The sequence below is a fragment of the Strix uralensis genome, chromosome 21, assembly GCF_047716275.1.
Source record: "Strix uralensis isolate ZFMK-TIS-50842 chromosome 21, bStrUra1, whole genome shotgun sequence".
NCBI classification, from domain to species: Eukaryota; Metazoa; Chordata; class Aves; order Strigiformes; family Strigidae; genus Strix; species Strix uralensis.
In genome coordinates, this window is record NC_133992.1 from 12,736,442 (window position 1) to 12,858,337 (window position 121,896).

Consider the following 121,896-nt stretch of genomic DNA (forward strand, 5'->3'; position numbering starts at 1 on the left):
CTATTTATTAAATTAAATGGTATTATAACAATCCTTTTGCTAAGTTAAAATATAGTAAGTGTTCTGGTTTTGCATTATTTCTGTCCTATAAAGCAGGCTATTAGACCCGGGGTGCCGTCACCTGTTAAGACTATTGTCGGTGCATTTTGTAACGTGCTCTGTCCTGGCCATCTGAGGCGCCCAGGCCATGCTGAGGGACAGCAGAAGGGCAGCTCATTTCAGCACCTCCTCTCCCCTTTCTTGATTTGGACCTGAAATTCTAGAATAGAGTAATTTTAAACTTGCCTGTTCTCTGGAGCGTGGGGTTTGACTGTGGTGAATAACACCATAATTGTATGTTTGGCTTCTTAAGTGAAGGTGGCACGTGCCCAGGCCCCGTAGGGAGCCGGGACAAACGCTGTGGGGACCCAGCGTGCCCAGGCTGACCAGCTCCATTCCTGCTGGGAGAAAAAGTTGACCTTGCCTTCTAAAATTCTTGTCTGCTCTGGAGAACAAGCGGACAAGACACCTTTACTGAGCTAGAAATTTCTCTTGAATGTACCCTCTTTAATTTATGTTCCCTCTCACTTCATTGCCTGCAGCAAAACCCATTAATGGTGGCAGTTTGTGACACAACTGAAGGCTTCTCTAATGGGCAGCTCTCCCGCAATTCCACCGCGCTCTGGCTTCGGAGGAATTTGCTGGCGTTGTGGTGCTCAGCTTCTCCCCCTCTGTTTCCCAGGCTCCAGAGACTAATCCTTCCTTCGGCTGGTTTTGCTGCTGCTATGGCAATATTTTCTCCCCCATAGTGGTAATCATGCAATGGTCTCTGAGAACAGCGGGAGAAGCGGTGCCTGTTAGATGCATAAAAGGTAAGATGAACTACATGTCATAAAACTTTTAAAAGTTCCTTTTTTGTGTTTGTGCGGGGGTTATTTTATATGGCTTTTGATATGAAGCTAAAATTGCACATCAAAAAGGATAATGCATCTTTAAGCTGTTACAATGACTTCTAAATTTTTCATTTAATGTCAGTGAGGAAAAAACCCCCTCAGTTGGCTGAGTTACGTTGGTGAGATGGCTGTTTCATTCCATAAAGTGTCTGCAGTGGATTTGAACAGTAGGAAATCCAAGGGTGATAAATAGCTATTTCTAAGTAAATTTCATGCAATTGCCCTTTGGTTAAAGTCTTTCCTCTCAGCACTTTCCTGTGCACATAGCCCAACTAATAATATTCAGGAGCAAGTGCTTTCCAGTGTGACAACTGATTGCACTTTGAAGCAGTAAATGGCTGATTTCATAATTGGTATAATTTTTCACAAGTACCTGAATGTCATATACAGAAAGAATAAGCAACCTGGACTTAATACGGGAGCTTTTTCAATTCTCCTAAAAATCAATAATGTATTAAACCCCTCTAACTGATTAAAATAATGTGAACCCTGAGTAGGTTTTGTGAGGAAGGCAGGTTTCTTCAAGGGTGGCAGATTTATGGCAAAAGGGTTAATACATGGGGAGAATGGGGATATGTTACAGATGGAGTCCGTTTTCCTAATTAAACTTTTATCAAGATTTTCCTGGTTTGAATTGTTTCACTTAGTGCAATGGAAAAGAGCATTTCCTTTAGTGTTCAGGGCAGCCCTTGCAGCGCTCGCGTGCGGTGCCGAGAGCACTGTCCTCGCAGAAAAGATTGTGATTATAAGAAGAAGAAATATGGTATCTGTTCCAAAAATCGCGTGCTGGCTCTGGATGGCTCCGCCCTGCGGCGGGAGGAGGCGCGGGGCAGTTTTTGAGGCGAGTTTCGCGGGTGCCAGTGCACCCTCCAGACGGCAGAGCCCGAGCCTGGGGGTGCAGGACGGGCTCCGGGCTGGGTCGGGGGCTGCCGCAGGGGTTATCCGGGAGTGCAGGGGGCAACTTTTTGCCCAGGGGCCTCTTTGCAAAGAAAAGTTCAATTAGTGTGGCAGTGGCGTGAGTGTTGTTAATGGGGGTACAAAAGAAAGAGGCTCTGTGCTGGGAGATAGGCGGATATTGTGGAAAAATGTTTGAAAATCTATTGAGAAAATATTTGTGAAGGTAAAGCAGGAGCACAGGCAGGGGGAGCGTGCAGAGGGCAGGTGAGGGGTGCAGGACCCGAAGGTGCAGCAGCACCCACCGGCCCTCGCTGGCAGCGCTGCCTGTGGCCGGTATCTGGGGGGTCGGAGCAGTGGGGTGCCCATAAATGCCACAGAAGAGAAAATTAAGAAAAATAGATCGCTTGTGTTAAAGCCTGGGCAAGCTGCTAAATCCCACGGTTCTGCGTCAGTCCCTGGTGGTGGGGGCGCAGGCGGCACCATGTCCCCTCTCCCTGGGGGACCCGCGTCCCCGCTTGTCCCCACGCCGGGCAGCCGGATGGGAGCACACGTCGCTGTCAGACCCGACCCAGCATCCCTGCTCCTCCCCGGGAAGGGCTCTCTCCTTCCAGGGTGGTCACACGCAGGCGAATTGAGGAATCTATTTAAACTTCACTCCTCAAGATCAAGATCAGACATCTTAAGCTCTGTATTATTCACGTTTGTCTATTGTTTCTAACTCATTTCCTATTTTCCAGCTGAGGGACTCTGCCAGAAGCACTCTTTGCCAGAGATTAAAACAATTTAGGAAGCAGACACCCAATTCCTTTCTTTGGATAGTAGGCAAATTGGATATCTGTGAGAAGCAAGCAAATTTTATTATCAACAGATAGTTTGCTACTTAACTATCCTTAAGAATCCCCCAGTATTTACAGGTTTTTATTAGCTGTCCTGAGCCAAAAGGAAAACAAGGTGCGTGCCCCGCAGAGATCCTCTGGCTGCTGCCGGGACCCTCACGGGACCCCGGGCGGGCAGGGTGGGGAGCAGATATTTAACAGGAGCAAAGATGCTGGAAAACAAATAGAGCTGAGGCAGGAGGAAGAGCCCGAGGTGCTCCCATGCGTGGGTGCAGAGTTCCCCATGCTGGGGACCAGCCCTGGCGAGCTCCAGCCCCGTGTCGTGCCACAGGTGCCGGTGGGGCTGGTGTTTGTGTCAGGGCTTGGCCTCTGCCCCCGCGGGGACGGGATGGTCAGACCTGGGGCCTTCGCGTCGCTCGGTTGCGTGCACCGATGCCGGTGTTATGCTGCAGCCGGCACTGCCGTTACCAAACACCAACTATTAAAATGCAGCCAAGACTGGGGAGAAAGGGGAGAGAAGTGAAATGCCGGAGGATGGCTGCGAGGCCTCCGTGGTAGCTCCGCTCGGTTGCAGCCTGGCCGCATCGTGCCCACCGGAGGAGCCTTTTGCTCCGAGTCTGCCGGCGGTGTGGCGCTGCTGCTCTGCAGTCTGTGCTCTGCGCGTCCCCTCCGGTGTCTAATGAGGCCAAGGGACATGTGAAATAGCGTTTATGTCATTAGCCATGGCTCTCATTGATTTGTATCAAAATAGCTGTTTTAAATGTAATTACCACTAATTTGTGAAAATGCGCCATTAGATATGTAAATTCATTGGCTAATGGATGCACGCGGCGGATCACAGTGAATGGGATGATGCGGGATAACGAGATCGGACCCATTTCTCAGCTTGCTAAGCAGGTTCCCAGGGGCTGAGTTTTGGCACCTGGACGTGCCGGGGGTCTCCCAGGCGCCTTTCCCCTGGCCCTTCACGCAGGGCGTGGCCACGGGGCACCTCGGCCTTCTCCCCGGTGAAGGTGCACGTCCTGCGTCTCCCAGTGTCGGGGTGGTGTGGGAAATTCTGCGGGAGTCCAGGAAGACAAAGGGGATGGCTCTTAAAATTATACATGGATCAAAAAAAAATCATGGAATCATTCATCAGGATTGCTGTAGTTCTTGACCACATAGTCAATGATTTATTTAATCTTAATATATTCCACAAAGAGTCCCCATATTTCCATAAATATGTCATATCTACCTAATACATAGTAATGAACCTGCTCCAAGGGTAAATAAATAAGATCTAAGCTCAGCAAGCCAATGTTTATCAAAGGGAGATATACAGATATTGAGTCCTTTAAAGTACCATTCTTCACAGCAATCACAACCGAGTTAGGCAATTTATAATGTGTCAAGTCAATTAGAAATCCCAGGGGGCTCCAAGCGCAGAGGGGGCGGCTCCGGCGAAGCGGGTGGGGCTGTGCGAGCGGGAGCGAGCGCGGCTGTGGGGGTGTGGGTGTGAGCGCTGCGGGCGCTGCCGCTCCACCATGGCCGAGCCGCTGGGGCACCCGCTCCCCGAGTGCGCCGCTCGCCTGGCTGCTGTCGTGTCGGTGCTCTATAACGGGAACTTTTAAGTTTCATACATAGGATTTCTTAATTTTTGTTTTGAGAATTGTTTTTTAAGAAAAATTGAAGTGGCTTCAAACTGAAAATTTTACTTGGACTGTTTTAATTTTTATTCCGTTATTTCGTGGAATTACATGTAGCAGTGCCTAACATAATGTAATATACTAGTCTAAATATTTTGATACAAATACATTGAAAACACATAAAAATACAGTTGCAAGGGGAAATAACTATTTGTCATAGGTTGCACCTTTTTAATCTTATTTTCTAGAGCAAAGTATTTCCTGTCTGTTGTAATTAGTTTGACAAAGTCAATAATAATAGAATATTCTGATTATGTCAATATGACATGTAATATTATGCACCACTTCTACTATTATGCATATTATGACATGACTTGACATGATATGACAGGTCACATTATGCGCTACTACTGATGTCATAAAATAATGTAAAAGTAATGAAAACAAATTTTGAAATGAAAAATTTTAAAATGAATTCATTACTTTTTCCTAAGAGAAATTCCCAAGCAAATCTTTTTCCTTTCCATTTTAAGAAAGTTTGTTTCATTTTTGCCCAGAAGGCGAATGGCTTCTGAAGAGTTAATGTTTTCCGTGAGGATGGAGCTCTGGGTTTTGACCAGCTCTCGGCCCGTGTTGAGCTCACTCGTGGTCCCCGTGTGTCTCCGGGTGTCCGTGACCCTGGCACATGGCGGCACGGCCGCGCTTCTGCACATGCCCCACCTTGGCACGTGATGCCCACAGGCGTGTGCGCTACCACGTCTGTGCTGCGGGACAGCAGCTGTAACGGGCCGTTTTGAGCAGGAAAAGGTCAGTCCTGCCAGTCCCCACGCAACAGATGTGAAAAATATTCAGTGTGTTAAAAGCACAATGAAAGAAAACACAAACTTTTTTTGCTTTATAAATTAAAGCGTCTCCTCCTTTCCATCGCAGGGGCTGGGGCGTTAGAGGAGAAGCGGGTGCGTGCTCCCCGTCTCTGTGGGGACCTTTGCCCAGCACCTCCCAGCTCTGCTACCGCCTGCTCCGGGCATTCACAGGGGCGGTGGGTGACTCCACTTTTTTCCCCCAAGTGAAATATTTTATTCTTCATCCTCTGCTTTGCTGCCTGCTCGTTGCTTTGCTCACCCACCATACAGTCAGGTTGTGTGTTGGCTTTTAAAACTTCTCAGGAAGAGCATGTGGAGAGCACAGAAAGCCCTGGAGAGCAGGGACATGTCCTGGCAGACGAGGCGGCGTGGGGGGTGAGATGCTGGCTGACACCAGGCTGGCTTCTGTTTTACTTGTGAGCTTCTCACGTGAAGTGTACAGCACGCAGATCCTAGTTTATATTAATTTTTACAGGGATACAATGATAATTCTCACTTCCCAGAGACACAAAACAATTTGGAAAACAGGTTGCTGGTGAGCTGGATGCTTATGAGCCTGAGTCTGTGCTGTGCTGGTGTCCGATGTGGCTGCAAAGGTGTAGATTCCCTGCGCAAATCATGAAGAAAAATGGCACTTGCTGGCAAGCAGGTAGGAGCTTCAGTGGCCGGGAGAGTAAAGCAGGAATCAAACATGGGCACCAGGGACCATAGACTGTGCTCAATGTTCTCCTGCCTGTGAACCAGCCAGATAACACAACGGCTGGGATTTGGATTCATTTTTAATGAAATACTTTTTGCAACAATCCTACAGCAGCCCCAAATGGTGGCAGATAAGAGGACTGCCAGGTGGAAGATCTCCTCCTGCCTCGGCTGCTCTGTGAGCTCCTGGGCAAGGGGGGGCCCTGGTGACAGCAGCGCAGTGATGGGGCGGTGGGCAGGGAGCCTGGCAGGAGGGGGCCAGGGCTGGTGGCCCTGGGGGACCAGTGTCAGTGCTGGTAAGCAGCGTGAGGATAAGGGTGACAAAGGGAGGAAGGGGGAGCCCCTGGCCCCATGAGTGCTGGAGGGCGGGGAGGGGCCCTTGGCAGCCCCCCCACCTCTCACCTGCTGCGGTCCTGCCCCCGGGCTGGCACCTGCGGGGTTGGCGCGGAGGCTGGGAGGGTGCTTTTGTCATGTTGCCTTAAAAACGAGAGCACCCCTGCCCGGGTTTGGCTGCTGCCTGCCCCTGGGGTGGCCAGGGGAGGTGCCCCGCGGGGCTCTCCAGGCAGGGTGGACCCTGTAGCCCCTGGCCACTTCTGTCACTGCGTGGTTGCCAGCCCTGCAGCATGGCCGTGCTCCTGGCACGGCATGGGCTGCGGTGTTGCCAGCTGCGCCGTGCTCCGCATCGTGCATCTTCCTGGGGGCTGGCACCTCGGCCTCCTTCCCAGCCCCCCAAATCCCCCCCCTCCTCGCGTGGCGTGGAGGAGCCACACCAGCCGCTTCCCTGTGGTGATGCCGCCCATGCTTTGCTGGCCGAGGGCTCAGACCCAGGCCAGGGTCTCTCCTCCCAATCTGGATTTCCAGCCAGCATGGGACCTGCTGTCCAAAGCCTCCCTGGGAGGGCATGTGCCTGCGGGTGGCTGCCAGCCCCCGGGGGGGGGGGGGCTCCCTGCCTGGCACCGGTGGCAGCGTGGCCGGGCAGAGCCTGTCCTTGCAGCATCGCGCCTTGCTGGGGGCTCTGTCCCTCGTGCGTGGGGCAGGCAGCGCCGCTGACAGCTACTCCCAAGCACCAGCGACCCTGGTGATAGAGAAAGGTCATTCAGGGACCTCCACGTTGTCGTCTTCAAATGGAAATGTCATTTTTTATTATTTAGTGCTGATAGAGTGCCCTGAATAAAGGCAGCTGATGGCTGGGAGGGCTTCAGCTCAGCCTGCCCCTGGCCTCTGCTCTCAGCCCTTTCCCACGCATGCCGTGGCACAGGGCCCCTCCGAGCTGCCCTCCTGCGCCTCAGCAGCTGTGGGGCTGCTGCCCGCTCCCCTCCTGGCAGAGGCTGATGCTGAGGGGCTGCCTGCTCCTGCCCGTGGTCCCTGCGCCCCCCAGGAGTCTGTGGCTGGGTGGACCCCCGAAAGCTGTGAGAGGGGCTCCTTGGAGCCCTTCCACCTCCCTGGGGGTCTGGGGGGACCCCGCCAGCCCTGGGAGCGAGGGGCTGGGTCTCAGCTGTCTTCCCACGGTGCCACCCTCGCTGCCTGCACCTCCTGCCCCCCTGCTGGCACCGGGCCCTGCGCCGGGCGTGGAGACGCAGTCCCAGAGCGGGAGTTATCTCGTGCTACGGACCCGCGTTGGAGTGCCACTTCCATCTCCATGAAAGCAAATGAAAGGGTTTTGATCCAAATTGCATTTCCTCTCGTAGGCTGGAGTATGACGGCACATTAAAGCCTATAATATTCCACTGCTGCTCTTTTGCATGATTTTTTAATTAAAAAACTATGGAGTAAACAAACATTCTGCTCTGGAGTAGCCCTGCAGAGACCCATCGGTAGGCACATTTACATCCCTGCACTTTTTCAAGAAAGTTTATATCTTAACAAAAAAAAATATTAATAATATCACCCACCCAAACAGTTAGTATTGGATAAAAGTTTGAAGTGAAAGGCAGCTGGCAACCTTCTCCAGCCCATGAAATGATATTAACATTTTATTATTCTAAGGTGAGCTTTTTGAAACGGAATTTTAAATGTTACCCTGCTGTTCCAGAACACAAAAACCTTTAATTTTATGCAAATGAACAGCGAGGAGCTGAGCGCTTAATGTAAACGAACACTTTCTTTGTAGGAGAGGTTGGAAGAGGAAAAAAAAAAAATTCCCAGGGATTCTTTAATTGCTGTCTGAAATTATGTAAATCCCACCGCTAGGCAGAACGCAATTATCCCGTGCCCCTCTCTGCCAGCATTGCTAATGTCTAACAAAATATCGGTGGGTGACATTTAGTCGAGGTAATGCAAATGAGAATTAATTTTTTTCCAAGACAAAGGGCAGCTAAAAGATCACCTCATTCATACGCAGCGGAGGGGGGGCAGAGCCAGAGGGCTCTGCCGGGGAGGCGGCGCCGAAGGGAGCCGAGGGCACCGGAAAGTTGGGCTTGTGGCACTCGGGGACAGCTGGGCCCAGGCCAGAGCCTATAAGTGCTTCTTTATCTTTTCATTTTGTAAAGGAATGAAGCCTGGGGAGGTGGGGGCAGGTTGTTTGTTTGTTTTTCTGTTTAATTCATGGTCATTCTGACATGGGAGCAGGGTGGGAAATGTGATTGAAACCCTGTAATGGCTCTGCCTGGTGTTGGGTAAAGGCGGCTTGTGATTTATCACCTACTTGTGCTGATAACTAGCAATAATTCTATTAAATATTCAGAGTGAGGCTTTTGCAACACAATTATCAAACGGGATTTGTTAGTGCAGAAATGCTTCATGAGCACAAAAAGGTGCTGCAGGTGCAGGGAAGGGGCTGCTTTGTAAAGGGCTTCCCTTGCCCCTGCTCCGACCGAGGTTGGGGTTACCTCCACGCTTGGAAGGTGGGGGGGTGGTTCCCATTTTTGTAGCATAAATCAGGGAAGTCATACAGAAATTTTTTTTTTTTTTGGTTTTTTTACTTTTGCTTCTCACATTTCTCAGCTACCTTTGCTTCCAAGGCCGCATCTAAGAGCTTGTGACTCTGCTTACCTTTTAAAAGAGAAAAGGAAACCCCATTGGGAGCTGGTGCAAGGCAGGGGCAGGTCTGTGTGAAGAGTGATGAAGTATACGGATGCTCAGAATGCTCTGGATCAGGGTAAGAAGTGCTCGTGGAATTATCCTTTGAAATGTACACTCTGCAGGGAGGCCCCAGGGATCATCCTTGCTGGAGGAGATGGGCTGAGTTGCACCATCTGCTTGGGATTTAGGACAGGCAGAGCTGTGAAAATATGAATTAAAAATACAGAGTAGCAGGAAATAGTTTCCTCTTGCCTTTTTGAAATTATACCAAACAAAATGGGATGGCTGGTGCCGCCTGTGTGCCGCGGCATTCCCTGTGACGGGGCTGGGTCGCCGGTGGCCAGCAGAGACCCCCAGACTGGCTCCAGCCCCACCTGAGCGCGGCAGCTCTGGTAAAGCTCAGACACGTCCCCATGTTTTGTGTTCGGTTCTCGCCGCATCAGCTGTCCCTCATCTGCAGGACCCTGCTGCCATACAGACAGAGGCTGTCCTTGTCCTCCTAAAATTTATAATCTTTATAATCTAAGATTTAGACTCTTCAAAGCTTTATGCCTGTCTTTAACCTGTAGCACATGCATAGTCTCAATGGGATTTCTCATCTGCTAAGAGTTAAGCATGTACATAAATCTTTGCAGGCTGGGGGCCTAAGGCATTCCCACGCACACATGCACACACATTCCTGTGCACACGCGTAATGGAACGGTGGCCGTGCCAGCGCGGGGAGGCACGCTGAGTCCTCGACGGCCGAGCCAACCTCCTGAGCATGGCTCGAGCGTTTTGGATGCCGTGGGGGTGTTGAACTTCTGACACAACCTTTAGCCTCTTCTGACACCTCCCTCCCTGTGTCTGCATCTCTGGGAGGCAGGAGGGGGATGTCAGCAGCAGTAATCGTGCCGGAGGTGAGCGGGAGCAGGGAGCAGCCGTGCACAGTCGCCGGCAGCATTTGGGTCAGAGTGGGAACAGAAAATAGCTCAGGAAAGCGCTGGTGTGGCAGGTACTTGGCATGAAAGGGAAAGCGTGTCGAAGGCTGCCTGCGCGGCGAGTCTCTCCCTCACCTGCCTCCCCCCCGGGAGCGCACAGGACCCGGGGCTGCTCTGCCCCCGTGCTCCAGCCCAACTTGTCTAGTGCAGCCTCCACAGCTCAGACGCCATCGTGAAGGTTTGTTACCAGGTTCCATCACGTCAGCTTCATTTTCACCAATGCAAGCTGGTCCAGCCTGATCCAGAGTCAAACTGCTGTAAGAAACCAGGGCAGATTTTTCATGGAATGGTAGAACTGATAAAACACCGTGCTGGCCGCAGCGCGTCCATCTGACAGACGGTGTTTGTGGGGAGTTTCTCCAGCTGTTTGCATTTAGCAGCACAGGGTTTGCAGGGGTCTGGTCAATGAGATTTCACTGTATGAATCTCCAAGCTTTAATTTCCATGCAGTAGTTTCTGCCATCAAATGACCAAAAAAAAGAAAGAATGCACATTTTAAATCATCCCTGTGCAACCCTTTTTTTAGCCCTCGTGTTGTGTTAAGTCCGATGATCTGACCTTCCATGAAATTACTCTTCCCACTCCGTGTCCGGTGTTTGCGATGTGAATGGATGAGGCCTCTTTAATTTGGGGTTAGAAAATCCAGGCGACATCATCAGGTGAGAAGCGGTGTTTCATCATGTCCTGCAGCGCTCACTTTATTAAGGACGAAATTGCATTTGTTTCCCTAAAACATCACCCACCCGCTGCCCGGAGTTACGGCGGCAGCGGCAGGCAGCAGACGCACGAGGCCGGGCCGGGCTCGCGCTGCGCCCGCGGTGGCTCGGGTCAACTGCTATTTGTCAAAGGCAGCCGTGGCCGTGGCCCCGGGCAAAGTGCTGATTGCTGCACAGCACCCTCTGAACTGACCCGGGCATTTAGCCTTTTCTGAGAAATATTTACAGAAAGGTCAGCAAATGCGTTGTGACAAGACGCTCGCACATCCCTAACCCGCTCCTTTGTCCCTCCCGACCTCGGCCCACGTGCCCGGCACAGAGCAAACCGGGACTGGGGGTCCCTCACGCCAACGCTTCTTCCCTCCCGTGGCAGAGCCACCGCCGTGAGCCCTGCGCCCGGGTGGGGACGTGCTTCTGTCCTAACCCCATCTGTTTCCAGAGGATGCTTTTGCATCAGCCCAAGGATTTTGCTCGTGCCCCCATGACGTCGGGGTTGTGCTGTGTGAAGCACGTGCTCTGCTTGTCCTGCCCGCAGCCGCCCTAGTCCCCATTCCCGCTCCACCGCCACCTCCCAGAGCCAAGATTTGGGACCTGTGGTTGAAAAGGAGCGAACGGGACCCTGTTACTGCACAATGCTGGCAAGGAGGGGGATGCTGCAGCGGGGTTAGGAGCGGGATGGCTCCGTGCACTGTGCCGCGGCAGCACCGGCTGCCTGTTCCCGATGGCACCAGGTCCCCGGGGCTCTGGAGCCGCCTGCGCTTCCCCATCCCCTCGGCCGTGATTTCTCTGTTGGGCTCCCCACGGCTGTGCCCAGGCAGCCTCAGCTCCCGGGCACCTGCTGACCCATCTGCTGGCTGCGTCTCCGCTCCCCCATCCCACCGTCAGCAGCGTTAGCTGCCTGTCCTGGCAGCAGCCAGTTACTGCCCGTGGCGAGGCAGACAGACAGACAGAGCAGCAGCAGGAACCACTCACTCTGAATAGATTCACCAGCTAAAAAGTTCCTTGCAAGAAAACAGAGCAGTGAGGGGCACATGGTCCTGTGGAAGAAACAGGCTTAGCGTCCCTGAGCCCTCCCTGCCCTGAAATGGCCCGGGGTTTCTAAGCAGATCAGAGTAAAAACCTCCTGTATCTGGGTAATTCTGCCTCTTTCCGATAAGCCGGTAACCCCATTAATAGAGAGTCTGGCATGGAGGGAGCTGTGCTGGGAACGCGCTGCACCTCAACATGCACAGCAGATTAAAAAGGACTTAATCACAGTGCAGCCACAAAGTGCACTACATGGCATTATTCCTCTGAAATAAAATTTTATATACAGCCTATCTGAGAGCAGCACAAAATAAATACTTTTAAAATCTATGATTACTGTAGGGTTTTTTTTTTAATTTTATATTGGTGGCTGAGTTCTGCTCTTGCTCCAAAGGATTAGAGGGATAATTCCATTACAATTTAGTAACAAGATTAAAAGAGCCAGTTATCCATTTATGGGGGTCTATGGAAACGAGCAGTGGCTTCTAGAGGTCTCAGGCTCTGGGTAGGTGTATCACTCACATCAGGCACATCCAAATCAGGTTAAGGCACAGGCAGGACATGCTCGAGGTGAAAAGGTCTCTGGAGCCACCGGGCCTGGCTTTACCATCAGGGGTTTGGAGGGTGAAAGGGTGCAGGTGGGGAGACTGGCGGGTGCGAATGGGCATGGGCCGGAGGAAAAAGGGAGGAAGAGGCAGAAGGGGTGCTCCAGAAACAGAACCCCTCAAGCAACTCCCCCAGGACCAGAGCACCGGTGCCACAAATGCCGGTGCCGAGGAACCGTTTCACACCACCACTGACACCAGGGTCACCAGGGCAGGAGGAGCCCCAGCGCCGACCCCGCGCGTGTCCCCAAGGGGAGAAGGGCAGCGGGGTGCCGGCGTGGCTGCGGTGGAGGCTGCCGGATCCTTTCGGCTGTGCAGAGCGTGTGAGGAACACGATCAGCCAGAGTCCTGGGGAGTGCCAAGATCGGTACGCCAGGGTCTGGGCATCTCTCCTACCCGCACAGCTGGAATGTGTGACAGTTTCCATGGCAAATTTAGCATCTTCCTATCTGGAAGCAAATTCCTAAATTCTTGAACAGTTTTTTTTCTCCAAGTTCTCAGTGATTTTCTGCATTGATAAAGCCTTGGCTGTACAGGACAGGAAAGCTGTGGGTCAGCAGCGGGAGTTCCTGACGGGTGGTGAGTTGTGCAGGGCGCGTGGGTTGTTTCTCCTTCCCCCCGCCTCACACAGGTAACAAGGACACAGCGTTATAATAATGCATCTGAGTGTCAGCTTCACACTGATGATCTGTTAACGCAGTTATGAGGATATTTGAGTTTAAAAAGCACTTTTCAGGAGCATTACTAAATTTCACTCGCAAAGATATTGCCTGAAAATGACCACAGCAGAAGATGCAAACACAGGTAATTTGGAGGAAGGGAGATGTTTAGCCGTTCTAATGAGTACATGTGGGAAGGCATTTGCAGCGCTGCTCCAGCGCTGCCCCGCAGACTGGAAGCTGCCCCAGACTCCCTCGCACAAACCTGACGTGCCTGGCCCGCTACACACCTGGAACTGGCACAAAACGGTCAGGGTTAGAAACAGCCATCGCTGGCATTGTTCTGTGTAGCCTCTATACTGATTAACTGATTAATTGATATTTAATTGATTGCACTGTCAGAGCAGGACTTTAGCATGTGCTGATCGTCTTGCTGACTGTTACTAACAAGTCTGAAGAGCGTTTAGTATAAATCCGTTGGAACTGTGCGTCCAAAAGGTGCAGAATCTGCTTTCATGGCAACAAAGACCTGAGCTGACGGAGCACGGTCAGTGAGCGATGCAGTCACTCACACGCAGAAAGGTCTTTCTCCTTGCTTTTAAAATAATGTTTGGAGAAATTTAAATCCAGCTGGTTAGTCGGGGCAAGAGGCGTGCTCAGCTCAGCTGCCCCGCCGCGTGCTGCGTTCTGCCCTCTACTCAAAAGCGCCTTTGAAGCGTTTGTGCCATTTCTGCCCCGGCCGGTGCGTTATCGCGCGCTGGCATCGCCGCGGGGGGACCGGTGCTGGCCGAGGGTCTGTCCCGGCGCCGTGCCCAGGACGGGGCGGGCAGGGTCCTGCTGGGCGACTCCATCCCTGAGGAATGGCCCTGGGCGCGTGGCGCTTCTTCTGCTCTTTGTCAAGGGCTTCTCTAAAGGCCTCTCACTCTGCAGAGTTAGAGCCTGTAGCAATCTGTCCTTTTCTCCTCAAACAAACCCTTTATGGGCTTGTTCTTGTGAAATTTATGGGTTGTTGGGTGAAACATTAGGAAACGTTACATCAAAAATGTGGAATGCTTTTCCCAGCCTGAACCAGGGTCTGTGGCGAGGGCTGGCTGCTGAGCCCCGGCTGCGACTGGCCCTTTGCTCCCCGCGGCCGGGACGGGGGCTGCTTCACCCCCCTCAGCCGGGCTCGGGGCGGGGGACCTGGATTGTCCCGTCGGAGCTGTGAAGGTGCAGAACACACCGCTCGGGTTGTGGGGGGGCGGGCCGAGGGGTGCGGGACCCCGCGCTGGGTGCAGGGCGGCTCCGAGCCCGGGGCGAGCGTCTGGGAGGGGCGAGCGGTTCTCGGAGGAGCCACCAGACAATCGCGGCAGCGCCGCCGCGCTGGATTAGTTTAACGTCCGCTTGAATCACTGACCCCGCGGTCTGAGGAAGGAGCAGCCCCACAGACAGATGATTTTTCCCATGCAACGTGACAGGGGGGCTGCGGGTGCTCCGAAACGCGATTTCACGTCCCCCAGGGCGATCCCTGGTGCCGCGGCCGGTCCCGCGGGAGGGGCCGGGCCTGGGCGCGTTCGCAGCCGCCGTGCGCCGAACCAATGCTACCCCCTGGTGACCGCAACGCGCCGCTCCGCGCTCCCCCGCGCCGCTCCGCGCTCCCCCGCGCTCCCCCGCGCCCCCCCGTGCACCGGTGGATGAGTCGCCAGCACCCGCTGCCCGGTCGCCCCGCGGGCTCTCAGCGGTGGCCCCCGCCCTTGCGCTGCCCCCTCCAGCCGAGCCGGGGGGACCGGGCTGGCACCCCCCCGCCCCACTGGGCTGGGAGGGGGTCGCCTCTGGGGGCCCCCCGGGGTGCGGGGAGGCGGGGGGGGCACCCTGCAAACGCAGGGAGCGGGTGGTGGGGTGCGGGCAAGGCCGGGCAGGGGCTACTCAGCCCGAGGGCAGGCAGGGGGGGGTCCCAGCGGTGCCACAAGCCCCCCCCCCATCTCCCCCAGCCTGGGCTCCCTCACAAACACGCCCGGAAACTTCTGGCGGGAGTTAACGGGACTCGGCCGCAACAATCCCGCACCCTGGTCCGGCATCCCCCGTCTCTGCGTCAGGCTGCTCGCTCTCTGCATCTTGTTAATGAAAAGCATGGATGTAATTTCAATTAAAGATAATTACATATTTAAACTTAACATTAAATTCTGCACTAAAACAAAATTACATGAAATCTCAGTGTGCAGCCGTGCTGCAAGGCGGCGCGGGAGGCGAGCGGAGGGCGATGCTATTGCGCAGGGCGAGCTGATCCTCCCCGCACGCGGCTCCCGCGACGCTTCCCTGTCCGGCAAGTGGAGTCTCGTCTCTTCCCCCGCGTCACCTCCAGAGGTGGTCCTCTCGCTCGGTTTTGCCGGGCAGGCCCTGCAAGCCGCTCGGCCGCACGGAGGGGAGCGAGGGGCTGCGTCTGCCGGCTCCGAGTGGTCAGATTGGCCGGGCCCGGGCCCAGCGGCCTCTGGCATCTGCGGGAGGAGGCTGAGAGACGCTGCAGTTGGATAAACTCTGCTGGTAAACCCGGGCCCAGGGTCCTGAGTCAAGCTGGGGAAGTGTTTCGTATTAGCAATGAAAAACACAGTTCCCGGACTACTGAAAATTTTTGTGAAATCTGACAAATTTGTTGGCCTCAAAAGCAGTTTTCTGAAAAATGGAAACTTTTTTGATTATTCTTTACAATTCCCCTGCAAATCCCAAACACAACATTTCATTCTTCCAAAAGCAAATGCTTTTATTTTCTATCCCCAAACACACTGAAAATTACTGGTTTGAGATGGCATAAATTGCTTTTTACTCTCCTCACTCCCAGCAAATTTAAAAAACCCAATTATTTGCCCAAGTCAGTGTCTGGGTTCAAGCTCGGCACAGCACCGAGCCCAGTTACAACCAGCCCACCCAGGCATGAGGTCTGCACCCCCCCGCAGCCCACAGGGCTTGTGAAGTGCTGCGAGACCTTCAGAGAGAGGGGACGACGCTCACGTGCTGGTGGCTCAGCTTGGAGGCCATGCAGGGATTTTTTTTTCCCCTAGGTTTATATATTTCCTAAAAATAGATGGCCAGAGGCTGAGTGGGTTTGAGCCACATGAATTCAGACCAGCTTACAGCCGTGCTGCTGAGGCCTGGATGGCAGAGCATGGCTCGGCAGGTCTCCACCCCGGCTGAGGACGGGGTCCCTTCCAGGCTTGGCTGGAGGTGACGGTGACGGCCAGAGCGGGGACAACCCCCTCTTTCTGCCCGAAAGCTTTTGCAGGGGGAAGCAGAGGGGGAAGCAGAGGGGGAAGCAGAGGCATCCGTGTCCCCGTCCCCAGGGCAGGAGTGTGTGGGGGTCGCTCGCGGTGCCCTGCTGTGGCAAACCAAACTGTGGCACCATCAAACCTCTTCAGAGAGAGGCTTTTGTTTAATAAAACATGAAAATTACTCATTGTGTGATTTAATTTGATAGGAAATTCACACTGCTCCTGTAATAATTATTATCATTATTGATTATTGCAGTGTGGCTGAGCAGCCGCAGCCAAGGCCAGAGCCCCACTGTGCCCATCCTGACAGGGGACAGACCTCACCTCACAGACACACTTCCTACACGTCTTAACCTCAGCTGGACACAAACACGGCGTCGGAATCGTGGGTTTGTGCTGTGCAATGGTCAGAGCTGCCAGCAGACTTCATAACTGCACCAGGCAGCGCAGTCTGAGGATGAGAAAATCAAGACATCAGCTGAGCAGACGTGGCACATGTGAAAGTGAGCTGTGTCACACTGGTGGTGCTGTCATTAAGCTTCAGTGTGAACGTCACCTGCAGAGCCCTTTGCTCCTCTCCTCAGGCTGCAGCTGGTTTCCAGCCCTAGAAAGTGTCTGTTCCTCGGCGGGAAGGGCCGATTTGCCGCCGGGAGGGAGGGAACTGCCAGGCCCTGCTTGTTCCCCTGGGTGGACGCGGCGAGCAGCCGTGTGGAGGGGCAGCACCACGGGCACCACGCACCGCGCAGCCACTGCGCCCCACCACCAGGGTTTCTCCTCCTCCGTTAAATGATTGCAGTTATCAAGCACTGACAAGTGGCATTAAAATTTATTAGCCAGCATAAAGTTTTATTTAAGGGATGGCTAGAGATTTAGTGGGCTCTGCGAGTCCTTACTCAGGCTGGCTGTGTCACCTTTAATAACTGTCTGTGGGGTGTGCAGGATGGGGTGGGGCGGCCCTGACGCCCCGGCTCCTGCTCCCCATCCCAGGAGGTCCCCCCTGCTGCCCCCACGGCCCCACGTCCCGCTGCTGCCAGCCCGGTCGTGCGGACCCAGCCAGTGGCGTGCGCCCGGCGTTGGCAAGGGAGCTCCTCCAGCAACGCTTCCATTAATCACTTTGGCAATCGTGAAATACACTACATGCGTACTGGAGTTTAAATCCCAGACTCACTAATGGTTTACTACCCACTAAATCCCCCTTCATGTTATTTAACTTTTAAACCCAAGGAATATTCCAAATCAAAGAGGCTCTGTGTCACGCTTAGTCCATCTCACAGAGTCTGGAATTAACATCCCTTCATGGCTCGACAGTGCCTGCCGCACGGAGCCACTGCTTGCTCCTTATTAATATTTATGATGAGGAGAGAAAGTTGCATAAATCTTGGTTGATACTTAATTAAACCCCACTTCTTTTGATTTCTTCTCTTTCAGCTTCACTTAGTGCAGACTGTACGACCATTAGATGCTCATCCCATGAGGAACAGCCTGGCACAGCCGGTGGCACCCACGGGGCTCAACGGGATTCAGCGTCCGTGGCCCCCCGACTTGTCGCCCCTGGCCCCCCCGTGCCACCGGCTGGCATTTGCTGCCCCAGCTGGGCCGCTGTGGCCACAGCTTGGGGACCAGCGAGGCCCCACGGGCCAACATGAGCCTTGGCTGGCAGCGCACACGGCAGCTCCAGCCCCTTTGCTCTGGTTTATCTGCGCCTCGTGTCTGATCTCGAGCGCGATTCATAAGAAAACAGTTAACATGCGGCTGACATATCTTTGATACGACGATCATACCGAGGAAGCAGCTTGACCCCCACAGGCTCCCGCGAACGGCGGGATTGACACTTCACATTGACTTTGCTTCAGGCTTATCAACAAATCTCAGCCAATTTTATTAAAGAGCCGCGTGTGGTGTGTGGGACGCGCCAGGCTCAGACAACTTCATCGAGCAGCGGCTCAGAAACCAGGCAAGGGCTTGGCTCGTTTGCTTCTCCTCCGTGTTTTCACTTTGCTGGAGAATTTAACTTTACAAAAGCTCCTCAGGGGTCCCAGTGAGGGCTGGAAAGCAGGAAACGCCCATAGAGTTCCTGGGCCCTGTGATGGAGAGAAGGGGGCGAGCAGGCGGGGGCTGGCCGGGGTGAGGGGGTGCAGTGAGTGAGGGGTGGGTGGCGCAGCCGCCACGCTCCCCCCCGGCAGCACCCGGCCAGGAAATCACCGCGGAGGCAACTGCTCCCGCGCCTGCTGACGGGCCCGGGCAGGCCACGCTGGCCCGAGCCACGTGGCTAGCAAACCCTGCGCCCAGGGCCGGCGGCGAGTGCTGGCAGCGGGCAGGGACGCCCTGGCATTCCCCGGGAGCCGCAGCCCTGCACCCCCGGGCTGCCGGACAAGGAGCTTTGGCGTCCGTGGAGCTGTGACACCCGTCCTGAATGACAACCCCGGGAAACACCAAATTCTAAAATCCCACCCAAAACCCAGCCGAACCCGCTCGGGCGGGCCATGTGGGCAGCGCTGACTTTTCTAAGCTGGTTTACTTGTTTCGGGCTCTAGTTTAATGTGTGTGCCGTATTTTTAGCACCAAAAGAGGGCTGGGGCAGGGTCCCCCAGGACGAGAATCAGGGCGGCCAGCAGCCAGCAGGATCCACAGCTCTGAGGCATCATTTGGTAATTATGTCTCTTTTTACTCATGCAAATTTTATCAATATTATTTATATATTCAAAGCCATTTATAAATAATATATACATTTATGCTAAGGTAATTGCCTCAACTAGATTATTTGTCCCAGTTTTTATTGTCTATCCAGATGTTGAATATTAAAAGTATGTTTTCTTGTACGCATTAGTAGTTCAGAGCGGGCTGTCTCGTCATGGGAGCAGCGCTCCCGCAGCGGCCGGTTTGGTGGGAGGGGGAGAAGGTGGAGGATGGTTTTGGCCAGGGCAGGGAGAGGGGAAGCAGGACGGGGAGCAGGGAGGGGGGCTGGGGGCGACGCTGCTTTGCCCGGTGCTGCAACCGCCCCCAGCCCCCCCTGCAGAGCAGCAGCCCCTGCGTGGGTCCTGCTGGCAGGGACGGGGCTTCGGGAGTGACTCGGGGAACTGGTCCCAGTATCGCCCGCATCCCATCCCACCTCCCACCTCTTCACTTACCAAAACTTGACATCGCAATGAAAAAAGATTAGGAGCATTGACAGGCCTGCAAAGGTGACAGCTACAAAGAAATATGGAGCAATCACGTTGTCAGAGTGCCTATTAGGAACCTAAAAAACCTCAGCTCTCCTGCACAAGCAAAACTGATTTATTGCACAGTACAGTTCATGAACTCATCAGTGGTTTTGCATGGAGAAGAGATGGATTTTCTTTCAGATGTTTATGGTGTGAGTAGACTGTCCTGAAAGTTATTGTTTGATTTTATAAATCAGTAGTGCTTGCTAGGGCGAGCTATGAACAGAGCTGGCTCTCCAGCCAAAACACAGCCCAGACTCACCCCGAGGCCTGAGGAAGTGCATTTTTAGGGTCCCGTTTCTCGGGCATTCCCGGCACGGCCCCGCTGAGCGGAGGAGAGCTCGCACGGGGCCGGGCTGCGTCTGGCGGCCGTGCCAGCAGCCCGGCGGGGACAGGGTCCTGCTTGTGCCTCCCAGACAGCCAGACCCTGCAGCCTTTCCTGACCGGCTTCCAGGCCATGGTGCAGGCTCCCCATGTGCTCCTGGGGCACGTGGCCAGCTCTCCCGGCCAGCACCGGCACCGCGAGCAGCGGCACTGGGGGCCACGGCACACGGCTGCCTGGTCCTGGGTGCTGGGTGCTGGGTGCTGTGGCCAGCGCTGGCTCCTGACCCCCCCCAGTGCAAGACGGGGTTTAAAGCATTCCTGACAACCCTGTACTTGTGTTAAACATGTAAATGTTTCCTCTCCTGCACAGGATTACGCCTTGGATGCCCTGGGAACAGCTGTGGTTTATGTAGATTTTAAAGGTGAACTTTCATGCTCAGTGAAATTTTAAAAGCAGCTGATTTACACATGAATCCATTTCTCCGCCAGTGTCTATGTAGCTGTTTCTCTTCCTTAATGGTTTGTGACTGAAGAGCCGGGCTGTAAACAAATGTGTGGAGCAACGCTGCCTGCACAGCCAAGACCACCCTGCGGGCAGAGCCCGCGGGCAGAGCCGGCAGAGAGTGCAGGCAGAGAGTGCAGGCAGAGCAGGCAGAGTGCAGGCAGAGAGTGCAGGCAGAGAGTGCAGGCAGAGCCCTCAGGCAGAGCAGGCAGAGCAGGCAGAGTGCAGGCAGAGAGTGCAGGCAGAGAGTGCAGGCAGAGCAGGCAGAGCAGGGAGAGTGCAGGCAGAGAGTGCAGACAGAGAGTGCAGGCAGAGCCCTCAGGCAGAGCAGGCAGAGCAGGCAGAGTGCAGGCAGATAGTGCAGGCAGAGAGTGCAGGCAGAGCAGGCAGAGAGTGCAGGCAGAGAGTGCAGGCAGTGCAGGCAGAGCAGGCAGAGCCCGCAGGCGGAGTGGGCATCGGGGCTGGGGCCAGCTGCTGGCACGCTGACGGAGGTGGGGGCCGCTGGGCCATCGGCACCATCCCAGCAGGGAAGAGCGTTTCTTCCTCATCCTCAGCTACCGACGCGGGGCCGCAGGAGCTGGGACATCCCGCTCTCCTGCTGGCCAAGGGGACACCCCGGTACCCGCCTGCATCACCCCAGTGACTCACCCACCTGCACAGCCGCTGGCCTACGGGATCCGTGGGCCGGCGCTGCCGTTTAATGCTCTTTATAGCAAACGGTTTGTAAGAACCCACGTCTGCCCCGAGCTGCTCTGCTCCCTCAAGGCCTCCTCCTCCCAGGGCATGTCCCTCCTGCCTGGCCTTGGGTGCTGCGGGAGGTGACGTCGGGCGCACGTGCCCTCACCGGGCACCCGGCCACGCGCCCTGCGAGAGCCCTGCCTCGAGCTCGGCGCGCCGAAGCGTGGGCAGGAGCGGGCACCCGCGTGCCCTGTGTGGAAACGGCTGCCTGCTCCTGCCCCGCTCCTGCCCCACTCCTGCCCTGCTCCTGCCTCACTCCCCGCCCTGGGCCCTGGCGCCGGTCCACAGGGCTCCCACGGAGCCCACGCCAGAGCTGCCGCTGCGGGCGAGCGGTGCCGGGAGAGCCACGGCCCCCGCGGGAGCCCCCAGGCCTTGTGCCAGCACCCGCTCGGGCAGCGCCGCCGGCTCAGCCCGTCCAGCGGCCCCGGCAATCCCCGTTTAAAGCTGAGCACAGCACACAGGTCCCCAAGCCCTCTCCAGCCCTGACCCTTTAAAGACACTCTCCCTTTTTCCTTTAAAAACACAAACTTTAAATGGCTCTGAATAAAATAAAAGAGAATAACTGAACTGTGAAGGGTGATGATTGTATTTCTTTCACTTGTAAGAGAGACCTTTATAACTCTCTTGGGAGGAAAAAAACAATAATGGTCCTTCATGGATGAAGTGCTCTAAATATGGTGTATATTTTTTAAAATACCAGTTCTACAGTTATTGAAACAAATTATTGTTAAATGCATTTACAGCATAATAACTGTGCTAATTTGCTGATAAAAAGCATCCAGCGTTAAACCCCCCATACATTATTTTGTCATTAGCATTTGTTAGCTCCTCGTAGGTATTTTCAGACAGAAGGCTTTGTTCTGTATTTAGCACACGGGCCCCGCGCTCCTCGCTCTCCCCTCCCGGTGGGAATTGCTTGTGCGCAGAACTGCAGCTTTTTTTTAAAACTTCATGTTTAAAAACGGAAAATTTATTTCATTTCATTAATGGGCGAGGGAGGGAGGGAGGGAGAGGAGGGAGAGAAGGGAGGAGGGTGCGTGATTTAGCGAGCAGCGTGTCACGTGCCGTGTCAGCACCAGCCAGGCCCAGGGGTGGGGGCGTGGGGCGATGCTGAGCCCCCCGTGGGAGTGGGCCACGGACCCACCGGGACTGCCTGGCCCACGGCCTGCCACGAGCCATGCACGGGAGTGTTGTGCCGGGGTGGGGCTGGGGGTCCCGGACAGCTCCCACCCGCCAAGGCCAAGGCCACCAGGGCTGCCATGAGCACCGCAGGCCCCTGGGCACCTGCCAGTGGCGACTGTGGAGTGGGTGACACGGCACAGCCTGGACCCTCTGGGATGGGGGGGCCTGGGCATGGCCGTGGCCAGTGGAGAGCTCAGGGGCAGGGGTGGGCAGGGACAGGCAGGGACGGGCAGGGCTGCCTGTCCCTAAGCAGCCCGGCAGCAGCCCCAGGCTGCAGTGGGGGGCTCTGTCCCACGGCCCGGTACCCCCCACATCCCCGGGGGGTGAGCGGGGCCCGGGCTGGTGGGTGTGGGCCGGGGGTCGGTGGGCACATCCCGGCCTGGGAGCGCCCGGCAGCGGCCGCCAGCGGTCGGGGGTTTCTAGAGCCACCGTTGCCATAGCAACCCTGCTCCGATCATATCATCGCCAGGAAAAAAGCAGCTTTATTATCAACACAGATCTTCCCAAATTAACCCTCGCACGCCCGCTTGGCTCCAGCCTGGTGCTCGCCCAGGCAAGCGCCACCGGCCGGCTTGTGCCCTGCTCCGCTCGCAGAGGCTGGCAGCGGGGCAGAGCGACGCGGTTCCGCCTTCGTCCGCCGCCCCGGGAGAGCAGGAGTGTCCCGAGGGTCCTTTCCAATCATAAATGTTTATTGTTGTCCACGCGAGTATCAAAACTTTATGTCATCCATTTAACCAGCGTCGATAAAAGCACCGGCGGTGTGAAGCGCACGTCCCCCGGCGCGGCGCGGGGCTGGGGGAGCCGTCGGGGTGACGGATGGACCAGGTAGAGGGAGGAGCGGGGAGCTCGGGCTCTAACTCCGTTTAAAACAGGAGATATATGTTTCCCCCCTGAAATATTACTGCTAATTCTCCATACGAATGTTCCCTGACCCTTCCTGCGGCCTGCAGATGCAGCCGTAACAGATAAATAAGGATAATGAGCAGCGAGGGGGGAGTCGGGCGGCGGCAGGGACGCGGAGGAGCCCGTCGGCGTTTGGAAGGGGCCTGGGGCCGGTGCCCTCCTGGCACCCGCCTCACGTGGCCTGGGGGGGGGGACACCCCGCTCCCACCGCCCGGCCGCACACGCGGCCCCGGCCCTCCCCGATAACGGATGGGCTGCGGATTGAAGGCCTTGGACAAATCAATTAAGATAGCTACTGTATATTGATTAATACCCGTAGCTATAAAAATATAATTGATTACCTGAAGAAGAGCAGAGGTAATGCACAGAACAGACAGAAAACCTGTCTGAAGAGTGATCAATACTTACATTCAGGAAACTCACCCAGGAGTATAATTGGACAAAGCAGAATTTGGGCCAAACCGAGCACCGGGAAAATAATTTTGCTAACAACAAGCCATTAGGCAGCTCGCAGGACTGGCCACCATCTATCCCAGGGTGAGTTTACAGCCGCGCTAGCTGCAGTAACATTTTTTTTATTTTCATTCCTTTTGCTGAAGGATGCAAAATGTTGTTTTCTCTGACCAGACCGAACGGTCTGGCTGGACCGAGCCCCCTCCCACTCGGGACAGCCTCAGGACTCCCCCCAAGGACACACCAACCCCGGGACATTTCCCAGCTATGTCTGAGTCTTGCTAACGTTTCGCTTCCAACTCCCAGGGATGCTCTGATCCAGCCCGGCCCGGCCAGGCGGTTTGTTCCTCTCTCTTCACCCATGTGGAAGTGCACACACAGACCCGGCCCTCCGGTCCCGTGCCCGGGCCAGGCGCTGCCCTCTCGGCCTGAGCTGGGGGGTCAGTGCACGGGGGCAGCTGGGGACACCCCCCGCACTGGCCCGAGCCCCGCAGCAGAAGTCGGGTCCCGCAGCTGCAGCGCTGGCAAACCCGCTAAATTCCCATTCCCGGGGAGAAGGCAAGCACCGTTCACGGGGTGTTTGCTGTCCACACCGGGTGCCAGGCCCGCTCCTGCCGCACAGAGAGCAGGGCGATTAGCAAGACACGCAGCGAGATTACAAAATGCAATGAAATACTTAAAATCTGCCCTCCAGACTAAAGTAAATCAGACATGACTTTGACAAGGTGAAACCAAAGTGATGAAACCAATCCATTGTGCTTGGGGAATCGATCTCCCCGGCAGGGAGTAGAGAGGCCATCGATTCACAGCCTCAGCAGTCAGGAATGTCAAGCTGCCTGATCTAAATTTCTATATGCATCACTCCAGATTAAATGATGGAGGAGCACGCCGTGTGCAGGCATCCACCTGCCCGGCCTCGCCGAGCGGCACCGGCACAAACCCGCCGGCTGCAGGACACCTCGAGGCAGGATGTGCAGGTGGTGCCGGTGCCGGTGCCATTCCCAGCGCCTGCTCGGCTCTTCGGGGACCTCCCCGGAGCAGACCCCAAACACGACATGGCGAGCGGCGGGGGGCTGCGGGCGGGGGGTGCTGCGGTGGGGTTGGGTGGGTGCAGGGACCCCGACCGCCGGCACCTGCCTGAGCACCGGGGAGGGCACCTGTGTTACAGTCTCACTGCGAAACCAGGTGTAGTAATTAAGATTTCATTCTTTAATATTAAATATTTATCTGGAAACACAATCTCTAGCTGTGAGGAGCCTGGGCCTGTGTCAGCACGAGGGGTACTCGGGCAGAGACCCGTCCCCAGACCAGGACGGGGGTCCGGCCCCTCCACACATGACACCGCACTGGGGGGGCCAACGCCATCGGCTGCTTTGTCACCATTGGACTCGTCGAGGCCATTAGTTTTGTCAGTGTGAGAATAAAGAGCTGTCTCTGGGGAGAGATGGAAAAACTCGATCCGGCTCCCAGCAGCCCTGAGGGGGTTGTGTTTTACCATTTCTTTATGACTTACCAGCTGGAACACGAGCAGGCTTAGCCGTCGCGAGTGGCAGGAGCATTTTCTGCTTCCAGCTCCCACGGGGAGCTTGTGACAGAACATCAGGGACCGGCGCAGGAAGCTGAGAAGCCAGGGAACAGATTGAGGGAGGGAGGGAAGGTGGTGGTGTTCCATCCTGACAAATCCGAAACACTTCTGGGGGTGCCTGGCCTGTGCCACCCCCTCCCACCCTCCAGGCAGGGGCTGTGCCGGGCCCTGGCGTGCTGGGACGGGCACCGCAGAAAAAGGACGATTTCTTGAGAAAGGCCCATCTGCTCGGTGACACGGCCGTGCTCAGTGGGGTTAACCAGTCCCAGGTACAGGCTCCTGAACTGGTCTTGGACCATCCCAGTAAGGGGTGGCAAACTGGTCCCAGTACCTAGTTGGGATGGCTGCTTTCATGTAACAGATGCAAATCTGTATGCAGATAAATCCTGGTCTCTAAACTCATAAAAACCCCAGAACTCATCAGAATAAATATGGTTTGCCTCAACTTTTTTTCATCCACTGAAGGTGTAAATTGCTCTTTTTCAACAGTTATGTCTCATGACGTATTTAACCATTTCAGAATAATAACTCGGCAGTAATAGAGATAATGAGCTAATACACAATAGTAATTATAAGTGGCTGTGACCTCTGTCCCTGCTGATAACAGAGCTGCAGCCATCACCGGACTTCCTCCAAGTCCCCAAACAACCTTTTCTTTATTTCTGTCAGTTTTGCTGCTTTAACACACAGATATGACACGTCTCTGAAAATATCTGTACGTGAAGAGTCGCCCAGCCCCAACCGGCCGCTGTGTCCTGGGATGGTGCCGTTGCGGTTCAGGGACTTTTCCCCTGGCTGAGTGGGGTTACGGGGCGCTGTGGGGCCGGGCATCAGGGGGTCCCAGCCCTTCCCGGGGGCTCTGCGGGAGTGACTGGAGAGTTATGTCCCCAGGGAACACCTTTTTTGGGCCCTTTCCCTGCGAAAAACCAGGGTGGGATGGGGCAGTCAGGAGCCTGCAGGCAGCTGCCTGAAAGGGGGCTGGAAAGCCGCTTGCGGAGTCTGGAGCCCTTGGAGGGGAAACTGCATGTGATGGACGGGGAAAGCAGGCTGGTATCAGTCAAATAATCCCTCTCATTAGTCTTCTGTAAAGCAGGAGATAAGGCAGTGAAAGGGACAGCTGCTCCCTCGCTGTGCGGTGGGTGGGGGTTCCCTGCAGCAGATCTGTCAGTGCCAGAGGACTTTCCCACGGGAGGGGACCCCGCGACAGGCGCAGGTAGGGCTCCGTTGCCCTGCCCGCGCCGTGGGGTGCTGCCCCAGCAGCCCCGACAAGCACCGAGAGCCCAGGGACACCGACAGGCCCCTCTGCCCTGGGGCACTGGGGAGCCCTGCCCGCCCCACAGAGAGGCTGGGGGTACCCAGAGGGAGCTTGGGGTCCAGCCCCACGGGCAGCACCTGCCCTGGCTCCTGCTCCTGAGCTCACGACGTCCAGCGGCTCATCCACTGACAGGCAGAGGAGTCAATGCCAGCCCCGCGCCAGCGCCCGGCAGCACCCGGCGAGCCCTGCAGAGCCCACGGGCCACCCCTGCCACCGCCGGGCGAGGGAACAGAAGTCACAGGTCGCATTTCCTTAAAGCAGGTATTTTGTGCATTGTTTCCAGTCCAGGATGCGTGAATATCTCGCTTAAAAGTGCTTTTAAAGAGACACCATGACACGAGGGTCGACGCTTGGAGCACGGAGACGTGGCTCCCAGCGGCACCGCGCACACGGGCGCGTCCTCGCCAGGCGTCCGGCCGCTCTCCACATGGCAGCAGGAGAACGTTCCCCCGCATTTGCAACAGCCTTTAGAAGTCGCGCGCAGCAGCATCTGCCAGCAGAGCACAAAGGGAAGTCACGAGTACGGCATGAGAACGCAAGCAAACAGCGTTAGTACAGCTCCAGAAAAAGACATAAGGCTTTATGGTTAAAGAGTTACCAGTTTGATAAGGGCTTCTAAATTATTTGCTTCTTTTTCACCTCACAAAATCCACTTGCAGTAATTTATAGCGGTTCTGAATGAAACATACACTGGCAAACACACCTGAAAAAAGGGAATAATCTTGGTACGTGGTCACTCTTCGTGCAAAATAAACTGTCACTGCTGATGTTTGGCATTCATGTACATCTTTGTCAACAGTATTTTAGTAATGTTCTGTTTTCTGTACAAATTATTATTTTTGTAATTATGAGATACAAAATACCACCCAGCACCCACACCAACTTCAGCTTCCTACTCTCTCGCATCACAAGATTTTTGTACTACATGAAAGCTAGTTTCAAAATTCCATGTTTGTAGTTACAGATTAAATAATATTAAGCAGTATTACACTTGAAAGATTTGTTTCCAAGTAGCAAATAGATTCCCCATATTATTCTTTACTGTAAGTAGTTGTTGTTATATCTTATTCATCTGGAAAATAATTTCAAACAGCCATGAAAATAGCGGATTTCTCTCTGTTAAAATGATAGTCAGAGCCTGGGCCGCTGACATATAGTAACATGATTCACTTGGACAGTTACTGACTGCACATCCAATTCATTTCTTCTCTAGAGCACCAAGTTATTATCTGAAATGCACAAGGTGTCTGGGGGTAACATATGATCAGCCAGGGACGCTTTTGACGGCTTGAAGAGCAATCAATAAAAATTGTCTCCAGCAGTTTTGTAGAGTATGGAAGTTGGTGGTGAAATGAAGTGATGGAGATTAACTAGTGGAAGTCAATGCCCTGGTGCTGTGAACCCTGTTTTTTAATTAAAGATCCAAAGCTGCTTTTCACTTGAACAGGGTTTCCCCCCCGGCCCCCCATACGGAATCTGGTGCCGGTGGTGACTTCCCCCCACTCCGCCTGTGCACGAGCGCGTGTGCACCACGTAAGAGCCGCTGCCGCCTCGGGGTGTCCGTGCCCCGGCCACCTGACGGAGCGTTGGCACTGGCCATGGCCCGCAGGGCTCAGCCCTGCGCAGCCCCGTGCCCCGCCGCTCGCCGCCGCGGGCAGTCACAGCCCCTCGCTCTTTGGAAACGCGTTTTAAGGATCATCTCAACAGTCGTATTGACCAAATTAACATTCTGGCTCCCAGCTCCATAACCCAGCTACACCCTTTATTGACAGCTGTTAGTTCACCCACGACAAAAAGGACCTGCAAGCTACTAGTCCTATATGACAATCATTTACTTCAGGTCTCGTATTTCTGAGTCTGGGTGTGCTCTCACTGAGGTTAACGCAAGCTTTTCAATTAACGTTAATAGTGTGGGACTGGGCTCTGTTCTCCTTGCAAAGAATGACATTGGGTTTGTGAGTAAGCATGTTGTGTGAAGGCTGCTGGTTCTTTATTGCTTCTCTGCATGGCAAGGGGGGGGTTGTACTGCTGAAACGGGCGGTGGCAATGTCAGCAGGGGCACCTGTCTGCTCCCGGCGAGCCAGGGCCAGCCCCACGCTGCCAGCCCTCGGGAAATCCATTTGCCACTTGAGCATTTCTTAGTGGAGTGGTTTTTAAAACACTCTCTTAATTTTCTTCCATTAAACACAGTACAAAGCTATGTGTGTCTGATGGTGACATAGTAATAAACACTTAAGGACTTGTTTACAAAGAAATAGTTATTGTTTGCTAAATAGTTTTAATGGAAAACAGCAAAGCTCCCTGCTGGGGTTTCGTACAGGGCTGCCACGGATGCAGGGTGGGCAGGCCCGAAGCAGCATGCTCTTTGCGTCTCATGTACCAATTACTTAAGTGCAGAAAAGGTTTTTGTAACAGCTCCAGTGCCCAAACATCAGATGATTGCCTGCTTTAAAGCAAATCTTTCCTCCCATCTATTCAAGTGTCTTTCCTATCAGTGCCATGTTTAATATTTGGGTTTCTGTGGATGGCATCTTCCACGCCCGCCTGGTGAGGCCGTGCGACAGACGGGACATCTGCACGTGGCTCCTGCAAGACGCTGCTTTAACTGATCCCTCCCCAGCGGGATGAGGACAAGATCATCTCTGGGAGAAGCCCCGAGCTCCAGGCTCCGCCAGCTGTTCCTGGCCTGGCTCTGGCCGCGGGCACCAGCCCACACAGCCCGGCAGCTGCCCGTCTTTAGCAGAACCACGGGTCGGCTGGTGCCTGCTGCCAGATTCGGGGGCAAAATAAAGCAGGGGATGGGCTCCTGGTCCCCAGGGCCGGGGTGGGGGGTGATCCCCCAGCCTGGGCTGCTGCCAGCTGTGCCCGGCGCTGGGCTGCCTGCTCCTGGTGCCAGCCCACCCGCCTGCACGGTGCCACGGCGTATTATCCCCGGATAATTGCTGGGGATTTGGGCCATTGCAGAATCCAGCCCTTCAGGTCCAGGGGTTGGTCCAGCAGAGATGTTTACAGACCCTGGATAAAGTAGATGGCAGAAGAGAAAAGGTGAATTACGGTTTGAATGTAGCAGCTTGTGGAGGCAAACCAGCCGGAGTGGGTCTGTGTGCCCCTCCTCTCACACCAAAACCCTAACAGGGATGAAAAAGTCATCAAGAAACTGCACTTAAGGAAATCTCTACAGTCCCAGTGACAAGTGAACGGGAGCCTGGGCTGCGCCTGAGCACCATGAAGCTCGTGGGACCGTTCTTCACCCCTCGCCTGAACCTGTCCCTGCGACTGCACTGCCCTGCACACCAGTCCGGGGCCAGAGCACCCTCAGTTCTAGTCTGGAGAGACCAGGGGCTGTTTTGCATCAGAGCAGCCAAACATCCCCCGTCCTGAACGCACGGTCACCCAGCTGCGCTGACGTCCCCAGAGACCCGCTCGAAGGCAGGGGCTTGCCCTGGGCAGGCAGCTGCCCAGCCCTGGCGTCCCCTCCCCAACAGCCTGGGAGGAAAGGTGGAAAAGGCATAAAAACGAAATTAAAAGAAATAGTTTTAGCCATCAGCCCAGTGTAAACACGATGAGGGCCACGTGCAGCCAGCAGCAGCCCCCACACGGGCCGGATCCTGGCTGCGATTGCCCGGGTGCTGCTGCCTGAACACGCGGAAGAGGCGAGCGGCAAAATCCTGCGCGAGGGAGGGAGAGTGAGGAGGCTCTGAGCCGCCTCGGCCAGAGCGCAGAGCTGGCTGCTGGCCCTGCCGAAGGATTTACAGGCCCCAGTGCCGGCAGCCAGCCCCACGAGGGGCCCCGGGCGGCGAGGGGGACGCGCAGCCCCTCGGTGCTGCAGCCCAGCCCTGGTCCCAGCACCCGGCAGCATGAACCCCCCGCTCACGTGCTCGCTGCAATCCTCCAGTAAGGGCTGGCGACACGGCGTGAACTATACCGCTTGGTTTAATAAGAAATGTATAAAAATAATAAAAATGGAAACTCATGGATATTATTTGTCAAGTGTGTGCCTAGCAACTCCCTGTTATTTCACATATCGTTCTAGTGGGAACATAAGTAAAACACATTAGCAGTAATTTAAAGTTGCTATGTGCATTGATTATTTATACCCTTACATAAAACCCCAGTCTCTCTGTGCAGCACACCAGCCTTGATAAACTGTGTATGTTAAATCACAATCTCCGAATATGTGGACAGAATCTCCAGGCGAATATTGTAGGTTTTTTTAATATATATAGAGAGAGATAGATCCACTCTTTGGTAGTGACTTGTTTGGTTCAAGTGCATCTCTAAATCACACTATACATATAAATAATAAATAAGGGAGGCTCATATCCTTAATATTATTCTCATGTCTTATTAAACTAATATTTCAAAAAACTTTTATTTTTCCTTTAGTTGCAGGTCACTGCTAAAGTTAAAAAAAAAAATTACAATCTAGCTCTGATGCTTCACAGGAAGAATGCAAGAGTCCCTGGTAAAGCGCAGGCATGAATGATTATTCTAATTGCCTGGAGATGCCTTCTGAGAGATGGAATAATTAAGCGGTGAGATGATTGAGACCTTCGGCACCTTTGTCTGTGTTCCCCCTCAGGCCCCCCCTCCCAGGCACGGAGAAGAAAAGGACCATTTTCTGAAAGCATGTTTTATTTTTCACTTCATCACTATGAACATTTTATTTGATTTCTTGCCATGAAAATCTTTCACCGCATCTGGGCGATTTCTTACGGCCCTTTGTGCACCGCTTTGCTTCCGGAGGAGGAGGATGAGGAGGAGGAGGAGGAGGAGGAGGAGGAGGAAGGAGGAGGAGGAGGAGGAGGAAGGAGGAGGAGGAGGAGGAGGAGAGCAGCGCCGCCGGTGAGGCTTCGGGATCCAGGCAGAGCCGGGATGACTAACGGGCAGGCGAGCGTTCTGCTGGCGCCTCTGGGAAAGAGCCGGCCTGCACGGCCGCACACGCCTGTTCACGCGTGTGCATTGCGGCGCGGGACCGGGCTGCCCGCCCACCCGCACAGGCCCCTGCACCCGCGCAGCCTCTGCCCTCGCTCCCGCTGCCCAGCTTCGCCTGGACCCGCTGCAAACCCCGAGCACCGGTGGTGCCCCCGGGGCCGTTCACGGGCCGCAGGCACCGCGCCGTTGCTTTCGGCACCCAACGGCAGGTTCTCGCTCGCCGTGAGTGGCGAAGCCCCGCACTGTGCGTGCGCGGCACTCACGGCCTGGCGGTGACGGCGACGCTGTGGGTGAGCTGACGGTGTCCCCGAGGAGAAGGAAACGGCGAATCTCCAGGCCGCCGTTTTCAAAGAGCCCGCGGGGCCGCACGCGTGTACAGGGCTGTCGCTGTGCCGGGGGAATTGCTGGAAGCATGCGGCCACTCGGGCCGTCGGGCACAGCGTGCCAGGAGCAGGAGTGAAAACACCTGCAGCGCTCTGAAGGTGATTTCTTGGCTCTGCGAGGCAGCAGGGGAGGCAGCGACAGTGCTCAGCTGCGGCCGAGCCGGCGGCGGCCACGGTGGTTGCTCGGGAGGTGACGCCTGAGCATGCCTGCAGGGATGGGCACGGCTCTGCCAGTCAAACCGGGAGTAAACATAATGCATCAAAATTTACTGGGAATTAACATCCCGAGCAGCTGCGGGAGCAGGGGGTGGTTTGGCAGGTGACTGTCACCGGGGGATCCCGCGGCGGAGGAGCCAGGCGTGGCCGTGGGTGAGTCGGGTCTGGGGCTCAGCATGTCCTGTGCTGGTCACAAACCCCAGTGCCAACGGGGTGGTGGCTTCCATCTGTTTGTGCCTCTGTGGCCAGGCCAGGTTTGCAGGGAATGGTGAAACCTGCTGTTAAGCCAAGTGAATATATTTAGAAAAAAAATCTCACAGCGTTGGGGTGCACAGGCGGTGCTCCAGAGCAGGCGTGGCACGGCGTCATTCTCTCTGCAGGCGCCTGGTGATGCTTCGGCATGTCCCGTCTGGGGGAGCCACCGCTGATGGGGATGAGTCGGGCACTGGGTGACACCTCGGTCTCGTGGGGCGAGGTGTGAGGGTGGCTCCCAGCACCCATCTGGCCAACCAAGGTGCCAGGGGCTCCCGGCTGGGCCGCTGCCATCAGCAACTGCCAGCTGGGCAGAAGCAAGATGTTTCGTAGGAACGTGTTGCCTTTGACAAAAATTTGTTTTGGAAGAAAAATTGGGGATTTTTTTTCCTGATAAGGTCAAAATATTCAGCCTCAACCTTTTCAGAGCAGAACATTTCAATTTTCCACTTCAGCCTGATGTTTCATTTCAGTTTTCAAATTTAAAATTAAATTTAAAAATATAAATAAAAGAAATATTTTGAATTAAATGTTTACATTTTCCTGAAGCAAGTAATTTTTGTTGACCTGAAATTAGACTTTCCACAGAATTTTGTTCCATGGAAGATTCCGGAATGGTCTCACCTCTCCCTGTGCAGGACCCGGCTCCTCGCCCAGCCCAGCTTTAGCTGCTCTCTCAGACAGCAAGGTCTGGCTTTCTGTTTTGCTCTGGTTTATCTCCCGGTGAAAGGGTCTCCTCTTTCCCGCGGGGCTTGCTGCTTTTACTGTAATATAAGTAACAAAATTTCTAATAATACTATTGAGGGACGTAGAGCCCCAGTGAGAACGGCACTCGTGTGCCGGTGATGTGGTGGGAGCGGAGGCAGGCGCAGCCCTGGCCGGTGCCCGCGGGCGTTTGCTGCGCTGCAGCTGGGCTGTGGCGCCCCGTGCCCGGCCAGCTCGGCTCCTCTTGTCCCGCCCAGCGCCGTGGTCCCGCGTTCACCAAAAAACGCTCCTGTTGGGGCGGGACCAGCAGCCTTCAGGTTGGCAAGGAGAAGGAGCCCGAGGACATGGCTCGAATGCCTCTGACACGAGTCAAAAGCAGCGAGGGTGGGCAGGGGGACAGAGCTGGAATGAGCCCCGGGCGGTGCCGGGACCCCCGGCTCGGCCTGCAGCCTCAGGGCAGAGCCTGCCCGAACGTCAGCGCTTTGCATCTGGAAAGCATCTTAATTTTGTTCTAGATAATAACAAGTTGCTTCCCTGGCTGGGAACCCCAAGGTTGCAGGAGTCACCTCTCGGAGTCTTCGGGGGGGTTTCACACCCCCAACGCTGGGCGGACGCTGCCCGGAGCCCCTCTTTGGGGAGCGAGGTGTGAGCGGGGGGTCGGGGCTCCGGCAGGCCCAGTCCTGAGCTCGGGCTCACCCTTCTCCAGCACAGGTCCTGCTCCCCAGGTCGTCGCTGGCTCGAGCGGGAGAGGAATCGCAGGTTTGAAGCGTCCAGTGCTGCCTCTGGCACGGCTGCGGCTGCCGCCACGCTGGCTGCGGGTGCCGGGCTCCCTGAGTGTGTCCCCCTCCCTCGGCTGGCGCGGCTGTCGGCGCGGTGACATGAGAACAATACTTTATGTAAATAACTTCCAAGCGGACTTACTCATTATTAATGCAGACAGTTCTGAAGGCGAACGCAAACAGCATTTGGCAGCAAGAACTTTTAATGAGAATGTCATTAAGGAATTCAGACGGCGAACCACAAAGTGATTCCTGGTGCTCCCGGCTGACTTCTCTGCCTTCCCGTTTCTTTCCTGTCCACTAAACATAAAAATGTCATTTGTTTTTATAACCCCAGAATCCAGGCTTTCTCTCTCTCCTTTTATTAACCAATTTATTAGCAGGACAAGAGCAGCCAGCTGGAGTTGGAGGGCAGTGCCCTGTGAACCCTTTTTTTGCAATCTCCCTAATTATTTATTGCTATCAGACATCAGCATTTCTATAAATTAAACCTTCTCTTCCCAAAGCTGCCCCGTGGGTTTAAATCAATACCGTGCATCTCACATAATACACGATTATTAATAAGCAACGGTTTGAGATCATTCTGCATAACATTACTCCTTAGTCTGGCGTGTCCTAAAACGAGGGGGAGTGGAGGGGTGGGAGGAGGCAGAGCAAGCCCCAGCGTGGGGGAACGTGCAGCTGCCCACGGGCTGGGGCAGCCCAAAACCAAAGGAAAACCCGGGATTTGAAATGGTCAGGGAAGAGCAGTTCTGGTCTATGGAACATACTGGCACTTTGAAATGCATTTTCCTCTCAAATTGGAACAAAACTTAAATATTCACCATAGAATAGGAAAAAAAACATCCCCAAACCTTAATTTAGAAGCATCTCAGCTGCCTTCTTGATAATATCAGATTGTTTCATTATGTATCAAAATATATTATCAAATACAACACGCTATATATTATAATGCTAAATATTTAATGTTATATGCAATTTTAAGCAAAAGTAATTTAAGTAAGAACAGTGAATGTATTTATTTTTAATATTTTACCTTATCAAATCAAAAATTTCAACCAAATATAAAAAGGAAAAAAATTGTTTAATCTTTCTCCCATCAAAGGTGTCATCAAAACTGACATCCCCACGAGTATTTCCATTTCAATGAAAATGCTTTCCTTCATGGAAAACTGCTCTCCTTTTAAAAAATAGAAAAGAATTGTAGAAGTGTTGCCGCTCTCTGCGCTACTGCCGGGTGGCTCAGCGGGGTCAGCTGTGCTGCTTTCGGGGCAGGCCCTGCTCGCTCAGCCCAGGACCCGGCCGGAATAGCATTATTTAATCAGAACTCTGGGCCGTTTTTTGCCCCAGAGGCAGAGCAGTTTCCACCCGTCGGGATTTGCGGGGTCAGCGAGCGCGGGCAGGCGGGATGTGGGGGACCCGTGTGTGCCAGCGCCGAGGCGGGGGGGCCTGTGGCCCTGGGTCCCCCCCAACCTGTGCGTCCTCCTGCTTCTTCCTCCTTTGCTGCTTTTAGATTTAATCGTTCACACATAAACACAAAGATCATTCTGGGGTCGCTCCGGCCGGGATGTGGCTCAGACGCTGGCAATAACGGTGGGTTTAGTTGCGCCGGTGTAACCGTGAGCGCACAACATGTTTCACCGTTGTTAATTTGCTGCCGATTGCAACTTTCCCGGGCGCAGGGACAGCCCCGGTCCCCCCACCCCGCAGTGAATCCCACCAGGGTTTTGCTTTGTCTGTCCCCTCCAGGGGCTGGTTCTGCCTTTGCCCGCCCGGCCCGTTACCAAGAGACACCCAAGAGCGAGGGGTTTCAAGCGGTCATGCGGACGAGCTCTAGAAAATGGGAAATCCTCCAAGGCGCTGAGGGTGGGGGCAGCTTCCCGGCTTCCCCGGCATCTCCCCGAAATTACAGACAAATCGCCCGGTGGATTTTCATCAGGACCGGCCACGGGGTTGGAATGAACTTTCCCAGGTCCAACAGGAGATCGACCCTCTGCGTCGCGTTTCCCTGCGCATGGTTTTCCCTCATCCATGTGTTAACGGAGATCCCGGCTGGTTCATTCCCATTTACCCTTTATTGTCCCCAAACTCTGAGGTTTCTGCTCAGGGTGGGGCCTGGGGGTCCCGGGGGGGTCAGGGGGCTCAGGGTGGGCTGGGGGTCAGGGGGGACCTGGGGCGTTCTGGGGGGTTCCAGCGGGTACCGGGGGGGTCTGGGGGTCCCGGGGAGCCCAGGGAGGGGTCGGGGGGGTCCCGGGGACGGACTCCGCAGCACCGGCCCCGCGGCGGCCTCCGACAGCGCCACCTGGTGGGTGCTGCCCGCCACGCGCGGCGCGGGGACACGCGGGACACGGGGGGACACGGGGGGACACGGGGGGTCACAGGGGAATATGGGGGGATATGGGGGGATACGGGGGAATATGGAGGACATGGGGGGACACAGGTCATGCATTGCCAGCAGCACAGCACATGGGGCACGGGGGGACATGGGGGCACGGGGGTACACAGGGGGTCACGGGCGGACATGAGGGGTCACAGGGGGGGGACACGGGGGGTCATGGGGTGTGTATCGCCAGCAGCACAGCACATGGGGCACGGGGGGACATGGGGGCACGGGGGTACACAGGGGGTCACGGGCGGACATGAGGGGTCACGGGGGGGGGACACGGGGGGTCATGGGATGTGTATCGCCAGCAGCACAGCACAGGGCACACGGGGCCTGGGCCGCGCGTGGGACACTGGCCCCATGGACACGCTGCACAGCAGCAACTCTGGATTTTCCTCCTTTTCCCACCTTCCACCTCCCCCCGCAGACCCGCGCCCCTCCCGCTCCGCTCAGACACATCAGCGGGTCCCTCCTCGTGGGGAGCTCAAGGTGCTGCCCACCCATCGCTCGAGCTCCTGCCAGCGCTTCGCCGCGACCCCCCTGCAAATCCCACCCGCCACGGACCGAGAACAGGCAGAAAAACGCCGGCTTGGACCAGGCGGAGATTCTGCCCCTGGGAGGGTTCACAGACTTCCCGAGGACATCTTGGGGGTTTGCACAAATACTGCACGCGAAGAGGAGAGGAGCCTCCACAGCTCTGCCGCAAGTTTTTCTCTCCGGCACAACGCACGGCATGATCACTGTTTGGGAACAGCCCTGCATTCAGAGAGCAGGCGAAAAAACCAACTTTTTCTTGTTAAAAATAATTATATCTTGTCAAGTATGGTGGCATCTGCAAAATATCTGTTAATCTAAATTATATGATACTTAAAGAGCAGAACAGGAAGCTGTACTGATGGTATTTCTTTTTTCCTCACACTTTTAGAAATGGAATTAATGTGTTCATACAGTCTGTGCGCCACTCACAAAGGAGCTGCAGGAGCTGCAGGAGCTATAGGGGCTATAGGGGCTATGGGAGCTATAGGGGCTATGGGAGCTATAGGGGCTATAGGGGCTACAGGGGCTATGGGAGCCAAACTGACCTGGAGGTGGGTACCAGCCCCGCTCCCCGTGTGACACCTCTCCAAGCTCAAAGCATCGCCCTAAAAAAAGCCACCTCTGTCCCAAGAGCTCTGGGGGCTGAGCCCCCCGCTGCCGGCTCGGGGGGTGCAGGGGGAACCCCGACAGGTACCGCAGGGAAGTGCCCAGCCCTGCCACCCGCAACCCCCCTGGGCCTGGGGAGCTGCCCCAGCTGGCAGGGCTGTGCTTGGTCGTCCTGACTCAGGACTTTGGATGTGAATCTCTTGATTTTCGCAGACCAGGTAAGTTGGGCAATGGCAAAACGTACCCAGCCTCCTTTCTGCTGTGCAGCAAATGCTCTTCCCTGCCCGGGACGTCTGGGCACGGCCTGTGCGTCTGCTGGCGAGTGTCTAAATATCAGGGAGGGCTCCAGATGGGAGAGGAATCCTTCGGGCAGCCTCAGCTCTCTGCCCTTCTGCTCCTGCTAACTGGGGAGAGCCCCTGTCCCCGTGAGGTCAGGGTGCCTGGCACATAAAGGCTCCAGGGACAGCAGGAATGGGTGAAAATTCATGAGTCCTGACAAGCCTGTGTGCCCGTGCCAGGAAAGCAGGAGCTGGGAAGGACCAAACAGAGGAATGTGGGGACAAGCAGATTAAAAACACAAAAGCGCCCGAGCCATGCGCGAGGAGCATCCTGCAGCCGGTCACCAGCGACGCAGCAGCATGAGGAGCCCTGGCACAGCCACCAGCCTCCTGGCACCTCCGCTCGCCAGCTCCGGGGGGAGAGCCAGCCCTGCCGCCGAGCAGCGCCTGCAGCCGCCATCCTCCCAGGCGCCGGCTACACACACCACGCTGCTCAAAAGCCTTCCCCGGTCCAAGGGGACGGGCAAGCATTTCCCAGAGTGTTGTGCCTGGATGTGGCCCATCCTGACACACGGGTGGGCTGAGGCGCCTGGGCTGGAGTCAGAGAGCGGCGTGGGCAGGGGGAGCGGGGCTTTGGCTCTGGCAAGATACTCATTATCAAAACCTGTGAGACATTTGTTGGCCCGTTAGGGCTGGCACGAGGCGTGCGGCTGCGGTGCTCCATGGCGTGGGCTGCTCCGCATGCAGCGGTGCTGAGCTGAGGGCACTGGTCCGCTCCCAGTGCTCCCAGTGCAGCAGCCCAGAGGTGAGCTTGCTCTCCGCCTTTGCATCCACCAAGGAGTGGAAAGCAGAGCCAGCTGCTCCCTCCTTAAGTGCCGGAGAGGTCTGAGGGAGGTGCGGGAGCTGGGGCCCATCCTTGAGGATGCTCACCAGGAGCATGAGACACTGCAGAGCCCACGGAGAGCCCTCGCCTCAAAGACCTCGCTCTCACCAGTTTTCCGCTGTCCTTTTTACAGTCTGTGTGCAGCCGTGGGGCTGCTGGTCCCGCAGCGTGAGCCGAGGTGCAGCCACGCCAAGGGACGCAGCAGCCAAACTCGAGGCACGGTGCAGCTCCCCAGGGTAAAGGCACCCGTGGCCAGGGAGTCCTGGAGCGCCCGCAGATTCCTCACTGACACTTGGCTGTCACAGAGCCACGTCAGCGGGGTAACCTCGGTGGGTGCCAGGAGCCTCCCCTTGTGCCAGGGAGGGCCGGGCCTCCGTCGTTGCACCGGCAGCCAGGTGACAGCCCGTTGGACCGTCCGGGCGGGACGTGGGACGGGCTTGACGTTGGGCAGCACAGGGAGGGGGGTCCGTGGGACGGACGTGAGGTCCCAGCCCCATCAAACACCCCTGAGGGCGTTAGTGCCGCCCGCGCGCGGCTGCCCAAGGTGGGAAAAAACAGCTCCCCAAGGAACCGGCACCGACGTTTCGGCTTCGGCCGTGGCGAGCCCATGTCAGTGGCAGCGCGGGGCTGGGCCGAGCTCCGCGTGGAGCTGCCGGCAGCGCTGGCCGAGCCCTGCCGCGACCGGCGAGACGGCGCTGAGTGACAGCAAACACCGGCGCCGCACCGAGAGGCAGCGCAGGCTGTGACAAACACTCACTAGAAAATAATAAAGTGGCAAAATAATTCTGCATCGGACACACTTACCAGAGCATAAAGAGTCTGAAAAGGAGACAACATCTTGTATCATCTATCTTCCTTAAATACCCAAGCTGTGACAAAGTGGAAAGCAAAATTATGATGAATGATCGGACATATTTAGTCTGTACCTGTGCTCTTTAACTAGGCCTGGTGAAATGGGTGCTAATGAAAAGCAGAACACCTACCAAAAAGAGGAGATTTCATTGAAAACAAGTCTTTATTACAAATTGGCACTTCGTTTTCATAAAGTGCATAATGAAGGTGCATATTGTGACATAAATTAAAACAGGCAAGTGATGGGTCAGCACTGCAAAACATTACACAAAGACAAATCACCAGTGAGCCCTCGACAATGGCTGTATCTCATTTACAATTTTTCGAGTACATTTTCAGATTGTGAGGGAACATGGCTAGGTTTTGTTCATAAACGGCATGCCATCATTTATTTTACTGCCTCATTTGAATATGATGAATACTGTAGCCCTTTATTTGTTCACAACAACCAAATAATTGTAGATCCGTGGGTTTCTGGGCAATTAATCACATTTTTTTCCTCCAACAATCCACTATAAACATGACATTGAACAATAAAGTACATTAACCTCTGCTTTGCACAAAAACTTTGCTTATTTAAACACCACAAGGGTATCGGCTCCCGTTCTCCTTCAGGATGGATCCCGATGTGCCGCCGTGCGCTCTCCCGGGCCACAGCGGAGGGGTGAGCATCCCCGTCCCCCGTGTCACACCGACGGCACTGTCACAGCCCTGCCGTGCCTCCTCCTGCCATCTCCGAGCGATGCTGAAAACCCAACAGCCCCCTTGGCTCGGCCGGGGGCCACGCTGGGTGCGAGCAGGGCTGGCGCAGAGCCGGGCACCACGGCAGCTCCCGCCGATGTTCCAGGCACCGGCTGGTTTCTGTCCGGCAAACGGAGCTGCGCGCGCAGGCTGGGAATCCCACGGGCACCGGCCAGGAGCCGATTCCTGCCAGCGGCGCGGTGGCCGAGCTGCCACGTCCCTCCGGCAACGGCGAATCCGACCTCGGCGCCCGGTCTCGGCTGACGCCCGTGTGCTCCCCCGGGACCAGTGCAGCCGCGGGGCTGGCAGCGCCTCCGGGACGCGGGGGATCGCACGAGGCTCTTTGGCTGGTGTGAGGGAGGCTCCTCCTTCGGGTCGTGGCAGGATCATTTCAGCGAATTTCCTGACTCCAAAGAAGTTGGGAAAAAAGTCTGCCAGTGATTCAGACATCCTCTTTTTACAAAAAAAAATTCCCCAATTTTCCAGAAATGGGGAAATGAGAAGGCTTTTCCTCGCACAGCCCCGGCTCAGCTGGCTCAGGGGTAAGCCCGGGCCGCCCTACCTCGTGGCCAGTGCGTCTCACCCGGGGATGGTCCAGCAGGGCCCTTTCCACCACGACTGCTGCTGGGTGGGGGGGTCCCACGGCCGTATCTGTACGTCCAGGTGTCCCCCCCCATCCTGCTGGATTTCAGCAGCCCCCCATTCCACCCCAGCAGTGTCATGAGGGGCTCACAGTGAGGGGGGCTGCCCGGAACCCACTCACCCCGCTGTGTTAAACTGGAACATATTTTTCTTCTATGTTGCTGTTATTTTTAACATTTTGAAAAATCCTTTTTGTGGTTTGTGGGTTTTTTTAATCTACCACTTGGGGTAGAGCCTGTCTGGAAAAAAATGGGAGTGCAGCCACTGTTAAGCCATGAAAAGCAGCGACTGGACCGTTATCTAACACTGTTGTAAGGTTACTATTTATCTAGAGCAACTGAAGTTGGCACTCACATCTGGCGCCTGGTACTTAGTGCAATTATTTATGATTTCCACCAAGATTTAAAAGCTCATCGCCGGCCTTGTAATGCAGTAACTGATTGCACTGCTAATGTAATTAAGAAAAGATTATGATGTCCACGTGGCACACCAGATGGTGGCATTCATAGCAATCGGCACACACAACTGGCAGACAACTGCACAAGGGCAGCGAGGCACAGGCAGCTGGAGCGCTTCGGTTCACACCCTCTGCTCGCCAGCGAGGGAAGGGTTCACACCGCTCTGTGCCCGGGACCGCGGCCCGGCAGCCGTGCCCCCCCCTGCCCCCTCGGCGTGCAGAGCACCCATGCACATGTCTGCGCGTGGGTGCAGATGCCCTGCTGTGGGGTGAACGGGGCAGCCCACGGGCAAGGAGGGTCCTTCTGGGTGGGCGTGTGCGGCCCCTGCTAACGTGTGCCCCGCCCTTGCACCAGCCCACCCTCGTAACACCCGGGAAACCGCTGGGTTGGAGCAGTCTCCAGTTTGTGGCTCATCGTCGCTTCCATCAAAGGTGTCTCCCAGGAAATGGCGACTCTTTCAGCTCCCCGTGGGGTTGGGGGGGATGACCCCCACCTTCTCTGGAGCGAGTGTGGACAGAGTCGTGATGCCACCACTGGCCAACGGACCAGCGTGCACCAGGCTGTGGAGGCCCATCCCTGCCCTGGCCATGCCGCGGAGTCGTTAAAAAGAATTAAATCACCACAGGGTCAGCGCTGGGCGCGTTTCTGCCTGGAAGAGGAGGACGTTTGGTCCTGTGACCCCAGCGCTAACTCCTGTGCTAACTGGGACTGGCCCAACTCCCCACTGCTGCAGCAGGGCCGGGATGGGTCCAGTGATTCTCCTGCCCCAACACCCAGGCGGCAGGAAAGGCAGCTGCAGGCTGGGCTCTAGACAAGGAAGTTTGAAACCTGCTCAGCTGTTTCGTCGGGGGTTTAGGGAAAATTGTGCTTCTACCTAAACGGGAGGTTTCTGGCTGCTGGTGGGAGTCAGGTCGCTGAGGGAGGTGCACATCTACGCATTCTGGGGGTGACGGTCCACCCCGGGAAGCCCCAGCCCGTGGAGCTGGAGGCGGGAGGTGACTGCGGGTGCTCGTCGAAGGCTGCTCAGAGACGGGCAGAGGGCAGGGGCCCGGCAGCCTCCACCCAGAGCTTCCCGCACCTCTGGGACAGAGGCTCTTCTCCCACCACAGAGCCGAATTTAATCCCTGCAAACGGATGGTTGTGCTGCTCCGGGAGCCAGCCCTGGCCAGGGGCACCTCCCTTCCCCCGGGTTTTGCATCCCCCGGGAGCGGGAGCGGCTGGTCCCTGACCCTGCTGGAGCCATTATTCAGGATTAATGCCCGTTTGCTTGTTGCACCTTCTGTTGCGGAAATAATGCTGCAGCTCTGACTTGCTTCCAGCAGGGCGATGGAGAGAGCAGAGTTAATGTTGTGTCGGAGCAGAGAGGAGAGAGGAGTGTTTTTTCTTGGAAGCAGTAATGTATGCAAGGAGCTTGTGTCACCTACAGCCCATCCAACATCGTGCGTCGCCTTCCTTGCTATTGCGTGTGAATTTAATAAAGTGGCTGTGACTCACTCGCTCTCGGTAGTGGAGCTGACATAAGTAAATACGCAGGCTGTAACCTTGCTGGAGATTTTATACCATCTGTATTTACAACATGAATATTTCAGCAAATTTGACATTTCAGAGACTTCTGTCTTCCAGGTTTAGTGACGACCAGTATGTGGGTCAGGAGTGCTGCAGGTTCACAAGCAGCATCCTGTCAATAATTTAATGCTCAGAGTGCTAAGCAGCGCTAGCAGGACGCAGCCGGCACTGCAGGGTTTGTTGGCTCATTGAGCCGACACAGCTCTGAAGCAACATAAAAACAGTTTTTGATCTCTCGCTGCTGGCCTCTGCCTGAAAAGCATAAAGCAGGAGGCAACCCTGTGGCAGCCATTCTGCTAATGTCACTGTAATATGGATGCTGTTTTACTGTCACTTCCAAGATGAAAACAGCAATAAGACGGGGCAGGGTAGGACGAGGCGTTTCTCAGCCCTTTCCCTGCTGCCCAGGTACGTGAGTGGCCGGGGAGGGTGGAGGGCAGCTCGTCCGGCGCTGGGACGTGCTGGGTGGCCGCATCCTCTGTCAGATCCCCGGGGCAGCTCGTGCTCGGGCAGCCCGGCCCCAGCATGCAGGTGCTGGTGGGGGCTGCGGCCACGGAGCTCTCTGCCCGGGCACCCCGGGGACCTCACAAGGTTTTGTCTCCTGTTAGTCTGAGTGTTTTTTCCAGACAGAGGGTCAGAGTCTCCGGTCACTGGGGAGGGTGGGCAGGGTGCCCTGAGCACGGCTGTAATTGGGGTTCCTTCGGTGGGCTGTCACGGCAGCACCCAACAGCCTCTGGCTGAGAAGGGGCACAGCTCATCACACCTGTGGGAGATGTCCGCAGTTCTGGGAAGCTGCAGCCAGAGCCTGGGGCACTAATTGCCCTAACGGGCCTGACCAGCCCCACCTGGGCCCCCCACGCCCCTGCCCATAGGCCCAGGAGCCCAGTTAAGCTCAGCTCTGGGCCCTCAGCCTCTGCCTGAGCTATGCCAGGAGAGGCTCAGCCTCCTGCCCTGCGGACCCTGGAGACCCAGGCCCTGACTGGCTTCCTGCCTCGGCTTTGGGTCGGCTCCCCAGCTTTGGACCTGTGGGTCGGCTCCCCAGCTTGGCCTGAGACCCGTCTCACCCCGTGGAGCTGCTGGGCGGCCTGAACGGGGGGGTGACTGTGACCGTGACCATGGCCATGGCCAGCCCTGCTCACCCAGCTCCACTACCACGAGGGGTTCCCAGGAGGGGGTCCCTGCCCTGCTCCTCAGCAGGGCCCCAGCACCATCACACGAGTGTGCACGAGCTCACACAAGCGCTGCTGCAGCCGGGGCTCTGCCGCTGCCCCCCAGCACGGAGGGACCCGCTCCCCACTCAGCTGAGCCCTGGGAAGGTGCCGGTCGTGGGCACCTGGGCTGGCCCAGGGCTGAGGCTGGTGCCCCCACTCCTCTGCTCTTGGAGGGCGGGGTACGGCTGCCCGGAGAAACGGGACCGCCAGGAAATTAAATACGAGACAAGTCGCTGTAATGAATCCCCCGATTACCCAGGACACGGTGAGATCTTGTCCTGCAACAAGATCTTTCACAGGAAAAGAAGAAACTCTGAACAGGCCTTCCTGTTAAACTCAGGTGAGATTTTTTTTCTCTCTCTCTTAAAACACTGTTCTTAAAATATTTACATTGAAAAAATGCACCACTTTCCATATGAAAGCTACGCTTGGCACAAGCATCCTCTCAGCTAGAAAGGAGCTGGAAGAGCCCTTCTCTTTCTAATGTCAGCTCATTATCGCGTTGTTGAGGCTTATTGTACACCCTGAAAGCAAAGCCCCTCTGGCTCTGCCTTGAGCCTCCCTTTGCTTAGCAAGAAATGGATGATTTTGGCGGGGGGGTGGGGAGAGTCCCACATCAGAAGTGTCTGCGCTCTCTCTCCGGATGCGCTTTGAGGGAACCGCAGGCCTGTAATTGTGGAACAAAAACCTTAAAACTTAAGTAGGAGTAAACTCAAAGCTGGAAAGAAAATAAAATGGAATGTCAAATTATGTATTCAAAGAATGGCTTCTCATTAGTGATGCTGGGTGATCTGTACATTCCCCCATCACACGATACCCATCCTCTTGTACTTCCCAGCTATGCAGAAATCTTTCTGAGGGAACTGGTTGATGCGCTTCATTTTGGTTTTATCTCCCTCCTTGTAAGGATTGTTAAGTGTGTTTCCCTGACGGGATCCTACAGACTTGATGTTTCGAGTCTCGGTAACGCTGGGAGGACATGAAGCAGGTGCTGCACGTGCAGCCCCTTCCCTGCCATCGCTGTAGCTGCCCGCGCAGACAGCTCTGCCCGCGGTCGCACCACGGTGGGACTCGGAGCCGCTCGGCAGAGGCACAGCTTCTGCCTCAGCCTCTGGCCTCGGCAGGTTTCAGTTTTTCCATGGAGACCCCATTTCGGAGCTTGTACCCCCACTTCTGCTCCTGGGCCGCAGCTGCGTCATTCATCTGGCCGGATCCTGCCCTCTGCCCAGGGTGCTGGGATGCCCTTGGGGCAGTGACCTTGTGTTTGGGGACAGCCAGGCCACGCTGGGGAGGCTCTTGCTGTTCCCGCTGGCTCTTCATTAAGGATATTTGGATTGCAATTTTTCTGGTCTCCCAGTGATACTGTAATTGTCCAGTTACGACCGACTTTGGCATCGTTATCCACACTGAATCCTGTCAGACGGATGAGAAACTCGCCGGGGTGCTAATATGCACAAGCTGCAGTAGCCAAGGAGCCAAGCGGCAGCGTCTAATGCTGCCAGCTGGCCTGGGAATTGCGACGGAGGGAGCCGACGTGCTCTTGCAGGAGAGGACGGGGCCCTCGGCGTTACCCGGTGCCGCCGTGCTCCTGCACACACGGCAGTGGTGGAAAGCGGGACGGGGGGACGGCTTGGGGCTGGAACGGGGGCGTTAATTCTCTGGCTGCAGCAGTTTAGCCAGTACATGAATTATTTCTTTTGGTTTAAGAGCCACAAAGGGTGCTGGCTGTGGTCCTGCTTTGGGGGGTTTGAAGACCAGAGCTGTATTTTGGGGGTCCCAGTGGCTAAATGGAGAAGGGGCTGCACTGAAGGAAAAGTCTGCCAGAGCAGCTGAACCATGAGTGACTTCCCAGCGCTGCCAAGCGGTCACCTATTAACTCGCCCGCTGGCACTCCTCCGTGCAGGCGCCTGGTCACCTGAACGCCCTTTGCAGCCAGCGCGTTCCCGGGACAGCAGCTTTGCAGCCCTGAGCGTGGGTTGTCCCCGCGCGTACCCGCAGGGAGGCCTCGGCAAAGTGGGGAGGTGCTGCTCAGTCGGGCTCCCGCCGCAGCCGCCGAGGGCACGGGCCTGGGCAGCGCTGGGGGGACAGGGCCCACCCGGGCGAGACAGTGATGCAAGCATTAGTGTTTCGGAGGAGGAGGTCTGCAAAGAAAACATTATTTCCTCAAATGTGTTCATCATTCAAAATTATTCAAGCAAAGGTTTCCATCTCACTGTGGCTATTATTCATAATCTGAGAATCTGGATGTGTGGCTCTCCTTGGTAATTAAGCCACATGGAGGGTTTCCTGCCCTCCGTTTGGGTGGAACAGCAGCGGCACCTCGGTCCTGGGGTGTCTCTGTGGAACAAACAGGGCTGGCCCTGAAATGGGGCTCGTGAACCCAGGGCTCAGCCTTGTGCCGCTAAGGGGTGCCAGCACCCTGCGCACCTCGGGCCAGCGGCTCCCCGCGACCCAAGGGTGCTTTGGGCCCTGGTTCCCTGGTGGTGGCGAGGGGCTGGTGAAGGTCACTCCTCCTGGTCCATCCTTGGCTGAGCAATGCTGGAACCTCTTGGGGGGGTGGGGAGGGGGGAGGCTGGATGCCTGCCCTGGCTGGAGCAGTTGCCGTCAGCATGAGCAGCGGTGGTGTGAGGAGCTGTTCGGCGTCTCACAACCGAAACGGGGGCTGCGATGCACGTGTGAGCGCTTGCCCATACAGTACCAGGGCTATCTGGTAACTCTGATGAGACAGGAAAGTAAACGGGAGATAAATCAAGAAATAGTGCCTTTTCCAGAGTGGATCCCTGAAACAACGGTTCGGAGCAATTTTCTGCCAAGGCTGTTTCAGTAACTCTCCAGGCATTGCTCACCGGTGCCCTGTGAGTGTGACGCTCCCGGCAGTGAACACGCTCGCAAGCAAAGACTTTCCTAAACGTGTGTGTGGCGGGAGAGGAGCAGGGCGGCCGCCAGCCCGCGCTGGTTCCCATGTGAGGTCCTGGAAACGCACTCGCAGGCGCCAGCAGGACACTGGCTTGTGCAGGCGGGTGGAGCACCTCCCCTGCCCCACAGCAAATGTGCTCTGGGGTGTCTGATGACACACACACCCCCCCCCCCCCCCCCGTTCGGAAGAGGAGTCGGAGCTGGTGCCCACAAGGCCCTGTGGGAGGGCGCAGGCGTTGTCCGAATGTGCCCGGCCCCGCAGCCACCTGTGCCCCACGGGGACTCGCCAAAGCGGGGACACAGCACTGGCCTCGCCGCTGCCTGACCACCACGAGCCACCACACAGGTCGGTCCTTGGGGGCTGCCATCAAGTCACCCACCCCACAGCCGCTCCTCTGCTTCAGGAGCTGGTTAAGCACGTGTTTGAGACCGAATGCTGGGTTTCGGTGCTTTGCTGACCTGGGGCTAAGCCAGGAGCCGGTAGCACCAAATACAGCATTTTCCTTGGGAATGTGGGCTCCTGTGTGATTCGCGGCACCTCCTCGGGGCTCGGCAATGGCTGTGGCAGGAGGTGCAGCACAAACATGAGGGACTGAGGACAGGAGCGAGCTGCCCCCTGTTTCCATTCTGCTGGAGGCCCAAGGTGATGCTCCTGCCCCCGGGGCACCTTGTTGGCCAGGTAGGACAGGAGCCAGAACTGAGACAGGGCTGAGGACACCCCACCCCGGCAGCAGGGCTCTTTACTGTCCGTGCTGATATCCCGGCTGGATGAGGCCTCTCTGGAGAGGGCTGGCTCCCGTCCCTGCCCTGGGCTCTCCCAGATCCCCTGGTCCCCTAGCCTGGGCTCCTCACTCCGGGGTGCAGCCAGCACCAGCATTGCCCGTGGTGGCAGGAGGGGGATGGACAGGCAGGGACCTGTCTGTGGGGGGGCTCCGGGAGCACCGCGGGGGCCTCAGCATGGGGTTTGCCACTGTTGGGAAATTTATGAACGATTCATAAACGTGTTTTACAGACAGCTGTTAGTACGTGCTGAGCAATACTCATTCTGTCAAGGAAAACTAGTTACAGGGTTATAACCAGGCCACTTAAATATTATGATCCATAATATATAAATAGTGGGCCCAGTGCTGCTGCTTTGTGCCACAAAGGGCCCTGTGCACGCTGCAGTCCTGCGCCGGCTGAAGGTGTCTGTGAGCCATGTGCTCACACAGGGACTTGCCGCTTCTAAAAGCCACTTCCTGCCCCATCGCGGGGTCATGCAGCACACGGGCTAATGAAGCTGCCGGCCGGGCTGGTGCCGCGGCTGCGGTGGGAGAGGGGTGAGGCTGCGGGGTGGGCAGCAGACGGGCAGCTGTGCTGCCAGCTGTGGGTCAGGCCTCTGGGCTCCCACTTGAGACTGGCACGCATCGCCCCATGGCCCCAGACGCAGTGAGGCCATGTGCCAGCCCACTCTTCAGCTTAAATTCAGAAATGATGTCTTTTAACCTTGGCTCAAGTCACACGTTTCCTCGGTGTCGTGGCCAGACCAAACTGAAAGGGGCAGAAGAAGGTGTCGGTGCTGCTGTGGCACAGAACCAAAGCGCAGCCCGGAGGCGAGCGAGGGCTGCTGGGCTTTCAGCAAAGTGTCTGCCTGGCCGTGGCGTGCCCGGTCCAGCCCGCGAGGGGCTGCGCTTGGGCTGCCAGCGGTAACACGCACCGGGGTGCCTGAGACAGCCTGCCAAAAACGAGGACTGCAGTAGTAAAATAGTGAGCTGTTTTCCCTGCAGGAAATATTACACAGCCTTGTTGAACAAGAACAAAAGATTAAACTCAAAAGTGAAATGAAATGCAGAAATGCTGTGAAACCTGGTGGGTGGTCTGGGGGTTTCTGACTACACCAAGCTCCTGAAATATCCCTGCATCTCTTCTCGGGATCATGTCACCTGCAATGGGATCTCTTCATTAAAAAGCAACCCCTACGCATCCTGGTAGAAAGCAGGTGTCTACTGCAGAGTTTGACGGTCTTTAAAAACCTGCGGAGTGGCTCATTTGCTTTAGTGAAGAACTTGCTGCTATTGTAAAAGTGGGGGTTTAGCTCCATCTTCTGCTGGGGCAGGGCCCTGCCACACTTTTCCCACTTACAGAGGTGCCTGAATCAAGGAGCTCTGTGGACCTGCTCATTCCTTTTAGAATAATGAAGATTTAATATAGAAATATAGGAGGGAAGTTGTGGCTGCAAAGAGACATTTTGGTGCACTAAGTTAGAGGCAGCAGGTTAAACCTACCTCCAAGAAACCTTAAAACCAGGCAGCAGCTCAGCCTTGACCTGCAGCGGTTCCAGCACAAAATTAAACTCTGGGCTGATTTTTCTCTAAAGGCAGGCATGGAAAAAATGGTACGTGCAGCATATTTCACTGCTACACTAAATGTGGCTGGAGAGAGATTTGAATTCCTGCCACATAAAGGATTTTAAGCAAACCAGGGCTTGAGCTTACAGTCAGGATGAGGATGCAGGATGCTTTACAGCTTGTCATAGTGTTTCCCCCTGCAAACTGGGATCATTTTTGGTGGTAAAGCCTGACCAGCGCTTGCCAGGACTTCCTGCTCCCCTCAGGAGCAGCGTGTGAGGCAGAGCTGGGCCCGTGCCCCCGCCACTAACCTGCAGTGCTGCCATCCCCATCCTGGCTCCAGCCAGCACCCACCGCCGATGGCGCTGTGTCTCACCAAGCGAGCTGGGAGCAGCGTGCAGGCTGCACTTCAGCACAGATTTTGCTTATAGTAAATGAGGACTCTCTGTATTTTGCCTGTTCTCCGCTGGAAGCGTAGAAACCTGTGCTGTGCTGCTCTTCTGAGGCGTCGTTTGGGAATGGACAGATTTTACATTACAATATGCTTGAAATGTAAAGAGGGTGGTGGGGCTCGACCACAATCTCTTATCTCAGTCCAGCCTCTCACCTCTGAGCAGATTTCGCTGCTCCCCTGAGGTGCTCCAGGGCTGCAGACGCCACGACGTGGGCTCTGCCCTCCTGTGTGGACAGCCACAGCCCCGTCCACGCTGGCTGGGCCCGCGGAGAGCACAGCCGGCGAGGAGGGGTTTGCTTGCCAGCCGCAGCGCTGGCCTTCCCCCGCGGCGGCTGCGGGAGCAGCTCCCTGGGCACCTTCAGCACCGCAGCGAACGCTGCGAGGTGCGAAGCTTTGCCGTCCCCAGTGCTGAGCCCCAGCAGTGGCACCAGTGGTCGCCACCCTCCCAGCAAGGCCGCGCTGCTGCGGTCGAGCGGAGGGGGGTAACGCGAACGGAGCAGGTCCTGCGCCGCTCACACACCCAGCGCACGTTCACTGGAACAGTGTCCTGGAGGATGCCAATTCTGGCGTCCGTCCACTCGAGGATGAGCGAGCCGTGTTTGTTCAGCCGGGGCTCCAGCACCGCAGCCAAGGCTGACTGAAATTCCTCCTATTCAGCGTCCTGAAAACAAGACACTGGTACGAACTGGGCAGCGTGTACATGACTGCAGAACTCGTGAGAAAAGACATGCTCTGAATAAACAGGAGTAAATAAATGCATTTTAAAAAAGATTTATGTAAAATATTCAGAGGAAAACATTATACTTGCAAATACTTATGCTTTTGAGTAACTTTACACTGGTAGATTAACCAACTCCAGTATTGTTATTCATGTACCTAATACCAAGTGTGCAAGTATTTGCTGATTCAGAGCCTGTGCTCAGGCTGGTGAAAGAGCACAATGGTGCCTCTCCCGGGCTCCCGACGCTGCCGCCAGGTTTAAAGGCCTCCGAGAGCTCGCCCCGTGCTGTGCCCCGCTGTGGCAGCGCCGTGCTCTCCTCCGAGGGCAAAACCGCGGCAGCAGCTAAACCCTGCTGGAAAGCGGCTGTCTCTCTGGAAAAAATGTTATTGCAGATCATGCCACAGACATGTTGGGATATATGTTTGCAGTGAATCTTAGAATATTTTGTGGATGCTAAGCAGCAATTAGAGTCTTCCTTTGGAATCAATTCATTTCCTACTGCCGTGGTAGCAGGGAGGATCTTATTGAAACTCTAGGATTTTTAATATTATTACACTAAAGACTCTCTCAGTATCAGCATCTCCATGGGGGAGCATTAGCACACTGTAATGTGTAACAACTTCTCCAGTTCAGGAAATCTTGTTGTATTTGTAATAGGGCATTTGGGGCATATATTATGTATGGGACATATATTTCTCATTTCCACCAGGCATCATCTTTCCTTCTCTCTAAATTACTCTCCAAATAAAAAAAAAAAATGCATTGTATTCCTTATCGCTCAAAATATATATATTTTTTTAATCTTTGGACCCAGAAGCCACTACCAGCCATCAGGGCTGTGCGCAGCAGAAGCCACAAAGCCTTGGTCCGACAGTGAGGGAGCAGAGCCGTGGTTAAGAATACCCAGTTATTACCGTGGTTCAGCAAGCACCAGCCCAAAACGCGTTACTGGAAAGAAGCACCAGCCAGGACAGGAGGAAGGTTTGGTCCCGGGCCAGGGCTGTACCCAGGAGGAAGCGGGACGCCAGGATTCTGCTGTCGCAGAACACTTTGTTTGCTTTACGGACAGGAAGACAAAAACACTAATGTGTATGTTGCGTTCCAGACAAGCCTCTCAAACACTACCCAAGGAAAGCTCGTAGTGTTTCTCTTGGTAGTAAGTCTGAGCACACCGGGAGGAAGAGCGAGGAGCTGGAACAACCCTGAGTATCAAACCCAAGAACTCCCCTGGTCCCCGCCTGCACCCAGCTCCACAGGCACCTCAGCAACTACAGACCAGGCGCAGCTGTGGGAAACTCTGGGTTAGCCGAGCTCCTGCCTACCTCAGCGAGAGCCAGAGGGGTGCAAAAATAGCCTGGAGACACCCAGGGAAGGAAAGAGAAGGGCTGTTTGCTCAACCACTCCTGCTCAGTTCAGCCTGGCTAAAGGGATGTACATAGACAGGGTCCAAATAGGATGGAAGAAGCAAAGTTATCCAGGTGGGAAAGAAACAGGCTGAACAGAGCTCCTCCAAAGATGACCAAATCTGAGCAAAAAGAAAATGGGAGAGGGGGAAAAAAACAGGGAATTAGGGTGTAGTTAAAGGCAGACTATCAGACAAGGAATCACCCTGTAACAACAGAGAGGGACCCTCCGTTAAATGCACCACCCCCTCCCATGGTACCTCATTTTGTCAGGGCAAAAGAGGACAAGTGGGGGAAATTTGGGTGCCATTGTCTGCGTGAGATCTTTCTCATAAGTCACAGAGGCCACATTTCCAGCACAAAGGAAACTGTGGCTCTGAGCAGGCAGCACATCATGGAAAATACTTAGAGGAAACCAGCTCTGGAAAGGACCAGGGAGACCATCTTGCCTGGTCCCTGCCCCGAGGGAGCGACTGAGTCATGTCTGATAAGTGCTTTTAGGAGGGCTTTCAACTTGACCAGCGATAAGAACTCTCCAAGCTGTGTCTCACTCTTTGCTATTGTTAAGTTTTTCACTGTCCCTTTGCAGAATCTCTTGCTGCACTCCACACCCATCACTTCTCTCACAAAGGGTGGGAGAACAGGTTACTGCCCTCCTCTTTAATTCACCTACAAATTAACATGTTTTCTTCCCTCCTTTATTTCATTCTTCACCGCAGGATTTTTTCTTTTGCTTTAGATGAGCAGCTCTGGCTCTTTCAGTCTTGCATCAAAGGCCGCTGATGTCAGCCCCTACACCAGCCTCGCTGCTCTCCAGATGATCGCTGACGGCCTTCCTGGAGGTGAGGTGCTCAAAACCAAACGCAGGACAGCTGCAGGGTTAGTCCATATGATTATGGTTGCAGGCCCTGCTGCTGTTCCAGGTTAATGCTGTGATTTGCATCATCTGCTAATTTAATAAGTGTGTTCTCAGTTCTATCACTGGCACATGAGAATTTTGAGCAGAACCAGGCCTCTGCAGACCTCAGCCCAGGGTGTCTCCCGTGCTGCCAGTAGAGCTCTAAGGGCTTCAGGTGACCCAACCAGCCTGGCAAACCCTGGGATTCGCTGGGTTTGGTTTCCAGGCCGTGGCAAGAGAGAGCGTCAAATACCTTACTGAAGTCACGGCAGCTCCCGAAACTGCTTATCCCCGAACCCCAGGGGCTGTTGTCTCAAGAAGAGCCCAAGCTTGGTTTGACACCATTTGCCCGTCGTCAGGCCACGGCAGCTGCTGCCCCTCTCCGAGTCGCGGCTTGTTTCAGCAGGAGGACTGCGGTTATGTTGCCGAAATCACAATTATTCAGCTCTTTTTCCACCTCCCAGAGGCTCACGGACCGCAGAGCTCGGGCCTGGGGCAGACCCCCGGACATTGCGACGCTTCCACCCAAGCGGAGGTCAGCAGAGGAACCGTGGGGTTTTTTCTAGAAAGTTTAAATTTTCGTGGCGTGGGGTGGGTTGGCCTCTGCGCCCCGAGGCCGGAACCGGGGTGTGGGGGGTGTCGGCGTGACCGATCCCGCTGCCCGGGGATGCGGGGCGGGGGGTCGCGGAGCCCCGGGGCGCGCCCGCCCTGGGTGGGACGGGACGGGGACAAGGGGCAGGGACGGGGACGGGGCAGGACGGCCCCGGGCCCCGCGGCGAGACGCAGCGCTGCGCGGCCGCCGCGGTGAGTGTCCCGGGGGCCGGGTCGCGGTGCGGGGGCCGGGGCGGGCTCTGGGCCCTGCGCGGGTGGGCGCGGAGCGGCGGCGGCGGCGGGAGGAGCCCGGGCTGCGCCGAGCTGCGCCGCTGCGGCCCCCCGGCTCCGCCGCTCCCCCGGGGCCCGGCTCAGCGCGCCCCGGCCGGGCCAGGCTCCGGGCCGCGGCCTGCCCGCCGCTCCGCTCCGCTCCCCGCCCCGCTCCGCCTGGGCCCGCAGGCCGCTCCCCCGCTCCTCCCGCCGGGCCGCGCCGCGCCGGGCGATGAGGAGCTGCTTCTGCCTGCGACGGGGGAGCCGCGACTCGCCGCCCGCCGCACGGGCAACAGTTAAGTGTCCCCGGACCCGCCGCGGGCCCCGGCCCGGCCCTCGGGGCTCGCACGGCCGGGGCGCCGCGGGCAGGCCGGCCCCCCCCCCCCCCCCCCCCCCCCCCATACCCTCCCCCGCCGCAGCTCGGAGCGGCCCCGGGGCCCCGGTGAGCGGCCCGGGCGCCCCACCCCCGCCGGGGCAGAGCCCTCCCGGGCCCCCCGGAGCGCGGGGCCGGCAGCGGCGGAGCGGCCGGGGGTCGGGCCGGGGCTGCGCGTCGTGGGGAGGCCGCGACTTCGCAGCGCGGCCGGGTCCTGAGCGCCGGGCCGGGTCCCCAGGGCTGGGCCGGGTCCTGAGCTCTCTTGGGCCGAGTCTCCAGCTCCGGCCCGGTCCTGAGCTCGCTTGGGCCGGGTCCTGAGCTCGCTCGGGTCGGGTTCCCTGTGCCGGCTGGTCCCCAGCTCCCCCCTGCCCTCGCAGTCTGACCAGTGGGCTCAGCTGGGGCTGGCGGTCGGTCCTGGACCAGCTTCTGTGACCAGCGGTGGGGGAAAGCCCTGGTGACCTTGACCTGTGCTGGACTTTACTGCAAATTTTGTTAGTGACTGGTTAGAGGAAAATAACAAAAAGACCAGTGTTTTGCGTGGCCTTCTGATGCAGGTGTTTACAGCGTGGGTTTTGCCCCAGTGCCCATTTTTCTCAGCTGCTCTCAGGTTTCTGCCTATCTGGAGGTGATAATGTGGGCTCTCTCTTTGCAGGACCGGCTGGAGCGGTGATTGTGAGCTGCCTGGGTTTTATGTACTCACCTCTTGCGTTACCGAGCCTTGTGAGCTTCCTCTGGGCTTTCCGGAGAGGTTCTCAAAGATCCACCAAGCTTCAGGTTTTTCTGAGCTGGGGCATTCGCAGCTGGGTCACGGTAACGCAAGCGGAGTCCTTCAGCTGGGACGAGACAGCCTGGGCTTCAGCAGGTGTTGGGCTAAGACTTGGGTTTCTCCATCTTGTGTTTGATGTTAACCGAGTGAGAACGTACCAGTGTACACCTTAGCGGAGCCTGCGCCTCGTTGGCAGGTTGGCAGGGTCATCCCTGGCATTTTCAGCTGAGGTAGCCTCACCCACTAGATTTTCTCAGCATACTGGGACAAAGGCTTTGCTTGAGCTTCCAGAGGTGTGAAATAAAACGCGCAGCGTTTCAGTCCTGTAGCATGTGCTGTTCTGACAAAGTGAATCCCAGGCTCGAGGGTTCTTGTAGCCCCCAGGGATTTGTTCATACATGTGCCAAGATAGAAATAACTGAATTGAATGTCGTTTAAATTTCGCTGCCCCGGTGCAAGGTCATCTGTGTATGGAAACCTATTTTGGTTTGAAATCAGACACTCTTCACAAACGTGTGTCCGTAGTTAGAAGTGCTGTGAAGCACTACGAGATCTCAGTTTTGCTCATTCTGTGACTTAAGTTCCTGTTTCCATCCAGTTCAGTCGCAAACTGCAGAGATTTTGCAGCTGGTACGGGGCAGCTGTCTCAAAGGCAGGAGCCTGGTGCAGGGGTGATTCCTGACATACCTTCGTTTGGGGCGAAATGTGAAACTGAAATTCTGCCTGCATGCGATGGAGGCCTCCAGGGCCCTGACCCCGTGTCCCGCCATGGTCTCCTGTTTTTCTCAGTGAAACTATGTCCTATTCCATGAACAGAAATAGAAAATTGGCCGGGGCTGTGTCCTGTTCCCGGATGCGGTGGGAGGACGGGGCGTGCGGAGGAGTATGTCAGTGCAGTTTCCAAGCACCCATTGTGCCAGCGGTACCTACCGCCTTTTCAAAACGGTGGAGCGATAACCCGACCGTGCGAGCGAGGGTTTTAGCAGCACGTCTGATTTGGTTTGATGGGATTATTTCCCGCAGGATGCAGGAATTCAGTGAGGTAGCTGATAATTTTTTTCTAGTTTTGCCTTAGCTCATACTCTTCTGCCTGTGGGAAGAGCCAAGTCAGTGTCAAAGTGCAGGGCTTGTAGTTGAAACAATAAGACCATTCTCTCTCCACGTCCCTTGCTATTTAACTTCCAAACTTCACCTGCTTTGCTGGCAGCGTGATGCTTCTGTAGCAAATACATCATCAGGCCTGAGCTGATCACGTACCCACCAGCTCTTGAGCGGGCCTAACTTGTGAAAAGGAACACTGAGGGGGAAGAATGCCCTAGAAACTCACAGTAATACATTCATTTCTGAAAACATACTCCTCTGCTGTGTATGTGTCCCAGCCACAGCCCAGCAGCGTGTGTGGTCAGTCACCTTGGTGGAATACTTGAAACAGACAGTGAAGCCAGTGGAAAAGCAGGCCTGGGATAAAGTAATAAAAGTGGAGATGAGCTAGTGAGAAAATAGGGGAGAGTGAAAAGGATGCGCAAAGAGAATCTTGGAGGTGCTGGGAGGTGTGTGCGACTGTGGACCTGGGCTGCAAGGCAGGAGGAGACGAAGAGGATAAAGCAGGGCCTTGGCTGAGGGCAAAAGGCTGTGGCAGAGGCTGGCAGAGTCCCTGAAGGCCTCTCCGGCAGCTGGGCATAGAGACCCCCGGGCTGCCCACGCCTCCAGCCTCGCTGCACGGCCAGCTCGAGGGGGCGGGAGGCGTTCGGGATAAAGCCGGCTGCGTGCCCAGAGCCCGCTCCCTGCGTCTTGTCCTGCTGCTGGGGGCCGGTGCTGGCAGGATGCTCCGTGACTTTCCCTGGTGGAGGCACATCCTCTCCCCGCTGGCTTTGTCCAAGCGGCCCCGTGGTGTTTTGAAGCTTCTTCCTACCCCAGCGCTTGCATCTGGTTTCCCTTCGCTGCCTGGGCCTGCTGGGGGCTGGCTGTGGCCCTGCAGTTGAGAACGCCCTCCAGGGAGCATGCTCCCAACAGTGGGAAAAATGTTCTTCTGATTGTTTTGGGCTGTTCCCAGAATAGGCCTGGAGTGGCGGAGGCCCTTTGGCAGAGCTTGGCAAAGGCAGCTTAGCGCAGGATGGTGGAAGGTTTGAGTTCTTGGCCGCCATGGCGTTAGGCCGGCGTATAGGTCAAAACTCACATTGTTTAAAGAGAACTTCCTTAAAATAGCAAGCTGTCTAATAGGCGTACTCATAGAATCCTGCTCCTTAATTTAGTCTGTTCTTTCACTGTTTGTTTTTTATTTTTAAGTTCAAAGGTGTGATAGAAAAGAAACCAAACTTTGCAGGCGCCCTGGGGGAGAAGTGCAACATAACTAATTGTCTGTATGATGGCCCGGCCAGAGACTCCCCTCTGACCTGGGCAGAGTTCACAAAAACATTTATCCGAGCGTGCAGCCCAGTTGCTGCCGCTCCGCGTCGGTTCCAGACGTGTCCTCGATGCCACCGGCGCAGCAGGAAGCTGCCGTGCCGCGGTGGCCGGGCGCGTGCCCAGCCACCTTCCGGCAGACCCGGAGGGTGGGTTTCTGGGCTGATGCTCTGCCCGCCGGCTGCGGGGCGCCAGGCTCGCCGGGCGCAGGGAGCTCGGCTCGGCCCTCGCCGTGTTCGGGTGCTGCTGCGGGCCCTGTGCCGGTGCCGCCTTGCGTCTTGCGCTGCGGCTTCCACCTCCCGCCCTCTCCAGGCGGAAAGCCCTGCTCTCCGTGCTCAGCCGCCGCCATAGAGGGGCTTTGTGTGAGCCGGCACAAAGTGAGGATTGATGCCGCTTCCCCTCCCCCTGCCGCGCTGAGTGGGACCACAAACGGCTCCGACAAAGGTTCCCTTCTTCCTCCCGCCGAGGACGGGGTGCTGTCCCACTGAGGGGTCTCCCCAACGGCACCATGCATGGGCAGAGGCACCCACCCCCCTCCTGCGGTGGCATCGGGGACCCCCAGGGCCCCGTCCTCAGCCTCTCCCAGGCCACCCTGCTGCTGCTCGGGGGCCTGCCGGGGCAGCTGGGCCTCCCTGCAGCATAGTGAGCCGGGGCTGGGGCAGCCTTCGGCAGCAGGTCCCCGGCCCTGCCATCGCCGCTGTGAAGAGTGCTGGGGGCTCCCTGCCCGCCTGGGCTCTCTGAGGGGGGGCACAGCCCCTCTGCTTCCCCCCAAAGTGAGGTGTCGGTGCCATCCCGGCCACCCGTTTCCCCCGTCAATGTGGAGCAAGCGGAGCTTTGTCAGGGCGGGTTTGACAGAGGCCGGAGGCAGCGGGGGAGTGGATCTGCATCGCTGTGGCCATGCTGGAACCTGCCGTGCTGTGTTCTTAGCGTGCCAGGGAATATTGTCGCTTGCCTGGATTTCAGTTTGGAACGGCCTAAGAGAAGCTCCTATCAGCATTCATTATCTCCCAGTCCCTCCCGATGCGTAATAACAAGTCATCACGTTATTGAGAGTGACTTGGAGAAGTTTCAGAAAACGTGCCTCTATGAAGAGCAGATTGTAAGTTCTTTGTTGAATTCACGCTACATTTGCTCGGCATGGCACGTTTTCGGCAGCGGGTTCTGGATTATTTGTGAGGCATCTGGATGAGCCGGTGGAGCCGCGCAGGCAGCGGCGCAGGGTTTGTCTGGGCTGTGCCGGCTGCCACCAGCATTCTGCAGCAGGGACCTCCGCTCCTCGGCCGCCCTGAGCACAGGGAGCCCATCGGGAGGGGAGGGTGAGCCCCCGCGGCTCAGGGTGCGCTTGTAGCCGTGCTCGGGGGATTAAACTGCCTGGGGAGCAGAGCGGGTCCGCTCCGCTTTGTGTGTGCTGGGTCTCGTCCAGGTGCCGGAGCAGAGCGCTCTCCTGGGTGTGGTTCCTCAGCGATAGTGTTTTCACCATTCCTGGTCTCTAGCTTCTGTCCTGTTGGACTCCCCAGGTGGTCTGGCTGTTCGTGTGACATTATTATTATTTACATAGGGCCCAGACTTGCTCTTTTTTATTGCCTGCAGCACGATGTTTGTTCAGACTGGGCATTGTGAAGTGTAAACCCAGGTCCCACTTGGCACCAGCACTCACCTCTGCCTTTTCTAGAAGCAGTAAGTAACCAGCTGTCTACACTGGCCTAGAAATGCTGGGGTTTAATTGCTCTGAGGAGGGAACTCAATTAGGTAGCTCTGGTTCACGGCTTGTCTGGCTGCGCAGCAGTGACGCTTGTTTACACAAAGCACTGCCCTTTTATCTCGGGGTGCGTGGGGGGTGGTTTCCTGGGGCATTCCTGCCTGAAAGCCAGAGAAGACTTGCCCTGACTGGCAGCCTCTGCAGGAGACCACATGCTGAGGCAGTGGCACCTTTCCCCCTCCTCCTCCTCAGCGAGTTGTTTCAGCAGCTCGCTTGTCTTCTCCTGCTTCCTGCAACAGCATCTCTCCAAAACTGGTTGGTCTTACCTGCTTCTGTCCCACTTTGCGTATCTCCCTGCCCTGAACTACTCGGTGATGTCTCCTCTTTCTCCTGGAAGATGCTCGGGCCTCCTCAAGGCCTCTGTCTGCTTTGCATCAGACCGTCCCGTGCCGCTTCGTCTGTGTTCCCTGGTGTTGAGGCTCTCTGCAGCAAGCGTGGTTTTGCATACAGCGCCAGATACATCTGTGCTGCTACATGAAAATGGTCTGGCTCAGGAGGGTGCCAGGGGGCTGAAGACTCGCGGGGGAACCCCTGGCGTGTCTGACACCCATAGTGGAGGGGGAACCTCCCACTGAAGCCATTAAGCAGCAAGAAATCTTCTTCTAAAATGGCAGAGCAGCTTCAGCCTGCCTGAGTCGGGGATGAAATTTGCTCTCTGTTTGGGAGGGAAGGGAACGAGCTTTGATTTTTCCATCATTGCTAGATGGAGACCAGCCCATGCTAACTATCCTGGAAACAACAAAATTAATTTCAGAAGAGACTTCTGGCCCAAATTCCAAACCTATTGGGCACTGCACAAACGTACCCTCTTATCAAAAGCAAATGAAAGTGCAGAAGGTGTGTCTGGCCTAGTCCCGTGTTTAACTTGGCAGTCTGTGGTGTGTCAGCACAGGCTCTGTGGCATGCATGCAGGCTCTGGGTGCTCTCTGTCTCCTGCTGGGGTGTGCTGCCCCGCAGCCCTTTAATTCTGCTCCTTCCTTTCAGGATCAGTCCATCATGCCTGAAGTGCGAGACCTCTCCGATGCCTTGCCCGACCTGCCGATGGATCCCATCACGGGCGTTGGGGTGGTCGCGTCCCGGAACCGAGCACCCACCGGTTATGATGTTGTAAGTAGAGCTGTTTCAGCTGCGGTTGCTAACGCTTCGGTTCTGCACTAATGAGCCTTTACTTTGCTGGGAACAGCATCTTTTCCAGAGAGGGCTTGCCTTCAGATGTGTGCCTTAAGAAGTAATTTGATATCCAGCTGCCCACCTCTCAGCCCACAGCACTTAGTGCTTTCCCTCAGTGGAGGTTTGGGGGTGCAGTCGTGCTCCTTCATCTGTGCCACTCTGGAGAAGCATAATTACCTGGAGGAGGGGTTTTCAGAACAGCTGGCCACTGTGGCATGCAAATTTAATAATCCTAGTAACATTCATCCTGAAGGAGTCCTAAGTATTGCACAAATTATATCTCTGAATAAATGGATCCCGCATCAGCTGTTTAATCCCACATATCGGCACTGCACAATGATGATGATAAGCTCCAGAATGGGAAGCGAGGAGTTTTGCATCCAGCCGAAATTGCAGGGATGATTTTGATGGACGGAATGCAAACCTCTAACCTGAGCTTTGGCAGGAGGCTGGGCAGCAGGAGCAGGCAGCTGGGTACAGCTGAGATGAGTATGTGAATGGTTAAAGGAAGGTCACTGTTTAACAGCTGCTTGTTCCTTGGAGTAGTTGCTGTGTGACCAACAGCATCATTTTTCTCCCCATAGATTAGTGTCCCAAACACTGAAATATCATAAAATACTGACCTTGCAGAGCTCTGTGTGGAAAGATTTGGCCCGTAGTCCATCTGCTCACCTCTCTGTGTGTCCTGCTCCAGCTGTGCTACATCGCACCTTGGGTTTCCAGTCACACAGCTTGCGTGGTCGGGAGTGGGAACCAGTTGACTTGGGGCTTTGCTCACACCTTTTCAGCTGTGGATCGTTGTGTGCCCTGTCCGGTGTGAGAAGGAAGAAGATGGATCAGGCTGAAGTAAGGGCACAAGGGAGGGAGCTGTGAAAAGGCTCCTTGAAGGCCTGGAAGGTTTTTGCATTTGCTGCGTTTTTCTGAGTGCTCATTACCAGGCTGAGCCAGGCTGTGTAATTAGCTGCTTGGCCTGATAAAGGAGCATGGGACAATGTGAGAGTTGTGATAACAGAATTGCATTCTGCCTAAATGACTGGGCAGAGAGAGCGCTCACCCCAGATAGCCTGGCTGTGGTTTAATAGGGAGCTCTGGTGCTAATGCAGTTTAAACTAAACAAGATAAAAGAGTCTTCCTGTGGCTTAATCCAATTACGGGGGTGTTGTAATAATGCTTGTGAATGTGGGTCGATCTCTCCTGGGGGGCACAGAGAGGAGGCTGCCTTTCCTCTGGTTCTTCTGCCTTCCTCTCTGTTCCCGAGGAGCTCTCCTCTGACCCCGGGGCCGTGGGGAAGTGCCTGCTGTCAGCCTAAGCGCGGCTTCCCCACGCTTCCTCCTTCGTGGACGGCACGTCAGCGGTCTGGCTCTGCGCCGGGATGCTGCCAGCTGCGGCCGGTGTCCTTCCCACGGCACGGCTGGGCCGGGATGTCCTGGTGCCCGAGCCCGCGGGACGTGGCGCCCAGGGCCGTGGTTTTCGTGCCCGGGGAAGCGGCTCCTCTGTGCCAGCTGGGGCTCTGGAGCAGAGTGTGCTCTGCGGGGTTGTCGCTTCCCCGTCGCCTCTCCGGAACCCAGCCTGGCCCAGAGCCGAGCGTGCGGCAGCGGACTTCTCGGTGCCGTGGAGAGCGTCGTGTTCCGAGGCGTGGGCAGCGCGCGGGCTGGGGCGGTCTCGGCGCTGTGCTTCTCCAGACATGCATCTCCCTGATGAGACACCGACACTTGGGTGTCGCTTCTGGGTGTGCGGCCTCGGTGAAGGCAGCTGTGAGCTCCATCCTAGGAGCGTGTTCCCTAAAGCCCTGATAGAGGCGCAGGCTGCACCCGGAAAGCAAGAACCCCTCTCGTCTTCTGGGAAGCGTTAGCACCAGTTTTTCTTGGGTGGTTGTTGTAGTCCCCTTAGGGGCCTGATCACTTTGCCTTTTGCTACAGCCCTGCAGCATTCAGTTCCACAGGTGGAATCAGAGTTGCACGGGAAAGTATTTCCACTTACTAGTGATGAATTTGACATCAGGTAGTTTCACTGGTTTTGGGTTTTGTGATGAAGTACCCAGTTCTCTCTTTGAGACAGCCATGTTAGTTATAGGCTTTACCCAGTTTCCCTTTCATTCTCCAATAAACAACCACCACTGTATTCTTCTACTTCCTTTTCCCTTTGCTCCTCTTTAAAAGAAGCAAAGGCGGGGCTGCTTCCAGCCCAGGAGGGAGTGAAATGCCCGGGAATGTCCCGGGACGGCTCCCAGGCTCACGTGGAGCCCCAGGGTGCAGCGTACCGCCCGGCTGGAGGTGATGGTGCGGCCGAGCCCGGGGTACCAGACCTGGGGGAGTCTTGGCAAATGGGTCAGAGATCTTTTTCCCTCAGTTTTTTTAATTACTCAGAAATCTCATGGCCTTTGTGTCTGCTTGAAAACCAGCTCCTGACACTTGTGATGACTAGCCAGGTCTTTTAACAGCTGAAACACCAAAGACTTGATTTTGCCAAAACGTACAGTGTGTCTGAACTTAGATTCCTGAAAATCTGCCCAAACTGGCAGGACTGAGTGTATGGGTGGGGAGGGCAGGGAGGAGAGGTGGGAGGCAGGGCGCCCGGGGCAGGAGAGGTGTGGTTCCTGGGTTCCTTGCTGCAGGCTGAGCGCCAGCTCCGTGGTGGGGTTTGCTCTGGGCCAGAGCCCCAGCATGCTGCTTGCCCCGGGCCAGCCCTGCGGGGCAGGCGGCTGTGGGGGGGCCTGTTGCCAGAGGTCCATCCCGTGGTAGCAGTAACCCCACAGTGACTGTGGGGCAGCGGGTAGGTCACCCTGTGCTCGGAGGGGTGGGCTGGGGGGCACCTTCCTTACTGGGGGTCACTGTGCCAGGTCTGTCTGTTCGTAGCGTGTGCTGAGGAGCACCTTGCGCCGGCTGCACGAGGAGCTGGGCCGTTCCCTGTGCCCGGGGATGGACTAGATGATCTTCAAGGTCTTTTCCAATCCGGATGATTCTGTGGGTGCCCAGTGCTGGGAGCGCGTCCTCCGTGCCACGCACTCCTCGCCTCCTCGCCAAGCAGAGGGCTCGGTGAGCTGGGGCCGCGCGGTGCCTGTCCTGCCTCGGCTCCCCTCCTGCGCTGCCGCGCCGAGGGCACGCTGCCGAGGCTCTGCTCCCAGAGGTGCTGGGGATCCTCCTTGCCTGCGGCAGCCCAGCCGATGAGGCAAGAAGTTTCCTGTTTGTATTGCTCTGTTTTCTTTCCCCATGAGTTTTCTGACAAGTTGCTGCACGCTTACCTTCTCCAGGCTTGGAAAAAGTCTTCAGCAGGATGATGTGGCGGCAGAGCTCTCGGGGCGAATCGCTGGGGATGTCGCCTGCGACTGTTGCGTTTCGGCAGAAGCAGGAAAATGGTTTTGACAGCATTTCCGGGGGGCCCCGGGGCTGGCGAGCTCTTATCCCCAGCTGCTTTTGGCTCCACTGCTCGCATCCTCCTGCGAGGCTCTGCAGGTGGCTCGGTGCGGCTGGCCTGGTGCTGCTGGGACAGGAGCATCGGACGGGCCCGAGCGGCTGCTCGGCGGGGACCCTGTCCCCGAGGGCCAGGCCGGGCGCTGCTGGCTCCAGGGAGCCAAGGAGTCAGGTGCTGCCACGCGCTGCCCAGGCCAGGCCGTCGGGAAGGGGAGCGCGGGGCTGCCCTGGGCTGCTGTGCCTGCCTGTGGAACCAGCTGGTCCTCCAACTAGATACTGGATGGGTTAGAGTGGCAGGGTGCTTCCTAAAAGGAGGGGTGGTGCAGGTTGGAGGTTTTGGGGGCTTTTCATTAGGTCAGAGGATAACGGTGCCGAGCCCCCCTTGCTACAGGGGGGTGCAGTGCCAGCACGGGGGCCCCTCGGATGTCTCGGCCAGCTGTGATCCAGCGGTGCCCTGGGCAGTGCGTTGTACAGGAGGTGGAACCAACTGAAGCCGTGTGCTTCCACCTCCAGAAATATTTGGTATTGTCATAAGTAACGTAAAGTTCCTAAAGCGTGCAGAGGTTGGGTAAAAAGTGCGTTTGACAGCAACTCGTATAGCACCAGTTTTACAGTTGCAGACTGCGTCTGTTGCTGCCTGGTGGATTTTCAGCATCTTTAGTGTGGGAACAAAGAAAACAAAACACAAGAAAAGCTGGAATATAGACCTTGAACCATATTAATTAACAAAGTGATTAAATCAGGTTGTAGTCCCTCAAACTGTTTCTAACAAGGGCTGGAGTTCAGGCCAAGTGTCCCTATATGCCAACAGCTTTTCGAAGCAGTCTGTTTTCTGAATATCTTTTCACCAGGACTGACTTACCCACAGGGGAGAGATGCAGGTGGATTTTATATATTCCTAAACCAGCACTTTAGGGAAGAGTTGAATTTGAGGAATAATAAAGAAACCAAAAATCCCGCCGAAATCCTGTTTTAAAATTTTAAAAATGATGCGTGTTTCTTTGCAGAAGCCTGACTGCAAAAGCTGCGTGTGTCGTACGCGGCCTTGAGCTGAGCAGGGGCTGCTGGACTGCCGAGAGCAGCCCGTGCACTTCGCTCCCTTCGCGGATCAGACAATAAACACGCTTTTCCGTCGTGTGCTTTGGGTATCCAGAGGGTCTTGCCAGCACACATCTCTTCCTTCCTGTGCCCTGCTCGCTCTCTGCTCGACAGAGCCAGGGTGCAATCAGTAACAACAAATGTCAGCTCTTTGTGATCAGGCTGCTCTGGGGCCGAGGTCTTGCTCAGTTCCCTAAGATCAGACTTGGAAGAGCTGCAGCGGGGCGGTTTGCCCCCACCTGAGAGGCGTTAGGCAGAAGTTCAGCTCTGCTTCTGCGTAGTGCAGACCACGCTGGAGTCTCCTGTTGGGAGCCGTCAGTCGGGCACGAGTCTGGTGGGGTGGTCTCCTTTCCGCTGGCCTTCTCCTCGTGTTCGCCTCCGTGTCTCCTCTCCCATTTGACGAAGACCCTTTGGGGCAGGGGCCCTCCCCGCTCGCCCCGTGCAGGACGAGCGCCCCGTTGCTGGTGCAGCAGAGCCCTTTCCCGGGGCGTGCGGCTGCCTCGTGCCCACTCCTCATAATCAGCTCGGGGCTGAGGCCTCCTTCTTCTGCCGTGCTGTCCTGGTTTCGGCTGGGATGCAGTCAGTTTTTCTTCTCAGTAGCTAGAATAGTTTAAACCAGGCCACTTCCTCTTCCTGCGGGCCTGTGTCCCTTCAGCGGAGGGCCCAGGCTCCGCTCCGTGGCCCCGGTGCAGTGCGTGCCACCGACGGGGCTGGCCGCAGGGTTGTGTTGGGGAGGGACGTTGGTGGGGCGCGTCCTCACACGCAGCACCACTGCTGAAGTCCACAAGGGACTGGGGCTTTCCCTGGCTGCTGGATGCCGCTTTTTGGCCTGGGAGCCAGAATTCCTCGATGGCTTTTCTGTAAAAATAATACTGAGGTTGGGCAGTTTGTGGTTTGTTTGCACGGACCCCTCCTCACGGCGTGCCCCAGCGTGCCCTTGCATGGAGGCTGGTAATGAGAGCCGCAGTGTGCTGACTTTCCCAAACTGTTGTTTGGAGACTGTAACCAAAGTTGCTGTTTCCTCATTAGAATAGCCTTTGTCAGAGCATCTTTAATCAACGGGCTCCCGAGAGACAGTGTTTTTAGAACTTCTTTTTATACCTCCTCTTGGAAGTTCTCTGCACTGCACCTCATGAAGAAACTAATGAGATGCTGTGAGAGTTCGGGCTACCATTAATTAGAAGAGGTCTGAGGAAGAAGTACTGCACATATATTAACTTTATCTTGGCTCACGTGTCTCTGCTCTCCCTCTGTCTCTTCTTTCCAGGTTGCACAAACAGCAGATGGCTTGGATGCTGACCTCTGGAAAGATGGCTTATTTAAATCCAAGGTCACACGATACCTGTGCTTCACGAGAGCCTTTTCAAAAGAAAATGTAAGTCCCTTTGCTGAGTGTCTGCATGATTTGCATCTGTACCTGATATGCTCTTGCCCATAAGATGATTCATTTTATAGAGCCAATTATAATTCAGGCAGGCATTTCACTGAGTTTGGGTGAGTCAGGAGGCAAATTGCAGCAACTGGATATTTGCATTTTGTCTGTGTTCTTCATGGAAAGAAAGCGCTGGCAAAATTTGCAATAAAAGCAGCAGAAAAGGGAATGCTTGCATTTCAGCAACCCCCTCATGCCAGCATTTCCAGCTGTAGCAGTGGGCGCTGCGTGCTCGTGTTCCTGACGAATTTCTATCTTTAATTACCTAGAGAAGCAAATGCTGCAGGCGGTGTTGGTGAAGGCAACGATAGTTTCTGAATCCTGGGGCATCACAGGTACTTTCTTGCAGGATTAGCTTTCCATTCTTTGTTGGTTTTGGTGCTGATTCTTGAAAATTTGCCCACACTGTGCATGTACTACTATATTCTCCTAATCTTCTAGCGTGGCTATGAAGCATAAGTTAATTTCTGATTAATGGCAGTTGTCTGCCCACACCTTCCGTGGAGGAGGGCAGACCATGTGCAGTGAGAGCCTGATGCCTTCTACTGTGGTTTTGATTGAGGCTAGTGTGAAAACTTCCTCCTTTCTGGAGGAACTATTTAATTCTACAATGAATGCACTCCATCTAGTGGGTAATCCTGCTTTTGGTCGTGTTTTGGATATTCGTAGTGTCTCAGTTGTCAGGGTATGGAGATACCATTTTGTACTTGTGCTTTCACCAACGACAGGAACAGAAAAGCGGCTGCGACTTCAGAGCCTGATCATGGGTCCTGACAGGAAAGCCGGGGGCTGCCAATTTCCACCATTTGACCTTTATTCCATCCGCTTCCCTGCCTGCTTCTAGATTAAAATAAAGCTCCAGAGCTAGGGGAAATATCGCTTCCTGGGGTGGATGGACAGTAATTGTGCTTTTCATCCTGCAGTACCTGCAGTAGCAGGAATAATAGCCTCGGAATAGGCAGGGAGGGTATTTAACAGAAAGATCTGTGACGATTTGAGTATTAAGTTTATCTGTGGCTACCTTAAATGTGAGGCTGTCAGAAATAATTACAAGATAGCAGCAACTGCTGGCTACCAGAGACAGTGTAAATACCCTCAGTTGGTGCCTGTTGGGCTTTTGGCACGAATCCTCTGCTCGGCACAGTCTGGGGGCACGTTCCTCATACCGATGAGGAGCGAATTACAGGGAGCGTGGGGAAGCGCCGCCGGTGCCGGCCGCACAGGGCTGGCCGCTGCGGCACGAGTCACTGCGGGTTGCCTTGAGCCCCGTGTCAGCGCTGTGAGACCCAGGGGCGGTTCTGGGGAGCTCCTGGGCAGCCCCCCAGCAGCACTGCCTGTGGGATCGGTACTGCTGTGGCTTGTGGCCCAGCAAGAGCTTTCCCTCCCCAGCCATGCCAGGCACGATGTGCTGCCCGACGGGGACCTCGAGGGTGAAAAGGCCTCAGCCCTGCCCGGTGGCAGTGACCTAGAGCTCTCCTCCGGGACCAGGAGGCTCCTCTCACCTGGACCTTGATGTGTTGCTGCACTTTGGGTTGGAAGTTTTACTGCTCAGGGTTTTTTTCTGTTTTTAACAAAACACTGGGAACTATTTGTCCTGAAGAACGTGTTGTAGTTAGCAGAGTTAATGCACCTCAGATACCTGGTTCATAACGGAGGCAGTCTGTAGTGTCTCTTTAGCAGAATCATCATTCTCAACAGCTTAGAGCGTTTGACAGATAGTGAGGACGTGGCTGGTGTTTGAGTGTCGCGGTGAGGGGGCCCCGCGTGGTGCATCTCGTGGATGGGAGGCGTTGTGCCCTTTTCTCCTCTGTACGTGGTAGAGCGTCAGTGCTGGTCCCCGTGTTCGGCAGCTAACAAGCTTACCGGGGCATCTCTCCTTGCCTGCTGTTGATGGAGGAATGATCGTTGGTTCAGCTGAAAGTTGCGCGCTGATGTAGCACAGCCAGACAGTTTGGATAAATAAAACATGAAAGATGAATCAGCAGTGACCACTTCATCTACCATTTCCCGTGCCAGGACCACGTTAACTGATACACTTCACAGCATCCAGCGTTATTCACTCTGAGACGCCCTGGCCAAAGCGGGGACAGGGGCGGGTGGGGGCTGCGCGGGCAAAGGACGTGTGCCACGCTTGTGTGCGGTGGGGCAGGGCTGCAGGTGCGGCGGCCCTCCTGGAGGCGTTGGTGGAACACAGAACCTCCGAAAAATGCGCTCAGACCTGATCTCCTCTTATTGCAGAGGCTGCAAATTTAAATATGTTTTAAAATAGTTCAGGGTAGTAATCGGGGAGTAGAGGTTTTTCTGAAATACTCTGTCAGATAAAAACTAAAGGAGGTACTTAGCAACCAGTAACAGTAAAACACACTGACGTGGTTTGATGGCTTAGGATGAAATTTTAATTGTTCTGTATTGCATTTCTGTTTATAAGGCTGTGCAGTAACTAAAATGTGCTTTTCTTCCATACGTGAATCCAGATTATTGGCAGCAATGCTGGCTTTAACGAGAACTGCAAAGAAAATCTGGTCTCTAAACAGTTGTGGAGGCTGTCATTCTGAATTGTGTTTTGAGCTCTTCAAGCCTTGATTAATAGGACGAGGCATCAGTTCAGATTTCGTATGGACTCCAAGTGAAGTTCTTCATTCCAAATGGCCCGCTCTTCTGGAGCGTGCCTGTGTTTGGAGCTAGAACCGTGTCTATTCAGTACTAATTAGCTAATACATGTAATAACTTTGGCTGTGTCTGCAGGAACCATCTTCCCATAATGCTTTCTGCTGTTACTGTCACGGAAATATTGTGCTGCTGTTGTAGAGTGTGTGAGAACTAAGGTGACCTGCTTAGTGGATGAGTTGGGGAAGGTAATGATTTGAACTGCTGTTTCCAAAGGGAAGAGTTTGGTTGTGCTTCGGAGGATCCAGAAGTAAGGCAGCGGGTGAGCTGTGAGAATCTGTAATGCTGAAAGTTGTCCAGTATCTCCTGGGCGATCATTGTGTGGTTCCCGTGGAGGGGACAGTTGCAAGTGTTGGCTTGGTACCATTGTTGAAGTTGGTGGTCAGATACAATGACAAGGCATCTTGGGGTTCAGCAGGTGAGAAGAGCTGGGTTTGAATCTGGTGACACCGTCAGAGCCAACTGTTTCTTTTCTCTCTCCAAAGAGTCATTTAGGCAACGTCTTGGTCGACATGAAGCTCATTGACATCAAGGACACTTTACCGGTGGGCTTCATCCCCATCCAGGAGACCATCGACACACGTGAGTTGGGGTCTGTTCCTCAGCCCCGGCCTTGGCTGTGGTGCCTGCGTGGGGGGGGTGGAGGGGAGAGCCCTGGCCCAAGGGGACGTGCTCAGCACCGCGGCTCTCGGGGTTACCTGTGCACGCTGGGGGCAGCTCCCTGCAGTGATGCAGCCCTCGGTTTTCCTGTACTCTTCAGGCTTTTTAATCTGCTGCCTGCCTGCCCCCAGCTTGCCTGCTGGAGCGGCACCACACCGGGCCAGGAATAGTTTATTCCTTCATTTTGCGAGGGTGGACTAGGCGGAGGGGGAGCAGAGCTGCTGTGCTGAGGGCTGTTCACAAACGGGTGCCGAAAAGAAGGGCCCATGCTCTGGTGCTGGGCTCACACACGCCGGCTTGTCGCCTCCCACCGTGAACAAGTCGCGGCTGTGTGCCGGCAGGCAGTGCTGAGGGCGGGGGTGCGGTCGCCCTTGCTGAGAGAAGGCGCGAGGGCGATGCCCAGGGAAGACACCATCCTCATTTCCACAAGGCAGAAATAGCTTTGCTGCAGCGCTGAAGCCAGCAGTTCCTACATGGTGTGTTCGGGTCCTGCGAGAGTCGTGGTGGCGGCAGCTGGGGCCACGTCTGGGTGCAGCACGTGGCTCTGCCTGGGGTGCGGGGGAGCCCGGGGACGCGGCCGCTCGGGAGCGGGGCTGGTACTGGTGCTTGGTGGTAATGAGATCCAGCCTCGCCGGGAGGAGAAGGGAGTTCCGTGAGCCTGCTCTGCAGGGAATCGCTCGTCTGGGCCTGCAGCAGATGGGGATGGCTTTTCAGTTGCTACCGACCTGGTTCTGATTTGAACCCGTGACCGGGAAGTGAAGGGCTCTGCAGCCCGTTTCCCGTCCGCTGGGTCACCCCCTTTCCCCAGACAGTCCCAGGGCACGTGTGGCGCGGGGCAGAGTCATCGGCTCATCCCTGGGGGCGCTGGACACTGACCACGTGCTGCTGCAATTTTTGTGAAAGTCCTGTTGGAACAGGAGTCCGTAATTAATTTAAAATGCGTTGGATTGCAACCCATACAGTCTTTAAAGCAGAGGCACTGTCTGTATTAATGAAGTGGGGCATGTCCCTGCCTCCATTAGCGTGAATGAACACATTTCGATTGACTGTTTATAATCTGTTTACTTAAAATTAACTCTGGTTAAGCATGTGCCATTAATGAATCCAGCTCCTAAACCAAGTTTACTACAGACTGCAGACTCTCACCAAGTGTGGAAGAGACCAAAGGCAAACAGTCAGCTTTGTGCTTACTGTGAAAGTCAGCTAAGAGGCACTGATTTTGTTCAGAGTTAAACTTGTGGTCGTGCATGTTTCTGTGCTCTAAGTGGCAGCTGACGTGTAGTAAATATAATGAAATATAGTGCTCCTTACCGGGTTCTGAGGACCCAGATGTGGAAGCCTTAAACCCTGGGCCCCTAAAATCAGTTTTAGGCACTTCACATAAAAGCCCTAGTTTGCTAAGCAGAAGACTAGACTTCAGGGATACAGGTATTTACCATCCTGCGAAGCAGCACTGCAGCTGCACAGATGCTGGGTTGTGACACACCTCACACTCTCTGCACGTTTATTGGCGCTGGTGCGACAGCAAATTCCAGCGGCCGGGATGGATTGCTTTCTCCAAGGTGCGGATTACGAAACAGGAGGAGCCTGTAGAGACAGGGCTGCTTGCCATCTGTTGAAGCCAGAGCATATTTTTAAGCTGGAGGATATTTATTCATATTAAACTGAAGGGTTTTTATTTTGCAGGCACTTGTTTGTAGTTGTTTTTCTCCAGCTTTTCATTCGGGGTCTGCACTTCAGATTTTCAGTTTATCAATAGACTTCTGTCACGGCTTTCAAGTGCCCGCATTCACAAATGGAGAGCTCGCCTTGGTGACCCGAGGCTCCCGCGGGCTCCTCCGGGTGAGGAGAGGGGGCTGCTGAGCACCGCGGGCCTGCGTGTGCCCGCACCACCCGCTGTCGAGCGGCCGACGCATCGTGGGGGTGGGTCGTGTCTGCGTGTGGCCAGACAGCACACGTGGGCTCGCTGCACCTGTGAGCTGTAACTCCGGTAGGCATCGGGTTTTCGTGACGGATAACGTGGAAGGAGTGCAACTGCTGTGCCGCGCAGCAGGAAGGGGCTGGGCAGCAGGTTCCTCCGCCCTCTGAACACGCGTCAGTACATAACAGTTGCCCTGTAGGAGGTCCCAGCAATTACTGCTTTATAAATCTGGTTTATCCCTACAAAGATACCGGGGCAAATGCAGTGGAAGTATCATTTTGGTGTTTTCCTTACTGAGTCAGGAGAGGTCACGAGCACTGGGGATGCCTGAGGCTTGGGCAGAGGCTCTTGCTGCCAGCCCCTGTGCGTGGCAATCTGCTTTTCTGCTGCTCCTCCACGTGCTTTGGTTGGCTCTTTGGAAGCACTTGGCAGAATAAATTGACGGGTTGTGTCAGCAGCTTCCAGGTATGTTCCTGGAGGTGATGCTTGTGGGAGGAATGTTTAGATGTGACTGTCCGGCCAGTAAGGCAAACATTACCTTGGAAGGAGAAAGCCAAGGTGAGAAGTACGTGGCAGTGGGAGAATCACCTGCCATTTGCTGTGGTGCAGCACTCTGTGGCACACGTGGTGCCTTATCTTCTCTGCAGAGGGGGGGGGGGGGGGTGTTGGTTTATCAGGGTGCCTAATAACAACTCTCAGGCAGTGTACAGAGAGCTCCTGATAGAAGATTTCTCCAGTCACTGAATGGCACTGCACTGTCTGGTTTGCTGACATATATCTGTTCTTTGGCTCCAGTTCCTGCCATAATTATCTGTCTAATATCTGGAAAGACAATAAATAACATTTATACCCTAATCTTGCATAAAAAACTCCCTGTGTTCTGGTTCTGGGTTGTTTCTGCAGAAGAAATAGCTTTCAGAAAGAAGAGGCTGTGCATTAAATTCATCCCTCGAGATTCCACAGAGGCAGCGATCTGCGATATCCGAATCCTGGGCAGATCTAAGCAGGCCCCCCCTCAGTACACGTTCATAGGGTAAGTACCCCTCGCTCCAGGAGCTTCCTCATAAACCCCGTTGGACCAAGGCCGAGCACCCTCTTTTCCTGTAATTACTAAGTAGTAATTTGTAAGAACTGAAGCTTGTCCTTAGAAGAGCCTACCTGAGAACAGGCCTTACTGAGCTTGATGTAGGAATTAGCTAACCCCCTTTTTTTCCCCATTAGACTGGTTCTCACCAACCGAGGTGTTTGTGAAACCCGTCAGCGCCTGATACTTGTGCGCCTGCACAGCATTTGCTTGTGGCATTAATGTGTCTGTGTTGCTCACGCAGGGAGCTGAACAACATGGGCATTTGGTACCGCATGGGCAGAGTTCCACGCAACCACGAACCTTCCCAGCCTGCGACTCCTCCTTCCCAAGTACCGTCCTCCACACCAGCTCCTAACCTGCCAAGGTACGTTTTCTGCTTTCCAGCCCCTCCTGCTGGATGCTGCCTTGCGAACCTTCCCTGGCGGAATCCAGACCAGGGTGCCACATCAGTGTGAGCGTTACGTGGCATGGTCCGGTAACGAGGGAACGGGTCGTTCTTTCAAGTATCTGCCTACTGGAAATCCCTTTGGCTGTCATTGTATAAAGACATATGGGTGAAGAAGTCAGAAGAAAGAAGCCCCCAGAGAAAGGGAAACAGCAAACTACAACTTATCTTTGCTTTAAACTGTGCAGGATGTTGTAGTTTCCAAAAAGTACACGTGTGTCACCCCTGGGGCGTGGGCCAGAAGTGTAGCCAAGCTGATGGCCCTCCTCAACCAAGGGGAGGAAGAAGCCTTCACACAGATTTCAATGCACAGGGAGACAAGTTCTGCTCATTCCCCAGAATTGGTCCGCTCGTGGTTTGAGGTACTGCCCCTGTTTTTTCTCTTCTTGGACCCGACTGCTGTGCTCCAGTGCTGGTGCTGAGCAGGCTGAGCGGTGCCCCCAGGCGGACGCCTGCTCAGGGCCTGCGCGGGTCGTTTTCCCGGCGTTATAGACAATATTTGTGCGTGTGTATGGATGCACGCGCTTGTGTGTATCTAGCAGGAGTCCTGTGTTGACAGCTTGCTTCCTGGATTTCTCTGGATGAAGCAGAGTGTTGTTAAGCCACAAGCCAGTGCAGACAGAGGTTAAACTGCGCTTTACGCCGCTGGCGTTGGCTCGCCGGGGAACGCAGCGCCTGGCGTGGGGTGGGCTCCTGCCGAGGAGGCTCGTCCCCGGAGCTCCAGGCCGGGCTGGTGCCAGGGGACAGCACGTTCTCTGCGGGTCCCTTTGGGCTTTGGCTTCATTAGGCGAACACGGATTTTTGCAGGAGGCATTTAGCGCTGCAGACCCGTTTACGGTGTTACAATAACCGTTGAGAGCTGGGATTTCGGAGGAGGCAGCGGGAGCGAATTCCAGGGGGATGGGTTTGTGTGCAAAGGTCATGCTATCGTCCTGTCCTCCAAGTCTTGATTTACAGGTCACTTCAGAGAGTGATGCTCTTAAATGGCTGTAAACTTCCCGAAAAATCTATCGGGTGTCTTGTGAAGGCACGTGTGTACCTCTGAGCCTTCGCCCGTGACCCAGACTTAAATCCACTGTCTTGCGGTGGCTCTTGGAGCTCCCCAAAGCATCTGGGCATTTCTTTCACTGAGAGTTCTGCCTGGTCTCTTGCCACGCTGTGGCATGCTGCTGGCGGTCCCGTGCTGTCAGGTGTGCTGCAGGCAGACATGCTGTCTTGCTTCTCAAGCAGAGATGGAGGCAAGAGAGATGAAAAGCCAGCAGTCTGCTGGAGGTTTCAGCCTGCCCCCCCGGGAGCTGATACGTTGTTTTGAAGCTCCGCTGGACATCAGCTACATGCTAGCACAGGCCGTGCGAGATCAGAGGAAAAGATGTCTTGATTTTAGAGCACAGATCTTCATTTTCTGTCCGCAAGAAATTCCTGCCTGGGCAGATTTCCACAATAAAGAGAAAAAATTATCATAGCAAGAGAATGTCAATGGCGGTCCTTAATCACTAAGTGTGGAAGGGTCACTTTATGGCCGAGCAGGGAAGGCTGCAGAGCAGCGTCAGAGCTATTGGGAACGGGGCCAAAATTAGAGCTCAGAGCATCAGCGACAGTCTGAAAAGAAGTGTTTACAAGGCTTATATATTTTATAACCTCTTGTTGTACAGTTTATGGTTTACAATGGCTGCAAGGAAATTGGATCAGTTTTGTTTTACTTGCCAAATAAAGCAAATGTCAAAATAGTCAATATAAAATGTATTCTAATTTGGCTGAGTTAAAACAGCCAGTATGCAGTGGAATAATTGAATGTTACATTAATGCCTCCTAGTAAAAACCACCTGTCTGTAGCCAGCTCCACTCTCATGCCCTGTGCATGATTTACAGGTAACTTTTACACCACCAGCCTGATCATTCAAAGCATCTTTCATGTCTGTTTTTTTACTCTGATTATTTATTATCCAATATATTTGTTAAGAAATAGAAATGTATATAAAGGTGCATCCTGCAAATATTTCATTATTATGGGGAACACATACCACTTGAAAGCCTTTCCTAATACTTTATCAGCAATGTGGTAAGTTACTCAACACTTAATGTTTGTGGAAGATTGTGGTCACAAGTAACCTCTTATTTTTACATCGCCATAGAGAGATGAGGTTGCACTGGTAGCCAGTTTGCTGGTTTATTCCACATAGATGTATACTGGCAGGAACAGCAGCGAGTTGCTGATGCTGCTGTGAGTGCTGAGAGAAAATGGGTGAGCAGTGCCGAATAGAGCGTGTGTGGAGATTCTGCCGTCGGGCTGGTCAGGTGTTTGGCTGCTCTCTTCAGCTGCTGTCGAGCATTATAAAATAATTTTAAATCAAGAGGGTATGCCTGGGTGCTTCAGAACAATTGCTAACGCTGGACATAAACTAGACCAGTAAAAGACACCAGTGAGCTTCTGCACAGCAAAACCTTCCTGAATGGAAGGGCTTTTGCTGTGGGAGACGTTTGTTTCTGCACCGGCCATGTTTCCTGCTCTGATCTGTGATACAAAGTTCCCGGTGGCAGCGGAGGGCGGCACATCAGAGCTTTGTCATCTGTCGGAGGTTTGACCTCCCCAGCTTGCTGCGCGTCAGCGATGCTGCTTCCACCGCTTGTGTCGCGGGGTTACGGCTCGCGGTCGGAGCTGCACAAGGGGAGGCTTTGTTTGATATTCGTGCTGGACTGCACACGTTATTTTTCAGCCGTTTCTCCTCCTTGGTGTTTCCTACTGCAGGCATCTGGCTTAATGGGCTCTATCGGCAGCCCTCACGCACCCCAGCAAGGGGGGCATGCTGTGCTGTGGAGCACAGCCCTGCCATTGTGCAAGGCATCAAGCTGCTTTACTGTCTTTTCTCTCCAAATTCTGCGACAGCTTCTTGGCACTAATGGCAGCCTGGAGAAATGCACTTGCAGTTTCCCATCCTAGAAGGCTGCGTTTGTTGACTTGAGTCACCAGTGGGAGTTTAATGTGACTTTCCTCAGCAGCTCTGCACTCAGGGCCCACGCTCACCGGTGCTGCGTGGTGACACCCCTTTGGGGAGCGAGAGGTGATCCTCCCCCAAAAGAGGTGTTAGTAACGGGTAACTCGCCCGGCCCTTTGCCCACTTCTGCCTCGCTCCGCCTGGGGATCGGCGATTGCCAGCGTGTGGGCTGGGACCTGGCACGAGCGTTTGAGCAGCATCTCAGGGCTCAGCCCCTCCATGCCCTGAGCTCTGTCGGAGCAGGCTAGAACAGGGTTTGTGTGTGATGTTCTCCTCTTCAGGTCCAGTTCCAGCCTTTTGGGGGCAAGTCCCCGACTTCTGTGAGTGCTCACAGAGCCAGCCTCGAGCCATTTTTCCTTGTGGGTGCCTGCGCGATGGCTCCCGTCAGCCGTGGTGCTTCGTGAGCCCGCGTGGCTTCTGTGATTCGGGAGCGCATTCCGCATCCCTTCCCGAGGTGCGGCAGGAGTCTCTACCACCGTCACTCAAACAGCCCTCTCACAATTTGTCAGCTGCAAGCAAGATGTCAGTCAGTGCTGCTGAAGTGTGTTTTACAGTGACAGACATAATTGCACTTAACTTTTTGCGTGGATGTTATCAATCTGTGACGGATACTTTGGGAAATGGAGCACTCTGATTGCAGATGATGTGTCACAGGCGTTTAATCTTCCTCTCGCAGAGACCAGGATTCAGTCACAACTTTTACTTGTTGATGTCAGGTTTTGAAAATGTAGATTCGCGCTGACCCTGGGAATCGTTCAGTCATTTAGTTTGCAAGGCTGTCATCTGAAAGGTTAATGGCTTACCAGGGAGAAGGAGGATCTTGCTGCAATCCACTTGTATTCGTATCATGTGTTAGCGTGGCTGGGCGCTCGCCGCTGGGGTTCAGGAGGGCAGAACTTCCTCCTGGGCTGCCTCTGGCACGTCTCCATGGCCGCTCGGATTGAGAAGCCCAGCGCTGGGGAGAGGGCAGGCCAGGCTGGGGCAGGGGTGACCCTGAGCTGTGGGTCTCGGTGGGGCTCACGGTGCCCGCTGCCGCCTGGGAGGCAGAGCCCCGAGCCGGTCACCGGTGCGAGACACGGGCGAGCGGAGCAATGTTGGCCCCGAGTGCCGTGCCTCAGGCGTGCCCGGTGACCGGGAGAGGTGGCAGCGCCGCGGGACGCCTGGCCTGGCCGGGAGAGCCCAGTGGTGCAGGAGGGACTTGCCGTGCTGGCGGGGTGGTGGTTGGGAGCACCGAGCATCCCGCCCGCGGGGCTCCTGACGCAGCCGGGCACCAGCACCAAGGAGGCACCGGTTTGCGGAGCCAGCTGGGGAGAGGGTCGGGAGAGGGGCACGCAGCGCTGCCAGCCGAAGCTGGCACAAGGTAGCCGGGTGGAAAGGGCACAGGGTTTTCTCCCGGTTGGCAAGGCGGAGCAGCAGGGCTGGCCCCAGAGGCAGCGAGCGTGGGGTGAGCCGGAGCCAGGCAAAGCCTCCCTGTGCACAGGGGGTCTGTGGGGGGACGGGGGTCTGTGCCTCTCCCTGCTGCTGGCCTCCTCCCCGGGGGTCCTGGCTCTGCTGCAGTGGGGCTGTGTGCCAGGCCAGCCCCGGGGCCCCCGCACACGTCTGTGGTGGCTGTGAGTCCTGCCTGAGCCGCAGGGCTAATAAGCTACGGGAAGGGCTCGCTGGCGCTGCGGCGCGCAGGGCTGGCAGCTGCGGGCCTGGCAGCCGTCCCGCCCTGTGCCTCCGTCCGTGCCGCCGAGCGCTCGGGCCTTGAAATACCGATCTGGCAGCGCATCGCACCAGGGAAGCGCTGCTCTGGTTTTGATAAGAAGATAACAATTGCCCTACTTAAACCCCTGAAATAAGAGCAGGATGTGTAAATTTTCCTCCCGTGCTCCCAATTACCTTTTAAATAGTTAAACTACCCCTCCTTAGGAAAGGGAAATGATTTGCTCCTGTTCCTCTGCTCCCAGTGGAGCTTAATGTTAAGGAATGTAAGAATTTCCTTTCTAGGCAGAGAAGTCTGATTTTTCAAATTGATTTATTAATGGTGTTTGAACTTTGTCATGTAAGCTTGGAAAATGATCAGTGTGTGGCTTTCTGCTGGAGGCTGATGATGTGCAATAGGTGGCAGCTAATAAAGCAGCCCCAGCCAGCGGTGCGGCACAGAGCGGGACTGGCTCTGCCGGTGAGCGTCTTCCCGCGGCCGCGGGCTAATTGAAGGGAAGTGGGAAGCCTTTTGCCTCCCCTGTTTCTTAAGTAGCTACAATATTATTTAGAAATAACTATCTTAACTTTTTCTTTAAGACGTTTAAAATAAATTTTATGGAGAGTCTGTAGAGGAAAAGGTTCCAGGGTTTCAGTGCTTATTCTGCTCTGGCGTGGAACAAAGCCAAGACTTCAGAAAGCTGCCGCGGGCCCGCGGGCAGACGCCGCTGGCAGCCCGATGGCCAGGATCCTTCCACAGAGTGGGGGGGTCTGCCTTAAAGTCCCTCATCGGACCCAAATGCTACCAAATAAGGAGTACTTTTGGATGGACGTTTCTGGTTTGACTGGAGACTGCTCTGAGAAACGTTGCCAGTGGGATCTCCGACAGCCTGATCCTTTCTGCAAAATGCTTCCTTCTTGGTGGAGTTGCATTTTCTAATCTGCTTCATCAAAAGAGCTCTAAAGTGAAACTACCTTCTGATTTACAACTAATAAAACATATTCTTTGGCTTGAATGCTCAAGTCACTTGTATCGTGAAATACAGGACAATATTCCTAGTTTTAAAACTACGTACCCTGCAAGAGGCCAAGAGCGGTACAAGGGCTGGGTTTCACATCCCAGTAGCTGTGGATAAAAAAACCACAATGAGACTGAAACAATAAGCTGGAGCTTGGAAGAAGTGTTTCCACAGACCCCTTCCAGTGGGTATGGTTAGAAGCAAAATTTAAGGATGAAATGTCCGTGATGAGTGTACACTGTGCAAATCTGAACGTGATTGTCTGAGTGGGTAAGGGGTGCTGGCGTACGTTTATCCAGAGTCTGTTTCCCATAAGGAATTTGTTATGAAGCTGCCCTGACCGTATGGCTTAGATCCAGCTCAGCTGGATGAAGACGTGCAAAAATTGGTCAGAGTCCAGTATGTTTTAGTGGTAGAAGATGATGATTAGGAAAAAATGTTTGAACAATACGCGTGGTTTCCAGGCACAAGGATCCCTTGCAGCAGCTGAGAGAGACAGACATTAACTGTAGTTAGAAGAAGTCTGATTGATTTAGCTGATTTTGAGGATGCATTGAAAAATTTGGGGAGTGCTCTGAGTGAAGAGGCTTCGATCTCCTTAGAGTCATTTTTCTTTATAGAGCCCTGCTGCTGCTACAGTAATATTCCTGGAGGCATGTTTTCTTCAGGGTATAGCGTAGGGTCATTAAGTACGAACCGAAGGTATTCATTCAAAGACGCTATATACTCACTTGTTAAATAAGCCCTGCGGGGGAATCGAGCGTTTTTTCCCTAAAACTTGTGTTGTCTGCTATTTAATATGATCTCTGCCACTGTTGATTTGTAATCTGTGCTTTCACCCTGAAGTGCATGTGGTTGTGTTCAGATATTTCCTTCTTTAAATCAATCACTTTCACCATTTTCCAAAACACTTCTTGAGTTTATTGCTTTTAGTAAAGTGTTTGGACTGTCATTATTTATTACTGGCAAAGTGCTGACAACGTGCTCTTCCCAAATGAGTCTTTATGTGGAATATTTGTTTAGCGGGTTGTGCAGGGCCGGCGTCGCTGCTCCCCCGGGGCTGGGCTGTGCCTGCAGCACCCCGGGGCTGGGGGCTCGGCCGCAGCCCCCCTCTGCCTCCGAGAGATGCTTCTCGTCCGACGCCTGAGCCCTGGCTTTGTTGTGCTGATTAATTTGACAGAATTTAAAATCCTAACCGCGGAAGCTTACACCATGTGTAATTTATCTTTTTGGAGTATTTCTGCTGTTTGGCAATTTTTCCCTACTGCTTCATTATCTGAAAACTCCTGACTCTGGAGAGCAGCTAGTGAAGGATGTGGAAAGCTGCGCTCTTCCCGCTGCAGCCTCCAGAGACACCGCGCTGCTCATCTAAGACAACCACTTCATAAGCACTTCATGCTTACAGTACGAGGTCTCCGTTCTTTGATGCAGTCCTCTGCCTATAACAATTTAATGGGCTACAGCTCAGACTTCCAAGCAGCGTAAATTAAACTTGTTGGGTTTTTTCTATTGTTTGGCAGCTGTTCTATCCTGGTTACTTAAGTCCTCTGATCTAAATTAATCCCTGTATAGAGGAAGCTGCAGGAGCTTCATTCTGCATTAAGCCTTACATTTTGGGTCGCTGGTCTGCAGTAGATCACGCTCCCTTGTTAGCGTCATCGGGGTTTGTTCCGTTCAGCTGGGGATTGCTTTAGTTTTGACAGAAGAGCGCAACATCCTTTCCCCCTCTCCTCGAGGCGTGGTCGTTCCGGGGGCGCTGCGCGGAGGCACGCTGTGTGCGCTGCCTCGGTACGTCTGCTGCAGACAGGCCTTCTCCCCTCTGCAGCTGGCAAAATGAAATGGGTAGATCTAAAAGTGGAAAGAAGCGTTCACTCCCTTTTTCATTCTCCCATGCGCTTGGGCTTTTATAAAATCTGAATCTGGCACCACCAGCTCTCATTGATTTTTGGGAAACAGGATATTTTAGTAGCTTGGAATGAGATGAAATGCTTGCAAAGCCCATATGTTGCTTGTTTTAGGGAAAGGGTCAGGAAGGTTTTAGAAAGTATTTAAATATTTGGTTTACACGATTAGAATAGATTGTCTGGAATGAAGTCCATTACCCGAGGTGATTCTTGCCTCACAGTTTTGTTTTTCATTGCAGTTCTTTGGAGTATGAGGTAGGTGTTCTGGCATCGCAATGCCTGAGCACAGTAAAAGTTAAGGACTGTGAATAAATACTGTAGATGGGATTCTGGACACTGCCAGAGCCGTAGATATCTGCCGTGGGTTGTCTGTGAGCTGCAGTTTGGAAAATGCATTCTGCTAGGTGAGCGGTTGCTGCGAGGTCCTCTGACGTCTGTCAGCAGCTCCAGCAGCTCGTTTCTTAGAAATGGGCTTTTTCCTGCCTCCATAGGCAAAGCTTTCAAGTTGGGTTATGTTTCTTGAGAGCTCCAGCCTGATATTAAGTTCTTGTAGGTGTGTTTTCAGTTTTCTACAGCTTGGAATTTAATTGTTCTGTCCTCAGTTTTTCATGAGGCATGATCTTTGCATAATCCATTGATTATGGAAGATATGATTCTTTTTATTGGAAGGTGTTCCTAGGAGACTGCAGTTTTTGCGGCACCGCTCTTTAAGTTCGTTTAAATTGCAGTCATGACGGTGGTACGTCAAAGACCAGGACAATCCCAGTCTGCAGCATGCAGGATGGTTTCTAATATATTTGGTAACGTGGAGCGGTTCTTAAAAGTTTTCCCTGATTTCTCCACCATGGTCATCCAATCCAGTTGGAAAGTGAAAATTTAGCATTGTTCTTTTGCTGTGCATTGTTGATATTTTTATATGAATTACGAAGCATCCTTTGATATCTGGCATTTCCCCTTATGATGTTACCTTTTATGAGTACTTTCCCCCTGACTTCAAAAGCAGTCCATCACCTTCCTGCAGACAGTTATTAATAACCGATTTGGAACTGTCAGGCATTCCTGGGCCTGTTTTATGCGAGTTTCTCTACAAAAACGTTCAAAAAGTGACCATAATGTGCACAGACCTCAAACCGCCTTTGCTAGCACGTGAAGGATCTCTCTTATCACGTGCTGCTTCTGTTGCTGGTGTATGTGGACTTGTTCCATAGATTTAATGGCTGAAAGAAAAGCTGAAGTTAAGAGAGTAATTAAATCTGCTCTGTCCTGAACTGTGCTGTTGCAGTAGTTTCATCCTGGAAATTATTGTATGCTGGGGAAAAATATTTTTTACATTTAACCCGTGCTGGAGCAGTGTGGTTTTGACTTTGGTGTTGGAGAGCGCGGCTGGAGCCCCGACGGCCTCGCCGGGGCAGGCGTGTGTCTGTCCTTCCTGGCAGCACCAGATCCACCTCGTTGCCTCCCTCGCCAGGGAGGAAGAAAAGTGCTTTTTGTGATGGTTCAAAAGGAAAATAATTGGCATGGGGATAGTTAATGTGAGTTGCCATTCCTTAACATTAGAGATTCCACTAAAGTACTAATAATTACTGTTAATATCTTTCAGTGGAAACTTTCAGAGTAAACGAGCACTGGTTGAGGCAGTATTTAACGGCATGCTGCTGGCATGATAAGAATGCAAATAAGCGTTATTAGCCTAATGATTTTGCTGTCACCATGGCTGTGCAGCAGTAGTGTTGTGAATATGTCATGCAGTACCCGTGAATTTGGAAAGTGTGTCAAAACACAACTTCAATTAGTTTGCTCTAATTATGGCTCTAGAGAGTTCATAACTATATCACTCCTCATTAAAAGAGATCTTCTTATATGGATTAATACAGCACATAAAGGGATGTTTGAGCGATCTGAGGCAGAGCTGTGCAGAGGGAGGGCGCCCATGGCGTGGCGGGAGGGGCGGTGGGTCCGGAGCAGCGCTGGGCTCCGGCCCCGTCCCGTGGGTGCAGGGCAGGGGCTGGGACCCTCCTGCGCGGGGTGGGCAGCAGCTGCAGTGTCCCTCGGCACAGGGGCCTGACGGGTGACACTGGGCAGGCTCTTCGGTTTAAAAAAACATAATGAAGTAATCAAACCCAAACCAAACCCAGCAAAACACAGAAGCCCTAGGAGGGACCACACCTGATGGTAAAATAGAGATCTGGCCTGAAAGCTCTGCTCCGCTGAAGGTGGAGGAGCGTGGGCAGCCTGTGTCCGTGCGTCTCCCGCCCGCCCCCCCGGGGTGTCCATTGTCTCTCTTCACTCCGGCCTTTTCCCGTTACCCCACGTTACCCCAGTGCGTTCTTGCTCTGCAGAACGGGGAAGAGATTCTTGTGCTCACAGGTGAGCAGTTAGTGAAGGGTTAAAGTAGTAATTGTTTAAATCTTTTAGGCTTTCCTCCCAGTTCTGTGATAATTTGATGAAGAACTTCACCCTAATTAAATATTCAAATTAGGAATAAGTGTCAATATGGCTTCCCATTGCCTGGAATGATGATTAATTGTATTCAAAACTCTAGTGGCCGCTGTAATCTAAACCAAACCGTTGTTCTTGATTATTTCTGCAACACATTTACCATGTTTTTGTTTTAAAATTTAAACTAGTAATTGATTTGCCATATGCCGCAGAGCTGCACATACTTTCACGATATGTGTTTAGGAACTTGGGGACTTTGTAATTGGGATTTTCTTGCTTTTCAATGGCAGACTCTTTTTTTTTTTTTTTGTCTTCTACAATGCAAAATGATTTGGCTTTCACGACGCGTAAGGAAAATGCATTATGCAATCAACTTAGTAGGTATAAGTTATATTGATTCTGGCCAAAGTTTGCATTAATTTAAAATAAATTAGACTTTGTTTCCCATTTTTCCCTGCAATGTCATACTTTTAAAAAAGGGAAGGGGGAAGGGGGGAGCTGATCTTCTCGCAATTACTGCCCTCCGTCTGGTGGTCTTGCAGCAAAATGGTCTCCTTGGAGAGATCTGGCTGTCCTCGGCGCGGCTGGGTGGGAGCCATGAAACGCCCGTGTGTCCAAAAGCGGCCGTGGCGGGGGGCCGCGGCCGTCGTTTCCACGTGCCCTCGTGACAGCCCCTGTTCAAGCCCACCGGGGCTGGCGGCTGCTGGCAGCAGCGGCTGAATGGGCGCTCTCGGCTCCTGAGCCCTGAGTCCGGAGCGGAGAGCAGACGGGATACCCTGCGGAGTTGGGCAGCGAGGTCTGGATACGTCATCTCCTGCGCCATATCCAGGCGCGCGTGGTCAGGCCCTCGGCCGGCGAGCGATTCATTTTAATTACACGCGTGGAGCGTGTGCTCTGCTTCAGCATATGGCGCTCGGAAGCCTGGCGCGCGCCTGAGCTGCCAGGCACGCTGGTAGCGACTGGGGACTTGGTTCAGAGAGTCTTTTTGCAAACTGAGGGCTCGGAGCTTTGCGGGAAGGCTGCTGCCGGCGTGCACGGAGCCCGCAGCTGCTCCTGGCGCGCACACGGAGCCCGCCACAGGACTGCTGCTGCCGTGCTCCGGCAGGCTTGGTGGTGGCTGTGGAACAGGGCTGAACGGAGGGGAAAGAGGGTCGGCCTCTCCTGCAGCAGAAGCTGGTAGAAACTTTTGAAATACTCTGCTCAGAAATGGGCCTTTTAAGTAGATCTGCTTTGTTTACTTCCGAAGCTATTCCCGCTGTTTTGTTTGGGGTGAAGAAAGCAGTCCCCCGTACGAGCCAGAGAAATTCAAAAGTCTTTCTGTTAGCTGTTTTGGTGCCTCAGAAAGTATTTTTGGATACTGCTATTAAAAAACAAATGAAAAGCGTGTAATGCCTACAGGCAGTGGTCTTCTGTTTTAAAGTGTGTTCATGACAAACCTGCCTCTGCTCACAAAGAGTCTCATATGGATTGTGTTTTAAATAGCAAACTCTTAGCCAAATTTGAAAATATTTTCACACCATCTTTTTTTGGTTAGAAATAGCTTTGGGAAGCACAAGCACACTCAAACTGATGTTTGCTTTTTCTTATTTTATCTGTGCTGTTCACCATCAGCTGCATCAAGGGCTAAAAATACATAGGCCTTCACAAAATGTGTGCTGTTTTTAAAGGCAGATAATTTCCAGATGATCTGCTCGGTAGATAAAACCTGCTAGCTGAGAACGTGGATTTGATGCTCTGCTGGAGGACGCCCAGGGCCCTTTTGTGCAGCTTGGGCGTCCGTGAGGGGACACAAAGGCCTTGTTCTGGCAGGGGGGCGATGCTGAGGCTCTCACCGTACCCAGTAACTCTCGCTCCTGTGGAACGGTCGCTGCTGCCTCTGCCTCCTGCTGTGCCTCTCTGGGAAGAGGGAGCATCCTCATTACGCGTGGCAACGCAGTCCAGAAGATTAATGATAGCATTTGATAAAAATTCACGCAGACCTGGGACCAGCGTTAGAAAAATATAGGTTCGAATTAAAAGGGAAAAGCCCAAATCTCTCATCAAAGCATAGAAATCCGTGGGCCATCAATAATGTCACTAGCAGGAAGTCCTTCCTGGCAGCAGGCTTCTGGGCAGAGCCATGTCCCCTGCGGCCAGTGGCCTTGCTTGTGCTCACCCGTGCCTGGGTCCATCCTCGGTGCCAGCGGCTGGCATGGAGCAGCTCCAGGCTCCAGTGGCTTCGTGAGCAGCCCCGGCCCGAGGGCCCGACGGGAGCGGGGCCTGTCGGGTGCCGCGTCCCGCCCTCCCATGCCGCCTGTTCCTGGGAAGTCGCCCACCTCCTCTTCTAGCCTGTGCTCAGGCTCGCCGTGTGCTGGATTTTCCTGAGCTACCGAAAATAGTTTCAACTTCACGTCCATGAGCTCTGCTTTTTCCTGTTTATAGGGAGGTTTAATGGAAGCGTAAAAATATCTCCCCGCCATGGGAGCGCGGGGCAGAGCGCTGCTGGGAGGAGGCCGTCCCGCGCTGCTGCGGCTGGAGGGGGCCAGGGGAGGTTTGGCTCCACTTGTCCCTGGGACTGGTGCAGGGGCGCTGGGCGTGTGCCTCTGCCTCGGGGGGGCGCGGGGACCTGCAACTGCTCCGGGGAGGTTTGGGGCAGCCCTTGGTCATCAGGAGACTTTCAAAGATGTTATTTATGAAGGTACTAGAAGTTCTTGGTATGGATAAATCCAAAGCACTTGCTGTTAGCGCGTTCTGCCTTGAAGGAGACGCGGTTGAGTCCCACGGGGTGTTCGAGCGCGCTCCTGATGTTGACACTTGTGTTTGCAGAGGGGGGACCGTGCTCCCAGGCTGGCCCAGGCTGGCCCTGGGTGCTGGCTGGTGAGGAGCTGCCGTGTCCTGCCAGGGCGGGGGGTGGCCACCTCTGTAGCGCATTGGCTGTTGGCTGAGTCCGTCGGTCAGCGGGGCAGGGGGGATCACACCAGGGTGTAGATGGTCTCGCTCACAGCTGGGCTGAGGAGCTGGTGAAGCAGCTGAACCACCCTCGGTCTCCTCCTGGGATTGGGGGCCTGCTCCGGCTTTTACAAGCAGTGTTAAAATTAATGTTTGCTGCTTAAATCGTCGGGCAAGAGTGACCTGACAGCAGCAGTAACCTTCCGCTCTGCAGTAACGTCATCTCCATTTCCCATTCTCATCCTCAGGCATATCTCGCTGACGCTCCCCGCCAGCTTTCGAGGGAAAAGTCACAGCACTCGCCTGGACTTGGAGCACCAGCACTCGAATTTGTACGCCATCTCAGGTGAGCCGGCACACGCAAAGGTTTCTCTGCTCTTCTGTGTGGTCGGAAGCGTAACCAAGCGAAGCTTGTGCACGCAGCCAGCTGTGTGGTACCTGTGAAACCTACGTCCGGCTTTTCCTCGGTGCCACTTAAGTGTTGGGAGCAGAGGGGGTGCAGAGAGACGCCGGGGCGTGCCCAGGCACATGTGTACTGCAGCAGACGTTACCGATCGCTGCGGGGGGGATGCTGCTGCCCGCGGAGGGGCCGGGTGGGAGCTCTGAGGGAAGGTAACACTGTCACAAACTTTGCTCCTCATCTTTTTCGTGGTCTTCACAGGTGAGTCATGAGAGATGACACCTCTGCCCATTTCATGGGAAGCTTTGTCTTGCATTAGGACATATTTGAAATAAGATGTTTGGATACGGGGGGTTCTGTGTCACTCATAAGAAGCGTGCGCTTGCACAGGCACGCTCGGTCTCTCCAGCTGCAGCTTTCTCTCTGTTCACTGTTCCAGCCTGATATACAAGTGCTACAGCCAGTGATAGTTTCCAGATGTCACTGTGGAAAAAACCTGCCAATGAATAATTTAGCTGGCTTTTATTTTTAACTAGTACTAGTCAGCAGGGAAAATGTGTATTTAAAGAGAGGATCAAGCCCGTCGTGCACCCGTGCAGGTACAGGTAGTTGTTCTGTGCTTCGGGACCCCGCGGTGGGTTGGGTTGCAGCTGGGGTCCCTGTGAGCTGTCCCGGCAGCTCTGCTCCCCTGGAGCAGGCCTGGCCTCTGAGTGCTGCCTTCCGTGGAGGGAGCTGAGAAGGAAGGGGCCCAGGAAGAGATGCCTCTGGGAGCCAGGGGCCGGGGTGCCTTAGAGTTGTATCTCATGGGGTCTGTCGCTCCTGGACATGCCGAGAGCTGCGAGGCCTGGAGCTGTTCATGAACCACAGCAAAAAAGGACTTTTGGTTCTGCAAGCTAGAGAAAGCCGTTGGGCGCAGCTGTGACACAACAGTGCCTTTCACCTGCCTCTTCTCTTGTGGGGCTGGCTCAGACTCTGCTTCAGCTGAGCAGTGCAAGAGGGTTTTCCTTAGAATTATTTTTTTGGGAGTAGTATTACATCTGAACAAATATTGTGATAGGCACGGTAGAATCACACTTAGCCACAGGTTTCTCTTTGTTATGTCATTTTTTGCAAGAGGAGAGAAATACTGGCTTTAAACCTGACTCTGTCAAAAGGTACCGGAGGTGCAGTCCCTGTGTCTGGCTGAGGGAGATTTTTCAGGACAGTTTGGAAACGCAGAAGCGGCAGCGGTGGGTTCAGTGGGCTGTACGACAGGTAGTGCTTGTGCATAGTCAGGGAAGAGAAGGTGGCAAAAATGTGCCGTTCACAGGTTCCTGCTATTAATAGTGAGTGACAATTCTAACATGGGAACATGGCATTAATTCATGTACCATAATCAAAGGGCTATTTAGAAGGTAATCTCTGGCTGAAACTGCAGCTTCAGGTTCCTAAATAGATGGAATATAACAATTGCATAATTCTTGTCAGTACTCGTTTTTCTTGTTACTCTCCTGCCCTAATAGATTTAGAAATGTAAGGGAAGGCATGTTCTTGTGCTCACACGAGAGACAGTCCCCCGTGGAGGACAGAAAGCTGCGCTTCCTCTCCTGAGAAAGCGTCAAACGCACAAATCGCGAGGCAGCAGCTCCACGTGAGTGTTACTGAGCACAGCCCTGCTCTAGGACGTGCAGGGCTGCCTCTGCGTGCGGTGCAACCTGAAAGATGACCTATTTTGCCAAGAACCTGAATGCTTTACCGGATAATTACAGGCAAAGCACAAAGCAGGCCTGCAGAACGGCACGGCGTTAGTCCTCCGCATTTGCACGAGCACGTTTCAGTCAAAGTATATAACTCTGCCCCCCGCCCCCAAGTGCACGTTCTCCTCCAGACACATTGTTATACGAGTTGTTGTGCGTACACGTGCTGTAATGGCTATTGCAGCTGTGAATCGTTTCTGAAGAAAGGGTCTTGTCATATGAAACATCCTGTGCGTTGGCAGGGATCTTCGCGCATAACTCCTGACCGCTGCTGCCTTTTCAGCAGCCGTGATGAGGTGCTGTGACAATTCCCTCTGCGTGCGTAACCATTGCCGAGGCAGATCAGCCCCCGGGCGCGCTGTGGAAACCATTCCGAAGTTTCCTGTTACGTCGGTGTCGTTTGCAGCCAGTCCGTTTTATCTGCGTGGCGATGCGGGTGCCTCGCTGCAGTGCCATGGCAACGGGAAATTTATTAACGCGCTTCCACTGCCGTCCCTAATTGCTCTGCCGGGATGCGGTTTGCCGCGGGGGGGTCCTGGCGGCGACGTGCCGGGGGGCTATGGCGGCCGGCGTGGTGACCCGGGGCGGCCGAGCCTGCGGGCTCCCTCTCTTGGCTCTCGGCAAAATGGGAGGTTTCCTGGTGCTGGTGCAGGGAAACAAAAGCCGTTAGGAATGGTCTCTTTTCTTCCAGTTTTGGTATCACCTCAGTCTGAATTCTTGTGGTGGGGACAGGATGGGGCACTTAGGAAAGGGGGGTGAAATGCAGAGTTGCTGCGTGGTCTCGCTTCTCTGTAGACACCCAAGATTTTCTCAGTAGTCAATGAAGAGAACCGTTCCAACTGGGGTTCAGCCTATTTATGGAAGGTGAAAAGAATTTTGGCTGTCGAGCCTACTTGTATCTCAGAATACGTTTTGGCAGAAATTGCCGTACCCCTGCTGGAACTGTCCTGTTGCTCCTTGGGCTGTGCACTGCAATTACTATCTCGAAGCTGGAGTCAAGGAAAACATGATCCTGGAAATAGTAATTACAGTTTTTAACCAGCCTTTTGTCATTTCTGTCTTGGCAATGAAACACTGGGTGACCACAAAGCTGGGGAGACTCCTCGTTGCACAGTAAAGGAATGAACCGGTCGTAGGAACCCGCTGCCCGCCCTGGAGCGGGAGCTGCCCCGTGCCGCTGCGGCGCAGCACTGCTCGCCCCGCTGGCACCGTCCCCCCGCCCGCCGCGCACCCAGGGGGCGGAATTACTTCTGGGTTGATCTGCAGAAGGTCTCTGGGTGCTGCTGGGAGCGCGGTGCTGAGGAGCTGACAGGTTTAATGTGCGTGTTGGAACGGGCAGCTGCTGGAAGAAGAATGCCTTGCTTCAGACAGACCTGTCGACAGACACTGCTCAGTATTTCACAGCGTAGTCTTTCTTCATGGCCTTCAGCTTAATTAAGATGTTGTTGTGACTACATACTGCCTTCATTTCAGACTTCAGCATCTTCTGGCTGCATATTGCTTTGGCTTATCAGAGCCACAAGGACAGCGAGGGAGAGAGGGAGCCCTCTCAGGCAGCCACAGATAATAATGTACAGGGAAAATTCCTGAATGAAGTGAAAAATTATTTATAATAATGGTACTCAAATAGAAGGGAAATAAGTCACTCTAAGGGTATATAAATTTTTATGATAGTGTATAAACAGCCATAGCTTGCCTTGTCTCCCATCTATCCCTGCAGAGAATGAGGGCAACATCTAGCATAAAGAAAAATATAATAAGAAAACGAAGAAATGAATGGGAAGAGCTGGAGGATTGATCACTCGGTGTATTTGTATATCCTGATGTAAAAGGTGCTGCTGACAGGTGGCCAGGTTTCTTCTGTATAAAACCATGTGTGTGCTGTCAGGGCGGTGTGAGCAGCCTTGTTTCGATTGATGAATTGCCTGCTTTCTTGATTAAACCTTCCGTCACTTAAGAAACAAAAAGCCTGTGTTTGGATGGCAGAGTGGGACATGTCAAAAAAATCTGTCTGCTTTACCTTTGTGCAGATGTTGGGCACAGACTGTAACATGTATTATTAAAATGAATGTGGCATTTACTGTGCATTATTTCTTTCCTGGGAGAAAGGACCTGTAAATTATATGCTAATAATAAGCTTTAACCCTTTCAGAAACCAAGAGATTTAGGAGTGCAGATATTCCTGCAGGCCTCACTAATTGGATGGGCTCTAACACTGCTGCAGCGCTCTGAAGTTAATAAACAGTGTGTCTCAGACCAGCGTGCTGGTGCCTCTTGGGGATCTTACCTCCCGGAAGTTTTCTGCTGTGTAAGTGCCACTGAAACGTAAACCTCTCGCATTACAAAATCCTCCACTGAAAGCCCCTTTCAGATTCTGATTACAGGCGAAAGCTGTCTCCTGCCTGGGGACGAGGTTGCCCAGCCAGCCATGCAGGACCCCTCTGCGGGGGGCACGGCCGCTGGAGCTGGCAGAGCCTCCCCCGCCAGCTCTAACCTTTGATTTCACTTTCAGAATCGCTTCAACCTGCCAGTTTGAGACGTATTCAACCGACTCGTCTCAGGAAAAGGATTAGGGATAGAAAAAAGGCTTAACACACCTTGCAGAGCACATGGCAGGATCCTGCCTTGGAAACTAGTGACTGAGTTTGCAAAAGGGAGATTTTCAGGCCCTCAGCTGTGATTTCTAGGAGCTCACGAGCTGGCCCAAGCTCTCTGCTTCCCCACGCTGTGGGTTTTCTCTGCTAAAGTCAGGTGGGCAAGGCCGTGGCTGGCTTTGGTGTGTGACCCTGCACGCTGCTGGGCAGCATTGTCTCTTTTTGCCCTGAAATTTTACTGTAGCCATCTTCAGTGTCATGTGGCAGGGAGACACGTTCATCGGTTGTAGGGTACAAATTTATGTGATTTGAATACAGGACAGTCAGTACTTGTACTTCCTCTTGACCCCTTCTCAGACTCGGGACAGAAATGGCATTGTGCGGAGCCTGTCAGGTACTGCACAGCCCCATCAGAATGTGCACAAAGGAATTAAAGCCTCTTTGTACCAGTTTTGTGCATGAAACAAGTGTATGAACTTCCAGATACTGCTACAGCCGTCATCTCGTAGGCAGAAACCAAACTGCAGCCGTATAAACCTGTCTCCAAGGATTTTTCTTCTAGCAGAAACCTGGAGATAAGGTGATCAGAGTTACCCTTGGATGGGTCCAAGTTTCATTTTTTGAACACTTAAATATGGAAACTGTGCTGAAAAAGCAACAGAACAAAAGCCGAACATACTTTGATGTATGTTTGTTGATAATATTTTCAAATAATGCTTGCCAGCTGTCAGCCCAAGACAATGACAGCATTTGTGCAAGTCCTTGAAGCAATGGTTGGTGTTCTCTTGGCACGGGGACACGCGTGCCGCGCTGCAGGCGGACGGCACAGGCAGAGGTGTGTGGCTCCCCGTGCAGCTCTGCCGCCCAGACGCTGCGTCTCGCTTCCCCAGAATCCTGCCCTTGTGTCCAGAGCATCTGGCATTCCGGCTGCAGTTTCCTGAAAGTGCCGGGGTTCTCCAGCGATGCTGGTACGGAACTGAAGGGGGAGGTTTTTGGTTTCTTTCGGAAGAAAAGTGCCCTGTCCTCTGGGCTGGAGCTCAGATGTCACATCCCAAAACGTCACACGCTTTATCTACTGCTAAAGCAACACCGTGGTTGTGAATGAGGCTGAATATTTGCCATTTATTTGTTTAGGAGTGGCGGGTTCTCAAAGCAGTTACTTGATGCAGTGCTGTTGCTTATATTTATTGTAAAAGTGCTATTTTGTGATTGTGTTTCACCACATTATGAACACAGTTCCTTGTGTGAAGCAGGGCTGAGCGCCGAGGAAGGGAGCAGGGCCGGGTGCTGGCGGGTGCGTGTTTGCTGCTCGCTGTCACGGAGGGTGCTCTGTGGGCAGCTCTGGCAGGTGTCTCTGATTTGTTTATTTTGGAATTGCATGCCAGTGTTTGTTACCTTAATATTTGCCTTGGAGATGTAAATATTTACTTATATAATTGTTACTATCTCATAAATATTTCTTTATTATATTTAAATATTTATTTACCTCTTTAAGACACTTTATGGAAAGGTCAGAAGAAACTTTGTGCCCTGATGGGGTGCCAGGATGGGTTTCCTGCAGTACCTGTCGGGCCGTAGGTAGTGACTTAGGGCAGGCGAGTGGCCGAAGCAGCTGCCGCCGTGCGGTGGGACGGTTGGGCTGCGGTTGTAGAGGGGAACGTTCACAAGCGTCCGAGTTTGCTGCGCTCCGTCACCCAGGCGGGCTGACCCAGCACGAGGTCAGTTTGAGGTGGCAGGAGGAGTCCCCTGGGGCCAGGTCACGCCGGGGAGGGGGTGAGTGGGCTTGGTCCTGCAGAGCCCGGCGGGGTCGGGGCGAGGGGGTCGGTCCGCGGCGTGGCTGTGGGGCAAGGGGCTGCTCCCGTAGGAAATACGGTGAGATTTGGTGTTCGTTCCACGCTGGTTTATAATCCAGATCTCTGGAGGCAGCAGAGAGAGTGGAAACTGATGTTAATGATCTGGAAAAACATCAAAGCCAGTGGATTCCTGAAAGGGAAACCAAGTTGCTTTTCTGTATTGGATAATGCAGATCTTGGCAGGGGGGCGTTGTAATTTGTCTGGGTAGCTTTGTTGGAAGCGTTTAGTTCACACGCTGCTCTTCTGGCAGCAGTTTGCTTCCAGATTCCTCCTCCCTTTCGGGAGCTCGGTCGATTTATCCGGCGTGGCTGTGAGTTTTGCTCCGAAGTGCCGGTGTGTGGCCGCAGGCTGGAGCCCGGCGGCAGCGCCGGGGCTGGGTGTGGGCAGCGTTGTGTTTGCCCTGCTCAGCGATGGACTCCCAATGCCTCCTTGTGTGTACCCCTTTCTTTTTTTTAATGACAAAAGAAATCTTTCGGAGGTCTTTCTAGATTAAGAAATGGAAGAAAAAACAAAGATTTCGTTACATTTCAGTGTCCATACGTCAACTTTTCTTGTTGCAAAATGTCAGGTTATCTATGCCACAGCTGCCACTTACTTCTCTTCAGTGTGCGTTCTCTTTTAAAAGATACTGTATCTTTTATCTGTATGTAATGAGGACAGACGTTTTAATCAGAGGTTAGTCATTTACTTTTGCAAACTATTGTTTTGCTTCATCATTTTTGCAGATAATTAAATGGTTCGCTTGGCACAGTGTGTCTGCTTTATTAAAACAGGTAATTTTGAAAAAAATGAAGATGCTATTTTTTGGATCACTGCACAAGAATTGCCTTTATCTTCATCTTCCAGCGTAGTTTCTGGTGGTTTTGAGATACCCTCCTATGTTCGAGTGTTTTAGTACACCCCACTCTCGGAGGGGGGAGGCCCTGTGCTACATTTCACTGTCGATCCCGATTCCCACATGTACATACTTTGTGCTTTTTAAGAACAGAAGCGGAACTAAATTTATTTTTTGTGACACTGAATTTTAATTAGGATGGTCCAAAAAACAGACAAGTTGTGACACAAGCTTTATTCTGCGTTGAAACCTCTTTGCTGAGGCTGAGATTAAAGACAGCCTGTTCTCTGCCCTATTGCAATTTCCAGTCTTTGGGCTGAGACCTGGATAATCTTCAAAATACAAAAGGCTCTATTAATATCCAGCAGTTCTGGGAGACTGAAGTCTCATGTAAAATGCTGCAGCTGCGTATTTCAGGAAGGAAAATGTAAGTGTTACTTAATACTATATTTAATGAGATTCAAAAACCTGTATTTCTTATTAAATTAGCTCATCCGTGGTACACACACTCTGCGCGCTCGCTGCTGCAGCGTTCCGCCCCGCGTTATCAGTGCTGCGCTCAGGCAGGCTTGGCCCAAACGGTGAAAGATGAAGCCACGAGTTCTCCCGCCTGTATAATTTTTCAGACATGTGATTTTCTGATTAACCTGCTGTCGTCCGAAGTGGCATTCTTTATCTTCATCATCTCACTTGGGCGTACTCGTACAAGAGCGTGACAGCTCTGGCTGTGGTGCTGCTCTTCCTCCCGCCTTAGTCCTGGCCGTCCCGCGGAGCTGCGGGTGCCGTGGGGAGCCTCGTCGCCTCCCGTAACGCACCAGAGCGACAGACTTCACCCGTGTTTCCGAGCTCACGCATCGCCTTCCCGGGAAGCGGCTTGTTGATCTCTGCCGGGAGGATGGGCTGGCTGCTGCCCCCGAAGCCCTGAATTCTGTGCGAGCAGGGGTGCCGGGTACCGGGAGCCGGGTGCCGGGACGGCCGGTGGCGGGACGAAGGCGTCGACGCCGGCGGGGCTGTGTCGAGAGGGAGGGGGACGCTGGAGGGGACCCGGAGGGTGACGTGGGGACCCGGCGGGGCGGGGGTGCTGCCCTGGCCCAGCCCCGCTCGGCGCAGGGAGGTGGCTGCCGGAGGAGGGTGAGCTGGCGGGACCCGCACCGGTTGCTCGTGGAGCACAACCTTTGAGGCGGGCTGCGCTGTATTTGTTTTGCTTTCCTGAGTGCCATAGTTTAATTTTTTTAAATAGGAAGCTGCTCTGTGGTTTGGATATTTAAACAGTTATTAACCGAATGACAATTAACAGATTGCATAGACAGATTTTCTTTTCAAAACCTCTGAAATTGAGTACAGTTTGCAAAACTATCACGGCATAGTAATGACAATGAATTTTGATTTCCCGGAACTGATATTAGACTCCTTATTAAACTATGTGCATCTGCTTTTAATTTACTCCAAATAATTGGAAAATGCAATGAAGCTTTCCAATTAAAGCACGGCTTTATGCTGTTTAATAATACCCCCATAATATTATAGCTTATGAAGTGACAGGTGAGTTGGTGTATGAATAAAACATAAAGGCAGCAATAAGGGACAGAAAACCGGAGACAGTTGTTGGGGATTTTAAATGCTGGATGTAATTTGCATATATTAATCTCTTCTTTTCAGCCTTATCAGGCGTTCTTCAGTATTTGAAGTTAAAATAGCGTTGACAGGCGGGAGTACGCTTAGTTTTTTCAAGGATTTATTACTTGTATAATTTCTGATCTTTAATAAGCAGATATGACTGATCCTCATAGTTCTATAGAAATCGGTTAATTGTTCCAGATGGCGTGTACTGATTATGCAAAATTACTTTTCACACCATTTTTTTTTTCTGATGGAGTTTGGAGTAAAATTAAATTTTTTATAGCCTTCTTATCATGCTGTTTTACAGTGGTTTTTGCACAGAAGTTGAATTTAATCTACTATATTACATTGACCAGCAGAGTTATTCTAATGTAGCATTCTGTGATTTGACAAAGAAGAATAGAACACATTGCTCATTGTTCGTTACTGTGCTGCTAATAAAAAGGAGTTCTAGTGCAGAAAACCAGGCTGTTATTTATGAAGAATGCTTAATTTGCACAGTTAAAAATGCAAAATTGTTACGATGAGATGTTCTCTCTTTTGGATAGAAGACTTGGGCAGAACAAATGAAAATAGTCTTGTTGCTACAGATTTCATCTAATAAGGATTTTTTTAAACGCTTGGTGTGGCTGGGCTGTATTTTATTGGGAGGAGCAGTCATCCAGGCAGCACACTCTGACTCCTATCAAGAGGTGTCACTGGTGTTTTCCCTGATTATCGTCATCCAGATATCTCAATGGTGTAATTTCATAATTGAAAACATTTATAAAGGTTGTTGGGCTTCATTTATCTAATGAAAAGCTGTTTATACAAAGTAACCCACACATAAAGCCCTCTTGCTAATAAGGTTATTGCGATCCGTTTTGGCGGTGACTCGGTTGTCGGCGGCAGTGTCCGGTGGCCTCGCTGTCCCGGCCGTGCTGTGGCAGGGCCCGGCAGTGGGTGCCCGTGTGCGGCCGTGGCCGGGGGTGCCGCGGCTGCTCGCGGTCCTGCCCGAGCAGGCGGGACGCCGCGACGGGCGTTTGTGCCCTGCCGTGGGTTTGGCTGGAAGTAACAGCCGGCCCCGGCTAGTTCTGGGGCCGTGTCCCATCCCGTGTCGTGCCGCCTTCCTCCCGACGGACACTTGCCTGAAATTGCTCCGTTTTCCTCCCCCGGGCCCGCCCGGGCTGTGGTGCCTTCGCCAACGCGCAGCGGGTGGCCCCGCGCCCCTGGGCCCCGCTTGTCCCTCGGGCCGGGCTTCGGCCGCCGCGCTGAGACCGCGGTGAGGGGCTGAGGGGACAGTCGGGCCAGAGGCCAGGGCGTCTTACTGATCTTTCCAAAGCAAAACAGCAAACCTTTAAAAAATGCCCTTGTGGTTAATGGAATTAAAATCTCCAACTAAATTAGAAAAGTGGGGATACAGTAAATGGACTTTAAAGAGTGCTTGTTTTTAACTCCATAGAAAAAAGACAAGTAATTAACTCAGCCATTAGAAAGCTCAAAGTTTCTCCCATCTCCTGTGGAACTAGAAAATTGTTTTGTGTATACTCTTGTATATATTCGAATAATATATATGGAGACGACTAATGGCATAAATCAGAAATTATTAGAAAATATTTGTTCTAATGAAGTAATAATTTGGTAGTAATGGTTTTCATCAGTGTAGCTTAAGGCTACATTAAGTGGACAGACTTTATATGGATTCTCTAATTTTAATCTTCAAAATGCTATCTAATGTCTCATTAAGACTTGCATATAATGTATCTTAAGTACAGTCATTAAATATAGTTTAGGGAGATTTATGTTCAGATATTGCTTAAAGATGTTTTAATAGGCCCATTTACTCTGATGATATTAATGAGCTCTTAACACATATTAAGCTTTTAAAGCTAGTGGTATTCCTCTTGCAGTGAGCAAAACAACTTAGGAATTGTAAATGAATTGGATGCTCCAACAAGGCCGTTTTTCAACTGAGTCTCCAGACGCCCTCTCCAGTGCCTTCGGCCCGACGACGTCCCCGGGCGTGCGAGGGCTCGGCAGGGGCTGGCGGCGCTCGTGGAACCACGGGTGTGGGGCGTGACCACGCTTGAGAACGGGCTAGACCTGGGCCAGTGTCTGACGTGTTACACGAATTGGGTTGTGTATCTACTAAAATAAATGGGATATGTTAAGGAAAGAGCCAAATACAGTCACGCTTTTAGATAAATTCTGCTTTTTGATCATCTAAAGTTAAGATGCAAGAATGGTAATTATGATAATAAAAACTGTTCATTCCCCTATTGTCACTTTAGTTCCAACTCAGAAAGTTATTGCGAACAAAATTCTCTAGTTTCATCACTCAGCTCTTCTTAAAAAATCCTTCTGAGTTCAGAGACTTTTATAATTACTAAATTGGTTTGTTAGAAGGAGATAATAGCAAATTTCTTCTTTTCATAATTGGACATTTCTTCCCTGTAGGCTAATGTATGCACGGCACTTGCATACACAATAAGCTGTGCTTTTGAAAAGCCATAACTAGCTAATAAGTGCTGTGGTGTCATCGGAGAGTAATGGTTTGCTGATTAGCATAATTAATGACAAATGGTGGTGCGGAGCGGGCGGATTGGTTTAGCAGATGATGGATGCGCCGCAGCCGAGGCCGAGCGCTGCCGGGCTGCCTGGCGGCAGCGGCTCCTGGGCGGGTGGGGTTGGCCTCACTGGCCACGTCGGCCTGGCCCTCGCGCCGTGGCACGAGCCACACGTGGCCGCAGCGGCCGCGGCTCCTCACCACACGGGGCCTTGGGCCGTGGGGCCGGCGCTGGCGACAAGGAGCTGGGCCCGGCCGAGTGTCCCCTGGGCCACGAATGGTCCCCGGCCACCGAGGGTGGGAGGGAGCTCCCCGTGCCGTCTGAGACGGGGGCATTTATCTGTGACTTGATTAATCAGGGCTAATTTGCATTCGCAAATGAGACTGATAAAAATGGAGTTACCTTTTCACCTTTGGGGGGGGAGGGATTATTTCTAGGTTGTCTCTTTTTTAAGTGATAAGCAACTCTTTTACCAATAAGGATGAAAATACTTAATTTGCATTAGCAAAAGAAGCTAATTATTATATAGTTAATTAGCATCTGGAAATGAGGATTATCTTAATTACAAAGCACAATTTCCTTAATCGCTACAAAAGTGTGAGTTTGATCTGTGTGGAGATTGGTGACTATTATTATGTAATTAGTGATCATATTAATGGTGTGGTGTATTTAGATATAATTTGCATATGCAAATGAAATTTACCTGATAGAAATATGTGGCTTCACTAATGACTCTGAGCACTTAAAAATTAAATTACATTAGATCTGGATCCTGAGTGGCTGTGCAGTGGCAGGGTGGATCTCCTCCTGCAGAAGGGCTTTAGGCTCTGCGGGGCCGTGGCTCCGTGGGTCAGCCCCTGGGAGGACGAGGAACCCCCCCCCCCGTCACTCCAGCCCCCCAGAGCTCGGCCTTAGGAACAGTCCCCTGCAGCTGGGGGCATCTCGTGCGGCACGGCCAGCGCCCCCGAGAAGTGTCGCATCCCTGGGTGGTGGGAGCCCGTGTTCTGTGCGTCAGCCAGCTCCCGGGCCGGAGGCGGGAGCCCCTCGTCCTTTGTAGCCGTGCTTGGGATGAGTTTCTGCTTCCCCTCCACGTTTAGGGGTGTCTGGGGTATGGGGAGCACATGGTCTTCTTTCCCCTCCTTTTACTGAAAGCAAAAACCTGCCTGTGTGTTTAAAAAAGCTGAAGTGCTTTAAAGCAGAGCCATGCTAAGAGGGGGTGCTGCCAGCCTGGCCTCCAGCTGGGAGCCCTGTGGGCCCGACGCTGGTCGCGGGGTGCGTGGCTGGGGCCAGCGCTGGCCTGGCCCCCGTCCAGAGGTTTCCAGGTCGGGGAGCCCAGTACCCCAGCAGCGACAACCTCCCTGCCCCGTTGTACCAGCTCACACCTCCGCAGGCGTCTCAGTGAGGGAAAATCAAAGCTTCCAGGGCAAGGTATTGTAATAAAATGCAGTGTGTTCCTTTAATATTCCCTGCTCCTAACCTGCAGGACTGAAATGACTGAAGTGCAAAAAATACCCGTGCTGGGAGGAAGCAGCCCTTACCCAACAGGATGTTTCTCTCATCAGGCTGGAGAAATTTACAGCCGCCGGCCGGGAACACTGCAGCTATTGTGGGTGCTTCCTCTGCCGCCTCTTGCTCCAGCCCCAGTCCCGCCTGCCTGCGCCTCCCTGCCTCTCTGCGGCAGACAGACATTACATGTTTAACGACTTCCAAGGAGTCTGTCTGTCATTACAGCCAGAGCTGAAAGTAATTGAAAAGCGTCTGTGTTTCTCTTCAGCGCGCGGCCGGTGCGCGGCGGCCGGAGGAGCCTCCGCTTCGCCTCCCTGTCCTCGAGCGGGACCTGCCCCGGCCCTGCCGCAGCCCCGCACCACTGCCCTGGTTTGTATCTGCTCTGGTCTAATTAATTAAGGGTTGTTGCTTGGAAGTAGCACATGCTTAGGTGTGATCTTTGAAGTTTAGTGTGGTGCGGAGACTTCAAAGGGGACATTTTATTAAAAAATAATAAAATCAAGAGCTCCTAAACACTTGCAATTTGAGAGGTTGTTTGAAGTCTCTCCATGTTCTCTGGTGCTGATACAGCCGCAGCGCTGAGGTACTACTTACTCGTCACCATGCAGTACTTAACCTTCACTTTATTTAAAAAAGAAAATAATCAAAACCAGGAGTATTTTCTCAAGTGTTTTCGTGGCTTGATCTAGTAGTAAAGAACTAATTGTGCCGTGTCATGAGCTATGCAGGAAACAGAGAAAATCAAGGCTGACAATCAAATTAGCAAAAATGAAAATTTAGTCCGGGTCTGTTTTTTTAATCAAAGTCGTTTCAAGACGAGCAGGAAAGCTGTAAACCTTTCCCATCGCGGAGGTTTCCTTCCTCAGCCCGGGAGGCCCCTGCGCTCCCGCTCACCGCACCCAGTGTCACGCGGTTCGGTGCCGCCGCCGTCCCCCTGCCAGGCCTGGGCACCAGCCTGTGCTCCCCCGCCCGTCCCGCTCCCCCGGCAGCGGTGGGACCAGCCTTGGGCTTGTGCCTGGGTCCAGTGGGGCTGAGCCCAGGGCCATCCCGGCCGCCCCACTCTCCTCTCGGCAGCGCCTTCGGCTACCGAGGGCCGCGGAGGGCCGGCCGAGCGCGGCTTGCCTCGGCAGAGCCGGCGGCTCAGCGGGCGCAGATGGCGAGCCCTGGCCACCACGCGAGCTGCAATATGTCGGAGAGGCTGGGCGGCAGGGGGGAGCGCTGCGTGCCCCTCGCCCGGGGTCCCTGAGCACAAGGCCCAGAAGGGACTGGAGGGGAGCCAGAGGAGCCGGGGTCGATGCCTTAATATGCGGGTGCTTTTCTTTATGAAATAAAGGAGGGTGTGTGTTCTGGGGGCGGCGTCTGCAGCCTGGGGCGGTCGCGGCGCTCCTGCTTGCAGCCGCCTTGGCAGGAGCTCGCGGGAGAGTTTGCTCTTGTTTTCCCGCTGAGGTTTTGCTATCATTAGTGATTTGGAAATGCAGCGTGGTGCTGTTCCATCTGGGACTCGCGCACGGTAGCACGGAGAGCGCACACACATGTTTACTATTCAGACTGCTATTTGAATTGCTGTGTACAGAAATACAGAAGTAGGAGGCTTAGCTGCACGTTACGGAGAGTGCGGTTTATTTTGGAAAGCTTGCATCCTTCTCCTGATGTGTTGCAGACCATTGTAAAACATTTTTTTCCGTACTTCTGCATGCCTTCCCCCTGCACGGAGATCCCCTGGCGTGCCTGGGTTGGTGCAGGTGTCCTGGGCGCGTGGGGGGAAGGCTCAGGAGCGCGGAGCTTGTGCCGGGAAGTGGAGAGGCGCGAGCATGGGCTGAGCGCGGGGGGCTGGGAGGGGGCACGAAGCGGGGATGGCCGGGTCCTCCCCAACCAGCCTCCCACCGCCTCAGCCCACGCTGGGCCCTGCTTCTGATGGCAAGAGCTGGGGGGACAGGGCTGTGTGTTCTGGCTTGCATGGAAACGGCACTCGAAGGGCTGTCCCTCGAGCGGGGCCCGGCTGCGTGCCGGGGGGCAGTGAGCTCTTCTGGTGGGCGCCCTCGCGGTCCACGCGGAACGGGGGGTCGCGCAACCCCTGCTCCAACCAGGGCTTCCCTCAGTGGGTACGTGCGGCCGCCCTGTCCGGCGCTCCCTGCCAGCCCCCCGGCCCTCGCCCGCTGCCAAGTTCCTCTGGTGTCATTTAGCTGAAAGTGAAGTTTTCTCTAAGCAGGTGAGCTTTGCTGGTTTTACGGTGTTGCTGTGGGCTGGTTTATGAGATACTCATCTCGGTAAAACATAAACGCTCCGTGAGCGTTTCGGGTCTGGGGAAAATCGGAAGACTTCTGCAGCATCGCAGAAAGGTCTGTCTGAAATCTAAGGTCATTTAAATTTTAAAGGTGGCAGTGGTACATCCAGCATTGGGGTTTTTTTGTTGGTTTGGATTAGCAATGCTTAGTTTTCAAAGTCACGCAGGAAAGTGTTTTGTAAGGGATTTATTTATTTAAATATGTTTAGTAACAGCAGTTGAAAATTCAAGTGTAAAAGGCCATGCAAAAATAGCAATGAAGAAATCCAGAGCTATGAAAGCTTATGGTGAGAATTTAAATGCAGAAACAGCTGTTATTTCCTTGGGAGTTGAGGTATATAAACTCTTCCATGGCTGTGTATCCCCACAATAGTGGTGTGAAGAATTAGCGCTCACTGCAGTGTGCAAACTGAACCCGCCAAGCACTGAGGCAGCTATTCATCTATACCCAGGAGCTAAATATGACAATGTTAGCATTTTTCATTTCCCTGACGTTACCATTAATAAAGCAATGATCCAAAAGAAGCTTTGCTGAGTCTGTTCTTTATGCTTCCATCACTCACGACTAGATAATTTCACACAGGATCGTTTTTAAATTAAATGACGATAAAAGCGCTCTGCTGTCCTGTGTTCACTAGTTCATAGAAGTCTATCAAGTCATTAATGTGTCATGACAAACTGCTAGTTGGATACAAGAGTAATTAATTATTTGCATAAATAACAGGTTGAACTTCGTGCTTTGAACCGCAATGACATATGCGTCGCTTCACGGACATCTCGGAACCTCTTGCGGAGGGTTCGCGGGAGGGGCGAGCGCTGAGCGGGGCCTGTGCCCCCGCGGCCTCATGCTCCCCACGGCCGGAGCTTGGCTTGAGTTGTGATGCTTTTTGTGTTCTGAAGTTCCTCATTAACGGCTGCTTCAAGAAAGCATCTGATCGTTGGAGATTTCAATGAACAATTATACAGATTTTCATAATCACCATTAATCACCACATATTTTTCAAGATAATTACAGCAATTATTATTTAGATTCCTCTTTTATGTGCACATTGTAGAAAAGAACAAGTGCTTATTACGCTGGGTAGTGTAGAGAACTACAGTCTGAAGTTCTTTGTCATCCAGAAAGTCATTATGTTAGCTGATGCTGCCTGTGAAAGTTCGTCAGCGTGTTTAAATTAGGGTAGCATTGGCAGGTCTGATTATTTAAATCTGGTAGCTTTGCTAAAAATATAGTTATTCAAGAAAGATGAATTACTAATTTGACAACTGAGATTTAGTTGGAGTCTACAGCACAGAAGGCAGCATCTATCGTGTGCTTAGAGGAGGGTGACAGTACTTTTTCAGATTAAAGAGAGAGTCTCTAAGCGAGCTAACAAGTTGCATTTATAAAGCGTAGTTTTGTGGCCTGCCCTTTAAAGGCTGAGAGTAAGTCTTGTAACGAAGAAGTGGCCGCTGGTTAGAAGTTGGTCCTGCTTCTCGGTGGTCCTGCACGGATGAAGGGGGTGGCTCCGGTGCCCTTCTGGGTGCCCCTCACCGAGGTCTCCAGCCTCCTCCCGGCTGCCGTCGGGGACTCAGGGGATGCGTCCTTCGGGGCCTGGCGTTAGGAGCGCGGTTCTGGCCACCGGCTCCTTTCGACTCTTCTAATTACAGTGACTGAGCTAATTGGGCAGGACCCTCAAGGAGGAGTTGCTCCTGGGAGACGGCAAACAGCCATTGAAAACCTTTTTCTTTCTGAAATCCCTTTTTATTTTGTTCTGTTCGGAGGGAGAAGAGCGCAGGCAGCTCCCTCATCTGTCGCAGGTGCTGCGGGAGGTTGGACGGGGAGAACCCGCTGCTCCCGGCGCGGTGCGGGCCGAGGCGCAGGTGGTTGGTGTGGCTGCTGGCCCCGGGCGGAGCCGGGCGGGGCAGGAGCAGCTTTGCCTGTGCGAGGAGGCTTGAAGTGAAACGTGCAAGGTGCAGACATTTTATAGGTTTTTAAAAATATTTTAAAGTCACAATCCTTTAAAGATATTAAACCCTCCGTGGGTCAGTGCGTGAGCTCGTGCACGTGGTGGTGCTGTGGGTAATGGCACTGGCGGTATCGCTGTGAGAATGAGCCCTTGCCCCCCTGTTTTGTCGTGGATCAGCACATGGTGCCTCTGGAGTGCTGTGCTTCATCATCCACCACCGCCATTCCTTTTATCCCTTCGCGGTACCGTCTGCTGGTCTCGAACGTGGCGCAAATCGACATCGAGGAGCGTTGAGCAGCTCTTGGCCAGACTGAAACAAGAGCTGCATCTGCAGGCCAAGGCCTGGCTGGTGAGTCCTGGCTCTGCCCAGGAAACGGGGACACTGGGCGGGACCTCAGCGCTGCGCTCATCGGGGGCTGCCAGGAATGCCTCGAAAGCCACGGGGGCGAAAAAAGGGGAAAAGGGAAGAATCAGAGGCTGCTGCTGATGTTTATTTACAGCACAACATCAGAACAAGGGACATGGAATTAAAAGCCTCCTACAGTTCTGGTTTGATTTAATTTTATTATGAAATTAGCTGGCTGCTGTAAGCGGCGGCTGCGTACTGTCTGGTGGTGCTGGGAGGGAGCGGTGGCCCCTGGCCCCCGGCGCTGGACGCCCCAGCAGGCTGCGGCACCGTGATGGCAGCTCTTCCAGCCCTTCCCGCCCGGCGCTGGAGGCGCCTGGCCCTGGAGCTGGCCGCCTGCACTCACCCCCCAACCTCTCTGGCAGCCGGGGTGGGCTGCTGTGCAGCGGGGAGTGCTTTGAAGGGCCCGCGAGAGCTGCGAGCGTGAGCTCACACACGAGCGGCCGTGCTGCCCCCGGGAGTCGCAGGGAGAGACCTCTGCCAGGCCCGGGCACGTGGAGCCGGAGCTTTGTTGGAAGCAGTGTGTGCACGGGGCCCTCACGAAGCACGTGCTGCACCTCGCGTGAGGCTGTCCTGTCCACGAGACAGAAGAGCTGACGTTAACGTGAGGTGGTTGTGCCGGGGCAAACGGTCGCTGCGTTCCTGAACCTTCCTGGGTTTGCATTTGTGCTCCTACAAGGAAGCCGGGTGCCTCGCTCCAGGTGTCCTCGTGAACACAAACACCCCTCCTTAAGCACCAGGAGCTTCGAACCTCCGGTGCTGCGGGACGGTGGGCAGCACCTCCGAGAGCGAGGTGGGGGACATGGGGGGGTCCTTGCTCCGAAGCGTTTGTTTTGCCGCGGGCTCCAGGGCGAGGCTGAGCTGTGGGACGACGGGGCCAAGCGCTGGGGGAGGCGGCAGCCTGGTGCTTTATTTCCGTAAAGTTGCCTGAATTGGTGGGTATTGAAATCCTCGTGTCTCCCAGTGCCTGGCTGCGAAAAGAGCTGTTGAATGAGCATCTTGTTTTCCGATTTCTGCCTTTAATGTATTTTACCAGCAGCCCAGTGACAGGCCTGACACGCCGGCTCCTGTGCACGCTCCTGCGCTTTGGGAGTGCAGCATTAATAACACACTTCCATGCATCATGCCATTTTTAAGCATGATCGTTATGATAAAGGGCATATACTTAATTACAGGCCTGCTTAATTACAGCTCTGTTGAAGCTCGTTTGTTTAGGAGAGTGCTAATTGCGCTGCTGAGCCTTTGGCACACCCTGCTTTCATCTGCTGCTTTGCTCGGCAGTTTCAAGCTCGGGGAGGGCTGGAGCGCGCGAGGACCGGGGGACGGAGGGAGGCAGTCCGGCGGGGGCTGCCGGGGGAGCGGGCATGCTCCGCGTGGCTTATTCTTTAAATTACTTTACAAAAGCTGGCGTGTGACTGATCAAAGCAGGTTTCTGTCGGGATAACAAATGCAGATGGTCTTTCAGGTTCAAAACTTCCTGGATTTGGTGATGCTGCTTTTCATCTGTTTCCTTTTGTTTCATGTAGCGCCCTGGCTGCCACATAGCACCTTTGATAATGAAATGACTGCAGTGGAGGGGTTTTTTTAAGTCAAAAATATACAAAGTCAAAAAATATACAAAGCAAATTTAAAATGCTAAGTATTCTTAAAGAAGCCTTGTTAAATCACTAATGTAACTGACTGGTGGTGATGGAAGTTACAGACAGCAAGCAGAGAAATGCTGGGTTCGTGGGTGCAGATGCTTTGTGAAAGAAAACCCTATTTGAGGATTACTTGAGGGCATTTCAGGGCTTAAATTTGCTCTAGTTTGAAGTTTTTATTTCTTTCAGAGCTGAACTTTAAAGACTTAAAGTGTTGAAGGTGTAACTGAAATAAAGCAGGTGTATTTGGGGCTGCACTCTGCCTTAGAAATGTGCCCTTTTCAGTCTTGTGTAGAAATTGCTGAGTTACGTGTTTTAAAAATAAGTGTCTCCCTTGTACTGACACGTCTTGTGTGAGGGTTCTGTGAAGTTTCTGAGGTGGTGATAGCAAGACAGAAACACTAAACATCATTGCATGAAGCAGAGTACACAGGAAAAGATAAAGGCAAACAATCCTCTCGATGTCGTTAAGGTTGCGCTAAGGCGCGCGCTTGGCCCGGTGACGCGAGGCTGCGCCGTGACGGCCGCATGTCTGCCCTCGGGCCCTGCCGCTTCCCATCCTCCAGCGCCATGGCAGGCGGTTGAGCTCCCTGCGGAGTGTCCCTGGCAGAGCCAGGCCAGGCAGGACGCTTGGCCCCGCTGCCTGGTTCCGTGCTGCCCGGGCAGCCGCGCTTACGGCTGTGGGGAGGTGCAGCTCACCCCAGCCAGGGACGTTCCTCATCCTCTTGCTCAGACACCACTGAGGTCGCTCAGATGTTTCTGTGTGGCAGTGGGAAGTAGATGTGTCCTCTTAAACCGGGTGTATTTGTTTTGTGTTTCAAACACTGTCCTGTTTTGGCAGCTGAAACAAACTGTAAGACTCAAAATTGAGGCCATGAAATTGTATAGATAGAGCAAGGAGTGTTCGCTGGATTCCTGGTTTGGTGGGGACTAACCCAGCCGTGTCTTGGACAGAGAGAAACCCCTGGCAGGTTAGAGGGAGGAAAAGGCTGGCAGTAACTTCTGTGAGCTATCAATCATGTGTCAGTGCCTTGAGCACTTGATCTGTCGCTGGGAATGTGTGAAGTTGCATGTCAGAAGTCAGCTGGAAACGTGACGCCTCTGCTCCTTTTGTCCCTTTCAGCGATGGATGGAGTGCCTTTTATGATTTCGGAGAAGTTTGCCTGCGCTCCTGAAGGGGTGAGTTGCCTTTGTTGTTCTCCCTGTGTCTGAAATTCCTCTTTTCGCAGAGAGCAATCACAAAGCATCAATACAAATTACCTGCTTGTGGGAGCTTTTATTTTGTGGGGCCTAATATATACCCAGTGCTTGAGATGACCCGAGGTTGCACTTCACAACGCTTTCCCATGGGGTGCGAGTGGCTTTTGCCAGATCACTTCTAAAACCTCATTGTCCCGGGAGGTGAAGGTTTGTCACCGTCAGGAACGGAACGGCAGTGGGACTCTGGCTGGAAGCGTTTTTGATTCCTTAGCACAGATTGTAAAGAGAGTGGCAGATGTACAGGTCTCCTGGCTCTAACCTGCTGCGGATACGGCGTGGTGCAGTCAACTTTACGACTTGCCTTCTGCACCCCAGAAGTTCAGCCAGATTGCCCTGGCTGCACTGGCCTAAGTCCCGTGCAGTGGGGAGGCTGCACCCCTGTGTTGGCCAGTTCCAGCCTGGAAAGCTCGCGGAGGTGGCTGCGTCCTAATGACGCCACAGCCGGACCTTGACTGGGTTCCAGGGAGCAGGAGCGGGGATGGAAAAATGATTTTAGGATTCCCGTTGCCCTCTGGTGATCCTAAAACAGGATCTATTTAAAAATCAATTTACAGGAAGCTGTTAAGGCAAACACCAAGCCATCAGCCGTACCTGATTTTTCATGTCGTGCTCCTGCTTTGTGCTTTCTTCTTCCTGCTGACACAACCCGCGTGTGCAGCCGGACGTGGTTTTTCACAACCGTTGCTTTCTGAAGGGGTTGTTTATGGGCTGTTATTCCCAGAAAGCCAGAGTCCCTGCTGCGAGGACAAACACAGAGAGATGAGGTCGTGCTGATCCTCCCCTCGGATCCTTTAGACACCATTGCCACCGTATGGTCAGTTTGGTCGGGGCTTCCCACAGCTGGTGCTGCTCGCACCAACATGCTGCGGCGGTGGGAGATCCCCGGGGTGTTGTGGCCCGGAGCCGCCGTCCGGCGGTATCTGCCCAGAGCGCGGCCACGGGCAGCGTCAGCGGTCCCCGTGTGGGGAGACGGGCCCTGCAGCTGCTGTCCCCGACCCGCTTCTGCCTCCTCGCCCCGGAGGGGGACTGAGAAACAGCACTATGCATGTGTTCACAGATGGTGCCTTGAACCTCTGGTGGTGGAGTATTTGCTGACTTTAAACAAAACCAAACCAAACCAAAAAACCCTAAATTTGATATTTCTGTTTTTTTTTTTTTTTTTACTTGCCAGATGCAGCCGGTTGATCTCTTGGGCATCACAATCAAAACCCTTGCAGAAATCGAAAAGGAGGTAGGTGGCCAGCCAGGCACTGAGCACAAGCACTGTCAGAGCTGTGTTCGCTTCGTTGTAAGATCCTTCCCTCGTGGAAGAGGCCTCTTTTGTCTGTCCCAAGTCACAGCTGGTGGATAAACTCAGCGTGGAGTCAGACATGAGCTCAGCCTGAGGGACGTCTGCTGTGACCTGTGCCGGGTGAAGGCACTTCAGGTGTTGAATCTAACGGCAGAGTCGTCTGCCCTCTGTTTAATTCCAGGTGTCTGTCTTAGTTAACTTTTATTTCTCATTTATTAACAAAACATGTTGCAGGCAGGACACTCTTTGTGTCAGGTTGCCTCTCGCATCCCAGGGAAGCAAATGAACTCGACTGAGCAGTGTCAGGTGAACTACTTCAGCATTTTTCAGTTTGGCAGTGCTGGTAACTTGTTACCGGGAAAACCGGGCTGCGCTTTCGGCGAGAGCTCCTCTTCCAGGGGCTCAGGGAGGAGACGGCCCTCGAACCCAGCACGGTCTTGTGTTCCCGAGGGAGCGTGTTGGCACATGTTGGCTTGGGCTGTGCGGTGCCGAGGAGCCGCCTGCTCTGCCGGGGCTGCCTCTGCCGACGCCTCAGACCAGGAGGAGAATCGTCTCGGCAGCACACGCAGCTTCAGGCACCGTCGGTCACACACACCTCTGGTGCCGACCAGCTGGGTTAAATAAGATGGCGCAGCAGAGCGCCCAGACTCCTTGTGGCTTCTCTGCATTTTGATTCCAGCTGTGAGCCCGGTTCCCTAAATTCATCCTCTTCTCCTTCCTGAAAGTTTGGTCTGAGTACAAAAAGAAGGTGATCGGTTGCCGGGGCTTTACCAGGCACCCGGCGGGCCCGGGGAGCGGCGCTGGCGGCTCTGAAGATGCTGCCCGACGGGGGCGACTGCTGGCAGAAGCACCCGCTGCCTGGGGCGCTGCCTCTGCGCGCGTGCCGGGCTTCTGTCGCAACAGCCCCGCGCGCTGTGAGCTGGGGGTGCCCGGAGCTGGTGGCCCTGACCCGTGCCTGCCTCCTTGCCCCCGCGCTTGCCGGGAGGCCAAGTGGTGCTGGATTTGGCTCTGCAGCCCTCGGCCTGTGGGCCGGCACTGGCGGCTCGGGGCACTGCCCGGGGGGTGGCTGTGTGGCCCTGCCCCGAGCAGGGACACCGGCGCCATCCTGGTGGCCGGGGGGGGAGAGGCCGATACCTGCTGGCTCTCCCCACACCCTCCTGTTCATGACAGGCTGTGTGCGTTTCAGAGTAATGAAAAGTATAATTATGCAGCCCATATTCCTTGATGAAGCATCTTGTCTGCACATAGATAGCTGCGCATATAAATATTGTGAATTTCTGCGTGGCTTTATTTCCCTTGCAAGCAATAGCACCATTACAGCAAATCTTCTGGATTTCCAAAGCAGCGAGAACATTTTCCCTGGAGCTAGATGCCTTGCAAAAAATATTCCCAAAGAATTCCAAGAGTTATTGTTCTCTGTCACCACATCAGCAGATGTATGTGCCCATTCTCCAAGCCGCGAGGCGAGCTGAGCGAACGGACGCCACCCTTCCAGGAGAACCGGTGGAAAGAGGCCCAAATCCTGTTCTGCACCTTGCGGCCACACCTGGGGTCAGCGTCCCGCTGCGGCAGGACTGGGCCGGGCCCGGAGGAGCATGAGGAGGTGGTGGGTGGTGTACAGAGAGGTGTATGGTGTAGGAAGAGGTGGTGTAGGAGGAGGAAGGAGGTGGTAAACGAGGAGGTGGTGTACAAAGAGGCCATGTACGGTGTATGAGGAGGTGTACAAGGAGGTGATGTGTGGTGTACAAAGAGGCGGTGTAGGAAGAGGTGGTGTATGGTGTACGAGGAGGCGGTGTACGAAGGGGTGGTGTATGGTGTACGAGGAAGTGGTGTAGGAACAGGCGGTGTACGGTGTGCGAGGAGGTGGTGTAGGAAGAGATGGTGTACGGTGCATGGGGAGGTGGAGTACAAGCAGGTGGTGTAAGAAGGGGCCGTGTACGGTCTAGGAAGGGGCGGTGTACGGTGAAGGGGCCGTGTATGGTGTAGGAAGGGGCGGTGTACGGTGAAGGGGCGGTGAGGCCCAGCGGGTGAAGGCAGGTTTAAGCCGACGTCGCCGCTCGCCCACCCGCGGCTGTTCCGGCGGGCGCAGGGCGCTGCTGGCCCTCGCTCGGGGTGCGGGGGGTTTCTCCTCGCGGCTCCCACCTGGCCCGGGCAGGGGAACGTCACCGAGTGTCTTGGAGGCCCCGGCACGGTGCGGGTGGCCGTGGGGGCAGCGGGCCCGGTGGTGGTGGGTGCTGCCATGCTGCGTGGCCACTGCCGGCAGCCATCGGGCTACCGCGGGCCTCCCGCGGGCGCTGGCAGAGCACACCCCGGCTTCGTTTTAGCTTGGCACGGAGCGAAAAGTCTGGAGGGAGTCTAATTAGTAAAGTGAGCGTCTAATATTAATCATTCCTTTAAAACTGACGAGGAAGGCTGTTGGTTTAACCACTTAATTGCTACAAGTTTTCATGGGCGGCTCTCCGCGAATATATTTAATGAAGAAGTTGTAAATCTAGAAGAGCTTAAAATTTTAATTTTAGACAGAAATATTTTTCCTTGTTCTCGTGTTTGTAGTCAATTCTCCAGAGTGTAGTCACATGAAATGTTCTTTAAATGAACATATTTGCTAACTGGCATGATTTCAGTTTTTAAAACATTGGTTCCAGCAATTAGGCATTTTTTTTCAGTTCCCAAATGACTAGAGAAATTCGTCTTGATTATAATTGCTCTTAGCCACGCATATCTAATTTGTGTCTTTTTAAGTGTTAATTAGTAAACAGTTTGAGCTGACATCTTTATGTGTTTGCGCGTTGAAAAATGAGGCCGATTGCTGCGTTAGCTGGGGCCGGGGCTGCCGCGTGACGTCACGGCTGCGAGGTGACACGCACGAAGTTTGTGCGGGCTCAGGGGCGGCCCCGGGCGGGGGTTGCGCGGGGGGCGGAGCGGCCGCGAGCCGCCTTGGGGCGCGCTGCCGGCGGCGGGAGCGGTTCCCGCGCTCGCGGTGCCCGTGCGCCCTCTGCCGGCCGCGCGCCGCCCTGCCGCCCCCCCCCCGGCCAAGGGGGGCCCCGGGGTGACCCCGCGGGGCTGCGCGGTCCCTGCGCGGGGAACCGGGACGGGGCTTGGCCGGGGCCCGGCGCCGCTCCTGCCCCGCGCATCGCCCCGCTCCGGCCGCACCTCCCGGACGGGAGAGGAGCCCCGGCCCTTCCTGGGGGGGCCCCGGCACGGCCAAAGGGCCGCAGCAGCGTCCGGGGGGGGGGGCCCGGGGCCGTCGGGGTGCGGCCCGCGGCGTGCCACGAGGTGGCACTGCGACAGCACACGGCAGCGGTGGCCCTCGGCCACAGCCAGCTGGAGCCATGTCCCTAGGTCACGGGGATGTCCCTCGGTCGCGGGGATGTCTCTGGGGTGCAGGGACACACGTACAGGAGTTTTCACCCACCTTCCCAAACCAGGAGCATTAATGACGGTGCCACCAGCTTGTGTAAACGAGGCCACCAACGGGGGGACCCCTCCCGACCTGCTGCTTTATGCGCAGGGTGGTCCCGCTGGCGTTAACGCTGGGCTGTCGGGGCGGGGGTTCACCCTCCCTGGGGGGGGTCGGGCAGTGCCCAGCCTGGCCCTGCCCGGGGCCGAGGTCACCCCTCAGGGTGCTGCCAGGCTCATTTTCCCGCTTGGGTAGGGGCAGCGCTGGGGGGGGCCAGGAGCGTGGCCGCGGCCGGTGCCGGGCAGCGCCCCAGGGTCCCCCCTCTCTCGCTTTGCCCCCGCAGTACGACTACAGCTTCCGGACGGAGCAGAGCGCGGCCGCCCGCCTGCCGCCCAGCCCCACCAGGTGCCCACCGGCCCCCCAGTCCTGAGAGGGGCCACCGGCGCCGGCGCGGGCCCGTGCGTCCATACTACTGAGCGGGACGCGGCGCCGGGGTCGTGCCGGCAGATCTCCTCCGCCCGGCCGCCGCCACCTGCCCCGCGCCGCATCCCCTCCTCCTGCACTCGCTGCTCCGCGCCTTGGCACCGTGCGGCCCTTCGGTGGCCGCCCCCCACCCTCCCTCGCTGCTGCGGACGCTTCTCCGTGGGATCACGTCACTGGGAGCCTGACGGCAGCCCCACGGGCGTCCCCACCTCGTCACCCCCGCCACGGCACGGTCACAAAAACCAGAGCTGTAACAAACTGCCGCCAACAGCCAGCCATGAGCTCGCAGGCCGTCGGGAAGCGCTCAGCAGCGAGCCCTAAAAGGAAGGAAGAGTAAAAGATACGGCTGGTTAATCCGCAAGCCCCCGGGCATCCTGCCCACGCTGAGACGGAGCTGACGGGCTCTCGACGCCTCGCGGCGCTCGGCCCAGCGGCAGCACCAAGCCACGGCAGACGCCCCGTCCGCCTCCGCCGGGGTCCGGGCACGCAGCCGCTCCGCCGCGGCCGGGATCGGCCCCAGACTGGGATCCCCCGGGTTTGCGGTGGGCTGGCAGAGCCGGCGTTGCTCGCTCAGCCCCACCTCGGGCTCTGCCCAGGCACTGGCGAGGCGGAGGGGCGCAGAGAGCACCGCCCGCACTGCGCTTCCCCCTCCGCTTGGCACAGGGCGTCCGCATGTCTGGCAGGACCTAGAGCGACTGGTTTGTGTCCGGGCCGGGCGCAGGGAGAGCCCGGCAGCGCCCTGCTGACTCCCGCCCGAGCTGCAGCTGCCTGTGGAGCTGGGCCCTGTGACAATGTGGGTGCTGTCACCTGCCCCTCGCTTTGGACACTTCTCTAACATCCGCCCCGCTGGCTGCTGAAACAGAAGAGATGTGCCTGTTCCCTCGTGGCTCACGGGGAAGCACCGAACTCTGGCGTGGCGCAGGGCGAGAGCGGGCTGCGTTAGACCCTGACCTCAGCCTCCTCCTCATTGCTGACCTTAGCTCACTCCCAGGCCAAACGCGTGTCTTGGAGAAGTCTGTTGCTGTAATAAGTTATTTAGAAGTGCCCATCTGACTCCGTGCTGCTTCTTAAAGTCTCTGCTGTAGAACAAAGCTACATCATGGCAGCGAAATGGCAATTTTAAAGTAAGTGTTAAAACGTACAAGTTTTTATATTGTAAAATACTGATTACCTAACCCTGTTGAAATGCGATTGCCACAGTAACAAGTAACAGTATTGTCGCTCTCAGCCTGGGTCGTACGTATGCCCCGACCTGCTTTGCACTGCTTTTGATTGATCTTGCGTTTTCTAGTTGGACAGAACGGTGACTAACAGTAGGTTTTGTACTGTCAGCTTGTATTTTTTATTTGTACATATGTAAAATATTTCTTGTCCAAAGATTCATTTCTGGTTTCAAGGCACCAAACCGCATTGCTGGGATAATGAGCACAAAATACCATAACGTTCAGGACAGACTGATTCCAAGTCTTTGCTTCAACTTCTTCCAATCAGGTAAATCCTTTTCTAAAACTGCCTCTGAAAGCAAGGCTGTGCGATGGGAAAGCAGAGGCCCGTTTGGTTGCAGGTGTGTCCTGTTTGGGCAGAACTGAAGCTGTGCTGTTTGCACCAGCTGGGAAGGTTTGGGCGACCTCCGGACCTGCTCGTTTACTTGGAGGCTGCAGCACCAGTTTTAGTTCTTATTTATCCTGCAGGAAGGCGAAGCCAGACCTCGCTGCCAAGCTCCACAAAGGCTAGATTGATGACGCCGACACCGACAAATGAACATACCATGGCAGCCTGGCCATTCGGCTCAGGTTCACTTGAAGTTCAAATCCACTCCATGCTGTAGTACTATGCCCATCTCATCCATCTTTTATCTTTCTATTTTTCTGCTTGTAGTTTGTTGTGCAGTTTTCTGAGGCATCCATTTCTAGCTTCTCCCGCAGCGGGGTGGACGCTGCAGTGGGGTGTCCCCCGCATCGGGGTGCGAAGCTGCAGAGCGCTGCCCCCCCCCCCCCCTTACTGGGGGTGCTGCAGCGAGGGCAGCCAGCGCAGAGCTGCCGCCAGGAGTGGGGGGCAGCTGCCAGGAGCCCCCCCCGGGAGCCCCGTCCCGAGGGCAGGGCTGGCTGCACAGCAGCGGGAGCGACTTCGGAGAGCTTCCGAGCCCCGTGTCCCATGGGCGCTCCCCGGGCATGTCTCGGAGAAACAGGCGCGTAGCTTCGAGTCCCTGTGAGGTTTAGCTTAGAGAGAGCGTCAGTACATGAAATAGGTGCTCTGGTATTTACAGCAACAGTGAGGGTTGCTCAGCTTTCTTAGAGATGGCAAGCTCAGCTTTCTCCGCGGTGACCTACAAGAAACACTGGATGGCTCAGAACGCTGACAGGACGCGCAGCTGCAACAAGCATCTGAGAAAGCTCCAGGATTTATTTGTACAGTTGGTCCTTGCTCCTCCCTCTCATACACCGGGCCAGCAAAGCTCCTTCAAGGTGCGTCTGCAGACAAACACAAGAGATTCGTTTGAGCTTCCCAGTGTGTTCGTGCCGTGGCACTGCGGGGTACCCAGTGCTCAGAGCACCGGTGGTACAACCACAGCTCCCATGGTGCAAGGGCAGTAGAGGTGTTGGAGCAAAGAGCTGCGGCAGCCCAGAGCCAGCTGAGCTCTCGGACCTGTGAAGCCAAGGCTGGAAAACAGCGTTTCCAAAGGGGAGAGGGCTCGGAGCCAGTGCTTGGAAGCACACCGAGACACACAGTGCGGGGTGGCTGCCTGCAGGTCGTCTTCTCAGCCCGCCCGTGATATGAAGCTTTTTTATCACACCTCTGAATCCCCAAGATCTTGGGCGTCAGCTCAGTGTTTCCACAGGTAGTTTCGTTTGCTGTTCTGTAACTTTTGTACTCACAGCAAGGCATTGCAAGGCTGGTCCTTGCATCCTCGCTGCAAGTCCTCCCCCTCGGCACGTGCCAGAGCCAGCACCAGCATCTCTCTGCATCTTCCTCCCTGTCCGAGAGGCGACTGTGGTGTGGTTGGGCCAGGCAGTGACTATTCGGGGAGCCCACGGTTGGTGTTGTCTGGCTGCGGAGAGGCCTCCCGGAGCATAAGGGGAGCGGATGAGTTAATGGAAAGCACCAGAAGTGGATTTGCAGAGCTTTACCAGATGTGCTTGGCTACCTTGCCTCTATTTCTAGAGCAAAACTAGTCTCTAGGTAGCTTAATCTTGTGGCTGATGGAGAAATCAGTTTGCCAAATTATCATATGTCTGCAACAGAGACAGAAAAGCAGCAGTGAGGGGTTTGCTTACTGTAAAATACACCTTCTGATGTGAATTAGTAGCCACACGCTGCTTCCTGGATTTCTCACGGCAAGGAGCAGGTAGCATGCCGAGAGGACTCGTGGGCCGGCCAGGCCAGGCTGTGCTGTCTGATGTGTTAACAATGGAGAGGCAAGAAATTAGTCCAGAAAGTAACGTAGAGTGTGAACTTTGTGATAAAATTCAAGTGTGGACAGTCGTAGCAGGTGTCTTCCCTGTGGGAGCATCTCATAGCTGTAGTTACATAGGAATAAACTTTGTCAAACTTCTTTGGCGGTGGCTGAGTTTGCCGACGATGTTTGTAGAGGGTCCCGCAGGCCCTGTGTAGTCAGAGGTTGTTGGTAGTCTGTAGCTTTGGGCTTGTTTGGTTTCACCCCGCCCCTGCCCCCCCGGTTTCCCCAGCTCTCTGGACGGACCCCATGGAGCCCAGAGCCAGCCCTGACGTGGGCACGGCGCTGGCTGGGGGACGCCGGTGGCCGGGACATGCACCCGCAGGCCTGGGACCCTAAAAACGCCCTTGGGGGAGGGAACGCGGGGTGTGGTGCCTTTGGAGTTGGCCTTCGCCCCCTCCGCCCGCGGGCGCCACGGGCTCTACGGGCTCTGTCTCCCAGCTCTGCCCCCCCAGATCTGCCCTCCCACAGTGGGGCCAGGGCGGCAGCGGCACGAGGGCAGCTCCCTCCTGCCAAGGGCCATGCGCGTCCCGCTGCCTTCAAACAGTTACCTCAGCCTCCGGGCCTTGGCGAGCGGCGGGAACCTCTCCCGGCAGCGGGGCAGCCGAGCGGCGTCGGCCCTGGTTATCCTGAGCCATAGAACTCTGACAGTGTTGCAGGAGGGCGGGTTGCTCCCCTGCTCGTGAAAAAGCTCAGTCAGGTGCTGCTCGATTCATTCAATACAGGGAAACCAAACAGTTTGGATATTCTGGTCGTTTATTGTGAAATTGTTTCCTAACAGCAACAGTTCTAAATGTCATCATGCAAATGGAAGAGAGAAACCTTTTATGCAGTTGCAAAGTGTTTTTCTAAGATGCTATGCATTTTGTTGGGTTATTGAAAGTGAATTTACTGTGCATTAATCTTATGAATGTTACTACGTTTTATATTTATTTTAGATGACTCTCCTGTATTTTACAAAGGGAAGTTTCATTGTGTGATAACTTAGTCTGTATTCTTAATATAATTTGTTAAATAAAACTCGTTTTAATCAGTTTATTCTCTGTGCTTTGTGTTGTACGTTTGGAGTTTCAGAAGCTCAGAACGCTGCAGCTCTGACTTGCAGGAGCGAGAAGGGGCCGTCCGGTGGGACCAGCCGCTCTGCACCCTCGTTGTGTTGGCTTCTTCAGATCCCAAACCTGAACCCAAGAGTGGTTAAAAACACCGGGAGGAATGAGCCGGGAGTCCGTGCTCACTGTGAGCTGGGCGGCCGCGTGGCGGCTGGAGCCGCGTCAGTTTGGGGGGACAGGTGACGCTTCCCGCGCTGGGCTGGGACGGCCGCAGGCGCTGGGCGCTGGTGAAGGAGTGAGCGGGGCGCGGGGTCGGCCCTGCACAGAGCCGGGGGGTGGCCTGGGGGTGTCGTGCAGAGCTCTGCGCGTGTCCCTCCCTGCCCAGCTCCTGTCCGCATCTGGAAGAAAACGTCAGATCCTCTGGCGTGTCAGTCCCGGGGCCGGAGGGTCTGGGTGGAGATCAGGGATTGCGGGTTTAATGCGAGACACTCGCTCACAAGGTGCTTTTCCCCCACCACGGCAACCAGCCTGCCGCCTGCTGGGGACTGCCGGGGCTTTCTGAGCAGTTTTGGTGGGATGTGAGGGCCGAGACCAGAGACGCTTTCCCTCTGCTCTTGAGCTGCCCAGGAAGGTGAAGGACGCTGAGGAAGGTGGCACCTGACTTCAGGCAGAGGAGGAATAAAGATGCGGGAGCAGAGGCATCGCCAGAGTGGGACCAGGGCCTGCGAAGCCTCCGAGGAGGAGCTGGCCAGCAGTGGTGCCAGCCTCTGCCTGCCCGGAGCAGCTACAGTCTGCCCGTGGATCTGAAGGGTCAGCTTCAGAGGTGGCAGCGCGGTCCCCTGGAGGTAATCTGCTTTTGTTTGTGGTTTTTTGTCCTTGGAAATTAAATTTAAAAAGCCTTGGAGAATCTGTCCAAAATGTCTCTCCTAAGGCGCGCTACAAGTGTTTTCTGGAGTGTAAGGGACCACACGTGACATCTGTGCTGCCACGCCGGCCGTGTCCCAAATACACGTGGCAACAAGTGTGTGACTGACAAGCATGTCACTGCAGAAAGTCATGGCAACATCAGCGAAACAACTTGTTTGTAAGGATTAACAACTTCAGTCACTCATAATTACCAACTGCAAAATTTGCATTGTGTGTCATTACCAGGAGGTCGAGTTAAAGTCACGGAGTCGGCCTCGGAGCTCGGGAGCGCCAGCGCGGCCTCGGCTGGTCAGTGCAGGTTTTCCCTGAGCTGCTTGTTTTTACCGTGGGGCTGGTCCCTGCCCCGGCCCTTCCGCGCAGCCGGGGGGTGCCGCTGCTGCCGCAGCGCGGGGTGGTGACAGCTCTTGCTGGGAGCTCCCAGCAATGCAGCCCCTGGCCCCGGGCTGTCGCTGCCTGCTCCACCGCGCAGTGCCCCAAGCGAGGGCAGCGCTGGGCTCAGGGTAGAGCCCTCCCGCGGCTGCCGGGCAGGCGGCGTGGCGGGCAGGTCCCTGCGTGGCCGGTGGCAGCGGGCCGCTGCAGGGAAACGGGCTTCCCGACTAGCAAGAGGCTAATACCACTCCACTAAAACTGAAAATTGTTATTCTTTGTGCTAAATTATTCTTCTGAACTTGCCCCAAGCTGGTGGTGCACAATACAACCTCTGGCATCTTCTCTCGCCCCAGCCAATATTTCTGTCTCACTTATTTTGAGTGGTCTTTGAATTAAAGGAGATTAATACCCAACGTCCCGACATTCTCTTCAGACACGTGTTTTTATAACCTCCTTTTGAATGTGAGTACCACTTGTTCCACCAAAAAACTAAGAAACTGCATCTTGGAGCTGCTGTGGGAGCCATCACCGGCACCCGATTGAATATCCCAGGCGGGGAGGAGGTGGCGCGGGGGGGACATAAACCAGAGCGGGCCCGTCCCGCACGCCCGCTGGCCTCTTCTCGCGTCGGCGTGCGCCAGGCCGGCACGAGAGCGGCCTTGGAGCCATCGCCGAGCGGGTGATGCCTGCGAACATCAAAGCGCTTCTGCCTAATTAGCTGTTGCCGCTGGACACAAGCTCTGGTCTGTGGCCACGCAGGGCCGCGCATCTGCTGCCTGGAGCTCCCAGGCTCACGGGCCAGGGAGGAGCCTCCCCCCAACCCTTGTTTTTGTTTGTGGTTGGAGCCAGGACCGCTCTTGGGCGCCCGAGCTGCCCTTCCTCCCGCTGCTGTGGACGGCACTCCTCCCCCCGCGAGGCCTCTGGGGTCACTCCGCTGTTGAAATACTCCAGACTTTACCAAACCCCAGTATTTCTGCCCAGCCCCTGATCTTTGCATTTTCTCATTCAGCTGCTCAGAATTTTGGGGTAACTCTTAAATGTTAAAATTAATTTTTCGCCAAATCTCTCTGCTGTTTCTGCAGCGTTTCTTCTGAACCAGCCACAATCTCAAGAGTTGCTGTTACAGGTGGGGATGAGGTGGAAGGGGGTCACCATCGTTAGGAGCAGCAGCGATGCTCAAAGCCCAGGGAAGCGAAGGCATCCTCCTCCCTCTTCCCTGCCTGCTTCAAGGAGACATCCCTGTCTGTCCCGCTAGGCGTCGTGTCGCGCTTTGGCTGGAGGTGTTTTACCCCCCAGGCCAAGCTGGCGTGTGGTCATGGTGTTCAAAAGCACAAATTGGCGAAGGTGATAAAAACAAAGAAAACCCAGAGGTTCACCTGCCGTGTCCCTCGGTGCCACCAGAGGCCAAGCCAGTGCCTGAGCAGCATTTCCTTTTGTTATGAAAACATCAATCTCCATCAATCTCCAACCATCCCTTCCCCCTCAGCTCGAACAATATTCTCTGATATTTCGGTTCCTTCTCCTGCCTTTGTCCTTCTTGGACAAACTAAATTTAAATTTGACTGCAAAGGGTGTTTTGATGCCAAGCGGAGAGCTCAGCTGGTGCCGAGAGGGGCCATGGCCACGAGCCCTGCGCAGGGTCTCAGCCGGTGCCGGGGCGCAGGGCCGGGAGCAGGTGCCAGCATCGTCCCGCGGGGCCGTCGGCTCGGCCGGGCGCTGGGTGTTGGCTCCTGCGGCCCCGCCACCTCGCGCCAAAGGTCCTGGGTGTCGGCGGGGCTGCCGAGACCGACCCCCCTTCCCGCAGCGTCCCCGGGCGGGCGCGTGGGGCGAGGCCGGGGCGGGTTTACGTTGGCCGTCATTCACGGAATTTGTCTTCTAAGGAAAATTTCTGATTTCTAATTTCTTCTGCTCTGCTCAGCGCTGCTGGCACCGGGAGCCGCCGTTTGTCTCGGGCGAGGTGTCCGCTGGCTGCTGCTGCCCTGGGGAAATCCTCCTTTTGACAAAGGGGGAGCAGCAGGCGCGAGGGCTGGCAGGAGCCAGGCGCGGTCCCGGTGGCGTTAGACCATCGTGTCAGGCTTTGTGTGCCTGTGGCTTTGGTGGTGGTGTTTGTTTTCTTTTCTCTTCTCCCTCCTACAGCTTTAAAAATTAACTTGCCTGGGGAGTTTCTCAAAATCTTTTCCTTTCTCTGAAATGATGGATAAGCCATGTAACTGATTGTCATGGCCCTGGAGAGGATAAACATCTTCTGCAGTTTAAAATAAAACCTCCTCACTTCTTGGTTAATAAGTGTTGAAAGAAGCATAAATAGAAATAACAGGATTTCCATGACTAACAAGATGACCACATCAGTGAATGTTGTTTGGGGTTAAAAATGACTCAGCTTTTGCTTCCCCAGGGTAAGATGTTTTATCCCAGCGCAGGAAAAGCTGCCAACAGTACTTTGAAGGTCTGGCAAACTCGACGTAGCCTGGATTGTGAACTGGGAAGTGTTTGAATGCAGAGTTTAAAAAAAAGTCCTAAACTCCACTCCATGTGTGCAGATTTCTCGAAGATAAAGGAGCCCACAGCTTTATCCAGCTTGTGCTGACTCTTTTCTTTTCAAAAGCCTTTTCAGATGTTTTCACTTTTCTGCTTGCTTTGTTGAAAGATGTAAAAATTTAAGACAACCACAAAGTAAACATTTCAAAACTTTCTATTCTGAAAATTAGTGACATTTTCAAAATCCCTCGAATTCCATGTCTGCACTATCAGAAATGAAGATGTTTGGGGTTTTTTTGGTAGACAGGCAGTTTTCATTTATTGATAACCCTTCTTTTATTTTTCAAAGAAAATAGATTTATTATTCAGTAGAAACACTAGATAAGTAGATGTCTTGTCAAAATAAAGCAGGTTTTCTTTATTAGAGTGAAATAGTAATGAACTCATCTGCTTCCAATATTTATAAAGAGTAGGGAAGGCCATTAATTCTACTGCTTGTGAATAAAACCATCTGTGATTTCTTTCCATTTGATGTGTTTTGGTTTTAATATACATTTTTCACAAATAAGTGCAGGGATTTTTTGTGAAAATGTCACATTCAGAATCTCATAAAGAAGGAACGCAAAGAGGGGGAAACGAAATGTTTTGTTAGCTAAGTAATTTCTCACCTTGCACAGAGAATAAAATTCATGCCAACTTTAACACATTAGGCGACAGAATTACATGTTCAGCTCTAATGCAATCCATGACATGTAACAAGGCAAATAGAGTATGTTTGGAAGTTTGTTTTCCTTTGGGAATCACACAGTACATTTAACCTAATCTGTCCTGACACTTGAATTATAACATTATGAGCTTCTTCAGGGAAGCAAAACGGTAGATGCCTCTTTTTAAAGCAAAGCAGAAGTTAATAAAATGGGCGACGTGTCAAGGAGAAAAAGCCCGATCAAACCGTAGTGCAATTCTCTGGAGGAAGCGGGTTCTAGGCTGCTTTTTTTTCCGCCAGAAATGCTAGAAGTCTCATGACATGCTTCTACTGAGGGTGAAATTTGACCTCCAGAATTTTGCTCGATTAAACCAAAAACTGCGAGAATACCCCAAGTGGGACCACTTTGTAGTTTGACTTGTGAGTGTTGGATCTTAAATTAAACGGAGTATTCATCCAGCTGCTCTGCCAGTTTTTATTTTACAGTCTTCCCACCAGCTCCTGCGATGGAGACGGTGCTGTCTGGCAGCTTTCCAAAAGTACCTGTACAGGGAGCGCTCTGCCCCTCGCCAGTACAGGCTGCTGCTGGAAACAGCCCAACCCAAACCCCAGGGGATCCCTTTGGAGGGGACGGGCCTTTCCATGCTCTGTGCTGAGTGTAGCTAGAGCTGTCAGCTGTAGTTACTTGTTTTAAGACCCCTATTTAACATCCATCGTTCAACTGGAGCAGATCCTCGGGGGTTCCTCCGAAACGAACACAAGGGGTGAAGAAACCTGACCTCAAATAACGCGCGTCCTCACCCGAAGTCCAGAACTCCTGGGGCTTTGGAGCAGGGCAGGCACTCCCCGGGGAGGGACGACCGATGCCAGGCGGTTTCCCACGCAGGCAGAGCAGAGACCTGCCAGCCACACCGCCACCACCACCGCTGCTGCCGCCGCCGCCCCGCGCTGCCGGGGCTCCGAGCCGGGTGGCAGCGGTGATGGTGGCGGCAGGAGGCCCTTGTGCTTGTTGGCACCCAGGCTCTGACAGCGTGAGCCCCCGCAGGGAGGAGAAGAATTGGTTTTGGCGAGTGCAATGCGAAGCCCTGGGCTGATGGTTCACATCGTGATTGTAAACTGGCCGTGAACAGGATGTTGCTGTGAAGGCCGGGTGTTACCTCTGTCCTCGAGTAACGGCGGCCACGTGTTGGGAAAAAAACACGTCGTCCTTCATTTGTTTCTTTTTGTGCGGTTATAGCTAAAGTCTTGCTTTTCATCATCAGAAAAAGGCCTTTCCAGGAAGGCTTAGCCCCAGTCGGAGCTGCTGGCAGTGCCCGGAGATCAGCTCCTGCGCTGCCCTTGCAGCTCCTCACAGAAACCCTGAGCAGCCCCACGGGGAAGCCCCTCGCACCCCATGGCCCATGCTGGAACATCTTCACTGGGACCTTTTTTCTCCTGAATTTTTTGTTTTGTTTTTTGTTTTTTTTTTTTTAAAAAAAAAGAAAATATGTTAAATCGTGAGCAAAAATTCACTGTCAGTTATCACAAAAAATGAGCAAACTGGTCGTTTCTCCAGCTGCTTGGAAAATGGAGGAGGGAGGGGAGAGAGGGAGGGGACTGTGCCCAGGTCCCGGTGCTCTGCGAGGCGGCGGCAGAGCTC

General features: G+C 54.3%; 1 protein-coding gene across 7 annotated transcripts; it reads left to right on the plus strand.

The window, feature by feature from the left end:
- Positions 1 to 53,207: 53,207 nt before the first annotated feature.
- On the plus strand, positions 53,208 to 120,076 carry MVB12B (multivesicular body subunit 12B). Of its 7 annotated transcripts, none has more exons than XM_074891666.1 (11): positions 53,208 to 53,256; positions 58,446 to 58,532; positions 59,599 to 59,721; positions 65,560 to 65,667; positions 68,877 to 68,973; positions 71,876 to 72,005; positions 72,301 to 72,423; positions 85,719 to 85,816; positions 105,964 to 106,019; positions 107,272 to 107,331; positions 119,469 to 120,076. In XM_074891666.1, the coding sequence occupies exons 3-11, from the start codon at positions 59,611 to 59,613 to the stop codon at positions 119,565 to 119,567; spliced, it is 882 nt and encodes a 293-aa protein (XP_074747767.1). In that variant the 5' UTR covers positions 53,208 to 53,256; positions 58,446 to 58,532; positions 59,599 to 59,610; the 3' UTR covers positions 119,568 to 120,076. The 7 variants fall into 7 exon arrangements, with proteins under 7 accessions (XP_074747767.1, XP_074747769.1, XP_074747762.1 ...); XM_074891663.1 differs by lacking the exon at positions 53,208 to 53,256 and adding an exon at positions 53,409 to 53,608; XM_074891665.1 differs by lacking the exon at positions 53,208 to 53,256 and adding an exon at positions 53,546 to 53,608 and having other exon boundaries at positions 58,414 to 58,532.
- The last annotated feature ends 1,820 nt before the right edge of the window (positions 120,077 to 121,896 follow it).

Excerpts from the sequence above, each read along its gene's own strand:
- MVB12B (XM_074891661.1), top strand. The coding sequence starts at position 53,546 with ATGAGGAGCTGCTTCTGCCTGCGACGGGGGAGCCGCGACTCGCCGCCC. Across the intron at positions 65,668-68,876 it reads GAGCCTTTTCAAAAGAAAAT|AGTCATTTAGGCAACGTCTT; the intron begins GTAAGTCCCTTT and ends CTCTCTCCAAAG. Across the intron at positions 85,817-105,963 it reads GAATTTGTACGCCATCTCAG|CGATGGATGGAGTGCCTTTT; the intron begins GTGAGCCGGCAC and ends TGTCCCTTTCAG.